This window comes from Chelmon rostratus, chromosome 3, assembly GCF_017976325.1.
Source record: "Chelmon rostratus isolate fCheRos1 chromosome 3, fCheRos1.pri, whole genome shotgun sequence".
In the NCBI taxonomy this organism is placed as follows: domain Eukaryota; kingdom Metazoa; phylum Chordata; class Actinopteri; order Chaetodontiformes; family Chaetodontidae; genus Chelmon; species Chelmon rostratus.
Window position 1 is genome coordinate 17222776 of NC_055660.1, and position 108677 is coordinate 17331452.

Genomic DNA, 108677 nt, shown 5'->3' on the forward strand with positions numbered 1-108677 from the left:
ACCAATACAACTTTTACCATTTTGTTTTTATTTCCAACTAAAAGCATTAGATTGCTGTTGTACAGTTTCTCACAGTTGAAAGTCACATCATGTGTTAATCACAAAGGATGAATGCTCCCTCTGAGTTGGTTGAATGGTGACCTAATACTTAAGCACATTAACTAGGCCTACATTTTATTTTCTCAGTGAAATGTTAGTGTTAGACTTTTCCTCTGAAGCGTTGTCAGGCGAAGAGGATTTCGGTGACAATTAATATTAGCTGCACTGACTTTGCAAAACCCTATTTAATTACAATTATTGAAAAAGACTTTGAACACACCACAGTGTTCCTTCTACAAAATGGAGATTCTCCAAAAAAAAGGGCACATAGTTTTTATCATGATCAGCATCTATGGAAAAGTTTGTTTAACAGTCTTCTGCTGGTATCGCTGGTATAACTGCAGTCTCTGGTGGTGACTCTGATGCTGCTTGGCGGCTCTGTGTTTGAGATGCCATGACCCAAGCCTGCAACACTGCGTCTGACTGGGGAAATGAAAATGCCTCTAGTGATGAAGATGCGGACAGGTGGTGCTTTCTGAACAGGATCAGATGAGGGTTCCTCAGCAAGGTATAAAACAACATCCAACGCCTCCTGGCCCGGCTATTCACAGGGGATTCTGGAAAAAAGTTGAAAGTCAATAAGCTGGAAATGAAGAAAAAATAATTAATGAAGAAACAAGCATGAAAACAATAAAAATCACTTAAATCTATACAAGTTCCAAATTGGCAGGATCAAACAAAACTGTATAAATGAAATAATGTGCATTCTTTTGATCAAAGGCTTGGTGCATCTTAGAAACGGGACAGGAGGAAGCTGTGGTCATGTAGTGGATAGCTGCTCATGTAGAGCTACAAACTCAAACACAGTGGGCCTACTGACCAGATGGCCTGCTGCTCAATGTGGAGTATGGAGACGCAGCTCGTCTCTCCAGTGTGGTGGAGACCAGCAGCTGGCAGAAACACACCATGACTGGATTGTTGTGATAGTGGTCAGCAAAGATCATCCCAACCCAAGTGCTGTAGCCTAGAGCATGCAAGAAATGCTGTTAGAGCCAAACACCATGTACTGGAAATAACACTACATTTACAGTATTTTTAACAATATGTGTCTCAGGAGGGTCCACAACTGGTTGATGTATGCATATGAATTAAATGCGACATCGCAAAGCTCTGTTACTGTAGTTGAACAATTAAATTTTTCTCTGCTGTTTTTCTATTTGTTGCCCAGGAGTTTGTTGCCCAGGAGATGGAGAGGCGATGGCAAAGCAGCTCCTGGCTGTCACAAATCTTGCTAGCCTTCTCTTTGTCTTTCTTTTCAGTTGATCTTTCTCTCTTCATGAAATATTTTCTGAAAATGAATCCATTACCTGCAGTAATCATGACTGAAACACTTTTTTTAAATTTGATAATCCAGTTTAAACAAATAGATAAATAAGTCTACACCTACAGCATATAGCATTTTCTTCAGTTATCACACTAACTTTTTGAAAGTAAAAAAAAAGTAACTCCCCTGATGAGCTGTGAAATGCCGCCATCTGCTGGAGTATTTGGATGCAAGCATGCTAACAGTCACATGAATGAAAGTCTCCTTAATTCCTCCAAAAAAAACCCCCCCTTTATTTCACCTTTTGTCTCAGTTGACGTTAATCTTACCGGCATCCATGCCTTCATATCCTCTCTGCATAATGGTCCGGTCTATGCGTGACACCAGCCACGTTCCCGCCACGATGCTGCACAGCAGCCTCAGTATGCAGTTGCTGATCCCCATCACCACATTGTAGAAAAAGAAGAAGTAGTTGAAGCAGTGGAACGCCTTCCTGGAGAGGAGGAAGAGAAACTGTGATTTCAAGTTACTCTACTGTGCAGATTTACTTTGAAATATATTCACTTGTTCTGTTAACATCTGATATATTAAGGGGATTTTCCACACAGTAAAACGCCAACATAGATGCAATCTTGTTTGAGCAAGTAATTGAAGCTAATTTACACTGTTGAGTAAGTGAGAAAGTGCAAGTTTTATGGCTTTGATATCATATTTGACCTTTAGCACCAGCACTTCTCTTTTCAACAGTCTGCGTTTGCTGGCAAAAGAGGACCTTGGTTAGTTGATGGTTTTATGGTCCACTCTTGTGTAATATTTATATTGAAATATACCCACCTGTTATTGAGGGCCAGAGGTTTCTGTTTATCAGTGGGAGACATTTTGTCCTGAAGGAAGAAGATCTGAACCAGAGTTACCTGGACAACCACCAGGGCGATCACCAGGCAGATGGTCAGACTGAGCGACAGGAGAAATGAAAAACAAATCAGTGAATCAGTGTGGGTGTCTGTCAGTCAGTGAGTGGAAACATCCATCCATACATCCACAACCTCTTGGAAAGCAGCCTTACACTATGATTCCCAGGTTGATGAGCATGTTCAGTGTCCTGCCGTGCTTTATAGGAAGAACCAGCACATAGACAAACAGCAGAGCAAACAGGAAGTGGACAAAATGGACAATCAGGTAGCCTAAAGAGAAAATGCAGAAGAGACGTCCAATTATCTCACTTAACCTCTTTCCATTCATGTTGCTTATATTTACTATTTACTCCTAAAGGATTTTAACATGGCCACTATCAACATATGTCATGGTTGAGTAAAACGTTTCTATGATTTCTGAGGGTTTGATACTCACTTGTGGGTCTTGGATTTTTGTGAGGAATAGTATATGAAGAACCACTAAGGGGACACCATGGGACACGAAAGTTCCCTACTGTGATTCTTTCAGGGAGGTTTGGCAGTGAGGCAGGTTTTACTACACCTTTTTCTGACTGACACCAGTGACCTACATTGCCTCCATTACATGGGCTTAATCATTGACAAGTTAGTTACTGCCAAAAGCTCCCTGTTAATGGAGTCTTGCTCTCGTTCTCTTCCCACAGACCTGTGAAAACCTCCCACTGATGGCATCATTTGGGAAACAGCAGCAACGTACTGGGTTCAGACCAGTAACACAGGATGTCCTGACGCACATCAGCTCAGCTGGGTTTTTTTTGGACGCACGAAAAGTTTTTCAGAAGATGAGTATCTTACCCCACAGTGTAAATGCTATTTGCCAGCCGGAGTATCTTGTGATTGAAGCCTGTGAAAATTCAACGAGAAAACATGTTTGTGCATTCATAAAGTCTGCTGATCAAACGTGTGTGCCACACATCTCACACATTTCAGACGCTTGCAAGTGTGTGCGTTTGGAGCCTCGTTCCGACGGCTGACAGTCAGAATCGAATCGTGATAATTATGAGGTGTTTTTGCGTAGCTGTTGGGGTGCAGTGGCCTCATGGTTCACAGTATGAGGAGCACATTTAAAAAGAAATATGTAGCTCAAACACTGTGACACACACATCATGACCTGGAAACACTGGAGCCAATCTCATACGTATGAATGTGTGTGTGTGTGTGTGTGTGTGTGTGTGTGTGTGTTACTCACTACGCTGACAGCAGAGCTAGGGTTGTGAAACTTCTCAGGGATAAACCCCTTCTGCCCTCTCCACAGCCTCTTCAAGTGTTTTCTATGGCGACAGAACATTAAGTCACTCATCTATGGGAGCTTTTTTTGATGACTGGTTAGGAAGTTTCTCATCCCATAGAGTACAGTAAATCGGTTTGTGTAATGTTTTGACATTTATTATTCTCCCAGGCATTTGAAATCTACGTTTTTGAGTTAAACTTCCAATGCATTTTGTAAATTTGAGGTATTTTTAGGTCTCTTACCTGTAACATACTAAGACATGGAAGGTGTAGGCGACAGAGTTGAGACTAGCAAAGATGGTGGTAGCAAGCCAAGACTCTGGAATGAAAGAAATAATGACACGACTTTATTCAACTTCACCCAGCCTTGACCATCATGAGTAAACAAATGATTGTGTTTTTGCTGTCCATGTGTTAAGGTCGAGGTAGAGATTATCTTTCTATTCCAAAACATGTGATAAATGCAGCACACTGGAAGGGGTGAAGACCGACTCACTCCGAGCCACGTCGATGAATTCCTCCAGCTGTGGGATCATGGTTCCTAGGGCTTCGGTCTGGTTGCAAGAAGTAACCAGCTGTTTTAGCGTGTTCTTCCAACTCTCAGCTCGGTCAAAAGCCACATCACTGAGGCTGTAGTCCGCCAAGGTCATCTAGAGAAATGACAAAATGCCAAATTAATACCTGCAGCAGATGCACCAGTGTTTGTGCCACACTTTTTTAAAAACGTAGTGCATGAATGAATGAAAGAGGAGCGTTGCTATACCGTGTACAGGCCTATCAGAGATATAATGGCAGTGCCGATGATCCTGTTGGGGAACTTGAAGTAGGGGTCCCACTCGTACACTCTGCTCTGGAACCAGTTGAGGGGCTTACTGCAACACAGGTAGGAGGGTCAAGCCCTCTTTGTGTGTGTGTCTGAGCGTGCATGCGTGCATGCATGTGCTGCCATGAAAGGTTTTGCTGTGACATCAAAAATGTCAAATTCTGACACATTATGATTTAAGCTTGGACTTAAAGCCAGCGTGCATTGAACTGCATGGCCACTCAACACTAACATATACATTCAAAAGATGTGATTGGACAGATTTTGATGGATTATCAGTCTCCAGTCAAATTTTCATGTCATTCAAAAAATCTCAGCGTTTAACTTTAAATGTTAATCTGAATACTTTGGTGAAATGAATGATGAATAGTGGTAAACTGAAAGTTAGTCAAAGACATCACATTATGCCTCTGACATATGGTTTATTTTAAAGTGCTGAAAATGTGTTGCAAACTGGTTAAAACGTGCAGAAATAGTGGTTCCCTTAACAAGCAGTGGAGCTTAAAATTCCCAGTTGCACAAGGAACACATGAAAGCAGCATCAGCGCACACTTGCAAGAGCGTGTGTTTCTACCTTTTAGCAGGTGTTTTCCTCAGCAGCCTCCTAACATGCTGCACCTGGTGCTGCCCAATCAGTTCTTCAGGGTCCTGGCAGCAGATTCAGGAAAACAAAGTTATATAATCATTGTGGACGGCACTGTACAGTGATTTTTTTTTAAAAAAACAAAAACACATTTTTTCGTTGGGATGCACACTCACATATTTTGTGTGCAAATGTTTACAACAAAAGACAATGAAACAATAGAATGAGAACAAATAAAAGCAAAAAGGGAGAATATTTGATGACATGTCTGTTTCCCTGTTTCTCTCTTCACCTGTGTCCTGTTTTCCCATCTGCCTCTGTGTGTGTGTGTGTGTGTGTGGTGTGGGGTGTGGGGTGTGGGGTGTGGTGTGGGCGTGGCTTCACTCCTCCTGAACACCTGCCATCAGTCACCTCTCTCAGCCTACACACCTGACAAGTCGTCAGCCTTTCAGCATATGAGCCCCAGCACCTCCACCCATCTGGTGACAGACTGTTTCATGGTGTTTGTGGTGGAGCTGTGCTCCAGGCCTCTCTGGTCAAAGCCGTCCTCTGTGCTTTAATCCTGGATTGTGCTGCTTGCCTGTAAACCTGCTTGTCTGCTAGCCCATGTGCAACTTCCTCTACCACGCCCAGCTGCTCCTGCCATTCCTCATTGCACTCCTGCCCTCCTCCGTCACTAGCCATCCCACCTCACCCGAGCACTTCTAAATAAACCAGTAAAACCTAATCTGACTCCTGGTGGTGTTCTGTGCATGGGTCCAACTAAACCATGACATTTGTAAATGAAATCCTACACAGCCTGTAGGTCGTTGGTTTTCCCCACATGGCAAATTCACATGATTTTATGCATTAGGCACGCTCACCTCCTGTGCCAGTTGCAGGTGTACTCGAACAGCTTTAACCAGAATGTAGACAAATCGCCCCAGGAGGAAGATGAGGGAGAGGATGCAGGGCCACTGGACAATGATCTTCTGGTATTTACCCAGAATCTGGAAAATCATACACACAGTCTTTTTTTTTTTTTATGATATTTCAAATGAATACCGGCAGCTCTTCATAAATCAAGGTTTAGTAGAGCCTAATTTATTCAGGTGTGGGCTGAAACCCTGAGAGGGGTGGAGGAGGCTGGTTGATGGGTCTATTTCAATAGCTTTCATCATGGGTTTATTATTCACCTACCTTACCACTGGGACAGGTGAACGTATCCCAGGCTGTAACAGCGATCCTACAAACAAGCACAGAGACATGAAATGTGGATACTAATCCACACTGTGAGACATACCTGTTCTGTGTCTGAATATTCACTGTGAATGAATGTTTACCAGGACAGAGAGTAGAGTATTCCCAGCACCGCCCCAGCTGTTCTGAAAGGTGTGGACAGACAGGCAAAGAAAGGGAAATAGACCAGGCCCACCTCCAGAGCTCCGACCAGAAACACGATAGCTGAGGATCACAATCAGGAAGCGGCACGTGAGCTGACAGGTTTGTGTCTCGTATCTGCAGAGTGAACAGGTTTGAATACAGAAATGGAACAGGAAGCAGTGGGAGTACCTCTGGCCCAGGCTGGGACAGTGAAGGGGATGTAACCTTCAGAGAAGAGCAGCAGGACGCTGGAGGACACGGCACCAAACGCAAACCCATAGGACCAACGGTTACTGAGGCTGCCAATAGTATCCAAAGGCCTGCGAAAAAGTAATAACACAAGAAACACAAACAAAGCTGTATCGCTGAAAAGGGACAGGACTCTTTGGTTGTCATATTAATATTGCTGTTGCTTTTTTCTTGACATTCACAGTTACTGTTTCTGCTGTTGACTTACACCACAACGGCAAAACGTCCGTCCAGGAAGGGCAGCCTGTAGTCGATGCCCAGTCTCTTGGCTCTTCTCTGGAGGAATGACAGCACCCCGATGATCAACACCTGGAAGATAAGAAATCAAAACGTGATATATAAACAAACTTCCAAAAACGCTTCGCTTTCATCACTGCAGCCGTGTGGGAAAAGTGGGAAAGAAGGCAGGGTGATTCACTGGACGGAGGGGTCAGTTTAGAAAATGCAGGTCTCATATTTGGTGCTCGTGTTTTGTGCGTCAGCAGCTGTGCAAGTGTCCCATCAAAGCAGGTTCTGTCATTCTTCTGCACCTGCCCGCTCCTTCACTGTGGGTGGAGTCGTACACAGGCACGCACTCCACTGCCAGCTGTGCTGTGCTGCAGCTGTAGCACTTACAAAGAGTAGGGCCAACTTAAAGCTACCTCAAATGAATTCTGCTATTTCCAAATCACTTGTGTTAATCTGACTTGTTGACTTGATTTTCCTGTTTTCCTTGATGTCCTGAGAAAATCACTTAACTCCAACTTTTGTAATTTAGGATTTTGTCTGGTTGTCTGGTTGAGAAAGTTATCCTTTTTCTAGTAAATCATTTAAAAACCCACTGGCTTATTACTCATGAAGAGAGAATATATTCATAGTCCACGTAAATAGTAAATAGATGGGCAACTCACTGCTGGTATGATTGAGAGGTGCAGGAAGAGGTCCATAGAGATTCCATTCTGACAGTCCGGAGCTGTGGAGTCCCTGGAGAAACAGTGACAGTACAAACAGCGTGTGGTTGAATTGATCTGAAGAGTAGGGACACAAAGCAGGACGGACTGGAGGGGAACAAAATGAAACTAAAAAGAAATGAATGAAAAGGACTGAACAAAAAGTGATCTAAGCAGTTTAAAAATCGTTATTACTGAATAATACAAGTTCATGATGCATCGATAAGCTCGGGTCAAGTTTGCCGTCGCTCTGTCTCGATTCAAAGTGGCTACAATCAGGCTGCTAATCTTAAATTCTGCGTAACATTTACAATAAGCGACTGACAGCTGACAGTAAAGTGAAGAGCAGCATTGCATGCTGGTAGCAGTATTAACAGTTTGTACTTACACGAGTTCCACTTGGTTCCTTATCATCACTGCAAGTCTTTAAAGCTTTGTTTCGGCTCTGCAGTATAGATTAAGGAAACGACTGGACAGATACCACTTCTCTGTTTCCTGGTTTCAACCACGTGACTCATACGGTTGACCTTTGACCCCAGGATCCAACACTTCATTTCTCTCTGCTGTTTGTGTCCTCTCTCTCCCGGAGTGTCGCTTTGCATCTCTGTCACTGTCTTGCCTTTCTTCTTTTGCCGATGCATTCGCTCACTGTCTCTGTTTTTCTTGATCACACACAGACACACACACACACACACACACACACCTGAACATTATTGACCACTGTGTTACTCAGTGTAAGGAGTGTAAATATTTGGCTCTCAACAGAGATAACCAACTGATCATTCACCTCTTACCTTCACATCGCACCTTTCAGATTATGTTACCTTAATCCATTTCCTTTTTTTTCTTTTCCTTCTCCACTGCAAAAAAAATGCATTTACTTACTTCCTTTCCTTGATTTTTTTTCTAGCATCTGTCTAACTCCTTTGATACGATTCAGACTTCTTATCAATGTCAGACTTAGTGAGCGTTGGATTTTGTTGAATCAAAGAAGAAAACATCAGAGGATTGTTTACTGCTGATTGACATTTATTACTCGTTGCAATGACACAAGTGTTTAGGACAGCAGGGATCCAGCTGTCACTTTAAAGATCAATGTGGGACCCTGATTGGTCAGCTTTGTGGTGACATCATCCCCTGTGCAGGTCAGCAGCTCTCCTCTTTGGCAATCAAAATGTCCATCCTGGTTGTTCTGCAGAGAGGATCATAACATGACATGGCTGTGATTCATTCTGTTTTTGTCACAGGAAATTGTGTCTTATAGGGTTAAAGAGACGAGAATATCAGAGGACAGACAAGCAGTAACAGATGCAACATACTACTTATTAAAGAAGCCAATAAAAGCTGCCATCTTTGCGTTAAGCGTCTGTGTGATTTGCAGAGGTTTGGAGAAATGTTCATGACAAGGCACTCCTAAAACCAGCCATGCATATTTTACTGTAAAACCTGTAAACCTGTTTTGCCAATGTGTTCCCCACAGAGGAGTAAAAGCAGAAGAATCTCTTGAAATTTAGTGCTTTTGCATGATTTGGTCACCAGAGATGTGACCATCATTTTCTAGTAATGACCACTAGCTCACTCCCTGTAAAGACCGAGCAATGAATAATAGACTAGACTGGAAAGCATCCAGTCATTTGAATCGGCTGCTGCTGTCAGCCCAGGGGGCACCAGGGGGCGGCTCTGGCACTTCATCCTCCATAAAGTCAACTTGGGGTGATGTTGAGCTGATGTGTGAATGCTGTAAGAGTGACGCAGCTGTGTGTACTCACTGTCTCTGGAAGCACAGGGTACACTCGTTGGCATAGGTGTTTCCATCGGTGCCGCACACCGGAGCGAGGTTCAGAGGGCAGGCGACAATCTCCTCCATGTCAGGACAGGATGGCTGCCAGAGCGGAAAGCAGCAAAACACACAGGATCTGGTGTGATCTTACCTTCTGTCATCACACATGTTTCAAATTCCTTCAATCACACACTTTATATCTATTCTTTAATCATTCTCTCTCTCCCAACACACACACACACACACACACACACACACACACATATACAAACAGTACGAGGTCAAGATGCAGCACCTTTCTCAGGAGTCCAGAGTTCTTCTCAACATCTGTAAAGAAAGCAGATGACTTCTAAAACCGTAAATGCATTAATAACTAACTCCATAGTGCATAAATCCCTGTTTATGTCTTAGTGCAGGACCAGCATGCTAAACTGACAATACACCCCGAGACTCCAACAGCATGCTTCTGATCTATATTTTGCTCAAATGCTATAAATACAGGTAGAAATGTGCTATCCCTAAATTTGTGGACATAATATACATTGCCCAGGATGCAAACAAATACTCTTCATTTATAGAGATCTGTTTTAAATTTCACTGTTGATCAATGTCCAAAAAGTCACATTAACACAACGCTGTAAGACAATAAAACATGAAATCTTACAATGAGAGTGCATACCTTTTATAGGCACCGTATATTTCGTTCTGTGATGAGTCTGTGATCTATAACATCTCTCAAACTAGAATGAAAAAATGCCTCAAAAGGTGTTTTTCTTAGTTACCTGCGGCCACGCAGATGAGCAGCAGCCCCAGAAAAACAACTCTTCCAGTCATGATGTTGGTGGATGAATAACTCAGAGCGGGTGAAACCACTGAGTGTGTTTTTATTAGTGGTAGAACTGTGTGTGCGTGGGAACGCAGCAGGTGAAAACAGACACACAAACACATGCACGCTCTAGAAACTTATAGCACACATTAACCACACAGACCACACATACAGCAGCAACATATCTTTTGTTCTGTCATTAGCTACAAACTTCCATTTGACGAGTCCACATTAGCTTCAGGACACAACTGCTCCAACAACACAAGTGCAAAAATAATTCAATCACGAGTCTCTTTTTTCAAAATGTATGAATTTTTTTATTTATTAATGCAAAGAGTAACTGTACACGATGAGTAACATACCCAAACAGCTGTTTAATACTTAAAAATGTAAACAAAAAATAATATTGAACATGAGAAGAGAAAAATCACCATCTCCCTGTCCTGCATTTCTCTTTATCTCACTACTGTCTCTGCTTTTCACTGCTTCACTCATTTCTCTCTGCCACATGCAAGCCTTCTTTCTCTATTTCAAGTGTCAGACAAATGTCTTAATGCAGTGGTGCAACTTCATTTTGTCTGAATTATATCTGTGTTCCAGTGCAGACAGCTGTTTTTAAAATGTATCCAGATCCCTTACTTCTACGTCTTTGACACGACAGGCTATGTAGTTTATAAAGTGCTCACACTTAGCTGAGGGTGATTCTGAAGCCCCTCAGCAGTGGTTCGATCTGAGATAACGGAAACATGTTCCTTGATTTTATATGACACAGAGCACCTGTAATGACAATCTGTCATTAATTTAAACCCTGGATTTTTTTTTTTTTTGGATTATAAAGCATTATAAGCATAACTCTAATTAACGTGGTCCCTGTTTGTGTAGTCCGGCCTTTCTACTAGCTCTGAAAAACCTGTGTCAAGGTTTGTGTCAAGCACCTCAGACTCACATAAAAAATTTGAGTTGCTGACGGTAGTTAACTTCAGTGTTGCATCTTACTAATGTGGACAAACACAAAGATTAGAATTTGGCAACATCACCAGAATGTAACAAAAACTATGAGGGAGAACAAACTTAACGTAAAATGTGCTTTTTCTCCGAGCTGTTGACAAAGATAGAGAAGGATTTCTGTAAGTGAGCTGATGGAAAAAGAACTGAATCAAAGCACATCTTAAACTTTACAAAACAGTTGCCTCCTCGACATTTTGCTGGTTGATCAAACATATATATTAAGCTCTTTTTGGCACAGATAATGTTCACTCTACTGGTACCGTACTTGACATCACAAGATACTGCTGCTACTGTACATAATGTCCACATCGGTGATGGCTCAGGTCTAAAATGCACCCATCATGCCTTCACACAGGCGTGTATGAAAGCACGTTACAGGTAAAATTGCCATCTTTAGACCCCATACAAGCAGAGTAGCTGTGACACTCTTCTCCATGTATGGGAGCGACAGTTTTCCATCTGATTCAACTTATCACCATCCATTAGTTTTTTCTCTTTTCTTACAACAGAATATGGATTTGAAATCCACTAACACATATGTGCCAGTTACCCACAACAACGAAGCACAATTCTGTCGTCTCCAGTCCTGTACAAGCTGATCTGAGGGCATGCTCTGGCACACGCACACAGAAGTGCTGATAGTCCTGGTGTGTGACCCAGTGGAAAGCATGCAGTATATATTTCCAACATTCAAAACAATTGTCCAATTTCTTCAACATCTTCAGCCTTCTGATGAAGTCACAACTGCCAGTTTGCGATGGTTATCCTGCGGCCATTCTGATTGGCCCTCAGTTCCATTTAAAGAGGGCAGGACAAGTAAGAACAAGCCAGCATTGTAGGCTGCATCGTACAGACACCAAGCAACCACAGGATTTTTTTTGTGTTTTTGACAATGAAGGACAGCAAAACAAGAACAGTCAAGTTTCATTCATCATCTTCACAAAAAGCTCATTTTTGTGCTTTGATGCCTGTTGGTACATTCTTTAGCAGCCTACATGCGTTGTTGTTGTTGTTGTTTTTTTTAAATGGAGTGCTCAGATTTCTCTCTCCACCACGATACAGTATAGGCACTGTGCTGGACAATGTCAAGGACACCAAGAACAACAAATAAAAAAGACAACTTGGTTATCAATCTTAATTGTTATCCAAACAAAGAGGGAAATAAACTCCACAGAGGTTAAGTTTTCAACTAGAATTAAATTATCTTATAAAATCTAATTAGTAAAAATGAATATGTTGCATGTTTGTGACTGAAATCAACTGGATTGTAAATGCTTCTTTACCATGATTTGCATTATAAAACAACTGCGCACGGTAACGAAGAGCGATTTGAGAGGTTTGACCCTGATGAAAAAGTAGTCAGTCCATCTTTTAGCAGTTGGCAGTGAATGATCAGAACTTGTTGTCTTTGTTTTGTTATACGCTGTCGTGATTTCACATCACAGAGTAGCACAGACACACTTCCCACTGACTACTGCTAACTACTTTTAGGAACGGGGATTTAAGAACTAGAGATATTTCCTTCCATCATCCCTGTTGCCGTGTCCGTTGAGTGAGTAGCAGGGCTACAAGCTTTCCAGTCTGACACAGCATTATAATTCTGCTGTCTCTTCAAGTGTTCTGGGTCTTTTCTTTCTCTCTGTCCATCTAGTGAAGGAGAAGCACCGGTCTCCATCCCTCACTGGAATATCTTCTCATCTTAAATAGATCTATATATATATTTCTTGCATTGATTTGCATTGAGTTTTCATTGTTTCAGTGTCTCTCACAATACCTGCAGTCTCTGCCTTGTCAAGAAGCTGTGCGCTGAAGTGCAGGTCCACTGAGAAATGATAACAATTAAAAAAGACTAAAAAATTGAAATAAAAAAAGTTGACCATAGTCTGTCTCCCCCGCTGGCTAGTGGTCCATATTTTCTGGGTTGGGGGACGGTGGGTGAAGCCTAGCGACTCCCACTGATGGTATGTTGTGGAATCACACACAGCTCTCCCTGGTCTTGCTGTCTGTGAGGAAAGAGTTTAGCTGGGAAATGTCCACAACCACAGCGTCCCGCTTGTTCAGATGGACATCTTTCAAATGGTCCTCATCACTTTGGTCCTTGGCAAAATTTACAAACACCTGCAGGAAGGAAAAGAAGAGGAGGGAGGAATTAGTCTAAACTGAAGTCACAATCTAGTTATAGTTAGAGCCTTGGGTGCACTTGCTTACTTGGTCTAGAGTTGTCTGGGAGACGGAGTAGTCTTCTATGCTGAGCGCCTCCTTGTTCTTAGAGAGCAGGGAGAAGATGCGAGCGAGGGAGGTGAGGGAGGTGGGCAGCTGGTACTGCAGCATGTTGCGGTGTTTCTCCTTCAGCGTGCTGCCAGGAAGCTCCCGCTCGATGAACTCCATCACTGGCCGGAGGTCTGGGTCTGGGCCGGCCACCCGCAGGATGATGGTGTATCCATCACCAAACCTGATAAGAACATGACGAAGCACATTAAATCCACCTGAAATGTTTAAGTGATTTCTTGTGTATGTGTGTGTGTGTGTGAGTGTGTGTGTGTTTGTGTGTGTGTGTATGTGACTTTTTTGAGAAATGCTATTCTGCAGTGTATTCCCACCTGTTTTTAAGATGTTGCACACTGCCCAAACAGCGGAACCTGCCGTTGACCATGATGGCCATTCTGGTGCAAAGTGCTTCACACTCCTCCATGCTGCAAACAAACACACAACACACCAGGATGAGCTCAGACATGTGAGGAAAGTACACAAATGATTAATAGTTGATGGTATCTTGATGTATAATTGTACAGCTCAGTTAACTGAACAGATGTTATACAGATGCCCAGTCTCACCTGTGAGAGGTCAGGACTACAGATCGTCCCTCTTTGATGATGCTCAGGATTGCGTTCCACAGAGCACGGCGTGCCTTAGGGTCCATCCCTGTTGTTGGTTCATCCTGTGAGCGGGAAATAACAGACACTCAGCTGCTGCTATAATCTTCAGGAATGTTTAGATCACCCCTTTCGGCCTGCTTTAAAACTAATACAGAAGTATTTGTATGTGTGTGAACATGTGTCCACTGACCAGAAAGACTACAGGTGGTCCTCCTATGAGAGCGATGGCGGTAGACAGTTTCCTCATGTTTCCTCCACTGTAGCTGCCCGCTGCCTTGTCCACATATTTGACCAAGCCCAGCTTCCGGATGCCCCACTCTGCCACCTAGTGGACAGGACAAAGTTTTCACAAGTGCCAACCATCTTCTTTTGGAAAATGTACACCATTAACCCATATAACGCCTCTGGTGACAACAAAAATAGAAAAATCTCCAAAAGCAGAATTGTAAGTCTAATTTTCTTAAATTTCTAAAAGACCAATACAATAGTCATTATGAATACAGTAGGTCCACGTATGTTTGAGAGTGTAATTTGTGTGTTTATTACTGACCTCACAGACTTCCTTCTCAGGCACTCCCCTCAGGATGGCGTAAAACTCGAGGTGTTCTCTGCCGGTCAGCAGGTCGTTGATGGCATCAAACTGAGGACAGTAGCCCATGTTCTGATGCACCTCATCTATCTCTGTATTTACACTGGCGAGAGTATAAGAGCATAATTAAGTTTTATAGATGTCAAAACATTTTAAAAACAACATTTGCCTGCGCTAAACGCTTTCTCACAAATGAAAGAAAGCTAATTGAATTTCCAGAGCAAATCAGCTTGTTTGAACAATGTGTGGGCCTGTTTTATTCTGCCTTGAGTCAATATGTATTTTAAGTACCTTAATTACATAATTGATGCTAAGAAAACATCACAGCGACTACGTGATGCCAGTCAGGCAGGCTGAATATACAATAATACATGAATTTAAAAAAAAAAACAACTGCATGCATTTTATATCTTGAGTTATCTTACCTCTTGCCGGCCAGGTAGGCCTCTCCACTGGTGACCACAGAGTCTCCTGTCAGCATTTTAAAGGTGCTGGTTTTCCCTGCCCCATTCACTCCCAGCAAACCAAAGCACTGCAGGAGAGGAGAGACAACATCAACATCAGGAAAGCACATGCTTATTTTCACAGGAATACAGAGATTATTTACATAATATTCATTCTATTAGTTGAATCTTCTCATCCTCTTATACACATAATTTTAACATTACGCAAACTGTCTATCTGTACTACAGAAAGCCTAGCATATGTTGCCTGTATTGTACCTCTCCAGGGGGGATGCCGACACACAGCCGGTCCACGGCTGGCTTCTGTTTCCGCTTGTAAATCTTGGTGAGCTGCCTGAGCTCCAAGATGTCTGACTGTCCTGCTCCGCTGAGAATCCTCTGTCGCTCTCTGGCCACGTCCTCGTCTTCTTCTCCAATAGGCTTCAGGTGACTGGTGGATGACCTGCAAGGACGCAGGTGGCAGAGGGAGGAGGGGTCACATTCCAGACAGGCTTTTAAGACAGGCTTTAGTTGAATCCAGAGGGAATTTAAATCCAAATGTATTTCTAATATTACGTCTTAGTAATGGATATTGCATTATAAGATAAGATTTAAGTCTTGTTCTGACAGACCACACACGGATTGAAGGTTTCACCCACCTGGCCTTGATGCAGAAGCGGTACTGAATAAGGACGGTGATGCAGAAGAAGATCACACCCTCTATGGCCATCGCAAAGAGGTTCTTTCCCACCATGTCCCAGGCCAGAGGGGAGCGGAACCTGTTTTCACCTACAGAGACACAACCAGAACAGACATTTTAAACACATTTAGCAAATGTAGTGTCAAAACATATTAGGATAGATTTGTGATAGTTGGTTAAAAAAAGCGTGCTATAATTACCAAATCTCTCCAAGGCGTCGGCCATTGCCTGATTCTTCACCATGTCAATCAATCCTCTGCCCAGACAAAAGTGAGGGAAGATGAGGAACACGTTCTTCAGGATGTCGTTGATTCCACCGATTTCCTTGGGAATGGGAATAAAGTCAAAATTAAATTTTCAGACATACAGCATCCAATTACAATCATTTCTTAGTTTGTATTCAAAAACGTCTCTTTCTACATATTTATGAATGGACAATCAATCAATCTACTGCTGACCTAACTATCGTCATGAAAGTGCCTTGGAGAAAATATTTACATTGCTTCCAAACAGCTCCAGTACAAATGTGGAGACGCTGCCGTTGATTCCTATCAGTATGTTAACGCTGGTCAGAACCACGTAGGCCGTGCTGGGGATCTTGAAGAAGAACGAGGCAGGGTACATCAGAGGGGTGATGGACCATCTGGGAAGAGATATGGAGATAATTTTAGATGAGATGGGGTCAGAGAAATAGAGAAAATTAAAAAAATGAAGAGCCAAACAAATTGAGTGTGTCAAAACGTACCCGTAGAGCAGCAGCAGCAGGGCCAGCACAGGCAGATTGGTGGAGGAGACGTAGGCGTCTTGTTGGAAACACACAAAGATGATGATGACCAGTGTGGCCGGGACGATGTAGTTACACTGCAAGAGAGAAGGAGGGTGAAACAGAGGCTTCTGTAAGTCTTAAGATAATAAAACTAGATAATGCATTATGTCCAGATATATGTGGACTTTTCTCTCATAATTTTTCAGGCGACTGAAATGTCTTACCATATCCCAGATGAAGTTGGCCAACCAATAGAGGAAAGGCTGCACTCCGCTGATGAACTGCATGTGTTTGGCCTTGTTAACTCTCTCCTGGATGAGGAAAACTACAAAGCTAGCAGGGACGAAGGACATGGCAAAGATCACGCAGATGGAAACCAGCACATCCACCGATGTTGTCATCCTGTGATCGGAACAGATCGAAGGAAGCAATGAGAAGTGATGTCTCTGAGAAAAGGTCACAGAAATGTCAGAATACTGAAATGTACCCCTGCGTGAACAGTAATACTCACAGTGCGACCTGTGACAGCTGCTCCTTGGTGAGGTTGAGCGGGTGATTGTAGGCAGTGATGCCAAACTTTGTGGGGTCTTTGTCGGCTGGCAGACTCGCCCGCAGGATGCCATTGTTCATGACATTGAGGAAAGAGCCGATGCTGTGCCAGCCCTTGTTGTTGAACCAGATCTGAAGAGAGAGGCAGGCATTTTAGTTTCTGTAACCCCAGAGGACATACAAAGCAAGCTGGCAGTAAATTAGTAGCTTGGTGATCAGCTGAGTGCCAAAGTCTGCAAGCGAGTACAGATTACAGTATGTCACAAGAGAATATATGGTCTCCACTCTGCTTTCGCCCACTAAAGTCATTGGTTTTTATTTCTTTCCTTTCCTTTCTTTCTTTTTTTCCAGGTTTTTCTCTATTTAGTCAGTTTTGATTGCTTTTTGGTTTTGTGGTGGAATTGAAGCTTGTTCAGTTAGTTGCTCTGGACAAAAAGTGTTGCCTACATGCCTAAGATGTGACAACAATGTGCAAAATTAAGTTTTTCATCAATGTTGTCTGCAACACAGACAAGTTTACGAATTTAGGCAAACACGCAGCATGTATGTGTGTGCAATTCATGAATGAGAAAGAAAGAGCAAGAAATGCAATTATTGTGCAATCAAATTATTGATGAAATTATTGATGAAGCACATGGGTGTGAAGAATTTGGTGAGGAAAGCTGGACGGTAAACTATGGAGCCAGGTGCTGTATAACCAGTGTGTGTGTGTGTGTGTGTGTGTGTGTGTGTGTGTGTGTGTGCGTGTGTGTGCGTGTGCATGTGCGTGTGCGTGTGTGTGCTAACCTTGACATTATTCTTGGTGTCCAATCCTTGGATAAAACTGGAGAGACTGTGAAAAAAACGATCTGCTGCAGTTCCCTGGAGGGTGGGAGAGGGGGAAGGTTTTTTTTAGCACATGGGTAAACTGACACTGTTCAGACCTGATAAAGATATTCAACTCCAGTTCCGATACAGCCGTAATTAGAAAAACATCTTACCCTGAATATCTACCACATTTATAAGCTTTTCTTGAGCATTAGTTTGGTGCAGTATGTAAAATAATAATGTAATGAAATCTCTTACTCTTTCCAGATGGAAGCGTCTCCTCAGCTGACTAATTGCATCATCGATTTCATCTGTGTGGGACAGAAGCTGAGAACTCTTGGCGCCCAATGAGAAACCACCATATCTGTATAGAGAACAACAGTTTTAACATCAGCGGAGGACACAGCAGAAAGACACTCGGGTCAATATTATTGACAAATAAGCTCAAGATGGAGCATGTCTGATGATGTACCTGAACTCGTTAACCCAGATCTTGTTCTTCAGGCTGTAAGAGAAGAAAATAATACATTTTCAATGTATGTATGTATAAACGCATCCTTAAATGAGAAATAATACAATGAACTAGCACCAATATCAGTGTGTCACACAAATGTGTGAGATGAGTGTTACCTTTTGCCAATGATCTGAGCGTAGGTCTTAACCAGATAGTCTGAGATGTTTCTTCCAGTCAGATTCTGAAGGGTGTCTTTGTCACTGATCTTCATCTGAATACACAAACAGATAAAACAGCTCATCAAAGTTCATTTTTTCACAGCATACAACACTTACTTGTATTTGCATGAGAAAATGAGTAGAAAGGAAGATGAGAGTGGCCTTGTTTAAGGTTATTTGATCTTTTCATCTGTAATTTTGCATTTGCACTTTCAAGCTGTGGGGGGGTCACCAACCTGTGGTGGTGGAAGTCCGCCAGCACCAGCAGGACATTCTGGAAGCATCCTCTTGCGTCCTCCACAGCTGCACTCACACAAGGGAGAGGGGTTCTCCATAGACCAGTTGCCTTTGTCGAACATGTCCTTCACACTTTCGGAGACTTGCGGGACCGACCATTCATCCTCAACTGCTGTACAGGGGGTGTCTCTGAAGCACAGAGATAGACAAGTTTATATTCAACTCCAAATCTCTATTTTAAGCATATGTGTTGACTACATATATGTAATATGCATATTTTTATTTTCCTAAGTGTATGTCAAAACTCACGGTACGGGTTCTCCTTCCATGCAGCGTGTTCCAAACCCTGGTTTTTCTGTCAGAGCTCCCAGTAGTTTGCTGATGTGAGGGTCCTCAGGTAAGTCATTACTACAAAAACACAAAACCATTTGACTTTAATAAAGCATGTATTGTTATATATAATACCTTTACTAGTGCATAACATTGATCAACTGTCTTGAAGTAAATGAACACAGACACAAACTAATGAACAAACTGCAATCCATTAACAGTAGACTGACATTTTATCATCCATTTCTGACACCATCGCTCTTTCTAACTTGTGCTTTGAGCTTCACAGTTACTTAACAACTGTGCTCAGCTTTTAAGCCACTGAGTACACATCAGTTAGGTAACATGCAAACATCAGTACAGTTAGGTAACCTTTTACATGTTTAATGGGTTGTGCACTTTGTAGATAGAAATAACATGTTTGCTTGTTTTTTTCTGGCAGAAAAATAATGATTTGATGAGGGGAACTGAAGATTGAAAAGTGCTTTGACTGATAATTAGCTGCTGGAAAGTCATGTAATGTGTAATGTTGTCTAAATTGATGAAAAGGAGGAAAATGCAATATCTCACCTGATGAAGGTAAACTGTTCTCCATACATGCTAGAATCCAGAGCCAGACTTGGGTACTTTCCAAAAGGAGGAACAATCAGACTGAACACCAGAGCAATACACACAAACACCGCCGGGAGAACAATCTGCAAAATAACATTATGAAATTTATTACAACTAACATGCATGAAAACTGACACACAAGGCAGAAACATATATACTAACATCCTGCCTATTTTACAGTACATGTATATGAAAATAGCATCTGTGTACCTGAGCAAAGAAGCCTTTCCTGGAGCGCCGAGCATAGAGGAATCGTTTCCAGAGTAGTGCAACAAACTGCTGTCTCTTTAGACTCCAGCCTTTGACCTGGTATGAACCTTTGCCATCTGTTCCACTGAGCCAGTCGGTCTCACGGGATTCTGGACAGAGTCAGGGTGATACACGTGAGCAAACTTGCAATGTGAAGCCTGTGTCCTGATTTTTTAATAGCATACAGCAAGTACTGACTGCCTGCAATTGCAATTTTACTGGCACAAAGCAACTAATTTCTGGATTTTCTTCGAATGACTGCACTCTTTCTACATAAAGATTCTGAGATGTGACATATGCTTCCTAATTTTCTATGTATATTTTTGGTGAAATACATCTTTAGATACAAACAAAGCATAAAAGCAATGATAGTGACAAGACTATCATTGCACTGCATGCTGGGTAGTGCAGTTCTACCTGGGTCACCTTCAGAGTCATTGAAATCAAAGTCGTCCTCTGTGAAAGGCTTCAGGCAGCTCTGATGGTCTCCGAATGCATGATGGCGACGAGTCCTGGTGGGCACCACTCCATCTGCAACCACAGGAGGATCAACATGTTCATTGAAGCTATCCAAGTTTCAAGTCTTCTGTTTTGTTTAAAGATAACTGCTGCAATAATCCAGACTGATTCTGCTACCATAAATCTAAAATTAGGGTGTAAATCTCACCTGAAAGCTCAACAGAATCCACTCCACTGTCCTCAGCCACTTTCAGGAAAATCTGGAGAGTTGGAAGACATGCGATTAAAACATTGGCAGAAGCATATAATGAATAAATCAAGTAGAAAACTAAAAAAACTAAACCAGACAAAAGGTGTAAAAGTTCTTTACTGCTCCTCACCTCTTCCAGGGTGGTATCAGATATTCCATAGCTGGATATTGCAAGGTCGGTGAGCCGGTCATCCAGCTCATGGAAGAGCTCTACAAAGGCTCCGTCTTTAGCTGACTGGTAGGGCAGGACATAGGTGAGTTCGTGGCCAAGGTCCTCAACCAGACGAGCCTCAGGAACATGCTTGAATATCACGTTGGAGATGAGGGACACATCTTTAGGGAAGAAATCGTCAGAAAGAGGGTGAGGTTGGTGTGAAGGAATAATACAGCATCCACATCTTGCAAAGTGAATTCTACACGAATTAACTTGTCCACATTTAAAGCAGCCAATCAGGCGTCAGTTCTTACCAATAGTAGTGGTTTCACTCTCTGGTTCGCTGCCCAGGCCAGCATCTGAACTGCTCTCTGATACACTGTCCTCCTGAAGCAAAGACAAAGAGGTTAAACAGTTAAGTAAAGCAAGACTAAATAAAACATCTCTTTCCTTCCGGATGATCAACTCTTGTTAGCTGAGATTAAGTAACTTTCTATCGTGTTTATGGAGTGTTGCTCAATTTAATGTATGTCTCTGTAGAAATATTTGTGCGCCTGCACATCCCTGCTTCTGATATATATCTTAACCTCTTTAACAACACTGGAAGTGAGTCTCCTTCTTTTGTAACTTTTAAAAACACATGTTCACAACGTCTCTCTCACCTTCTCTGCCTTCTTGCTGTAGGAGACGGTGCTGGCAGAATTCCTGCAGGACTGAAGGGTCAAGTCGTAGTCTCTCTTGACCAGGGTCAGGTAGTAGCCTGTACCCAGATGCGTCTTCAAGAAGAGCGAGGAGCCTACGCAGCACAACTTGCCATGGGAAATGATGGCGATGCGGTCACCCAGGATGTCAGCCTCATCCATGTGATGCGTGGACAGGATGATGGTGCGGCCTGATGGAGGGACAAACACATTCAGCTTACACACTACGGCCACCTCACTGGCTTGTTAAAATATCAAATATTAAAAAGAATGAATAGCGATGGTAGGACTGAGAACCAACCATCAGCTGTTTTTACCTTGTCTGTATTTAAGAAGCAGGTCCCAGATGCCCCGGCGAGCGTACGGATCAACCCCAGCAGTAGGTTCATCCAGGATCACAACCTTTGAGCCCCCAACAAAAGCCAGGGCCACTGACAGCTTCCTCTGCATACCACCTACACAGACAACAGGAAGACAGAGTCAGAACGACTGTTTTCACATAAAACATATGTGTATGTCCAATATTACTTATGAAACAACTAAAATGTATAAAACGCTTCATAATCACACTGACCGGACAGCGTGCTGGTGCGAGACTGGCGTTTGTGAGGCAGTCCGACATCATTCACAATTTGTTCCATCTCAGCCTTGACCTTCTCCTCTGGCAGGCCCTTCAGACGGGCGTAGAACCAGATGTGTTCCTCCACTGTCAGCCTGGATTACAACAAATCGCACAATTACCAAAAACAAGAGGCTACAGGCATGCAAAGAAATCAGTTCTTGATATAGAGCTTTTACGATGCTGGGATCTTGACTATACATACATGCTGAAAAGGACGTTGTGCTGGGGACAGACGCCGAGATTCTGTCGGATGGTGCTCAGTTCGGTGCGGATGTCCTTGCCGAGGATGTAGGCTGTGCCAGAAGTGGGTGGAAACAACCCCGTCAGGATTGACCTATTAGAAAAGCAGACAGGGACACAACAGTCACCCTCAATCACCATTTCAACTGAGAATGTTACTGAATGAGGAGTATTGCCGGTATACTGCAGATAATGTGTTTATTAACTTACATGGTAGTGGTCTTGCCAGCTCCATTGTGGCCAAGGAAGGAGGTAATCTGTCCATTGTAGAACCTCAGGGACAGTCCGTCAACAGCCAGCTTGTTTCCATGACTGTAGACCTTCACCAGATTCTCGATGTAAACACCTGGCTCGATGTGGCCTGGCTCCTCCTCAATGCACACAGCTGTGGATAAAATGAAGACAAGGACAACAGCATTTTAGCAGTGACATAAGATAAGGTCTGAAAAGTCACATAAAGCGTGGAATCATCTATCTGCTCTATCTGCCATGACTTCATATCTGAATAATTCTTCCCTAAACAGTAAGACAAATGAATAACCATAATAATGATTATGATTTGTACCTTGAGCATTGCCCTTCTTTGACAGAGGGGTGGAGATGCTTTTGTTCTCTTTCTCTCCACACCAGTACGTCCTAGTGAAAGGGAAATACCAAGACCTGGGGATCCCGTACTGTCCTGGAATAGAATGAATTGTTTCGTTTCAGTCCCGTCCACCAACCAACCTTTAAGAACTCATAACACTCAATCGTCGATTCATCGAGCGGATTAAGGGGAAAATTACACAATCGTGAAATTTATCCATGACTCACCAGGGAACACAGCTTCGATGTACCAGGTCATTATTCCGTAGAGCACAGCGTCGAACAGCATGAGGCAGATAGAGGTGGTCAGGTTGTAGCTGTCCTCCTCCAGAGGGCTGGCCAACAGGTTCGACCACTGGATGCCCACCCCTTGCTCTTCAAACAGGGCAAAGTACTCACAGCCAAAACCGAAAGCCACAGGAGACAGCAGACTCTGAGAGAAGAACAGAGAAGCCAGAGATTAGCAGAGAGAAAGAAAAAAACTCTTACAGGACATAGATGTGAGGGTGAAACCTCAGCAACTCAGCACAAAATACTGAGCATTCATGTATGTATTCATATGTGTATCATTAAATTTCTTCCACACACCACTACAACTTTTGCTCCAAATCCCACGTAGTCTTGCCAGGCGACACACAGCACATAGGGCAGGTAAAGCGTGAAGTATATAATGCCACCACAGGCAGCTGCCAAGTTGGCACGAGAGAACAGGGTGCTGATGAGGAAACACTGCATGATGGTTACTACGCCAAAGGAGCCCAGGAAAAGAAACACCACTCCTGGGTCACTGTAAGGCAGCAGGTTGCCCATCTGAGAAGGGAGGAGAGAAAAAAGAGGAGGAAAATGAAATAGTTTCCTGGTTACAGCAGTATGATATCACTTGTTGTGTTGTTTCTAGACAATGACGTATTGTGATCATGGAAAAACACAGTGGCTATCAAGTTAAATGTTGAGTGTAAACATCAGCAATGATCAGCTTGAGTGTTAGCAGTCACTTGTTTTTTGGCATTCCTGCATGATGACAAAGTGTATGCACGTGTATCTGCGTGTGTCTGTGGCAACACCAACCTTCAGCAACATCACCAACAAGCCAGCGCTGATCAGGAGGGGGATTAAACTGCTGATGAACCAGCTGAGCCATAGGATGCCGTTGTTCAGTCCCATGATCCTCATGGTCTCCTTGAGCCGGGCCTCCTTCTCGTATACCACGCCCTTGATGATGATGGCTACTGAGTACATCCACGCCAAGGTCATGAATAGAGGCATTGATCGACTCATTACCCGGAGGAAACTATGAAAAAAAAAAATAGAAAACTTGGTTACATACATTTTAAAGTAAATGAAAGGCAGCTTCTTACTACCCAAAGGGGTCACTTACATGTCATCAACATAGCAGGGGTAGGGCATCTGCTGAATGTATATGCCTGTCTTCTCCTTGGCGCCAGTGATGGCTCTGATGATTCCATGCTCGATGACATCCTGCAGGTAGGAAAATCCTCCCCAGATGTACCGAAGGTCCTCGAAGGGGTCTGCCCTGGGACCAGGGTCCCAATAGCTGCGAAGCAAAATGAAAATTAGTAAGAACATACAAATCTGCAAAGGATCTTTGATTTAATATTAGCTGGACACAGCCTCTTACCCATCCTTAATCTTGTTTGTCCTCTCCACATTATCAATGTCCATGCGGATCTTATAGTTGACATTGGGTGGCAAGTCGGAGCTGTTGCTATGGGTGATGTCAGGAAACACGATTCCAGCCCAGAACTTCTGGTTGTCCAGAAGACCCATGGACTTGTTGACCAGTCTTTCCTCATTAGCTACAGGCTCCAGCTTGTCAAGGTTCACACACTGAGAGGAAAAAAGAATGGGTTTACGGTATATTTTACTCTGAGAGGCTGATTAGGAGTGAAGCTGCATTTCTATGAGTTGTTCTGGGGTCTAAATGGTGTATGAAGATCTGTGTCACACAGTTAAAGGATGGGAAAAAAGAAAACATACATGTGGTTCCATCTGTCCTACAAGAAACTGCTGTGAATTAGTGTCTCTTTATTACTTAAACAGTTAACATACAACGCTCTTCATGGTCAGCTTCTAGTATAATTATTCAGAAGCAGACAGACTCTTCACAGCTGCAAACTAACTAATAAACTCTTCAACACAAATCATAAAAAAGACATGCTCACACAGTCACATGCTTTGCTCACAAATACTGTTGAGATGCTGATAACAACAGTGAGCTCTATACCCTATTACACAAGTGCATGTGCCTTGGGTTGGCACTGAGGAACCACACCCCAGTTGTTTAGCTGATTTGTTGAGACCTCCTGATGATTAGTCTTTTGCATACATAGCTGACATAAGCTGACTTATACCTCATCCCCTCTACATTGTGCAAAAAGTCAATGAGTTCAAAAAGCATAATGAGTGCGAGCATGCATAATGCTACAGCCATGACAGACTTATATGGTCGCACAAGGCCTTGACATAGTTTCTGTTGTCAGGAATGTCAGTTTACACACATAATATGATCCCCTTAATGGGTGAGACACAGTCAGTGGGTCAATAGGTTGTTTGCAGTGTTGCTAGACATTAGTCATTAGTCAATTTCATAGTGTTCATCTGACCTCAAGTCACAGCTTTAAATACCCTCTTTTATGATGATTAGTATTGTGTTTTTTCCATTTCATTGCATTATCTGCAGTGGCAAGAGGGATGAGGAGACTAAGAGGAGTCTGAGTTCATGAGGTGGATTTAAACCCACATTAAAATCATCAGTTATAGTTATCAGTCTATGGAATGGAAAACATCATTACTAATTTAGTTAATGTGGTCATTAAATAAGGATAACTGTGTATCAGAGATATACCACAGGGCTATTAGCTCATATTTACCACTGAACCTTGATGTTCACTTTATAAGCATCTCAATCAAGATTTTCCATTCCCAGGGCATGAACATTGATTAACTTTTGGCAGGGGGTTTACGGGTGGTTGTTTATCGCTGAGGCTTGGCTCTGGCATACTGACCCACTACGCAGAGACAAGACGCAGTGACACACTCAGCATGGCAATAATTTAATTTGATGAGGGAAGGAAGGGGAAAAAGGAATTGATTTGGAGACTTTAATAGCCATGCCAGGAGCCAAATGCAGTTCAAAGTGCATTAGAAAATCATAAAAGATACAAGAAGATTTTGTAATGCGATAACCTATCTGGACAAGTAGCATTTAACCTATTTCCCCACTAGCTTTTCTTTGCATCTTGACCTTAATAGAAACTGGATCACAGCTATTTTACGGACACAACTTAAGACCCATACAAAGACAAGTTTCTCGCTGCAGTCCCTGAAAACAAGGATGACTAGACAGTAACATCATTTCACACATCTGCATTTGCAGACCAAACAAGTCGCATAAAAACATCATAACACTGCTCGACAGTCTTTTCCACTGAAATCAATGTCAAACTCATACATTTCCTGGAAAAATAGACATACACATTGTACAGATTTCATTGCTCACATTTTGAGACCATAATTTTCTTTTTCAGTTTTGTGTGTTGTTGTCTGTCGATGTATCCTGCAAAAACACACTAACCTCCATGAAACGTGAGATGGTCTGTATGGCCTGATCGGTTTCGTTGAAGACGTCTCTCCAGGTATAGGCAGAACCTGCAGGTCTTTGGTCCTCTGAGATCTTGGACAGGAATTGTGACACATCTGACACACGCCACTCAGTCTCACTGAGCTGGTCTTTCAAGAATGTAGCACTGGCATTATTCCGGAGCAGGGTCTGCAAAAAGAGAGGTTTATATTGTTTATTATACAGAGTCAATGTTCCATGGCCTGTTAGAATGTCTAGTCCTCATTAACCTTCTCCTCCTTGCTGTAAAATGTATGTCAGACAACAGCGAAAAAATAAACTGTTGAAAAATCATTCTGCCTTAAGGCTTGTTGGGTTTTGTGACCTTTATTCTTGCTGTGCCCTGTGTGTATGGTTGTGTATCTCTTTGTGTGGCTTGTGGCCTATTTTATGGTCAGTAGATTTTCTGAGATCCCCCTTCAAGGTTTTTCTCTATTATGACATTCCCAGACAGAGAAAACTATTTCATCACAAACACTGGTAAAAATAGCAGACAGCCATCTAGTCAAATACTGTGCCAAACAGATTACTGTTATTCGATTGAAAAAAATAAAAAAATACAAACTGAAAAAGCTTTAAATTTAATATTTAAAACAAATTAAATTAAATGGTCCATCAAAATACTTTTAATTGTTTCCAAGGTTCAGGACCCTTTATATATGGTGAATGGTCTCGGTAAATGTCTTCAATGTGAGGTTATTTTACACTAACAACCTTCACCACTAGGTGGAAGTGGCGCTTATGCAATTTACATAGGAAATGTGGAACTGTGATAAAGAAGGAAGAGCCATGTTATGAGCTACACGCCATCTGATGGTGATGAGACTTTTTTCTTTATAACATAATGGTAAATGGCTCATTCTGGTAGAACGACTGTTAATATGCATTAATCTAGACAGAACAAGTAGTCCTGCACGCGAGAAAACCAACAGTGTTTTGTGATTAGAGAGAACAAGTGGTTTAAATGACTGTTTAAAAAGTGAAAAAATACTTCTCTTTGCCTCTGCCAGTCACAAGTAACTTTGCCATCCTCTGACAAACCCACAATCAGAATCAGAATCGGGTTTATTGCCAAGTAAGCAAGGAATTTGCCATATTGTACAAGAAAATATAAAATGACATGAAAGTAAGTACAGTCCAAGAGGATAAACCAATTTTGTGCAATTGTTAGTCAGTCTGATATTTTATTCATATAGTCACAACATGGACACATCTGAAGTCGCCTGGGTGGCCACATAAAACACATGATTATACTTCAGTCAGATGCACAGATTACTGTCTTTGAACCCCTCATGTAAACAGGAAGGACACAGAGAACACAGCTTTGACGTGTGTACACAAGTGTCATCAGTGCATCCACACTCACCCTGACCAAGTCCATTTCCTCACTGTTCTCCATGAAGTTCCAAATTTTGGGCCTCATCTCCTCCCACATTCCTCCAAGGTCCCTCAGCACACCAAGCTCCTGGAACGTCTTATTAACCTGCAACACACACAGTCTCATTTAAAGGGGCTTCATTCATGATCATGAAAGGGGTTTTGGAGATGAGAAGGGCCTGCTGTACCTCGTGGATGATTCTCTGTGTTGCTGGAGTGTCTGGCGTGTACAAGATCTTCCCCATGAGCAGAGGTTTCAGAGCTCTCCAGATCATCCTGGAAATAGGGCTGGACTCCAGACTCCGCATCATGTTGTTACAATAGGGAGCTGGAAAATAAACAAAGACATTCTGAGTCTTGAAGCTTGAAGTCTGTCTTTTTGGGTAAATGCTTGGCAAAAATAAAAGAAAAGGTTGTTTCAAAGAGCTTTGGTCACTTACTGGAAGAGTTGTCGTAAGTGGAAAGTGGTTCACTATCGCTGTCGTTGCCATGGTTTCCAAACAGGGCTTTGTAGTTGTTGTCTTCATACCAGTTGAGAGACTTGATTTTGAGGCCGCCTCCCTCGGGGTGTCCACAGACGATACGTGACACGGCCTGGTACATCTGGTTTGGAGAGCCTGTGGCATTTGCAGTCAGATACAGGATCTCCTTACGCATATCCTTCCAACTCTTCATACTGGAAAGCTGGAGAGAGGAACACACATAGACTTGTTGGTGTGATGATGGGTTCTGTAATTATAACATTACAAGTCCAAATCTTGATAAGGTAGAGGATATAGATACACACAGACACATCTCCCAGACCCATAAAAACACACTGAAAGCTGGTACTCTTTTCACGAAAAGAAAATGAAAATTATTTTTAAAAAATGGTAATAAGAAACACACCAATAGCTCAATAGGAAACCAATTGAAACTAATTTTTTAAATGTTCTTGGTGCGTTTAAACCAGGCATGTCCAAACTATTCCATAAAGGGCCGTGTGGCTGCAGGTTTTCGTTCCAACCAAGGAGGAGCACACCAGCTTAATTAGCTGAGCTCAGTCTTCAGCTGATAACTCAGTGATCCCTTGATGTTGATTGGCTGGCCTGGTGTGCTCCTCCTTGGTTGGAACGAAAACCTGCAGCCACACGGCCCTTTATGGAATAGTTTGGACATGCCTGGTTTAAACCATTCGTTGGCCACTCTAAATGTCAAACAGTCATCATCATCATCATTTGGCTACAAACATAGAGATATGAGAGTCTCCTTACAAAGCACATTTCAGATACTGCTTTTAAACGACGGACGGGAACTGTGCAGAAAATTATTTTAGTCTGGGACTTGTTTAGATTAATGTCCGAAATGAAATCAGCTTCCTGCTTGGTTAGAAGTTATTAAAGGTTATCATCTGCACTATGAGTGGTATTCTAGACACGACACAAGTCAAGTGTTGCACTGCAGGGTGGAGACACTTAGCACTTAGCCGTCTGCCTGACTATGATAAATGTAAATGCTGTTCCCTGTCCTATCTCCCTCTGAGTGTGTGTGTGTGTGTGTGTGTGTGTGTGTGTGTGTGTCTGTTTTTGCATTTCTCTCCAGAGAAGCCAGATAACATGTAACATGTACTCTGGAGTGGTACTTAGATGTTATCGTACTGCAATGATGTGTGTTAATGAAGTATTTAAGTATTAACTGGTTTACCTATTTACTGTGTTATTTTTAATGCTGAAAGCTTGGGGGCATTGCAGTACTGTTGAGTTGTTATTATAGCACAAAGTACTATTAATAGTTCTATTATAAGTCAGTATTGTTGGCAAAGTTAGAAATAGCCAAATTGTGACTAAGCATTCGTTTTTCATGAAATCTTATGTCTCCAGTGTTTTTTTGGTGATGTACGATAATTAAACTGCACGGGTTTCAATAGTATTCTTCCTCAGTAATGCTGAAGTTCCTTAAGTGGAAAATAATTGTGTCAGTTATTACAAAAACACACACATTTTTCTATTTTTTTAAATTCCATATTAACGGGTTCCTAGTCAAGAGTAAGCAGACATAATATTTGTTTCATTCTCTTGTGACATTAAATTTCTTGCAGATGACAATTGCTTGTCATTACCACAAACTTACAATAAACAACAAAAAATAAAAACAATAGGGCTCTTTGTCATATTCTGCTAGTCTCCAGAGAATCTGTCCTTGATATTCTTCAACATCAACTATCAAGTCTATCTAACACTATCAAGTGTTACGTCAGGCTGAAGGAAGCAGGGAGTTCATTGTGGTTCACGCAGAGGTTACTGCAGTTCATGAGACAAGCCGTCACAAGTTCCCAATTAATGACTCCAAACTGGTCGGCGGCACATGCAATTATGTCACCAACTCATGATATGGAGGGAATGACAGGAGGGGTTTTGTGTTTTTTGTGCAAGTAAAACAAGGCAGGGGTGGAAGACGAAGGCAGCTTTTGTTTCCTGACTGTGATCCACAGGAGGTTATACTGGGCTTAGGCTGAGCTCCAGCTCTGTATGTGTGCAATGGAGGCTGAGGAAATTGCACCTTTTTCCTGAGGTGACTATGTGAGGAGGTCAGAGGTAGATGACAAAAACTGACAGACAAAGAAAGAAAGAAAGAATGAAAGAGCAAAGAAAGAAAGAAAGAAAAATCATATGAGCTTGCAACGGAGAAGGCAGAAGTGGATGTTGCTAGAACAAAGAGAGGTTACTATCGGTCGTTCTCCCAGTAGGCAAACCTCCGCAGGCTCCACAAGCTGAGCACTATTACACTGACAATTGTTGTAAACACTCACTGACATAGACGCACGTACACATAAACAGGCGGCATGAGGCACAAACACACAGAAGATCCTGACATGCATGGCTGTTTCAAAACAAATAAGGCTGTTTTCTCTGTCGAATTTCAGAGTGAGATGTGAGTGAGCATGCGATTCTTATTCTGCCCGTGAACAAGATATTCAACAGTGTTTTCCCACAAAGTGAAAGTGAGACCGAGAGAGCTGTCGCGTCTCAGATCACAGACACACACGTTCTGTACACTGTGGCTTTGCAGCTGAGCCTGCTGCCACATCAGACAGTCACATGCTTTCCTGCTCACACAAAGAACTAGGTGCAATAATGTGTGTGTGTTGTGTTGGACTGGGTGCATATCTAGGTCTTGGGCTTGGTGGTATACTTGTGTGGGTGTCTAAGTTTGTTTACGCATAAAAAATGTCTCAGTGTGTGTGTGTTTGTGTTTTACATAATAACTTTTAAATATGTGTCTTCATCTCTTCATACCTATATAGTGTCTGCAAAAACAGAGCAATGACTGACAGAAACCTGCTGTTCTGGTGTCAAATGCTCACACACACACACAGACACACACACACACACACACACACACAAACACACACACACACACCATATCTCATCTCATATAAAGTAGGCTGCTTTTTTTAAGTAGCGTGTGCTGGTCTGTGCAAGTTAGTATTAATTTGCCTTTGCTGAAAATGCTTTTGTGTGACTGAGTGTATGTGTCATTTCCCTAAAGGGATGATCCTCATGTTGACTTGGGTGACTAGGTAGAAAAGAAGCACATACACGCAGAGACACACAGACATACACACACACAGGAAGCAGAAGAGGATCGTCCTGGCGTAACCTCGTAGCACAGCCTGTATGAGGTTACTAAAGTTCAAATTTCCGCTCCAATACACAGCTATTTAGACCAGAGCAGCTAAAGGGCCAATCGTTAATTGTTAACATAAAATTGCACATTTTAACTACATCTAAACTAGGTTGTAAGCTGAATATTGTAAGACTCCTGGTCTCTCTAACAATGTAAACCTACTCAAAACAAGACATAACAACACACTGTAATGTCTAAGCAAAGAGACATAAGAATACTGATGATTAGCATCTGTGTAAATTCTCACATAAAAAAATAATTAGTTTGAACTGTTTTGGTCCTGATCAGGTTAAAATGACACATCTTTGTATTCTGATCATATTAACTGTATAGAACTGTAAAATCGATCTTCCATCCGGATATCAGGCTGTAGATTTCTCTATGATGATCAGGTTTTGGAACAGAGAGGTTATTAGAGTTCATTCACACACTCCCTACCACTTTGCTAAGCAATCACTTAAACTACTTACAGCAAACAATACAAAGAAATGTAACTGGTGTTTTCTGGGAAGCATGTTGATTAAAATTACAAGAAATTATTCAACAAGCATTTGGTGGGCTTGTAAGGGGAGGAAATGGATTACCTTTTTTTCCTTAACTGCCAACAAATTATAAGTAAGGCTTTAGTATACATCGTTGTAATAGCCTTGGAATCAAATGTGAGTCCCACATTATTGTAATTTAAATAAACATATTTCAAATATATTTCAAATTATTAGAGTTCAAGTTGTTCTGCCAGACTCCTAAACTTAACAAAATAATCTACTTACAGAGAAAAACCTTAAGAAGAATAATGCAGCTAAGATTTAACAATGATAAATCCAGAGCATTGATGGCTGCTGAACACTATTGATTGAAGTAAAGGATATCAAAATATACTGGAAAACTTCTAAAACAGGTCTGCCAAAGTGCATAGAAAGTCATATTTTTACATATTTGCTCCACTGGTAGAATTTTCATGTGGCTTGTCACATGGCTAACAATATGAAAATGAGCTTTTTCTTCACTTCTGAAAAGACAATCAAAGAGGACATTATCGCTGTGGGTCTTTTTGCCTTCCAACAGTGTTAAATCCCAGATTGAAACACAGGCTGCAGATAATTACCGTTTAGGGAGGAGAGGTTACGTGAGTGCATTTCTCCACTCTGCCAGCCTCATACAGTACCTCATCTACCAACCAGCTGAGCAAACCCATTTAATCTGCTTCTAACAAACTCATACACCCTGGAAAGGAATGATTTCTATTAGTGACAAAATAATCAGAGATTAAATAGATGCTCTTTCAGTGAATATGCCACTGTGTGTTCACATGGCATACCTCAAGTGCCTGTAGCTGAAAATAAGCACAAGGTCTCCACAGGAGCACAAAAGATCAACAAGAGCTGGCTCAACCACAAACAAAAACACAGTGAAATGAAGTTGTGAAAGAATTTTGGTTCATATTCTCCCACTTTTTCACCCTTCATACGTTCATGTTTGTTGCCCTCTCACACAGTGCACACACACACACACACACTTGTAAACATGCAGATGGGTCTTTATGTTTTGCCAACTCAGCAGAGCAGGAGCCTGAGAGAAAGGGGGTATGTGGTCTGTCTGTTTTTGCACCACCGACTGCTCCTTTCTTACTTGATTCCACTTGCTCAGACTGAGCTACATTATCTTGGGCCAGGTGTGCAAGTGTCTGTGTGTTTGTGTGTGTGCATGCATGTGATCCTATCGTGGGTAGGTATGCAAGACACTGAGGACAGCGCACCCGGTTGTTGAGCAAGGCTCATGTGCCACCACTGTTTGTTCTCATTAAAGCTTGAGAAAGGTCCATTTTTGCACACCTTTAACGATTTAGACTGTAATTTTATTATCTGTCATGTTTATGAAAACAACAGAAAAGAGGAATTTAACTAAAAAATCAAAGCCTGCTGTGGTAGAACAAGTTTTTAGAAACCCAATATCCAAACATGACAGCAGGCTGACCTTGAGGACCTTTTTCTCTTGTACAGTGAAGCACATTTTAACAGAAAGTGCTTTGAGTGATTTGAAATCAGTAAGTGTATGCATGGGGCTATTTTGTCAATGTGGCCCTGACCCAACTACCCAAACCTTGCACTACTACTACTACATGTAACCTGTATGATATATTTTAAATGACTTCACAGTGAGCTGATTCCTGGTAAAAATTGATTTTATCCACAAACATTAATACTGAAGACTGAACTTTGGAAACAAATACTTCAGCAGTTCTGTTTGTACTTGTTGTAACATGTGTGGGCTGTGTTCTATGTCTGTGTGTGTGGTGTATCTACCTCCACGGCCAGTGCTCCTAGGTTCTCCAGAAGATAGTCGGTTGCAGCTGAGACCTCCTGAACGACTTTGGGGTCCGAGCTCACGTCCTTCTGTTAGTGAGAAAGAGCATCTTTATTATCTTGCAGGGATTATACACATTTTTTATTTGTTTGTTTGTTTTGAGCAAAATTACACAATTAAAACATCCTGGAAAAAGTCAGTGAAACAAGACAGCTTATAAAAACATCCCCACAATACAAAACATGAAATTAAAATTGCATACTGTAGAAAAACAAGAATTTCAATTGTGATTTCAATTACTTAAATTCATGTGTTTTATATAAACATTGTATAATTTGTGAGAGTTACTTGTAAGCTAATCTATACATCTATACTAGATTCTATTTTGCACCTATTTATTCATGTTAAGTATTAATTATTCTTCTGTACAGCTACCATTACAATTTTCCTTTGTGAGTTTTCGCTCATCTGGGATAATACAATATAAATGACGGGAAAAGGCTCATCACAGAGGCAGAGAAAGGTGAGAAGGGAAGACAGAGGTGGGGGCAAAAGGTGACGGGGGTTCAAAGGTGAGGCAAGAGGGGAGCCGAGAAAGAACAACAGGTTATGACCCCCTATGGTCTCATCAGTCAAACTGCTGAGTGTGTGTGTGCGTGTGTGTGCGTGTGTGCGTGTGTGTGTGTGTGTGTGTGTGTGTGTGTGTGTGTGAGCCTGTGTGTTCTCGTCTATCACACTAAGATGTCAGCTGCTGGAACGTCTGACACTCAATAGAGCACAGGTGTCGCTGAAGACAGAGCAGCCATCTAGGAAGAGAGAAAGATACTGTAGCTTTCTAGTATGTTCGCTCTCTTCCATTTGATTGCTCTTCTGTTTCGTTTCCCTTCACCTTAATGATTTCTATCCCTCGCTCTCTTATGCGCACACACATACACCCACTCGCAGAGTCACTGATAGGAGAAAGCTGAGTTGTGCAAAAGCTCTTGTTCTCAGTTTTTTCACAATTTTGTGTCTTTTGGAGAGGAATTTCCATTGTTGCAACAAAGTTTATCAAAGTATGGACTTTGCGTAAAGAACAACATCATCAGCAGTACAGCAAATACAGCAAGGCTTAGGGTTATTGAGCCCTGCTGACTTGATTTATTTCTTAAAACAGTTATGTTCTTTTTAAAGACACACTCTGTCTCTCTTCCTTTGTCTGTTTCTTTGTCGAAAGAACAGCACATGATGTTTCACCTCTTGCCATCCTTCACCATCGTGACTCACATTTAGGTCACAGGTTTTATGGGAAGGGGGCAGGCTGTTCGTGAAGATAGAGGCGGGGGTGGCGCTGGACAGGGAAGGGAGGTGAGAGGAGGAGGGAAGATGAGTTAAGAAAACAAGGGAAAGGGCAAAGTTTCATAGTAAGCAGAAAAGATGAGGAATCGTGGATCTTCTTTGAATGGGTGGATACAGGGGTCTGGCTTTGATTCGAGATTTCATGCCAGACCTGTAAAAACGATGACTTCTCTTGTCACATAACATTAGTGTCACAGTCAATGGCTCCCGTGTAGCACTCACAGTAAAGTGACCTCACAAAGTAATAACAACAAGCCTCTGAATTGCAGAGGCAACTATCCATCATGTGGATGTGTGTTTGTATTTTTTCTTGAATATATGTGTGAGAGTGTGTGCACTTGTTTATGATGTCCGAGACCATATTATGTACATATTCAACTGGTTAAATGGAAAAGCAAATAAATAGCAGTAGCTTCCAAATATTTCTGCTTATAAAACATAGGAGACAATCTGGTACTCGCAAACAAAAAATGACTCCCAGTTGACATTTTTGGGAAATATCTATGTTAATACTACCAAATCTTGCTTATGTGGGAGGACACCCAAATATCTACTGGTGAAGCAACACAGGTCAGTGATCACATAATGTATTTGCCAGTTAAAATGTGAAGGGAGTGTCTTCCTGGCCCAGTGGACAAGATACCACGTTGTGGTGAAATATGTCAACATAAATGTGAAACAGCATTAGGTCGACCTGACTGACTGGTAGGCTGATGAAATCACAGCTCCCAGTCAGTCTAATTCTTTCATAACATGGTCGTCTCTGGTTTGAGGTGAGCAAAGTTTCGCAATAACCAATACGATGCAGGACCCAAACTATGAAAGTAAGATCCATGCTGTTAAGAATACAAATAAGAATATGTTTTAATTGTTGGTTGTGATGGTAAAATTCAAATCCACCGTAAAACTAAAACTGCTAGATGTGATTGACTCAATGGATAAACTCACCCGAATCGGTTTGAGGAAGTCCAAGTTGGACAGGAAGTGGCTTTGGGCCTTGTTTAGCCAATCACCAGAGGACTTGCAGATAATTTCTTGAGTCAGACGGGACACGTTGCGGTCAGCAATGTGAACAAACTCCTCCAGAGGTGTGGTGTTGCAGAGGTCTCTGAGGTGGAAGCCGAATCCTTTGGTCAGCACCTATGCAGAGAAGAAAGAACAGTGGATCAGAAAAAGTGGAACACATATTAAAACACATGTGTGCTACATGCTACGAGAGAGAGAATTATCCAGTTTGTCTGATTTAGTTTGGGTCTAATGTTATTGTCAAATGTTGATGTGACAACATAGTGGCACAAGGGATTGAAATCCCTCAAGTTGGGTTCGTTATATGCCTTCAGTCAACATAATAAAATGAATAATTAATAAATACTACACAATCAATGTTTTAATTTGAAATAAATATACAGCCAACAACAACAGAGCAGAATGTCCTGCCATATTTTCCTCCCATAAAAATCTTACTCACTTTGCCTTCGCAAGTAAAACTGCATTAATATGTGGTGAGTTCACAGAGTTCCCTTGCTGGTTCTTGATTCTTAAAAGATCGTCATGTTTCAGTCTAAAAACGCTACATTCCTGAACCCTGACCATGAGAACAAAACAATGATGCTCACAGAAAGATATCTGGCTCACCAAGGACATCTCCAGTAAAGCTTTTTGACAAGACATGTAATCCAAATAAAGCTTTACCCTTAGAGACTAAAAAAATGATTTTTTTTCATTTTTGTCATTTGAAAAAAGCTTCTGTCCTCTCATTTTTCTAAAATAAATAGGACAGAGGAAGCACAGCTGTAACAGCATGTCCTTTTCTATATCTTTTCTCTGGACAGAGGGTTTGTCTTGTCTCTGTTACGCCATCATGTGTATCAAACTACAAACTAAAACACACACACTCGCTCACACACACACACACACACACAACTGGTAATCTTTTAATTGGAAAAACATCAGGGCTTACAGCAGTGAGTTTGGAGGATTGGGAATCATACTAATCGCCCGACAGGGAACTGAAAACATATTTTTGACTTGAGAGATTTTTATGTTCATCTCATGTTTGCTCTTGTGCATCTCATCGATGTAAAAAAAACTGTCAAACAACTGACAAAATCATATTCCATATACTAAGGACTAATATACTAAGGGGCACAGCAATAATAAGCTTCCCTAAATTTTCTTCCTTCTCCTCAGGTAATGTTACTAATGACCTTCCTGGACTAATGGATAGCCATCCTCCCTGATCAATAGATGTCAGGGAGAGAGGGATGGGTAGAACAGAATGGCGTAACGTGAATTTGTCTTTGAGCCTCTGCTGTCCCCGCACGTGAGGAGACATGGGGGGTTGGGGGAAGCAAGTCACATGACACCAACCCTCCAGTTGCAAAGCAGGGATGATGTGGTGGGCTGGGTTGGGAGCTGTTGTTGAGGGGGACCTGGGTAACTGAATCAGTCAATGTATGCGTATTATATTGGGTGGTACAAATAAAGATACGCATGAAGAGAGGAATGAAATTAAGAGCAAAGGAGATAATAAAAATCTGAATTTGATTGTCTTTTTGTGGGATAAAAATATAAGGAAGAGACAGATGGGAGGGGGGCTTTTGGTGCCCAGCAGACTCTTCACCCACCTATCCCCCACCCACAACTGATTTTTCTGCCTGGTATTAAGGGATTAGCTGTGCCACAGCAGAGTCCAGTGGCCCAACAGACAGTGTCAAGCCAAGGTCATTGGATTTATGCACAAGCACTGTGGCCAGGGGAGTGTGATTATCTCACATGTGAAAAGGACTTAACAAAAAGACTATACACACAAAATTATACTGCACTGTTGTCTGCTTTGGTGCTGAGGCAATATGAATAGCTGATAACGACTGAGGTCTGCGACATGCAACAAAAATTATATTATCCTACCTTTTCCAGATTGACGTCAGCCTCCACTATCTGCTTCAGCGCGTGACGAGGAAGGGAGGCGTTGTGGTGCAGGAAGTGGGAAAGGGTCTCATTGTCTCGCAAGAAGTCTTTCAACTTGAAACCTAGAAACAAAAACATTTTAGCACTGAGTCAACAATGTGTGAGACACAAAACTCCCTTTGATAAAAACAAAACAACAAAATGTTGTCTGGTGGTTGATAGTAATACTGAGAATCACAGCTGTGCTCCCAGCTTGATATACAGCAAAAGTCAATTACTTTTCCACGAATAGTGAGCTGCAAACCGCCTTCTCAAGCAATGACCAATGTGTAAAACAAGTTATAAAATATATCCTTGTAAAGTGACTAAAAAAATCCTCAATATTCTGACTTATCCGGAAAATATATCAAATTCACAGACTTGTCAAGAGTATACCTCTTCAAATTCCCTAATATTACAGAACTCGTATGACCGGTGGAAACCCCAGTGCAAGAACACCATGATTTCTTTGTTCAATGACAAACACAATAATACACATAATTGGTGGACACAAACTGAGAACATAAAAATACATTGCTGAATTAAATGACTGTTTCCAAATCACATGGTCCATTTGAATACTGATAAGTTCACAAACAGACACACACTGTCTTCTCTGCACTATAAGAGCTTTCTGTACTTGTGCTGCATTCCAAAGAAGTCAAGCAATTTCTGAAACTGGCCTGAGTCAGCTGTGCGGTTGCATGCAGACTCACTGGTGTGCACATACACACACACACACACACACACACACACACATACACACACACACACATTGCTCTCTTGTCCTCAGTTCTGAGTTTGGTTCTCAGCTGGGGTTACTATAAGGCATTCCACTTTGGTCCAAATAATGCCAACCAAGTCTTCCTCTCTCTCTCCCTCTCTCTCTCTCTCTCTTTCTCTTCCCCCCTAAATTTCTCCCTCTCGACCTTTCACCAATATTTCTGTACCCTGAATAACCTCTTGCCCATTTTCTTTCCATCCACTCATGAGTTGTATGGAACTTGTCCTAGAGTTTGGTTGAAACTAGTTTAGGGAAATAATGCAGAGAGAACAGGATAGCTCCTGCAGCAGACTGTTATTTTGGTTATTAAAAGCACTGTCTCCATCTGTTCTGTAACTGCATACTTTTACATTAGCATGGCTTGAAGCATCAAACTTAACTGATTATCTCTTCTACTGCCCTGGATTGTTACGATGAATACCTTTGACAAAGACTGGATGATTACTGCTCTCCTCTCCTCTAATCTGTTCACTAACTTAATAATGCAAAGTCTGATTTTTACAAATCTCTCCCTGCTCCCCCTTCCATTTCATCTCCAGTAAATCTTTTTGTACTTGCTGTCATCACTACTGCCCGCAACACACGCATACACGCCGCACACACACAAACAGGAAACATTTTGCTTCTAGTGAACTGAACACCCCTTGGGAGGAAGTGAAAGAGAACAGTGTGTTTCTGTGTGTTGAGGGGGCACATGTGTGGATTGCTCTCCCTGACTGTCATGACTGTGTGCAGAGTGTGTGCTCTACAAGGTTGAAGTGTGATTGTGTTATATACATCCTCACCATTCCTGCTCTCCATGGTCTTCTGTGCATTTGTAATTCTGCACCTTTGCCTACATGTGTGACCTCAAATATCAGGGGGGAACAACCAGAGAGTGCTAATAAGGTCTAATTAGTGTCCCAGTTGGAAGTCACAGCTCCCATGGTGCATTGCATTCAAAGGCCCTTGAAGACAGACCAGACTGGATGGCACAACCTTATTAAATTTGAAAGTCTAGCAGTCTTATGCAGTCAGCAAAGGTGCTTGCGTGTTTGTATGTGTGAATTTTATTTCCTTCTCTTATGTGTGCATTTGTCTTTATTTGCACTGCTAAAGTGCAACGTATTCCCAGACTTATCAGGAACAGAAAGGTTTTTTTGAAGTCAGACAATATAAGAAGTAACAAACCTTGTTTGTGTTTGTTTCTGTGTGCTTCTCCTTTGTTGGAGCCAGGTAGATGTCAGGGTGATGTCATTAACACTCACAAGTCTTTACATGCCCCTATTTATGCCTATCCTGTTTTAAATTAGACAATACTAACATCACACACTCACCAACTAGCGTTCTCACTGATCAAACTAGTCCATCAACAGGCTCTGATCTCTGATTAAACCACATATTCCCAAATCTACCCTTCTATTTTAACTATACTTGTTCAAATGTCTGTAGATTCCCTTCCTTTTGTCTAAAACACCATTCTGTACTATCTCAAATGAAATGCATTAGACCTGATTAAATAACTGTATGTCCTGTGTGATTTATGCAGTCATCCTACAGGGAAAAAAGCTCATCGCTCCCTCTGGCCCCTCACAGTCCCCCTTCTCTGTCAGTATAAATCTCATGCGCTGACCCCGCCAGTTGCTGAATTATTAACAGACACGTGAGGGGCTCCACTCTCAGCTCTTTGATCCATGCTGTTATTCCTATAGCATCACTCTGCATCAGCAGTACTGTTTGCCTTTTACTGCATCAACATTGACTGTCTGTGCTACATCATTCCCTCACATGGATTAAAGACAGAGTGGAATATGGCACTGAGCACTATCAGACTGCTGTGCATTTACAAATCAATTGGGATAAAGTGCACAGATGCGCTGAAGTTTAAAATAATAAATGAGCCTGAATAAAAAAAGAAAAAAAAATCAATGCAGACCCCTTGCTCTGTTCATTCCAGTTGAAGTGTAATGGCCCACAGATAGTCGATCAAATGAAGATCTATTACAGGGCTGTAATGTATACTACTAACAAGATGGATAGGAAAGACACAAAAGCAGTCGAGGACATCCCATACCACGCAATCAAACTTAGGATTTTTTTACAATTAAAAATGAATAGAAAATCCTTCCCTTTCATTTGCTTTGGCATGCAATCTCTCACACCGTGCTATGCTTTGTAGGGCCATTGCATATCACACTGGAACTCTGGGCTAACAGTAGCCAAAACAACAAGAAGCTTGATTGTTCTGCTTTGTTGCATAATTTCTAATGGTGTACTCTGCTCAAGTTACCCTTACATTAAGATCTAATGTGAAACCAAGCTAATACCCATTTTTATAGAAACCAAATATCAGAGAAAAGCTGTAGGAAGAGAAGAAGAGAGAAGGCTAATGGAACAAACAAAAGGACACCCAGTCTAATTAGACTCCCTCATTTAACTATAACAACTCACTGCTGTCCTGTAATGCTCTTCCTTATGTTATTATTCCTCATTTTATAGAGTAATAATGCTTTGTTTTTCATCATGTCTTCACGTTTTCTAATTGGGGTAGTGGAAAACTCCCAGCATGTCTCCCACGTCAGAGTAAGGGTTACTGAATAGAAAACTTAGTTAAGTTAATATGCTTGTGTGACTTCTATGTGGGTCAAGTGAAGTAAGTGTAGAGTTCAACACTGCCCTCTTTCCTATTTTCAGGTTGCTTTTTTAGAAAGATGACCTTTCTCTGCTCCACGACAGCCAGGGTCATGATGATGAATATCTCCCTCTAGCACTAAAATGTAAGATAATGATTACAGGAATTGGTAAAACTAACAGCAGAACAGCTTGACTTTATCATATCTGTGACCTGGTCGTCATAGACAGGAAGCACAGCAGTCAGAACAACTTGCCATTTTCCTCCAGATCTGAGCAGTGATTATACAGTGATTGCCAGGGTGGTGCACAATTTTCTGTTCTTCCTGAGATGTGCAACAACCACAGGCCTTTGGGTGATGGGCCCACCACAGCTAGCAGGCAGTGATAAGGAAGGGGCAAGTTACACTCTCAATACTGCTCTGAAGACTTGAAGCCAACCTCAGCTGCATCGGCCACTACACTGCAAAACTGACCCTGAAAAGTCACTTATCTAATTTAAACATGCTGCTTATCCGTTTTTTGGTACATTTATTGATCTGCAATGATTCAGGCCTCATTAACTTTGTACTTTGGAATATTTCAACAAATAAGACATTGCGTAGAAAGGAGAGCGGACCTTCACTTTGTGAGGCCAGGTGAATGGTTGACACTGTAGACTGAACAAACTACAATCTACTTTGTTTTAAGTAAAGGATTAAAAGGTCACCGCCAAGATTACATATCTTGACAGCCCTTCTTGCTTCTTTTTGAAACAATGTGTCATCATAAACCTCAGTATTTCACGAGCTGAAGCTCAGAAGCAGTAACAGCTATGTGTGAATAAACTGTAGGTGTCCGTCAGTGACACACTTAGATCATATCTGCATAAGGAGTTGTGAGTTGTGTTCTTTTCTGTTTAAACGAGATTACTGCAAGACAAATGGATGACTGGGTGATCAAGGTGAATGGTAGGTCATTCGAGAAGTTGAACAAAACATCAAAGGCATGTCCTTACGGGCAGTGTTCTTCTGCAGCTTCCTGAGGGCCCTCAACAGGCCCTTGTAGCCTTCGTAGCTTTTATCGTTCTGGGTGTACAGCAGGATCTTCTTGAAATCAACGAAGAGACGGGAGATTCTGTTGATGTTCGCAAAGAGACAAGAAGAAAACTAAATTAGCCACACTGTTCTACATCCCTTGAGATTCAAGGCCTGAAACAATCTTTCCTCAATTTTGTTACGTTGGTAAAAAGATTGGACAATATTAATCCAAATAACACAAAAGTCACTCGTCGTTGCATTAAATGAATGCTTTGAATCAGTCAAAGCCGTGCATTGATTAAACTATGAATCAGCAAGAGGGCCATGTTACTCACATAGAATCATTGAAGTTTCCCACCACCCCGGGACTCTCGCCAGGGGTAGGATTACGGAAGCAGGGGTTGTTGGCATTACAGATGATGCCCTGTACCCATGGCAGGGTGCCCGCTGAGGGCATGGCCTTGTTAGGGAAATGGCCTGGAGAGGAAACACAGCATGCTTTAAATTTGGACTGAAATATTAGTAAAGCAAAAAATAATTAAAAATTTAGACACACCATGAGGCCTCAATGGAGAATATTGATAACCAGTAAGATATTTGTCAGTCCATTTTGAGATTGTTGTCTCAGTATCTAGTTGTTCCATTTTATACATCACCAAACCAACCTAAACCCTGAAAAAGTCTTACACTCTGCACTTACTGTGTAAATAATCACCCAACTTTTAACAACAGTCGAGAGGCCCTTTGGCTAAAGTGTTGTTAAATGTGTCGCAGAACTGGGAACAAGCCCCAGTTGCTACATTACAAAATCAGGATACAAACTATAACATACAGACCACCACCACTGCCTTTGGAATCAGTTTTCAAAAGCGCTGACATTATCTTTACAATTGTTTGTACTCTTATCAGCTAATGTTACTGCTACTGCTGCAATTTACTGAGGTTAATGAGCTATTATACTGAAAAGATAAGAATAGAGGGTGAGAGGGGGTCAGGAGGTTGACAAACCTGGAGATCTGGTTTGGTGGTAAAAGAAACAATCATGCGAAACCTCATGATGATTACACTTGGCACTTGGTTTGTTTAAAAGCAGGCATGTTGATTACATGCACCTGTTTTTTAAAATCTATTCCATGGAATTGACTCAACCTGCAACTTGTACAGGAAACCACACGTACAGATTAGGGTGTCAAACTCATATGAATAAATGAACTACACATGACGATACCCGTAGGATCTCAATGCATACTCTGTTGCAGGTCACTGCTCTCCTTCCTAAAAGTGCTTCAAACCAGTGATAATCTTATTGAGTTGAAACGTGGTCAAAGTTGTGAAACCTGTTCTGCTGACAAATTACATTACAATTCCCCTTTCCAGGAGCTAAAGGTCTGATCACATGTTCACACAGTGCAAACAAATATTGACAAATCCAACAGATCCTTGCGTGACAGTAACATGGAAACCTTGGATAAGTAACATGTTGATATTACCAAGAACTAAGAGGCTAACACTGTATAAAAGCAGACAATGTCTCTGAATAGAACAGAGTAGACTAACATTGCATACTTGTCAGGTTTTAGAATGAAAAATCACAAGTAACTTTTCTTGTTACACTGAGGAATTCACCTTAATGCAACATCTGTTGAAATAATTTCTTTAAAACTTCAGATGATTGAAATATGAAAGTCTCAAAAATACTTTGGTCAAGTGCCACCCTGCCTGCCCCTCTCTCTCCCCATCTGCTTACATTCATGTTGCTCATAGGGTGGATAATGTATTCGGACTGAGATCAGGATGAAGAAGATGAAAAGGGGCCATATGATCTCGATCAGCAGCTGGATCTAAGAAAGGAAGACAAAGAGGGATGAAGACAAGTTAATCACGCTAACAAAAGAAGGTTTTCCACTCTTGGGAAGTAAAAACTCGTGAAACAAATTAGTTTAACACCCCAAGACAGTGCCAAGTTTTCCTTTGTGTTTTGCCGTTTTTTGTTTTCAGTTCAACCTCAGAAAACCTCAAATGCTTTAGAACACACAGTTGTGTGTGTGTGAGTGTGAGTGTGAGTGTGAGTGTGTGTGTGTGTGTGCGTGCGTGTGTGTGTAGAGGGGACTGTCAGCTGTTGTTCTGTTAACAGTAATCCCACCATCAGACCGGGTAAAGTATATGGGTTAATATGGTGAGACAGAGCGAGACAGGGTTTAGAGGACTACGAGTGAGTCCATCTGTTCCATATGGCCCATCTACTTTAACTGCTTGTGTCTTGGCCTTAACCAGCATGGCAGACATGCAGTGAGAGGATAAAGAATAAAGACACTGTCTTAGGATATACACTGTAACCCTTTGTTAGAAATAATTGGACTGATTGTCAAGCAGCCCTCGCTGTCACTTTGAAGAGAGGTTTCTGCTTCATGGTCAAATGGCTTAATTGTGTGCAGATGAGCCTCCTCACACATAAAGAAGCACTATGCTACAGCTCGGAACTGAATTTGATTTGCATAACTTTGAGTGTGTGGGCATCAACCAGCACAAGATGGTAACTGCACAATGGACCTGACATGTGAATATGTCATCATCACATCTTTGACTGACTCACTGTAATCTGTAAACTGTAATGCTTTTCAGTCGAAGTGGTTTGGAGGATAATTGCATCATTTCCATTGTTAAGGGCTGCGTATGCATTGGAACTAAAAATTTCTACAAAGTCTTTGTAATGCCCTTATGACCAGGCATGTGGTACAGGCAAAATCAACTCAAAAATCAACAACGTGACTAATTGTATGGGAAATTATACAAAAGAACAGACCTCGTGCCATTTTGCTTTTTAGTCTTCAGTCTTATTTTGTGAACTGATGCTTGATTGCATTATTAGCACGGCTAACATCAAACATGAGGGCAATGCAGTGTTAGATAATGATTCTGCCTAGTAGCATACATAACAGAACACTGTATGTAATAATCTGATGTTTGATAGAAGAAGTTTAATATGAAAGTATAAGCTCTAAGAAACAATCACTAGGAATGGAATAGATATTTTTTGATGAATAAAAAAACAGTAAATAGATAAAACAAACTGAGTACTCATCGAGTCCATTATTCTGATGAGTCAGTAAATTGAAGCACTCCTACTTACAGTCTGTCTCCGTCGGTAGGTGAAGTTCTTCCAAAGCAGTAAACCCAGCTGAGTGGAGACTGCCATGCTGACGTCTTCCCAACCTCACTGAGCACGCTCCAGCTCCTCACTGTGAACCCAAAAAGAGAGACGGTCAACCGCCGCCAACTCGTACACGTACATCAGACAAAAGCAGTGCTCACGCTGTCAACAAATAACACCTTTCCCAGTGTGAAAAGGCCACAGATTTAACACAGTCAGCTAACTAACCCTCAGCAGTCCAGCTTTGTTCCTGTGGGAAAACACAGCTTACAAAAAGAAAAATGTAAATCCTGCATACAGTGACGCACAAAACTGATGTGAAAACAGAACAGAAAGGAATCACATCAGCAAACCATTACCAAATGCATGCGACTGTACTAAATATGGCTGTAGTGCTCAGTTAATCATGCCACGCTAGGGCACGAAAAAGAAAGAGACAATTTATTTAAAAAAACAACAACAACAAAAAGAGTGAAAAAAGCAAAAAGAAGCACAAGAAGCATTACCTGGCTGCTTGTTATTACACTTCCCAAACAGTTAAAACTAAAATACAGCAAAATGCTCTGAAAAAAACATAGACTAATTACTGACAGAAAATAATCATAACAACAGATTCACCTATTGAACAAAACTGTTTCACTCTGAAATACAGAGCAGCCAAGAGTACAGCAACACTCAGCGAATGAAGTCGACTAATGACTGAGAAAGGCTGCTAACCACTGCATATTCAGGTCCACTTGATGCACACTCGTCTGTCCAAAGGGCAAACTACTGTTAAACTGGGAGGATGAGTGGGTGGTGGGCAGTTTTCATGTGGTGAAAGTTAAATCCTTTTGTCATCACAATTTTCACCTCGTTAACACCTCAGTATCACACACAATCACACAATACTACATTTAATGTAAATGAAAACATCACTCCAGCCTCACGTCATCCCCATTGCTCAATCTAAATCAAACGACCCACTGATTAAACAGCATCAGTGGGTTTACTCAAAGTAATAAGCGGTAAATAAACAGATGAACTTCAAACACATACTTTGCTAGACACTGGGTTATGTCACATTTACTGAGTGACATGTGATACAGCCCGTATGAAAGTTTGTGTGGGGAAGCGCTTTTTCATGTCTATTTGTTTATCCTATTTGCAGATTGAAAAGTCCTTGAACTTGTCTTCTGTAACATGCTTGGATCAGACCACCAAGACCATTTAGATGATACACACCAGGAAGACGACCAAAATGCACAAAATATTTATTACAGTTTTGGGATTTTGTGTTTTTTTTTTAACAAATTACTTTGATATCTGGATAGTAAATAAAACTTGGAAGGCCCCTAAATCAGAAGCGGAGCAATCTATCAGGAGTTACACAGCTATATTCGTAATTCTGTTTTCTGAGACAGAACCCTAATTATCAAGAGTTAGAAACAGGTCGGCCACCAAAGACTGGGGCCCTTTACTCTTTCATTAAGGTCATCATGGTTACAGCACCTGAAGAAAATGTACTGTAGGTTGGGTCTTAGATGTGCAGCATTTATGTAATCTAAAAAAAAGAGATGTTGTATAATGACAAACATTTCACAATTCTCATATTCACAAAGAGCAAATAAAGATGAAAACTCAATGGGCACAATGGGTGCATCCCAGAGAGTAGAACAGCAGCACAACATGGACACAGTGATGATTAAACATGATCATTTGCTTATGGGCCGAAAACATCCTGCCCTAATCAAATCATTGATCCAGCTTTCTATGGTTTTACGCCTGCATTTTCTCTGATGCAATCATGATGACTCTTTAATCGCATCAAACCACTTCCCAAACAGTCTCCAATTACTTACAGAGTGAATCTAATTTCTAACATCACTGCCAGATTTTACACCCTCCAGCATTAAATAACTATCAGCGGTGATGGACACAAAGACAACACAGTGAGAATAAACACAAAATCAAATAGAATACAGATGTTAATGTTTCACTCTTTATACCAATAACTCAGCGGCATTGCACAAATGTGATTGGCCGTATTGAATAAATCCACTGGAATGTCTGAAATGTCGCAATAAAAATCAACAGGAACTTTGGGATCAACAAACAACACAGTGACCCAGGTACAATATCTGCTTTACTGGTACATCTATTTTCTCTGTGTGACTCTTTTGATTTAGTGGCAGCACTCACAGCACATATTTAACTATTTCATTGACAAACAATGTAAAATACCCCTTGCAGACTTACTGAAAGATATTCACTGACAACAAAATGGACTGTTTGAGGCAAGAATGATGTGCACAACTGCGCAATTCTTATGAAATGAATGAAAAACACCACCTACATTTCCATATTGTGGCCTGCGATGTGTGTGGACAACAATTTACACCTTTGTCAGATTTGGCATTCACTGAATGGATTTTTTCCCCTTCTTTCCTCCGAACTATATCCCAATTTTTGGCAATCAATTTGGATCACTCAAAGTAAATTTAGATGTCCGAACCTCCCACCTTCATTTGAGGACTAATATCTAACCAAAACGACATGTTTACGTGCTTATTACCCATTAAAACCTGATTTTCATCGGACTTGCTCAGTTTATTTCTAATGTTTTGTTTTGTTTCTGTCCTCATAATATCTGAGTGGCTTGAATGTCTTTTGGCGAGTTAACCTTCAATGAATTGTCTGATTATGGTAAACACGGTGGTCAAAACACATCGCACGCAGATATAAGAGAGGTTCTCTGCTGAGAATCGAGCAGCCCAAATGGTGCAGAGCCAGGGCGCCTCTAGTGGCACACAAAAACCATCATTTTAATACTTGTTTACCATCAACCCTCGCTCACGTGTTACATCACACTCATAGAGGATTTTTTTCTCAACTCCATTGTCTTCGCTGTATTCTTAACACACTTGATAGCTCATTCAAAATGGAAAATAATCAAAAGGGCATTTACTTTTTGCTAAGATGAAGAAGACGATGTAAGAGCGTCAATGCTTTGGCAGACACATTTTGGCAAAATAAAGCAAATGCATTTCGTCGACGCTGCACCATCACTGCAGACGTGCACATGAGTAAAAACAGTGGAAACAACACATGACTGCGCAGACCCAGCACACATTGGGGGAAAACAAAACATTGAAAATGAAAGGCATTAAAAAAACAAGATACTGCTAATTGCCATGAAAGGTGGCATGTTTTCCACTGCGATTCACTGTCAACATTACGACAGATTGTTAAAAAGGAATCGTCTGTCTGACTGACTGACTCCAGCACTTGTATCTCATTGTTCTCTTGAAGTCAGGTTACTGTCGGTCATTCAGCTTCGCGATGCTGACCAACTGCAGCTTCAAGCCAGCCAAAATGAGACCACAAGCAGGATGAACGTGATTTCAGCATTAAACGGCAACAAACGTGACTTTTAAATACTTGCCATTAGGCACGTTTCATATACCCTTCTGCAAGCTTACAAAATAATTGTGCCGGTTTAAACCTTTCGAGACAAACTCACATTTGCTGTCTACTTCTCAAGTTCTTCTTCAAGGTTTATATTTTAGTATCAAATAAAAACCTTGCCAAAAACTAGGCTTTTATTTTTAAAAACCTTACCGGAAGCCCCGCGTTTCCTCTTGACAACTTCACTTGTCGCTGATGGTCGGAGAAGATACTAACTTGCATGATAATAAGAGTAAAATCCAGCGAGGACAATACCTGACATTTTACCTACACAACGTTATTACCATTAACATGTAGCGCCCATTCAGCACACTACAATTCTCATTTAACTTTGCGACGTTAAGATGGAAAACAAAACTCGGCTACTAATTACCGGCAGCAATTAGCATTTAAGACCAAAATTACTTTAGTTCTTGACGTTCAACGTTAATAACTCTTAGCCAAAAAAGAAACACTAAGCTGACAATAAATGGCGAATAGTAATACGATTTTTTAAACTGTTACACGGGGGCATATTGTTACATCCCTTTGTTGTTCCAACAAAGAAACTCACAAATTCACTCATAACTAAAAAAAAACACAGTCTCACCGACCTCGATCCTGAACGGTGTCAATGTCCACTCCTTCTCTTTTCATATAGTGGACTCCTTGTCCAGGACAAGTTATAACGGCTAAATACACCGTACTCCTTTACTGTTGCACTCCTCCGCTTCTCTGACTCTCAGCGTCTAACAAAACAGTTTTTTTTTTCCTCCAGCAGGGTTTTATAGCGCTGCTCGATGCGGAGCAGAGGAGAGCAGCGCGGCAGCAGAGGTAACTAACGGTCACGGCTGGAAGCTCCTCCCATATAAGGCAAGCACGTGCGGAGTCAAAACATGTCTTAAAGGGCCAGCGACACCTCAACGCCTCATCAATGCTCTGTGCTGCTTTTCAATTACTGCCAAGCAGGGTCCACTGGGGAGGGACTGTTACTGTTACTTAGACTATATATGATAGTAATCATCATTATCTTGACACACACACACAAATCACAACAGGAGATGGTGTGTAGTTTTGAGGATTAGTAAAAAGATATTGTTGTTGCTGTTGATTTTGTTCTTATTACTATTGTTATTATGTTGTTGTTTTTGTTGTCATTTAGATATATAGATAGCTAGAACTAGAGTTATTACTATGTATGTAAGCATATAGAATAATAATAATAATAATAATAATAATATATATATATATATATATTTGTATAGCACCTTTCTTACAAGCAATGCAGCAAAACATGCTTTGCAACAAAGAAATCTCATGCACCAAGTGGGTCACATAAAGAAAGGCATAGAATGAACATAAAAACAGGGATAGAGAATTAATTGAGAAAATGATGGAGAATAAAACTTATATTAATATTGATAATAATAGTAGAATTAAAATAAAAAATAAGGATGGAATAGAATAAAGGATCACAGCACAAGAGCTTACTTTACTCCAAAGTTAAAATATACTAAGATACAGTATGTTAAGGTGTTTGTGCTGCTCCTCATTCCAGCATGAGGAGCTTTGCATCTAAAAGCCACAAATTTGCAGCTTCAGATTTCTTTTCTGGTTAACTGGTGTAATTTATGTCTCAGAGCCAAATGTGAAATAGACGTATGTGAATCACAGAGCATAGTTTCTTTTTATAATTGAAAATACTATGAATAAAATTGAGAAATTGCAGGGTAATCTGCTGAAATCCTTCTGGGTTTTCATACTAGAAACAGTAACACTTTATCAGTGTTGCCTCACCAAGTCTCCGCACTAACTTCTCTGGAATCGAGTGAGAGGGTGAATGTGTCTGTGTACTGTATGTGTGTAAGCCCCGTGACAGATTGGCAAACTGGGTGTAATGGACCTCTTGCCCCAATGTGTGCTGGATTGGCTCCAGTCCTCCATGACACTGAACAGGATAAGGAGCTTACAAAATGGATGGATGGATGATAACTTGCCATTGCTTCATTTGCACTTGCTGCTTTTATCCATCAAACCACAACAGGCCGCTTTCAGTGATGCATAATACATACCTGCAGTGTTGCACTACAAAGCTGCAAGATGCACTGATTTGCATAAGAAACAGTGTTTAATTTATTTTGCAGTTGTTGCGATATAGCCCAGGTCATTATTCAGAATTGCTGCTGTATGCACCCAAAGATTAAATTTTCCATTTCACATCTCTCTGCAAGTTTCTCAGCAATTTGAAAATTTGTTTCCAAAATTTCTTATGAGGCCAGATACATTTTTTTTTTTACAAGGCTTGGTTATTTCACTCTGTTGATGGACTGATTGATAAAAAAAATTAAGTCCCAATTGGGGATATTGAATAGATTTTCTAACAGAGATTATATCTTTTGAAATCAATTAAAGTAAATTTAAAGTAACAATCATTTTCTCAGAAACCAGTAGGTAAGGGGGTAAGTCAGTCAGTAGGTAAGTAAATTGCTGAGAGTAGCTCCTGGTCATCACTCCTGAGCCTTCACGTGCTTCAATTTGACAGTTGCTCTCACTTTGATAAATGAATGTACCTGAGCTTACAGAGGACCATGTTTCAGATGATGACTTTAAATTAAGACATGCAAACATGCACCCACACACAGAGTTGGTTTACTTATAAATGAAAAAGTGAATAACACAAGGCTTTACATGACACATTCACAGCAACATTTCCAAGAATCAAGAGGAATTAGTAGAAGCAGCATTGCAGTGCGAGTGTGTTTCCCTGCATTGAGTTAAGTGCGTTCTTGTTTCCTGCTCAGTGATTGTGTGAACATTTCCAGCTGGCTGAATGCAGCTAAACACCAACAGACTGTCTTGAGCAGGGCCACTGGTTAACTTCAGCGCTCTACTGTCCAACAAGCAAGTGTAAACATTTCATATGCCATCAGACGTTAATGTCTGACTGCATGGCTGCCTGCCGCCCATCCCAGCTTAAACAGAAGGAGAAGTTGGTCTGAGGGAGGACCTCGTTTCATGAGAGGCATTTTCCTTTCATCGTGGTAAAATGGGGGTTAGGGTTAGGAGAGATCAAATGCTCAACTAACACTCCTTTTGTTACACGTTAACATTGCCTGCTGATTGGCACACATGCTCGCATGGACGCATCAAGAAGCAACACCTTTACAAAAAATTTAAATCACACACCATCATAAACTTCTCAGCTGCACTCCTGACAAATCCTCAGAATAAGGAGCAGCATTTAATCCTTTTTGTGTGCTGGTTATCTTTCGTTGTTGTTTGAGGAAAGCTGCAAGAGCCTGATGTACAGTCCAGGCTTAGTAATGTACGAAGTCCTGGTAAACATGGCCCATTTAGAAACCCTTCTCTCCTCCACTTTGGATGGGGTGCAGTGAGGCCTCCCAGTATGGGGTCTCATTAAAAGCAGACCCCCAGTCAGAGTGATTGGTCATTTAATCCATCAAAGTGGCTCCAGAACTGTTTGCATGGATGAAGATGGATGATAATCATCCAAGATGATTGAATTATACAATAGCCAATTTTTTAAATCAGGGAATTCAGGGTAACTGAGGAAAACTGAAGCTGCTGTTATTTTCAAAGTGCTGAATTCTACTCATGAAAAAATGCTGATGTAGAAATGTCACAGTGCTTTATGAAGTATGAACATTTTGCATTATTCATTAAGGACCAGACTACTGTCAAGGAAGCCTTGAGCTCTTGGCGTGATTATAGACCTCCTCAGTGGTGTAATCTAATCAGCTAATTGAGTGGATTGGTTTTATTATCAAAGCCATTTCGAAAGAGACTGACTTCATTTTCTCTTACATGATACAATTAAAAAGAGTATAGAGTGTGAAAAAATCACCATAAAATGTGCCATACTATATATACTGTATAAATACAGGAATGACTTTCAAATGAATTGAAAACAAGAATATAATCAAAACAATGTAATAATTGATTCCCAGAGAAGGAAAACAGCTTTTTCTTCTGTTTCCACCTCCTCTGCCTTCACAGGGTTAGAGGCCAATGTCATTTACAGAGCAGCTATCTGGCAATCATTGTCTTTTTCCAGGACACTTGAGGACACTAAACTGCCAGAATGAAACTGACCAAAGATCACATGGCACAAATATCATGCACACGTACAGGATGTTTTCCTGCCCAGTCCAGGACAGAAGCTGGAGATTGAGAATAAGAGCAACAATCGTCCATTTACACTGGAGGGATGGCAAAACGTGTGGCTGTAAAGTCAGTTGAGTTGAAAATTGGCAAAAAAAATCTCTCCTTCTGTAAAGAGTTCAGCAGCTCACATCTCGTTCATTGTGATTTTGTGTAGTAGCTGTCAGGTGCAGTTATTCCCACTGTCTGGAGAACAATGGTTTATTATGGCTGGCACAGTGTGAGGTATCGTACATGCTCGGGACTGATGGGACTGCTAGACTATAACCCACTTAGGCTGTTAAAACACTCTTCGGATGTCTCGGAACTATGTCTGCAAGTGTATGGACTAGAAGACTGGAGTGTTCAAAATGTGCACAACAAAGGTAGAGCATGTTCAGCCACGTGGGTAGCATGTCTCTGAGGGAAAGGAAACAGCTTTTGTGCACATAAAGAAACTAAGAAAAATGCAGAAGACCAGCACTGTGACTGCCTATAGGACTATTTGTTCAGTACATAGTTGTTGTTGACTGTTGAAGAGGCAGTAGGTGGTGAGCCATAAGCCAACAGTGTGGGCCGTCTTTCACCAACAAAATAGTTGTACATTCATTTCATTTGTCAGTTTAAATTCAGATAAGACTCAGATAAAACAACATAACTACGATCACATTTAAATGTGACAACGGAAATATGAACGTTAGATTGCTGCAGAAGGATGTGTGCTAACTACCAAGACATCATCAACAGCTTCATGGTCTTAAGATAACAAATTACAGTTTTGTTATACAAATATTAACTTTATCCCAAGACAATTTAATAATATTGTCATTTTGACAGATCAGATATTGTGTTCTTGTGATCTTCACTGGACTGTCCCCTTAACATTGCTTTAGTTCCTCAAAGTCAGCTTAACCTGAAAGAACCGACATCACATTTTACCTTTAGAAGCAGCCAGAATGCAATGTTTTATAGTTCTCTTAAAAAACATGGATTTATCTCCACATCATTAAAGAAAGTGTGATCATAGGAAGAAAAGATTGAAAAACAGTTACGAATGGTTGTGCTCAGCCTCTGCAGAATTTCAGAATCTTACAATTGTACAAAAACTGTGCAGATTTGCAAGAAGCTACAAATCAGGCATTATTTTGTGACCAAAATACTCATTACAATGTTTCAGTCTGCTGCCTTCATTTTAGTATTAACTGAGCCAACAAAACATTAACCTAGCAGCTAATGCAGAAACTCTGTCTTGACTTTTTTTTTTATTTTGAAAACACTTATAGGGGAATAAAAAAAAGGTGAAAAGAGTTTATTACTGACTTTGCTGAATGACCCATTGGAACCAGTGCAAAGGACCCTTGAGAATCGATTTTTTAGTTATGAGGTTCGTCTTTGTGTAATCGGGGAAAAACGGTGCCCAACAAAGCGTGTATATTAGGGTTTGAGCAGAGAGAATGAAGCACAAAACCTGTAATCTCCAGAAACAGGGCTTATTGTCAACACAGTTTGAATTTGGGGTTTTAGAATTTGGGCTCAAAGTAAACACAGACAGGTTTGCACTCAAACGCAACAGCCTGTTGGCTCACTTGTCATATTCAGTTGAAAATATGTCTACTGATCACCCCATCCTTTGTTTTGTGGGTGCATTTACTGTCACTTGATTTCGGTCCTTGAATGCTTTTCGAGTTTCGGAAAGAAAGGTGGATCACTTTCCTCGTTTCCACTTTGCTCGATAGTAACCCCTGATAGAGCTGCAGAGGAGGACATACAACGGCGTTCATTGTAGGAATAAATTAAGCTGCAATTTCAAGCTCAGCTCAATTTCCGATGTGTGATTTTTGTTGTCCACGAAAACTGCTTGTTGCATCATACGTATCATCCCTGTTTTGATTAAAAAAACAAACACACAAACGCCACATTATACAGGCACGTCGACACGATGAGGGTACAGGCGAGCAGAATGAGAGGATGAAGAGGAAGAGGATGGAAGGTTTGTCCGATAGTAACCCCAGCTCAGAGAACGGAGGAGGAGGGGAAGTTTGTCCGATAGTAACCCCAGCACGGAGTTTGATGAAGGAAAGCAGCACAGGACGGGGGGTGGTGCGCACTTTGTCTATATTTATCTCTGCAAAAATGTGTCACATCTGCATGTTATACTGAAAAATGACTGATTTCAGTCAACGTGCATCTGACTCATTTTTTTTAAACCAGCGATCACATCAGTGTTTCACACGTCACCGCACGCGTAAAGAATCAAACGAAACCTGTAATTAATGTTGCAGCAAAAACATCGAATAAACTGCACAGGCAGTGGGAGACGTTTTTCGAGGGTGTCGTGATACTGATACGTGAAAAACGCACACACACACGCGCGCGCACACATACAGTCTTTGGCAGCAGGCGTTCTGTGTTAAATAAACATTGGTGAGCGTCTCTCATCCTGCATGCTACGTCTGCACCTATGTGGCCTTCGAGTGCTGTCGAAAATATTGCAAATGATCGGCCGTTGATCAAGGAAACAGTAAATGAATCAGCCAGGCATTGAAAAAAGTGATCGGTTTGCATCTATTTTTCCATCCAGTTATTGTAAACTGCCATTTTCAGCTGATTCACAATTTAAAAGATAAATGCTGAGTCTCTTACGAAATCTTGCTTATAGATTTGGAGGTATGGCATCAGAAACAGAGTCGGCTTTATTGGCCAAGTATGTGTGCACATACAAGGAAACTGAGAACCCCCCCCCCCTAACTGAACAATAAGTTAAACAAAACAGAAATAAACATTTGTATTAAATAAGCGATATATACAAGACAGTTTTTTCACCAGTTGTTGTTGTGACAGGTCAGTTTTTTTATTTTATTATTTTTTAAAATATTTATCATGTCAAGAAGCAATATGTCCAGGCATCGCAGGTGCCCCTGAACGCATCGCGGTTTGACCGCTCGTTACCTCGCGCTGCAGCCTTCAGAGAACTGGGTGAAAGGGGAATGATGTCACTGACTGGCTGAGGACGCCTGAGGAGAACAATAAAGGATCCAGAGCTACTGGAAGTGGTTACTGGGCAGAAATATAGGCTGGCCGCGAAGGAGCTGATAAGTTTATGTTTATAACCAAAGGAATGTGTTATGTCCATGAACAGCGCAAGAATTACCCAGTGTTTACCTCTCAAGTTCCTTCACCGTAAACGGCGCATTGTAGCAGTAAACGACGTTTTAAAGTGACAGTCTTTTTTTTAATCCCCTATAATAAAACACTGATGTAATCTATAGTTTTCTTAATTCAGTCAATTTATGTTTAAAATAGTAGGGATCGACAGCATAGTTAGAGATCATGCCAGACTGAACCGTAGTGCTTCCTGCAGCTCCCTTTTATTTTAATCTGTTATGATCTGAATAATTGGCAGCAAGATTTCCAATAAGATTTAGCAATGACTATCTGGAGAAATTATTGTGTTACTCATTGTGTGCAGGCTTGGGGGATTTTTCTTTTCAATGAATGACAAGGTCAACCTGGCTTCATAGGATAAGAAATAAATCAGCTTCTTTTTTGGCATGGTGAGAAATCCTCAGAGGTCTATGGCATTGCTAGCTCCACAAAGGAGCATTGCGTTGCATGCATGACCTCATTAGAGAGTGCTATCCAAGAAAATGTATGTCAGCTATGCATCATGTGTTTAATTTGTTATCTGTTCCCAGTTTCAGGGAAGAAGTCATCAAATGAGAACGTCCAGCAATTAGCTGTGAAATACAGCCTAATGAGGTCAACATGGCAGGAATTGATTATATTCACAATTGTTGTGTGCAGCATTCTTGCTGCATGATATAAGATATGTGTGCGTGTGTGTGTTGTTCATTTGTGTGTGTGCCTTAATTTATGTCTGTTGAGTATTGGCTATCATATGAACAACAATTTGTTATTCATGTTCCCATCTCCTCAATTAGTGACAGAATTATTCTAAATTACATGGCGTTTGTCCGTACATACTGTACACATGAACATTGCCCCTTATATTATGTGCTTGTGCATACACTGTATAACCAATCATACTGAATAATGATTTCCTATGTATCCTCTAGAAGTGCCCTACTTATGCACAGTTGGTGAATGAGGCCATTGTTGCAGCTCTGGCTTTTGGCTCTATTTTTCTGTGTATTGCTTGGAAAGACTTTCTACGTCCTGACCCTAACTAATTTCTGAACTGTTATTAGTTCACTGTGTTCTGTTTCAGGTCATGTTTCTAAACGGGTCGTTTGTCCCATTAAATTCTTCAGTGTTTATGAGAGGCAACACAGTCAAGCCTGTGCAATGTTACAGAGAGCTCACACATGCTGCAGTTTCATTTGTGTGAACAAATGCTCTTTGTTGTGCAAGTTCTGGTTTTCAGTACTTAAACTTCCTCAGAGAGGTGCTGAATCAACTCAGAGGTCATTTTGAGGCCATAGTTAGTGGTCATGTTGAAGAGGAAAGTTGATTCCTGACCTGGTAAAAAGTAGTTTGACAATAAACAACCTTAACTCAGTTTCATGGTCCTCCTCAGCTGATAGAGTTGTTTTTTGGGCAAAGTCATGGTTTGGTATTGATTGTTGTTGAGCTGTGTTTCTAATATTTTGTGCCTGTTAAGTTAAAAAATGGGAGCAGCTTTGACTATAACTTATCTTAGAGGGGATGACGACTACATGTTTAATAATGTAAAAAAATGTGGAGGTATGGAGTTAGAAAGAAGTGAGCTTGTAGCCCACTCCTCAGCTCGGGGAAAACACCCACAATCTTTTATTGAGACACAGAATTTTACAGTTAGTTGAATTAAATAAAAGTGTCAGTTCTGTTCCTGACTCTTAGCATTTCACGGCGTGCTTTTAGTTTAGCGTCACCAACAGCACGGTGGATGCAACAGAACACGGAGGACCACGGTTGTAGTTGTGAAAATGTAACTGCTGTGTTCTGCTCCTCGTGAACCATCAGCCCTCAAAGAACTCAGGACGACACCTCAAGTGTCGAGCAGCAGCTCAGTGAGACCTGTGAACACACTTCAAAGAGATTTTGATGTGTTGTGGCCGGCAGTTTGTTTCAGATTTTTGTGGACACAGTGCAACACACTAACACTTTCCTTGCTCAGACACTCACATGTTGCCGTCTTTTGACTGCATCTGGCAGCAGGTATGACTCATGAGTGTGTGTGGGCAAACAACTTGACTGCAAGCTGTGTTGAAACCTGCCAACATCCTCTTTCAGTTCAGTTATACATGTCAAAGGACAAAGTCTCTGAGAGAATCATGTGGCGTGAGTTAATGCTAAATTATGAGCCCAAGAGGGCGTTCATCGTTTCCTTGAAAGAATAGAAATGTTTGTTTCATTATCTACGGCTGTGCCTCTATAGAAAACAGTGTCAGCTCAGAGGATGATCCTCCGAAATAGTTATAAATATCAAAAATGTATAAATGTAGTGGATTAGTTAAAACATCAATAGATCATTTTAACAGCAGATATTTAGAAAGGCTCAGGTGGAACTAATATCACTCTTCCATTTGTGCCCCGATGACGCCCCACCTGGGAGTCAGCATGCTCAATAGCACAGCCCTGACACTGGTTAAGACCAAATGGGATGCAGCCCTCGTTAATGTTATTAATTACATGTGCTTTTTCTGCTATGAGACGTCAAGATTATCTGCAGTGGAAAGGTTGTTAATCCCTGCAGGGATTACTGCACGATACCGCAAAGAAATGTGGAGTTTAATAAGAGCAGAGGGTTTTACCATAATGCAGCTGACAAATTCTGCATATTAAGGTCAAATAGGAACAGGCTGTTCATGAAATAAGATATAATAAGACATAATAAAACCATTGTTATGTACAAATACATTACAATAAGAATTCGAGCAGCATGAAAATGAGTCACTGGGAAATGAATTTTGTGAGAAAATGTGAGAAAATATCAGTATGAAGAGAAGATGCTGTATAAAAAATGTGAACAATTAATCACCAGCTTTTTCTTAAATGTTATATAAATACCTGGAAATGTTCTACCAGGCTGTTGTCTAAAACCCAATAATCCACTCTAGACTTCAGAAGCAGTCAGTTTATCTGATTTTGCCACCACTTTGCTTTTTTCTTTAAGCTTCTTCAAATGGACTGTTTTTTACGGTATGTCCTTACGTCAGACGGGTAAGGGTGCTTCAAATTTTTAGACTACTGGGAAACTTGTTAAAACGCAAAAGCTGTAAATGTTGTAAAAGTTGAGCTGTAAATACTAATGATAGAAAGATGAGTCATGCCATGTCAAAATTACCAGCCAGTAGAACCAACAACCCACAGCTGCTCGGAGGCCAGCAGTAAAGGCTGCCGTTAACACGTCAGATGGATTTATAAAGAAACATTTTGTGCACACCAGAGCTTAGACTTTGATTGTGTTGTGTAGAAAAAAATATGCATATATGATTTATGTATCAAATTAATGGATAGCGTAACCCCATGTACCCTGTGTTTGAGCATAATGAAGCAAACTTATCACATGTGTGCTACATATGTGAAAACAAATCATCACTTAACAGACTAATTAATACATATATATATATAAAGACTCAGAGGAAGTGTGTAAATGCTGTATATAAAACAGAGGTTAGTGTAGGTGAAAGCTGTTTGTTGAATGCAATGTGTTGCATAATGTGTTAAATCTAAGCTGTCAGTGGGCGACCATGGTGAACTTACAGTATAACTGACCTGAGGACTGTGTGTGTGTGTGTGTGTGTGTGTGTGTGTGTGTGGGTGTGTGTGTGTGGGTGTGGCATCTGTTGGTGTTTGGTTTTGAGTGCATTTAAGTTTGAGCGGGTTTCCATCAACTCACATCTTTGTGTGCATGTGTGTGAGTTGATGTTTAAGAGGGCTTTGAGTGGGATTAAGTAAACTTCTTTTAACCACCTTTAAGACAAGCACTTATTCTCTCACACTGTTTAGACTCACAGGAAACCACTCTACACGCTCTGCCTTCATTTGTTCGCCACCTTTGATGCTCATCTCGTCTGTCATTGGTTAGAAATCACATATTAGATCAAATGGTGCCTACTTGGATTTTCTGTTAGTGAAATTCACTGTTATTAAATGTCATTCATGCTGAACACTCAATTCTTCTTCTAATGACTCCAAAAAGGAGTACTAAGACACGCCAGACCTCGAGTGATGCAAACGCAAAAACATGTAAAATGTGAAAATATAATTTTTATACAGGGCAAATTACTGCTCTTAGCAGTAATGATAAATCAAGCAGGAATTTATTACCATTAAAATGACCTTGATCTGTATTTTACATATCCTTAATTACAAATGATGACATCATCAATCGGACACCAGATTGTTTTTCGGTCATGTGAGTGTCCTCTCTAGCCTTTCTAAAATGTACTCTGCGCGCGTGTGTGTGTGTGTGTGCATCAGCGTGCTGACTAGCCATCTGCCGCCCTCTGTTCTACATAATGGGCTATTCATCTGAAACAGCTGGTGGCCACACTGACCTCTGTCTATTCTCTCTCTGTCTGTCTGTCTGCTGCTGCTGTGTCCTCAGTCTGATTATTCAGGTCTCCCACTCCTTGTGGAATCCCTAGAATATCATAACATCTAATGATTTTCTGTACAGTCTTCTTTTGCTGCTTGTTTCTCTGTTGCAAATATGTGCAGTAACAGCATGTGTTTGTAGTCAGCTAAAGGACAAGAGACGCTTCATTAAACCAAAGTGAAACAGTGCAGGGACGACTGTTTACAACATCAGTGGCGTCCTTGAAGCAGGAATGAGTGGAGGATGTTCTGGGAATGTTTAGTGCGACGGAAAACGAAATGGAACCAAACACAAACACCAATCAAACCCCAAATGTTAGAGGGAGAGACCGAGAGACTGGCTGATGGCCCTCAACTACAAATGTAGCTTTAAACCTGAGCTGCACTCAGTGCTCCAAGCTAAATCTGATCCAGAACATTCTCTGTACAGAGTTTAAAAACATCAACTTAATCAACTTCACAGTGCTTTTGCATGCTCACGCTGTCCCTGTTGATGATATCATTGGGTTAGATGAAAGAAGGTTTTTTGCATGTTAAAATGTGAAATTAGTTAAAATTTGACCTGAACATAATGTTTTAGTCAGTTCATTTCAATTCAAAGGGCTTTATTGGCATGAAAGTTTCAAGAACAATGTGACCTAAAATAAAAAAAACTGCCTGTTGACTTTTAGCCAGTTTAGTAGTCTGTCTGTGCTTGCAGAGAGGTAATGCTGCTTTGTTGGGTCTCTCTCTCTCTGTCTCTCTCTCTGTCTCTGTCTCTCTGTCTCTCTGTTTTCTGCCTCTCTCGCACCACCATCTGGAATAGTTGTCCCATATTTTTCTTTCTCTCTTTCTGCTGCCGTTGTTGTTTTCTCCTGTCAGGGCCTCTGTCTGAATCTGCTGATTAAGCAACATTTTATGTCCTATGCAAGTTATTCATGTACACACGCGCACACACACACACACAAACAAGAGGACATGCCATGCTAAGAGATCACTGTGGGCATTCAGGAAATCTAAATGCGATGAAATGAACAGTTTCCTAACAGGTGAGCAGTTCTGTAGTCGGTGAAACTGTGCTGGCAGCTGTTTTCTCTCACCTCAAAGAATTAATGTCCCAAATGTGTGAATATGTCTGAGACTGCTGAGAGCGGGCCTTCAGCAGAGGAGGAAGCAAGCAGGTGAAACATAGATGAGGAAGGAATAACAAACACACATATACATGCTAATGAACACAGCTTTGTCCTTGTAAACAAGGATTGATGTACACACACACACACACACACACACACACACACACACACACACACACACACACACACACTGATTATGACAGCAAAGCTCTGCTGTAGTTCCCAGGAGAACCCATGGCTATTTTTGGCACGGTGAGGACTTAATACTCGGCGAGAGAGGGAGTTTATAGGAGGGGGATTGAATAACATAGGCGATCCTCTCTGCACCGAAGGAGAACCAGGATTACTGCTGGCATGTTCACTTGCATGATGACATGGCAAATCAAATCTGAATTTTAAAGGAACAGATCTGCATTTTGAGATCCACTTAATGGCTGGAAGGGTGCGGAAACATTTAGCTCAGCTCTGTGCAAACACCCCACATACTAGCACTTTTAAAGCTCGCTAATTAACACAGTAAATCTTGTTTGTTTAATCTGTACAAAACCCAAAGTCTGAACAAAGAATATAAGACACAGAGTGATGAAGGAGCTCTAAATGCTTAATAAACAAGTGTATTTTCCAGAATCATCTAATAAGATTATCCATAATAGTGCTCTGCTCATGAACATTTGTCCTCTTAGAGATGATTATGGACACAGTGTCCAACTGTCGGCACTAGAATTCAGTTTTATTGTAGCTTGCGCTTTAGCGAAATCATATGTTTGAGAAACGTCTGCCATTTTAATTCAAAAAGAGCTTCAATTTTGACCAGAGGCGCGCAGCACAGCTGGATCTATTATTGGACAGTGGTTGCACTGAGAAACAATTTATCATAGAGATGAAAGGAAGCTCTGGCAATGAGAGCTCTGCAAGGGCATTCACAGGCACGCACAAAGCCAAAAGTCTGACCTTGAAGGCACCTCAAAAAAAGCAGGAAGATGAAAAGAAGATAAGATGAAGAGGAAAAGTGAGGAACGGTGTGACAAAATGCGGAGAGAAAAGAGCAGAAGTGTTAGGAACAGGTGAGGGAGGGAAGGAAGAGGGAGCGGCAAAGCGGCACAGCTGCCCCAGTAAAGAACAGATGAGCCTCTTTTTCGTTTCCCCTCATGCTGCTCTCGCCGCATCCACGTGAGAGAGGAGGGGAAGGAGGGGGGAGGCAGGGAGGAGGAATGTGAAGAGGATCAGGACTGATGAACACCGCTGCATGGCTCCATCCTTTAGCCAAAAATCCAGCTTTGCCAGAATCCTTGAAAATTTAGATGTACAATTTAATTTTCTTAAAAGCGAGGGAAAGAAAGAGGCCACAGGGGATGAAAACATAGAATTTATTATTATTTGGTGTAGTAGTGGTATAAAGAGATCTAGAAAGACAACAAACCAGCATCATCATGAAATGTTGAGAAATATTCTTACGTGTGAAATGCAGACAAAGAGAAAACAGACACTTTGCTTAAAACAGAAGTGAGAATATTTCTTGAATCAGGTTCGTGTGATGAATCGCCACAGCGAAGCCAGTGGCAGACGTGTACATGAACGCACAAACACACGTGCCTGGACTCAGGGTTTTATTGAGAACCAGGGCAAGCTGGTTCGGTGATCTTCTTGTCTAACGAGTTGGAGATAGAAATAAATCTGTTATGTGAGCGTTTTGGCCGGAGGAACGGGGAAATCGACTACAGTGTTCCATCATCATTTAGCCAGCCATGTTTCAGTCTCAAAGGTGTCCTGGAGGGATCATTCGTCCATGTGCAGAGTCCATCCACATCATGCAGTTTGTACCACAAAATGATGAACTTCAGCATGCTCTGTTTCTAGACCAAAAGAAAACACTTGCTAATGTGCTGTCATGTGCCATTGTCAAAATAACTCATCTCATTTAGGAGCACAACCCAGGCTGAATCCTCATGTTCCTCTAATTGGAGACAAAACTTGTACGGTGAGCAGCGTAATTACTGTGACTCATACCCTCAGCAGCCATGCGAGCAGTCATTTTGTGGGAGTAAACCTTTGGTTGATGTCTCATTTGGAAATGTTTAAAGACCAGCCTCAAAGAGGAGCTGGAAGAAATCCTTCATTTCAGTTAGTGAGCCGAGCCGAGATGGAAATCAGCAAGTGTCGGGCAACCGCGGATCCTGCGGAGGGAGAAGCACATGTTATTGTATGTCAGCTGCTTGCCTCTGCGTATGTGTGTGTGAGAGTGAAAGAGACCTGCGTGGGATTTTTCACCATCTGCACATCTAGAGTCCCTGCCATCATTAGCAGTGGCCACTGGTGTCTGCTTAATGAAACCTGGCTGAACAAACGTCCACCTTGTATTTGGTTCTGTCTCTGCAGAGCTGGCAGACACAAAATAAGCTTTTATCTCATATTCCACACGTAGAGCTAAAACAAGAAACAGATCAACAGCCTCATTTCTCAAATTTCTCTGAATTTTGGTTATCATAACTGCTCTGACTTATGCTTTTAATGTTCATTCACTATATTCTTCGAATTCTATATTTTTAGACTGACATTTTAATTGCATCTAATAGGCCTTTTTCACAGCAGACATGTCTGAGCACGGGTGTCACTAATAACTAACATTGCTGATGGCTGTGTGCCATTCAGGTGTCCCAGAAAGTCATAACAGTGTTGACAGTGATCCCGCAGCTGCCGCCAGGACCACGAAAATGTCTTCAGCGAGACATGCCCATTTTATTTTATGTCAAACTCCACAGAGCAGAAATGAAGGCTGTTTTTCACTCCACCTGCTGATCACCATGATGATGGAGCTGATTCACAGTCACGTCATTCTTGCACAGTTCAAACATCCGTCGCAGCTAATCAAGTCTTACCACTGGTTTTCTGAATCAGCCAGCGTTTAACCATTTCCAATGCAAATCAACGTGTTTCAGGAAATGTTCTTGTTCTAATCTGACTGTTCTGCACTGATTTAAGAGACTGACAACATTCTTGACCCAGCTGTCACTTCATTGCAAACAAGTGATGACTGGCCAGCCCAGTTTGGATGATTTGTTTCAGAACACGTCTCCTCTACTCCTCTTCTCTCTCTCTGTCTTCACTGCCCATTTTATTGCGTCTTGTTCCCGGTAATGTATCCCTGCAGCGTTTCCCATCATTGCTGTTTATGCACGAAGGCCACAGTGTGTTCCTCTAGTCTGGTCCGAGCCATTTCAGTCTCGGAGGGGGCGTTACGTCCTCTGTCTGTGAAGGACAGCGTTCCAGCATAAAAATGTGCATGTGATTAAGTGTGTGTATATGAGTCAGACACACAGAGACAGCATTCTGTGTGTCTTTCCTTTTCTTTGGGTGTGTGTACCCAATTATGTGTGCGTGTGTGTGAACAGCTGTTACATAATGATGTTTTATCAAAGTCACCATGAGGGTCTGCGTTTGTGGAGTGACTCATCCTCTTCTCCTTGGACAGAAGCAGCAGAAAAGCTGGACTCCAGCGCCATCTACTGTACTGCCTGTGGAAAAGCAGCACCTCCGCAAGACAAAACACATCTGCATTTTTTTTCTTTTTGCCATTTTACTCATTTGTTTTTTTCTTATTTGACATTTTGACATATTTTGTGCTTCTTCTGCTGCATACATGTCTTCCCATATATTAACATTTGCCATATGCTTCCACATATGTGGGCGCAGTTGTTATTGGAAGGCCACTGAATTGAAAGATGGGGAAATCACAGTGGGAGAAGTTGATGTGTGGTGCTTCGCCCATTCAACATCGAATTCAGATGTCTCTATGATCTGCTGAGCTGACAGTATGCAGGCTCAAGTGATGGATAGCGGTGCTGAAGAAAAGCAAATAACCAGCCAGAATCACAGAAATGTTTGGCCTTAAATATACCCTTAAGTCTCCGTAAATGCAATGTCACATAGACTGATATATTGTTGTGACACTTCATTAAAGCCGTGGTGCTTCCACTGAGTGAAATATATAAACCCATCATCGTAATTTCCTGTGGCTGCACCACTACACTGGCTGTATATATATCATGTTGTTGTGTTTATTCAGGCTGACACTTTGGGTACTTTTGTAAACTTTGAAATAATAACTTAGTTTGAACAATGCTCGGTCACTCTGCTGGAGTTTGTCAGGATGGAGCCTCCATCAGGCCAGCAGAATTTAAAGAAAACAAGCATCGGTTATAAACACAGTCTACAGATTATTAGCTGCACATGCAACAGCTCTGCCAAGCTCCTTCTTTGTGAGGCCGTTAAAGTTGAAAACTTTTTTTAAATTATAGGCTTCTAAAAGATAGGATTAGACGAATATTAGACAATTACATCACTTATAGTCACTCCACAGCTCTTGATCTAAAGAATAAGATAATGCATTTTTGCTTTTAAATCATGTCTGAGGTTGAAGACAGGTTGGAGATAGGATGGTAGTTACTTATATCAGTTATTGCTCTACTTCTATGAAGGAGAACCTGAGCAGTCTATGATGTTTGGGGTTTACCATGGAAAATAGTCGTAAGAAAAATAGATCTAATGCATCTTCACTTGGTGATTTTCTTGCATGAGTAGAGAAAAGGACATCAGTGGCTACTTGCAAAGTGAAAAAAAAAGCTGTGTTGACTATAACAAGAGTTAGAGAGGAGGGAGCTCTGGTAAAGGCTGGTTCAGAGTCTGCAGTACGTTGATTTTGCTTAGAGCGAAGAAAATGTACCCAGATTTTCCACAATACGTTCATTTTCATTCATTTCATTTTGCTTCCTTATGGCTCGGGATTGCAGCAGTGAAACCGACAGCCTAATAACAGAGGAGTTCTCTTTAACTCTGGACTGCAGTAATAATCCCACCTGCAGCTTGTGTATGTCTGTGTGTGTGTGTATGTGCGCGCGTGCATGTGTATTTGATGAAAAGGGGATTTACATTCTATTTAATTTCATTCAGAGTAAAAAATGCAGGTTCATATACATCTTTCATAGTTTTCAGCAATATGATTCAGTCAAACCATGTTTCCACTGAAACGGATGTAGTCAGATTTTTATGCATCTGTGTTGTTTTCAGCTTTTGTAAGCAAAGTAATTATCATACTCCAGCTATTGTGTGGGATGTTTGTTTCTCTGTTATGTTTTACAACTAATGCATTTATGACCAATGGGAACTATGAAAAGAGTTTTAGAGTTTTCTGTCATCCAAATCTCCAATCTTGCTGTCTGTGAAAGTCTAAAATTTTTGTGAACCCGATTTGAAATTTAAAATAAGAGAGGCTGGTCTGAGGAGCAACATGTCCCCTTCTTAAAGATTTTGCAGTTTGCGACTGATACACCAGCAGCTCAGTTTCTTTCTTCTTTGATGAGTGGTCATTTCCTGCCTTGAAAACTTCCCTTTAAAAGCAGCAATTGCATGTCAAAATTGCAGATGCTGTAACTTTCCTCGCCTGTAGATGGTGCGTGTCTCCATCTAGAGGTCTGAACTGGCGATTACATCCTCAATGTGAGCACAGTTTAGCACATTGACCACACACAGTCCAGCCATGAACGGAGGTTCTGACATCTTGATCTCGATGCCACTGATTGGACTGTAAGAGGTTTGAAACTGCTGGCACTGCAGCTCTGCACCGGCATGATATTGCCTTTTTTCAGGTGTTTCATATGAGTTAATCTCAGCCAGACTGCAATGAATACATTTTATAAGCATTAAAAAAATCACTTTTTATGTCAGGTCATAAAAATCATTGCGGTAATGAGGAGTGAAAGAGGTCAGAGGAACAACATGACCCAGTAATGAGAGGATGAGTCAAACAGCTCACAGGACTGTGATGAACAAAGTGTCTCCAGGCAGCACTTTGGCCACCTCGGGGCGCATGGAATTGCATTCGGTTACAAATGATGTTAAAAGACATTCCAGATGTGTGGCCTTGCTGAAAAGATGAGGGACAGAAGAAGTTGTTTCTGCTGTTAGAGAGGGCAAATTTGAGTTTGAGCGCTCTGGTTTTATGGATCCTCATAAATATGACATCCACTTTAGGAACACAGATGTTACTGTCTTGCTGTGGGCTGTTTGTGGCCGGCTGGGTGCTGTGCAGGCCTGGTTGGGGAGCACAGGAGAGGGGCACTAGAAAGGAAGCCTTGAAAAAGTCAGCATGGGGAAATTATTAAGTGTGACCATAATTTATCACAGCACATATACAATTCAGCACAGTTTTCAACAGATACTGTTGTGTGATACTTCTTTCCATGTGGGAAGATTTCTTGTCGTTTGCAAAAATTCCAAGTTTATAATGTGTCGCTAAAAGCCTGAAGCCCTGTAAGTAGAGCATAATGTCACAAAGAAATCTTTAGACCCCACAGATTGACATGTGTTGCCTTTCCATGCTGTGAAAAATGTCAAGCCAATTGTAATCGGCTCAGCAGTGGTAAATGCATTATGTGAAATCTTAAAATGTCAAGATACATGTGAATAGTTTTCACTGTGCTATTCATCACCGTTCATTTTGTCCTACTTTTAGGTGCCATACACAACATTTGTATATCCCACACAACATATTCTAGCCCGTAAATGAATATGCTATTAACACATGCTAATATTCTCATCTATATTTGTATTTTGCACAATTGACGATCACTTTATGAGAAGAAGAAGACAAGAAATAAATAATCAGATTCACCTTCAGGTGGGCAACTGAGTGAGTTTTAAATGTGCAGTAAATAGTCGGAAGTACTGGACTCAAGTTTATCTAGTGATCTATTTATGTGAAGTTCATTGTTCATGACGTGGTCGATCAATGTGTTGCACAAGGTGAAATCATTTTGTGATCTTTTGTGGAGATTTCTGAAAAGTCTGCGCATGTCTGTCACGTTTATTGTTTCTGAAACAAAGCTGCACCGGCGAACTCACTTTCATATACTGTTATAACAACGTTTAGTAGCAATTAAAAATGAGAAGATAATGTTGAAGTTCTACTTTTTTAGTTTCGGTAACCTCTTCACATACAAACCTGGGGGCATGATTTCATATTGCTGTCTATTAATAATCAATTGACCAAAGATTAAAAAAAAAAAAAAAAAAACTTTTAATGAAGTTCAGTCAAATATCAGCTCAGATTTTAGGTAATGTCCCTCATATGAAGGATGGATGGCAGTAATGTTTGAGTGCTTCGTGAAACTGCAGTGTGGGAGTCACAAATTCAAACTCTTGAGCCGATATATTGACTGTTATAGTGATGAATATGAAAAAGGGACAGCATGCAGTCAGTGCAGAAACCAAGAACTGCGGTTCAACACCTCATTTCCAGGAGCCAAAGGTCCATGGCCCATGCATGAGTTTAGTATTATCTACAGATAAGGGCACCTGCACATTAACATGAATACGTTTATAATTAAGTTGTACAGTGCTGAAGTTAAGGTCGGTTATAGATGAAAGGTCAAAAGGTTGAAGCCAATATGAGATTAGCAAAAAAAGCTTTTAACAAGGTAATTTGCATCGTCATCAGGTTTGCTGGCCACATCTGATTTTGCCCTGCAGAGACACAATAATACAATATCGTTAAGTTCGTCATACAACAACATACAATGTTGTTTCAGAGAAAAAAGCTGCACAGTGTACTGCATTAGCTATTTGCAAGCTAGACTTAAAATAATAAATCCATTGTAATTCCTCTTCATATTCATTGTGCTACTGTGCATTCCAGTCTCCATTTTAGTTTCATTTTTACGATTTCATTTAAGAACATAAAATACAAAACATAGACTGCCATGCAAAAAACAAAAGGAGAAGAAAAAGAAGCGACGTGCTTTGAAAATTTGGATCCACACATGGTAATCAAAGCATCACATTAGATTCATGCGATGTGTCAGTTGCTGGGCTCTCACATCAAGTATCTTCCTGCCATGGCCTGCATGACATGAGTTACCTTTTTATAGCCTTGTTTAAATTATTGTCGCCTGCCTGGATGATACTCTGAGCCCAAACCTTGTGATCTCCATGGTAACCAGATCATCTTGGATATAAAAACCTGCCCTGGTATCAGGTTTTGTGTTCCAGGCATGGAGGAGAAATGCAAAGAAAAGGCAGGATGCAGCATCCCAGCTGCCGTGTCTTACTGCAGTATCCTTTCCTCTCAGCAGAGGCCCCCATCTCCTGGTTCAACACAGTGTTTTATCATACCGAAAGGATTTCACTCTCACTTAAACATTTTCAAAATGGAAAAGAAATAAAGTCTATTTCATGAATTCATTGCTCAGCACAGTGAGTAGACAGGCTGTTAGCATTCATCCTCTCCTCTCCAACACACAAGACTACACAGACTGTAAAGAACAATCCTCTGATGCAAAAGATCATTTTTTTTATAGTTTTGAAGAAAGGCAACCAGTCTTTCTCTGCCTCTAATCAGGGCCTTAATTATTCTCAAACTACACTCAGACTAACCACAAGGAAACAATGTTTTCACTTTCACATTTTGTTCGATTGTGAAATAATAAGTGGCAAAAGAAGAAAAACCTCCACAATAGCATATGCATAGTGTCTTGAGCCTTCAGTCCTTAACTGATGCATTCAGGGAAAAACGAATGCAAGAACACTTTGGTGAATATACATGACAGTGATTTGTCCCATTGCAAAGCATCTGCATACTCCTGGCAAGATCACACTCAAGGGTACTTTAGCTCCAATGACATGTGTGGACCTAGATTGACCATAAAAATAATAGAATTTTATCTTCATCATTACATGATTTCCCTTTTTTTCTGTAGTTAACGACATGCAGCTGTCAGACAGTTAATTAGAAAAACATTAATGCTGATGATCACTTCAGTTTTACGACACAGCAGAGGCAGATATGGTCATTTTACAAAGTACTTTGAATAATGCAGTACTTCCAAATAATGTTTCTCCTCTGTGAGTGAAGTGCAGTGTGACATCAAGATTTTCATTTTACTTTTGCTGAAACAACAGAGAGGACTTTTTCTATTTATTGCATCTCTGGGTTCAGTGTGTACAGCAGGTGTGAAGCAGGTCGATAACAGTGACCACTAGTGGAAAATTTGCGTAATAACATGGTCATGGATGATCAAGGATGGACTTTTGAGTCACAAGAACTTTAATGTAAATTGGGAAAAAGCTGTGGAGCTCATTTCTTTGAGTTAGTAAATGAGGAACTCAGAGTAATGAGAAGCTTTGAGACAGAATATGTGATGGGTTGCTGGGTTGTTGTTGTTTAAACATTTGAAAATGGCCACTGGTTTAGCAGTTTAAGCTTAAGCAACAACAACATAAACAGAGATCTGGAATTTTGCAACCATGTCCCAATTACTGTCCATTAAAAGGCTGATGTCCCAAGCTGGGCTGTTTGAGTGACACTGTCAGCACCATTACGGCTCCCTCAAAGCTGCTCATTAGTCAGCTGTAAAAGAATATGGTGTTCCAGGCTTGTGGAGCTGTAAATGTGAAACACCATATTCCTGCAAAAATAAACAACGCCTCTCCTCTGAACTACATGCTGCTGGATAATCAAGGGGTTCAAAAACTAATCAGTAGTGGGCAGAAGCTGTTTTATAGCCACAATTATTCAGTGTTTATACTGCAGGTCGTTTCACTGAATTCACTCTTATTTGATGTAAAAGAAATTTGTGACAAACAACATTGATCTCTGCTAATGAGTCCACATTGCAGTTCTGCGGCTGAGGATACGAGAAGATGTTCATTCATTCTGTTTTATTCTTATTTCGCTGTATGCGTCAGTGTTTCATCTGATGGATGTGTACAAGTAGAAACATGCATTTACCGAGTTATACATCATCATCATCATCAGCATCAGTCACCATGAAACTGTGCACTCACACACACACACACACACACACACACAGTATGTAGTTTAGTTTAGTCTGTGTCCAGATCGGCACTGAGGAGGATGAAAAAAAAAGCTGAAATTGCTTCTGTTTTAACTGTGATATTGGATAAGTGAAAGATCTGAAGTTTGTTACTATTATTAAACTAAAAAAGCCATTTCAGCTCTATTTTTATAGATGAAACACTTTATTTTCCTACAAGTCATGTCTTGTTTGTCCGTCACTCTCTGCTTTGCTCTCCATGCTGCTGAGAGGACAACAGCGCTGTCCACTGCCCCTCTGTTTCTCTCTTCAGGATAGCATCAGTGTTATCAAGGTTATTCCTTTTTAGAGGGTCCCTCTCCCCCTGTATCTTACAAGTTAATTAAATATATTTAAAAAATCTGCACCATGTAAACATAAACACATGCAAACATAAACCACAATTGCTGGTCGTTGTGACTGCAAACTGTGTAAAAATTGCATTGCTCATGTCAGTGTTAATAAAAGGTCATTTATCATATATTTGTATGTATTAAAATTGTATGAAAATAGATTTTTATGCATTGACATAAGATTTTGACTTTTTTGTTATTTTGCCCTTCTACAAAACTTCAAGATTGGGTTCACATGCAGGATCCAGTTTAAGGCCCTAAAAGTACCATTTAACTTTATATTAATTAATAACATTACCACAAACTAATTGCCACACAGTAAACCTCAGACCTTTGTGTCCCCTGAGTGTCTTGGTATTCCAGGCTTGAAGTGACCAAAACAGTATTAATGATGCCTGACAACACAAACACATGTGCCTGTTTAATAGCTGGAGCATTGCAGTGATATGATCATCGATGCACACCCGTATTTGTTGTGTTAGCCTGATGTTTTGAGGGCAAGGTGGTGGTTTGGATGAAGAATGGCCCGTTATATACAATTGAACCTCCTTACAGCCATCTTTTTACAGCTCCACAAAACGCATTCAATTTCCATCAAATTTCTCCAAGCAGCTTGTGCAGCATCAGCTGTGTTTTATGGACAAACAACTGCTCAGAGGGTCCAGCGGGCCAATATTTACCTCAGTATCCCCTGAGCTCTGCCGGCCAGCAAGCCGACAGCAGCACACATTCACCAGAGTGCTGCAGAAAGTTCTGAGCAATAGATAAGATATTTAAAGCATAATTTGAGACACATATTCTCCAGGGTTTCCTATTATGGCATTATTTGTTACTGAAATAGAAAATATTGCAGCTCGTGGCTGCATGTGAGGTGCATGTGTTTCCTGATATGATAGCAGCATTTTCCACCGGGTGCTGCGGGGAGTGAAGGAGAAGATAAGACAGAGGGAGGGTGGATGATCAAGTTGGATGAATGTCGAACCCCGCTAGGCAACAGAAAATGAAAATGAATCTCCTGCTAGCTAACCAACTTTGCATATGAATAGCAGGAATATGAGAAATCAAAACCACGGCTTTAATAATAACTACATCTGGAAGGTGAATTATTCATGAGGTGTGCGTCCCATACAGCGAGGCCTGTGTGAGGGAGCGTAAACATTACAGCCGGGATGTGTCATGTACTTGCCTCCGCCTCCGTTTTCTCATGAAGCAGATGAGAGAGGAACATTTAAATTCTTTAAAAAGTGTTAGTTCTGGGAAACTATCTCTCGTTTCCTCTTGCTATTTGTTCTCCATGAAATGTGGGCATGGGGGGAGGGGGGAGAACCAAACACGCCGTTTTTGGTTGGAGGTGCAGCTCTGGCGATGACAGAACGTGGGCCAGTGTTTACTCATCTTGGGAATGAAAGACTTCTCTGACTTGGTGGAGGATTTTGAAGTTAGACAAGCATGTCCAAGCTCACATGTGTTCACACAGACAAACAAAGCCCTCTGCCTCAATTCCTCTTCCTCCCCGTCTCTCCTGCCACTTTCTCCTTAATTAGCTCGCTTCCCTTGTTCTTCCCATCTCTCTCCGCTAGCTTTTCTCCATTCTCTTGCTGCCTCTCCTGCTATCAAAGCATTTTTTTTCTTTGCAAAAAAATGAGATTTCACATAGTTTCAGTGGGGGGAAATTTGAGGGCGCAAATGAGCAAGACGAAGGGCAAGTGCCGTTTTTCATTGGGCGCCGGAAGCAGCAGCCTGGCAGCTCTGCATCTGTGTGGGACAGTGTGTTCAGAGCCTCCTGTGTCCACACTGAGGCTCCCAGCGTTCATTTATTGTTGTGTTTTTATCTTTAAGTCCATTCAGGCTTTGCTTCCCAACTATTTAGACTTGTTCTAGATCTGAATCATGGTGGAATTTACTGCGATGGTTTCAGGAAATGACTTTGTTTTGTCATCTGGATCTTTTTAGTTTTAGATTTAAATAGATCCTGTGAACCCGGTGGCTTTTAGCTGGTGGACTTTGAACTCAAGCGATCTTTCATTGATCTGATTCTCTTTAACTCACTTTTAAATGTATGATTTTAACATTATTTGCTCTGTTTGTCTTCTGTTTTTTTTTATTCTAGGGTCCTTTGTTTACTTGAAACTGATTTTCTTGTTCAGGTGTGTAAAAGGGACCCAAGTTGCCCACTATTTATATCTGGTCTCACTGCACAAGGAAATTTAATTGGACTGTAATATTGATCCAGTATTGAATTTGCATTGGCTCGTATTCCACCAATAAACTCAGTCATGATAAAATGCCTCTGGCAAAACCTGTTGTTCAGAGTAAACTCACTCAGAGACAAACACCATTCAAGTTGAAGAGGCTGGTGTCAGATAGTTGGCTGATGTGTGTAGCTTCTGGGAGATAATGTCACTTTGTGTGCTCATATACTGGACTTCAGCTCCCTATTCAATGTTAACACTGTTGCTTCATTACAAAAACACAGCAGTAAAACATTAATTGCAAATACTATGCTAAACACTTGATGAGGGTCCATATTTTTCAAAAGGATGTCCACTGTGGTTCACCTGATTTGCCTGATTGGATGTATTTGTTAAGGGCTGAAACATGTTACAAGGTTTTTATCCTGTGGCTGGTGATTGGTGGATTGGCTGCAGCTGTGGTGGATAATTGGTACGAGGAGCAGGTGTAGGTGAGCCATGACTGAACACACAGGACACCTCATTTAGATATCTCCTCAGTCCTTGTGGAAATATTAAAGAAATGACAATTGCATTGCTAACATTTCTGCTTCTCATATGGGTGCTACCTCACCTGAGGCCCACCGAGTCAACTGCAAATGAGATTTGTGTATTTGTATAAGATTGTGACTTAAAGCAAGCTGAGCCTCATGCTTTTCACATGACTTGACTTGTGTTACAGTGAATATAATGCTCATTTCATTTAGGGATCAGAATGGTTTCAACAGGCCTTCACTTGCATTTCATGTTTCTATACATCCAAAACGGATGTTTCTTGTTAACAATGAGACCCACTCAGAAATGCTTATTTGCAGATGGTAAGAATGAGCTGCACATTATGAGCCACTTTGAGTGAATGATATTAATAAAGAAAAACATAAACAGGATTTTTTTTTTTTTTTTTTACAGCCAAATAACTGGAAACTAAAAGCAAAAATAATTGATTGGTGACTTTATCTGACAAAACTTGGCTAAAACAGTACAGCACAAACTGCTTTTTAGCTACTTTTCAGTCCAAATTTAGCCTGATAATCACACTGAATTTCCATTTTATTTTCACTTCATTGTTGAGTAATATTCATTGATGATTCAAAATTCAGTTTGCTGAAAATATAAAAGACGTGTGTCGTGATTTAGAGATCTGGAACCAAGATTTTTTTCTTGAATGAATCATTAATTTTTTTCGTCATCTGTCTTATTCAGTCAAAACTTTTGGGAAAGTTCAGAAGAAACAAGAGCAGATGGAATAAATAAATAGGAGATTATATCACACAAATATCGTCATCATAATTATCGCCAGCGTCGTCATTATCATGTCCGTCTTCATTGACTTTCAGGCCTGATATGGTAGGATCTAAAATATTCATAACATCACAACAGGTAATCAGACCTGTAATCAGGTTATAGGCCACACACACACACACACACACACACACACACACACACACACACACACACACACACAGAGTGTGTCTCCACACGGTGCGTGCAGGTTAACAGCTGCTGAACACGGGGCTGTTAAATATTTCAGGGGGGTACACACATTCTCTCACCAGCCCGCCTCCCCTGCCCGCGCACTGGGAGGTGTGATGCCCAGAAAGCACATCCATGACTTATTAATGCCACAGAGAAGGATGTCGAATGATGAACGATGGAAGGAAATCATAAGAATTTGAGCTCATTATGAAGGGGAGGGTTGTAAATGGTGAATTGTGTGGGTGTTTGCTCCACTGTGCTCATTAAGACAGAGCGTGTTTAAAAGTTTTTGACGAGCTCACTCAGGTCCTCGAGTTACCGTCAGTAAACAGCAACAAACTTCACTCGGGATTTCAGCTCTTCCTCACACACAGAGCTCACCTTTTGTGTCGATTCTTCTTTCGTGCATGACTTCCACAGCTTTTTTAGTTTTGTTTCCCATTTGTGTTTTAATCTGTCCCATTTGTTTGGGACGGTAGGTGCCCCCACCCTAAAGCATACCCTCCTTTATAGTCTATTTCATGCTAGATGGGACCTTTAATGTACAAGATGAACATCATGATGTACTGAAGAAGACTTGAAACTAGCGACTGAGACCAAAAGCTTGTTAGGAAACTGTTTACTGAGGTAATAAATCAAATTAGAAGTAAGGTCATTTTCTCATGAGGTTACATACGATCTGACTTATTTTTGCAGCCAGTGGAGTCGCCCCCTACTGACCTTTTAGAGAGAATGCAGATTTAAGGCACTTCGGCGTTGGCTTCACTTTTCAGACCTGAAGCTGAACCTCTGCTCACTATTTTTGCAGTCTATGGCCCAGACCTGCTTTTTTTTGTCCTTGGAGCTTTCCAACAGGGGTATCATGGGTAGGGCCCAGGTGTTAGCTGTTTGGAGACATCTGGATCAGAATGAGGCCATATTGAAAATGGAAATTAATGATTTAATAACAAAAGGTTGATGCTTTCAAGGAAGCTTAGCGGTGAATGTTTTTGCAATTTCCCTACATTAGAGACACAGACAAGAAACGTGTAAGAAAAAGAAGCGAATGACGAGCAGCTAAGGCCTCGTGCTGGAATCCATCTTGCATTTGTATTTGGCCACCGTGACGCCCTGAAGAACGCCGCTTTTGTAAAAATAACTCATGCAGGGTCCGAAGCCCACGCGCTAATGCACTGTGGGTGTGAAGTTTACAACCAGAAGTGTGACAGAATACGGTTTGTGTCTTGTCAGCTGTATTCTTGTCACTGAGGGTCAGAGCAGCTGTTAAGACAATTAAGCTAGCAGTAAAGCATATTGAACGTGGAGTTGGACAGAGGGGGGGCTGCAGAGGATGGGTAGTTATTACAGGGCCAGAGCCGGAGGAGTTGGAGCCTGAAGGAAAGATTGTGGGAGTTTCTTCTTGCTTTATATGATTTTTTCGATTATTTTATTTCATTTTTAAATAGAGTGTCGAATCCATGTGTGAAATAGAGGCTCTGTGCTTTCATGTTCCTGCAACTGAAAATTCTTTCCAGATGTCTTCTGGTGGAAGTTGAACAGGGTCCCTCTTCAAGTTGAAGTGTAAAATATCCAGAATACACTTTGATACAAAAGAGGGAAACTGAAAGGGCAAATGACACATTGTACACGTCACATCTCTCCAGATAGGACAGAACCCTAACATCTGGTGTGAGTGTGCGTGTGAGTGTGGAGGACCAGGAGCTGGTTTCATGAGGACAAACTGTCCATTTTCTTCCTCTTGCTTGTCTCTCTTCTTCTTCTTCTTCTCCTCCTGCTCCTTTTCTCTCAGCACCCTTCTCCTAAATGTCCCCCATTCTCCTTCCTTTTTCTCCCATTCCTTCTTCTTTTTAGTCCAGTTTTCCTGAATTTTTCTCCCCTAACCACATTCTGTCCCTCCTACTCTATTTCCCTTCTTCCCTCCTTCTTTACCTCTGGGTTCACCTCCTCTTAGCTGTAAATCAACCCTCCGCCATCTCTCTCTCTTTTACCTCTCTTCTGGGTAATGATGATAACCGTATTTATGCCACTGTTTGACTTGATAGCTAGCACAAATTTCACTTGGACTTTTACCCATAATCCTCTCTAATGCAATATAAATCCTGAGTGTCTCCTAACAGAAAAACAGAAGCTCCATCTCAGTTAACCTGCTGGCTTTTCCTCTATTTCCTAGAAATCAAGATGAAGTAACCTGGATGCCTCTTTTGGATTTGTTTGAAAAATGGTGCTTTAAAGATACGTGTGCACTCTTCTTTGGAAGTGTGTGTGTCTGTGTGTGGTGGCACACAATTAAATAAGCTGCATTAGTAGTACCAGCACATACTGCAAAAGGAACTCTGCTTAACCCATTCATTTAAATGGAGCTAATTAAGAGGAGCTGTCTCTGGAGAAGGCCCTCGCTGGGCCATATGTATATATGCTTGAGTGTGTTTGTGTGTGTGTGTGTGTAGCAGGTTTTTCATAAGATAAATGAATGCTGCTTAACAGTGCAGTAAATACAGAGGTCTCACAAGGGTATTTCAAATCTCACTCTCTTTTTTTTCAGTGTAACTCTCCCTCTCAGAAACACGCCCACACACATGCACACACACACACACACACACACACACGCACACACACACACACACACACACACACACACACACACACACACACACATTTACATTTGGTCTACCTCACTCTCTCACTTATTAATCCTTTAACTCTCGCCGACTCTCTTATTCCAGCGTATCAGATATAAATTCAAGGATTTAAGTCCTTTTTAATACAAAACTAATTACAGCAATTTCTCATTGAATTAGCAAACGAAAATTCTGAAAACTAAAAAATCAGCAAAGACATGACAATAAAAACTTAATTATTAGAAGTCCAATAGTTTATCGATGCAGATAAGGCTCATATTGCCCCTGTTTTCTACTCATCCAAGAGCATGACATGAAAAAATAAGACCCCTGATAGCTGGACTGAAACGAGGTAATCATTTATTTATGATTTATCTCAGTATCTTTGCTCTCTTTTCAGTTGAGGTTCTGCACATACTTTGCATTTTTCGTCATTCTCCTCTTTTCTCTCCTCATGACCATTCTTTTTTTCTCCCCTTTGTCTAATATTACCTTTGCTTTTTTCTCTCTCTCTATCTGTGTCTCCTGTTTGGTCTGTTCAGACAGGACGCCATCATTTATCTTATCACAATATATCATCATCATCCATCACTGTAGGTGGTGCTGCAGTGAACTGTGGGTTTGGCATATCCGCATGCTTCAGAAAGATTCAGCAAAGTGGAGGGATGACACAATATCAACCATTACTGATGATGAGCGTGCGGATATTTATAAAGTATGCAAAACTTTACCGACAGCACAAACACAGAAATGAAGAGATTAATCAGTCAGGCTTAGTAAGTGCATGCATTCATTTCAGTCTGCCACTTCAAAAGCTGCCATGGTTGACAAAGGATTGTGTGAAAATAAACAGCAGCGTCAAGATAAGATGGATCCCCAGAGACAGGTGGAGTGAACACGAAAAAAAGGGAAGGAAAACGTGAGGAGGAAAAGGTGATTTTATTCCTCAATCAAAGTGGCAGGCGGCTCATTTTTTTAAATGCCAGGGAACAATTTAAACTCAATTTAGTTTCACATTAAAATGTAATTGCGCCGCCAGACGAGAGAGTGATTCAAACAAAACTTTAAAATCTAAACTAAAACGATATGAAAGAAATTATAGCCTTTGAAATGGAGTATGAAGAGTGGCAGTTTTATACTCACGGCTAGATGTCGTTTTCATGCCAATCCAGGCACCATAACTCAGCCTCACCGAGCTTCTTTCTCATCTTTTTCTTTAGCCAGTCACTACAATCATTTATTTTTTTCATCATTATGTATCAACAGGCACATGACAGACATCTTTCAGCTATATTGTGTGCTGTATAAGAGCAAGATTGGCTGAACAGAAAGAACAGCGTTGCTCACCTTTGCTAAAGAGGGTTGGTAGAGCACAGCTTAGAGCTTCCACTTGTTTTCCCGAGCTTGTTAAAAGTTACAAAGCCTGCTTCATTTCAGCACGTTCACACCTGGGAACTGCAATCACTACCGGTGTCAGCCTGGCACAATCAGCTACTACAGAAGTCGTGTGCTGTGTGCAGCATTTGAGAGGCAGGGGAAGCTGCAAACCTTGAAAATACCCTATCACATTGGAAATGCCTCCTTCTTTTTACAGTCTAAACACGCATAAATGTATTTCCTTCTTCAGAATCCCAACTGATTCATTTAATTTATTTATAGTTATGTTATTTTCCATTGTTTTATTTCTTAATTCTAAAAAATGCATTTATTTTTTACTTGTGTCACACAACAGGACACTTGTCACTTTTAGCCACCCTCTTTGTCACTTTTAGCCAATGACAGGGTTAGGAAATGGTGTTGCCACTTGAAAATATTCTGCATCAAATCTTTTATTTTTTCATCTTGATGGAGGAAAAGGCATTTGAGGACTCTGAAAGCAGCTTACCTTCGAAACTGGAGTAAAAGGATGCTTTGTTTTGCATCTCGAATGTAATGATAATACATGCATGAGATGAAAGGCAGCTAAATTTAGTCACATAAGCTAGCTAGATAGTTTTTAATGCCTTTATTGAACATGGCTGTCCAAAGAGATGACAGGAAATGGAGAGGGAGCTGGAGGACGACCTGCAACGACTTTGTTGTAGTTCTCAACAGCCACCACTAGATGCTACTAAAGAGGCATATTTCACTGGCAGCACTTTCAATACCTTCCAGCCTATAGTGTAATTCGAACTTCCATCCATTTTCTATACACCGCTGAATCCTTTGCAGGGTCATGGGGGGGCTGGAGCCTATCCCAGCTGTCTCTCGGGCGAAGGCAGGGGACACCCTGGGCAGGTCGCCAGCCTACCACAGGGCTACATATACAGACAAACAACCACGCACACCACTCATTCACACCTATGGACAATTTAGAGTCATCAATTAACCTCAGCATGTTTTTGGACTGTGGGAGGAAGCCAGAGAACCCGGTGAAAACCCATGCTGCACAGGGAGAACATGCAAACTCCACACAGAAAGACCCCAGGTGGAGTAATTCGAACTTGTGACCTTCCAATCACAAGCCCTCTTTTCCGGTCTCTAGACTACAAATAACCCACTCTTGCCCTCGCTGTCAGCCACAGGACTTGCAGATAAACATAGATATTATAAGCCACGGTGCAGTGTATGTGCAAGTGTGAAGTGATTATAACAACATGAGACAGCTGCTGGTGGTCTCAGTGCTCAGAAGGTGAAGCAGAAAGCTGGACAGACACACTTATGTTTGATTTATTTCAGTTCAGTTTTGCTACTTTACAGAGAGCAGAAATTGAGGTTCTGTGACCAGCAATTGTACTAATGCTGAAGTAGACTGTTATGTAAAAATACACTCATTTAATCAGCCTGAATCACAAAGTGGGGCTGCACACAGAAATAAAGCGTCCCGCTCCTGTTACTTGAGATACTGCAGAGTCACCCCATTTCCCCAAATGAAATGCTGATATCGAGCATGGTCGTTAACAGAGAATTTTCTTTGCACACAAAAAGTGATGCAATTAAAGTGTTTCCTAAGTAGCAGCGAAAGCATCATCAGTGGCACGCTGTGAGGAAGGAGTTTAATGTACTGACATCACCTTTCAGCATCTCTTGGCTGTGATGATGACCTTTCAGAAGTTCCAAACAATTATCGCTCTCTGCCACTTGGAGCGAAGCGCAAGCCTCCCCGGTTTGATAATATCAAGGGAGGTGTGTAAGAGGCAGGCAGACAGGCGGTTAAAAGCTCGTACCAGTGAGCGACAGGCGGACGAGTTTATGGGAAAGTAATGTCTTTCAGATTTTATTATACGTAAGCTGAGGAGAAGAGAGGGGAGGGAAATGAAGGAAAGGAAAGATGCAAAGGTTGCAGTCCAGAAGTTGTTAAATGTCTGCATCTGCCCATCACTCATCCCCTGTGGTGTATGTGTATGCCTGTGTCTCAGCCATTAGTCACTGAGAGCTTCCTTAACGAGGTGCTCTTAATTGCTTAACTCTGCTGGGAGTTACTTTCCCTCTCTGTCTCTCCCCCACTTCCTCCTTTCCTTCTCTTCTCTTACTGTAACATTTCACCTGTTCGGAAACTCTCCTCTTTTATTGCACTCTCTCTTTCCTGTAATTCATCTTTGTCTCAGATTTTTGCACTCACACATTACTTAGTGAGCCATTACAGTGATAGGGTAACTTTTTCAGTATTGTGCAGTGTAAGGGAATTGAATTTAAAATTCAGGAATTACATTACAGTCACTAAGTAATGCTCTGTTACTTCAAGTTTTGGGCTCGCTTTGTTTTGTTTGCTGGTTATTGGGAGCTGGGACGAGAGCTGACAACAGTTTGGTCTCACTGGAGGACCGAAGGTGTGGGGAGACCCAGTCCTCACCAGGAAAATGACCGTATAGGTCAACTAAGTCAATTATTATGACCCATATTTATGTTTATTAAGTGGCGACCTCTTGTGGCCATAGTAGTTACTATGGGAGCAAAAGAGGAAGTCATGTGACGTAGTATAAAGAGCAAGAAAGTCTGCATTTGGGGTATTCGGATGGGTGGGTCAAACAAACACCCCCAGACACCTCTGTTCAAGTCCCCTGTGAAACCAAAAATGGACACTGAACTATTTTCAGTTACATAATGTACTAAGGCTACATCACATATGTATATAACACACTTATTTTAACCCGTGATCTTTTCCTACACCTAACCAAGTGGATTTGCTGTTTAAACCTCAGTAAACCTCAATACATGTTCTATTATTATAAGCATTACTTACTTTTAATGAGTAATGAGCAATTGATTGCATTTCTCAAGTGCCGTTCCCAATACTGATTAACATGCAGCTCCTTGTTTGCATTTGTCTCTGCATTTCTGTATCCTGCCTTCTTGCTGCAGGCAGATAAACCAGGAGTGTGTGTGCCGTATATGTGCGTGACACACCTGCTCAACTAGCAAAAGCCAAAGGTCATTGACTTCCTGTCAGCAATGATAGCACTTCTGTATGTGCATAAGTGTGTGTGTACTTTTGTGTGTGTGTGTGTTAGTATCTGGGTGGAGGGAAAGCATATATAAGTCCACTTGGCAACAATAAAAAGGGATGCCTTGGTGAGTCAGATGTCTACATTGTGTTATTGGTCTGCCTGGCTGACATTCAGATCGTCTGGAGATATCCTGAAGCTGCTGCAGAGAAATGTAACCTGAGTCACTGTACAGGACCTGGATATAAAGTCGATTACGAGAGGGGAGGGGGGGAGATAGGTTGCCTCTGGGTTGAGCTGTCAAAGGGACCTTTAGAGAGAAAGGTTTTGAATATTTTTTCTCGCCTTATCTCACCACTCCTGTCTTCTCGCCTCCCCTGCAGAAATATGCAGGGCTCGTCCATCCGGCATCTAGCCTACCCTCCCACTGAAATACAAACTTGATGGTGAATGATTGGTGCAATGTGGTGTGCCAGCATTGTAGGACATCATTAGTAGGTAGGTATCTAGATAATAGATGGTATCTATGGAAGATTTTAAATGCCTAAATTAAAGCAGATCAAGCAAAGGATTGACTGGACAGTTGGTTGTTCCTGATTTTGGAAAGGAAATTGTGTTGTGCTGTGCCGTCCTCTACTGGACAACACAGAAATGCAATACACCTCTTCGCTTTGTTTTCTGTGTTGTCTTCTGATGTTGATGGCACATGGTGTCGAGGACAGTCTCTTAAATCTCTGGTCCTCTGGGTCCTTTTAATGAAGCAATAGGAGAAGATGTTGAGTCCCAAAAAAGTTGGGTCAGTTCACGAAGTCTGACACACTAGCTCTCCCTGACCCAGTATTTTATAGACAGAACATGAGGAAATGCTAAAACAGTCGTCGGCTCCTCCTCAATGCTGTCGGGCGCTCTCTCTCCTCGGCTTGCTCATCTTTGAGAATCCAACGTCACCGCAGCAACCTGTTTGCAAGGACAAATCTAGAGACACCCTTATCCCTGACGCCAACCTGTTCTATCTTAAGTCGAGGGCCCCAAGATGTCTCCCATGCCAGGCCTCTATCTCAAAACCTCCTGTTCTAGGTCACACTGGCCTTAGATATATTTTGCACAAAAAGAATCACTCCTCGTCAAAATCACTTCTATGAATAATAATGGAAAAACTTAACCAGGAGAAGTAGAATTTCTGATGATTATTCAGTCACTCAATCCATCAGCAGAAAAGATCAACCTATCAGGATCCAACTATCATTAATGTAAGCATATGCAGGTAATCTAACTATTAGCAGGATATATGTGTGTATTCAAACCTATCAAAGGAATATGACCCAAATATCCATCAATGGAAAATTCATGACAAACGGCAAAAAACTTTCATCAGATTTTTCTTAAAGAACATTGTTGGTTCACATAAATTTTTCCATTTGTTCCCTATTTTCTCAGGGCATCGAGTGCCTGTCGCAGTCTTGGACTTAGATTAGACTGTGAAAACACCAGTGACAACTAAATTTAAAGGACAGCCATTTGTGTTGGTCACATAAGAAGGAAAATCCTGCATGTTCTAATCGGCTGCCTTATATAAGCCACATACTGCAATGCCATCTGCCATTCAAACACTGGAGAATGCCAACGACTCGTGTGATAACCATATTTCATTTTCATCGAGATTTCCGCTGGGAAAGGCTCTCTGCCATGTGTTGATAGCTGAGACCACACAGAAATAATCTGGTGCGATTGTCAGAACCAACAGCAAATGAGATCACATGCTTTCATACCTGAATCTCCTGGACAATGCTGAAATATCGCAGGTTCCCCATTCACGCTTCTCCTCCTCTGATAAGACCATATCTAGTTTGCTTATTCTAAAAATAATTTTTGAAAATTGCTGTTTGCCTGCCATTTTCTTCCCTGTGGCAGCTTCATAGAAGCTGCTTACTTCAGATTACTTGCCATTTCAAGATTAGTGATAAGTGTTCAGGCTGGAACTTGACTGGCAACACACTCCACACCTCAAGGCTAAACACTGTACATTGTAGTTTTGAACATTAGTATGCATGTATGTGCGACTCTTCTGATGCAGAGGGCTGATTTTTTTTGCACAGCATTGTGTTTGTCAGGCTCTGGAAACACAGTCATCTCGCCTCAGGCACTGATCTGTTGGATAAAGTGCCTTGCTGAAAGGCTCTTTGCCCTGACTGACACTTTTGTTATAAGCATTTTCTTCACCTCTGGTGAACCCTAACTTGACTTTTTACTCCTATCCAGTGCGGGACTCTTATTTTTCCACATCTCTCTCTGTCTGTCTCTTTCTCCTTGATGGATAGGCATCACTGTCCATCTTTAATCATAACGAATGACTTAGCACTCCAGATACTGAAAGCCGTACTCTCACTGGGGGGCTTGAGACTTCAGATGGAGCCAAAATTCAAATCAGTCTTGTTCCTGCAGCAAGAAAATGTTCCTCTCTCGCTTGTCCGCAAGTGCATTTGTTTTGGAAAAATATTTTTAATTTTCTTCTCATTTGTCAGAGACAGAAATGTAATGGGAATTAAAATGTGGGTGATTCATAATGTGCAGCTGGGAATCGTCAAAAGGCGAAAATCCTCCAACAGAAGCCAATGTTAATAATTTTTTCAGTTAAATGCGTTTTTTTTGGCTCCTTCCCACTATGAATTTGTTTTCATTAGGATTTCTGGTGGTCCAGAGAGGTCCTGTAAATCAAAATCTGGATGATCTCCATGACTGGCCTGGTCAGACAAGCATAAAATAGCACGGTCAAATGTTTAGTTACTTTACAGCATCTTAAAGCGCAGGTCACAGTGTGTCAGAGGAAAAATAATGTAGTACTACATTTAGCACAGTCATCTTCATATTCACACCCTCAGCAGCATAAACAAAAGACCTGAAAACAGCATCATTATCAGAGGACTTCATCTCCATGTTATTGTCTTCCAACGTCTTTCCTCTCTTTAAAGTTGCGTCTCTTCGTGTCCTTTTTCTGTAACTCTGATCCCTTCAGAGTTTATTCCGGAACAGAATAGAGGCAGTCACAAAGTACTGTTAAGACAACAGAAGTTCTGCTTTAGAGAGAATAACAACCATATAAGATTAATAAAAAAACTATTTATAATATCGCACTAAAATATCAGCTATTTTTTAAATTGAACCGTGTGCACATCGCTGACAGAGACACCTAGACAAGATGTAAACAGCACAGGGGTCAACGACAGTTCATTTAGCTTTGTTGCTAAAGTGGATGATGTGAAGAACAAAGGGACTCGTGGAGGTTTTCATTAGCCAGCGGCGTTTTAAAATGCACGCCAGAGGGGAATGTCTCAAATGAAAACTGGAGAAGAAGGAGATTAAACATGTGACGAGAGCCTTCCTGGCATATAGCTGCTTTATAATTTAACACAACAAACATAATATACGTAATTTGATATTACTAACCTGTGCCACCAGAACTGAAAAATGCTTTAATCTCAGTGAAGTGCTACACATAGGGGGCACAGCATTTGTCAAAGTGCAATTTTTGTGATTGCTTCACAAAAAATGAAGCAATCATGGAGAAAATAACTAACATCTCAATTCTGTCTCTGGTTTGTACGATAATAAAGATATCGTGATATCAGAAAATAATGGGCATGGTCACACAATTTCCTTGACTTCTTTTGGCCACAATTGTGATCCAGCCTTCAGTTAGTTTTGCAGTCACTGTAACATACCCTAAGCGTAAATACTGTTGCCATGGTTAATTGCGGTCAAATGTTATTCATGAGCGTCAGTTTCGAACAGTGGTAAATCTGTTGCTCGTAAATGTGCTCGTGAGGTCCTGATATACAGTTAATGACTACAGAAACAGGTATTTTCTTTGGCCGTCTCAGCAGGGTGAACACCATTTTACAGGTATACTGTGTTTTCGATGGTCCAGAGGTTCAGGGTTTTAAATTGCCCAGAAGTAATTTCTAGGGCATTTATGCCAGTGTTGCAATTTTCCAGAAATTTCACAACAAGTTGCATTGTCCAGTTTTTATGGTGCATGTGTGAAATCTGAAACATCTTTCCTCCACCCTTCTTCTGAACCCTGATTCATCTTGTAGAATTTGCCGCTCAGGAGGGAATTCCTCATTACTCAAACCTTGTGAGGCCATTTGAGGCTTATAAAGACACCGTGGGACAATACACACACACACACACACACACACACACACACACACTTGCTCCTAATCTATCTCAGTCTCTTAATTGTTTCTTCCTCCCCCCCTGTACTCTCTACTTCCAATCACTCTCTCCAACACTACATCCACTTTAGACAATTAGTGCTGACGGCAGCGCTGTAAAGAGCGGTCCAGGAAAACTCAGTTAGCGTGCACACACACAGGCGGACACACACATACACATATGCAGGAGGTGTTGGTGGGGTGCAGTGGGGAGCACAACAGCATCAGCCATCCGCCAACCCCCCTGAGAGGCACAGCAAACTCCACCTCCCCTCCCATACGCTACATGTAGGTAATTGCCACAGAGTGTAGGCATGTACAGTCTACTGTAATTAACTACCAATCCCACCCACACTTTCCTCTGTTCCCCTTTCCTCCTCTTCCATCCACATCTTCCCTTTTACCCTCTGTGGTCCATCTCTCATCTGTCTCTTTGTCCCTTTTCCTGAACACTATCACACCTCTGCCCCCTCATCTCACTTCTCTTCAGACTTCCTCTCTTCTCCCGTCTCCCTCAGCTCCCCATTTGACTTCCTCCCTTCTCTTCTTCGTCAGTTGTCCCCTCATAACCCCTCTTTATCAAACTTATCTGCCTCTTTTTTTCTCATCACACTGACACCCTCCTCTCACTCCTTCCTTTCTTTGCCTCGTCTCAGCTCTACACTGCTGTTGTTCCCACCACTAACAGCATGTAATTTCAGGCCATTATTGAGCTAACCCACAGGGCTAAAAGTGTCTGATTACACTGATTGGTTGTCATTGTATTTTATATACTGGTCACTCTTTCTGTGCCTGTGTATGTCTAATTTAGGCAACCCAGCAATTTACAATGAATGAACAGTTCATGGAGTTTACTCCCCAATAAATCCCATTTGGGACTTCTTTCTTTCTTTCTTTAGCACTCCATCATCCATCCACCCTTCCAAACCCTTGATAAATTTCACCTTTTACCACTCATATATTCATATTATGTTGCTAGTGATTATGGGTGATCAGGCTTTTGCAGCGCCTGTTTGTTTGCATGCGTTTGTGTGGTTTTATTCCCTGTGAGGCAGCAGCAGTTAAAGCTATGGTACTGGTTAAAATTACAAACGTAATTAGAAAGACATGGCTGGTGGTGACCAACCTGCAAAGAGGATCCAGTGTATCCTATGCCAATGATAAGTTTGTCTGTGAAGACCACACCCTTGGCCATTATTTGAGACCTGGCTTTATTATTTCTTTACAAGCTTTGATTTCAGTAAATACAGGATACATAAAGATTATTATTGTTATTATCATTATCAGTTCATCTCTATTGCCTCACAGTTTACCTAACTGCTACAATCTCTTGATTTCATTTACAACTCACTATCTGTGCTATAGACATTACTGCCAGCCTCCACTGGCCCCAAAAGCCTGTGCTGTGCTAAACAGCTGATTATGTATCATGTTCTTCAAGATGGCTTCATCAAGGTGACATTTGCAGAGTTGAGTTGAATGTGGCCCAGGGCCAATGTTCGAATTGTTCCTGTGTCCTGGATTTGATAATGTGTTTAAATAGTTAGCACAGGATCATTTATCTCAATAAAGACACCCCTCCAAAGACATGCTCTTGCCCTGAGACACAGGGGTGGGGGTATTTCGGGCATATTCTTTGTGGAATGAAATGACAATGGCTAATTGATTAGGTTGGTAATTATCTTTTTGAATTACCAACGAGTTTCATAAGGTGTTTAAGTAGAACTTGAAGTGAAGTGGTTGTACACTGTCCAATCAGGAAAGGGAATTTGATAATGCTGGTGGAGCCGATGTGTGTGTGTGTGTTTGTGTGTGTGTGTGTGTGTGTGTGTGTGTGTGTGTGTGTGTGTGTGTGTGTGGGTGGGTGGGTGGGCGGGGAGGGTTGTGCATGTGTGTGTGCACCTGTGTACTATTATGAATGCTTGAAATGCCACGACATCCTTTGGGAAGCCAGATGCCAACAAATGTAACTGTCCTACATTCAACCATGGACACACACATAGACGCACACGTTTGTACTTGTCCTTGTGAGGACGCTCATTCACATAAAGCATTCTGTAGTCCCTTACCCTGACCGTAACATCACAACTAAGTCCCTCACCTAACCCCTACCCACACACCAACCTAAAGCTAATTCTAACCTAACCCTTAAAAGCTAGTTCTTAGCCTTAAACAGCCGTTTGAAGTTCTGTGTGAAAGTGAGGACCGGCCAAAATGTCTTTTCCAAAAATGTTCTCACTCTCAAGGTCTAAAACTCAAACTGACTCTCACAGAGATAACTGTACAAGTACACACACACGCTCCAGTATATCAGCACTTTGAGCTGAATCAGATCATCAGAGCCGTTTTCCAAAATATCCAACTGTCTGCTTGATGTGTTTCTATATACAGAAATTGAACTTTTCCACCAACGCTCGCGCACAAGCAGAGGCACGCACAAACACAGTGTGACAAACAGCCTGATGGCGAATCTAATTATTCATAGCAGGCAACAAACAGATTCACATGGAGAACACACAAACAGAGGGACATCATTCTGTGCTGAGAAACTAAACCATCGAGGAGAAGAGATGGGGGGAAAGTGTGTGGCTGTTGAAATGCGTGTGGATGCACGTGGTTGGTTATAAACAGTGAAAGAGGAACAGCTACTGTGAAAAAAAAATGAGTGCAAGTCCTGGAGTTTTCTTTTTTTTCTTTAATATTTCATTTTCAAACACTGCAATCACCGAATCGTTTCAAGATCTCAAAGGCAGAGGATTTGAGGGCTCAGCAAATATTCATCACACACACAGCTAACATTGATCACACTGAAGCGGCAGCCGCATAAAGACCTTGTCAATTGTCAACCTGTGTATGTGGGGGCAAAAGCTAGTCTGTCAATCATTGCAGACAGGCCCTTTGATTATTTCTGAACATCACTCAACAGACTGTATATATTAACTCTACTCCCCTTGGCGAAAAAAAGCAAAGAGTTTAACCTTGATTGCAGTTTGCAATATGAAAAGCAGGTTTTCTCCTTGATCTTGTCCCTTATGAATGCTGTCTGTCACGGCCCAGCTTACAGCCGAGCTGTCGTTGTTCTGACAGGGGCCTCTTAGTGCTGACAGCTTGGGTCAACTCGCAGACCACCTGACACGGCAAACATTTTACATGTTAAATGCTCCAGAATACTCTTCTGTCATGTTTTTGCTTTACTTTTTGTGTGGCTGTTAAATAGACTTGTCTGTGCAGAGATAAGAGAAAATCATCAAAACACACAGAACACAAAGGTGAATCTAATGCCAAAAGGGTTCGTTTAAGGTTTGATCATCTCTCTGGCGCCTTCCACACTGTCGCAGCAAAGATTGAATCGGTGGGAGGCAGAAGGACAAATACATCAGTATTAAGAGTCAAAGTCGCACTGAGTGCACTGCATGCACAAGGACGACGACTTGGTGAGTCTGGCGCTCCTTCACGGTAACAAATCGCAGGTTTATGCAATAATTAAGGACTCAAAGGACATGGAGCACCTGAGAGTCTAACCCCACTTTGATGGTTCATCCATCCAGTTTCCTTTGTGTGTATGCCTGTGTGTGTGTGTTTGTGCTATTTTACGAACCGCAGGGGCATTAGCTGTCCCACCTTTGAGCTAAAAGGCTGTGACTGTCCATTTATTAGGAGTGTCTCCATAAACCTTATCTTTAAAAAAGCAAGGTGGAGTTTTAGTTCAGCAAACATTTGTAGGAGGAAGGAGCTGTTCCTGACACAGAAATGAGCTCATTGGTCGAGTTTAACCTCAATGGAATTTTTCTGGCAAAGTGACATAAAGCTACGGAGAGATAGGAAGCATCAGTGGATGCATTTCTTTTGATGTGCAGCATATGAAGTCGGTTCTTCTCCGTGAGTATTACAAGGCAGACAGAGAACTTTTTTGCACGATTGAGAGCAGGTAAGTGTTGCAATTTTGCAAGTGAAGCAGTGGGATAGAGGCAAAAGTGGAGCTTGAGTTGACGCTATGCAAATTTCAGGTGTCTGTATCGAATGTTCACAAATGATGTGTCTGTTTGATTGACACCTCCTCGTAAAGCACCCCCATCCAACTTTTGTTTCATCAGAAAAAAAAGACGTAATCGAGGAGAAACCAATCCTCTCCAGGTTTGCCATTATCTCTGATGGATCTCTTTTTAGCTCGGAGAAAATCTTAAACATGCAGCAGAAATTGCGGAGGTAGAAAGTGAGGCAGTGCAAGATAAAGCGCACTAAAGTGAGCATTACAGCCCTGCTTGTAATGATGACCAACGTGACATCAATTCAGTCAATAATAAATTAGTCACTGTAGTGTAGTGTTGTCAAATGTAAGGACTTGTGAGAGGAACGTCCGCCTGTGCAAAATCATGTATATACAGAAATAGTTAGCGCCTTTATCTACTGAAAGAGGAAAGTTTCTCTGTGCTCATCTTGAATCTGATTAGTAGATAAGTATAATGTGTATAAACTGGTCACCTGTCCAAGGTTTCTCCAAACAAACAGGGGGCAGAGTATCACCAGAGTAACTGCGAACTGCTGCTTGGTGTATTCTCTGCTGTAGCTATCTTTAGCTGTAGCCACCAGCTGGTGTGTAATTTAGTTATCTCAGTTAGCCGTGAGATCAGCGAGAGGAATGTCGGTCATCTACAGTGTGGAAAAGCGACACACTTCAGTAGATATCTCTGCACATAAATCATAAATTTAAAAAAAAGGAAATAAAATTTTTAGCTCTACAAGTTGAGGATAAATGGAATCCAAGAAGAAGAGTCTATTCCAGGTGTTGCATCGATCCAAGTATCACCCCAAGGGTCTGTCATGTTTTAGAGTTGACATATTTCTTTAGGGATGATTTTCATTGAAAATGTCACTGCCATAGCAAACTGGCAGTTGGCTCTGCTACACATACACAAAGCTTGAATTTCTGTTTGTACAACCCAATGAAGACGATACCTTGCCAACAGTCACATTTGCTCAACTTTCGGTGTCACCAAAGTGAAATGGTTGTATTCTTTGTTATTTCTATTTGCGGAGGTAGATTTTCAGCGCTTGTTTCAGCTCAGAGCGAGCACAAAACACTAATTATAAGTAACAATCGATTGAGTACAGTTTGGCCAGTTCACCATTGTCCAACTACAACAACAGCACCGCTGCTCTGTCTGTCTGTCTCCTAACGTGATATGAGTGATGAGCGCTCTTGTTACTGTGAGTTCTGAGCTCATGATTTTCTGCCCTCATTTCCACTCACAAATAGCCCAAATGCCTGTGACGCATTGTCTTTTCTGGGTGTCTTACCACTCATGGCCATCAGGTGGCAACACAAACCCAGATATCAAGCTTCACCATCTCACCAGAGCTGCTCTGTGCCCCCCCACATCCCTCTCCCTCCTCTGTATCGCCGTCCCTCACAGACTTATGGTTCATTTTTATCCAATCAGCTGTACTGCCATGTATGGAACAGCACAAGTCTTTTCAGGACAGAACATCACATCAATACGAGAGTGCTCATTTTTAAAATCAACATAAAATCAGACAAATTGAACAAAAGAAACACAAACATGACAGCGAAGACAAGAGTTCTTCTGATATAAAGGATTAAAATCAATAAGACAGATGCATATCATTGAATGTAAAGTATTTTGTATGATAAGACGAAACATGCACTTGACTTTCGTGGCATCAGAGACAACAGAGAATAAGCCAGAATCCAAAAGAAGCCGTAATACATACTCATATACAGATTCACATTAATGATAATAAAATTCTGCTTCTTGCTTTTACAGATAACACTGCTGATGCGTTAAGTTTCATGCGAGCGCTGACACCAAATTTGCCAGGGCAATCCTTTCTTTCGGAGCCGCTTGCTAAGATGTTTTGCCAGCTCAGTTGAGCAGCAGGGGAAGCGATGGCACTGAAACTTTCTGTGAGCTGCAGTGTCAGCTCTCCACTATAGTCTATTAGGCATCTGTCGAACACCACTGACAACTAGAGTACACGCTATCAAATCTGCACTGAAGACGTGTAATTCCCACAAACTGCCCGATACAGTTCGTTTCCTAAGAATTAGCGTGTTGTGTGCTTGTTTTTCCCCGCCTGCAGCTGTAATCTCAGTATGTAAATTTGAGGAGTATTTTGACAGCTCTTAAGTGAATTACGCCTGCACAGTCCCACACATGTTTTGCAAACAAGCACACCTGACAAACCATATATGTATTATTCAGAATCACATGGAGGCCGAATAAACAATATGTTCTACCTTAGACGGCTTTTAACTATGAGGCAGAATTAATGTCTTGCATGGCAGAAAACTGACCTGGATACAAAACACAGACCTGCTTTGCTAAAAAGACATTTTTCTATTCTCACGGCACTGATAGAATCAATTAGACTCTCAGAATTGTAGAATTCAATATCAAAATGCAAAAGATTAAAATAAAATCCAAGTGGTAGAGTATGCTGCATGCTTTACCTGTTCCGTAATGGCCTCAGTATATAGAGATTCATATTTTTTGGAGGTAACAGGAGAATCAGTAAACCAGAGAGCAAAATTACACTCTGTGTGTTAGAATATATAAAATAAAATGGCTATTTTTACAAGTTAGCTATAAGAGGAAGTGCTGGGAGAAAATAATTGTATAAAGGGAGTGAAAGTAGGTTTAGAAAACAACATCTCTCAAGACCGTGGAACACATTAATACAGTATATACATGCAGTTATACTATATTATTATAAAGATCCATTCCCCTAAAAAAGATAAAATGATTGATACCCTCTTAGACCTCTAAACTGTGAATGGAGCTACATGGTATAGGTGGCATGTAGACATGGTAAAGACTGACTCAGGTTTAGAGTAGATAAGTAGTTGTTTGGAGACGCTTATTCTCTCATTATGACACAACACCTAGCTAGTTAGCTCACCTGCTAGGGAACATTTGTATTGGACATTTTGATAAATATCCCACTTTGAGCGTCCTCTGCTGCAGTCTTGCTTTGCACTGAAGCCAATTCATTTAACTTATGCAGAGGTCTAATCAGCCAGAATAACTGAAAACACCAGCATGAGTGTGCAGGGTCTTCAAAACACACACTCGCCAGCTGCAGACGTGTACAAATGCCGCAGCGATCAACAGCAATACAGCGCAGCAAACCTTTGTCATGCCAGATACAGCAGGAACAGCACAGATGTAACTGATGGCTCTGTTCCATTTAAGTAAGTGTGCCATTAAGCCACACCAGTGAGCCAGGACGCACAGCAACAACAACACAGCTCCGGAACTGGAACACCTGAATGGATTGCAGCCATTATTAATGTTATCAATTACACCTGTGTATGACGTGTCAAAACATCTGCTGTGATAGAGGCGTGTGGAGTCAAGCTGTTTATACAAGGAAGGGACGGTAAATAAATGGAACTTATCCACACACACACACACAACAAAACAATATGTTTGTGAAGTAAAATATAAGGGTTCTGAACAGACTGCAGTCATAATTAATGCTCCTGCTACGTTATGTCAACAATGTCTGCCATTAAGAAAGAGCTATAACAGTGAAAGTTTTCCTGCCTTAGCAGGTGAAGCAAAACCAGCATGAGCTGTAACAGTCAGTTAATCAATCACAGGCTGTGTGCACCCACTCTGCAGCGAGGTTTAATCAGGCAAAATAAGTGAAAACACCTGTATGGGTTTATGGTGGCTATATTGGGACTACTGGTGTGTAAGTAAAGCATATTGTTGGTTAGCGTTGACATCAGCGATTACTGTAGCGCAGAATAACTTCCAGTTTTTTGAAGAATGAAAAGTCAGGATCCTTGAGCAGCGAGGAAACGCTGCCTCGCCTACTATCTGTCATCCAAGACTGAACGCTCAGCTGTGTCATAATCCGTCTTTAAAAGAGATTGCCATGGTTCAAAATGTTACATTCACCATTCACACAAAAGGCTGCAAACACACCGGACACGCGGGGGAGGAGCGGTGGAGGCTCAGGAATGTTCCTTCCTGAGTGCCTTGTGAAAAGTGCGGTCAAAATGTCTGTCATACATTTCTGCATGTCATCACTGGAGCGTACGGTCATGCAAAAGAAGAATATTTATGCATTGTAAGCATGCTTGCTTACGGCTGGAATATAACTATAACCCATATGCACTGATGGCCATAAAACACTGTAAATGAAAGTTGTGCTCTCCCTGCCTTTATATGGCAGCACAGACAGCACATGTACACGCATGCACACACACACACACACTCATTATTAAAAAAACGGAATTGCACAGCTCTATTATTACAATAAATATTATCAATTACACGTACCAGCACAACTGGCTTCTCGTGAAGCACAGTGATTCATTAACATGTGTTGAGGGGCACATAATGAGCTCTGTGCTTTGTGCAGTCGATCGATAATGCTGTGGTTTTTTTCACACTGTCAATAATATGGTCAATGCACTGAACCCCAATTATGACGTGTTGCTTCTCCAACTGTTTAATGATGAATGAATGAATCATTTCGAGCTATAACAGCAGTCAGAAGCAGAACTTAAGCATAAAGAGTATGATATGCACTCTCACCTGATGCAAACAGGACTTCTGCACATATAACATATTTTGACTTTAATAATATTAACAATGGCTCTGCTTTTTTCTGTTTCCCAGTAAGTCATGCCAGTGTCAGAGCCAGCAGGGACAATACCAGCACCCTGAAACTGAAGCAGCTAAATGGGATTCAGCCATCGTTCACTTTGTTATTTACATCTTTGCTTTTGTTCGTTTTTTAACGACATGTCAAAAGCTCTTCTGTGAAAGAGAAACCTTCTGCTGTCATGGGAAATGAAATCTTATGCTTGTTTCAGTTTACGATACGTCTGTGAGACGCCATTTAATAATCAAAGTGTTGTGGAGAGATGGTGTCCGATGGTGTGCATCTGGTCATCAATTACAGGACTCCAATGCAAAGTCTCCTACAGGAAATGTAGTCTCACATGAAAAGCTGCAAAATGTGTCAGCAGGGACAGTGAGTTTGGCATTTCTTTAATTTAGCTGGAAATAGTTTTTTATTTCACCAACTTCCATTTTTTTCTTCGTCTTGCCCCCCCCTCTCCCACAGAGACACTATGCTCGCATCCCTTCGTTACAAATCTCAGCAGGAGTGAAACACATTTCTGATCATTCTTGCTGTATAGCATGCATTTGGTGTGTGTGTGTCTGTGTGTGTGTTAACAGTATTCATACACGGGTTGCGTGTGTTTACGTGCACTACTTGCTGTGCGAAACATTGTTCTGCTGCTGCATCTCTGCGGGGTGGTTTTCATATAAACAGGCTCTTATTACCTCACCAAAAACTGAGGCTGATGAATTGAGCGAAAATCATGTTAGTGTATGTTCTCTCTCTCTCTCTCTGTGTGTGTGTGTGTGTGTGTGTGTGTGATGCAGTCTCATTATCGCAATTTTGAAAATGATTAAAAAAAAAAACTTTGAGCTAATTTAGCTTGGTGGTTATTAAACTGAAAACACTCCCCTGCCCTCTCTGAGAACTCCTTTTGTGTGTTTCTCTGCATGTGTATTGCAACAATACAAGCTTTTATATGTATTGTGTAAATTTATATTGTGTGCGTGTGTGTGTGTGTGTGCGTGTGTAGATGAATGAGTTTGCATTACTAATAAAAAAATGTCTATTAATATGTGTGTGCTTGAACACTGTAGGTGTTAGGACAACAATACAGACAGGTTTATTTGTTTGTGCAGTCTGTCAGTGAATGCAGCACCAATTATTTCCACGCTGCCAGTGTCTTTTTAAATGAATAATTGAAGTGTGCTGTGTTTATTTCCAGTGAATACATGCTTGTGTGCTGTCGCGTGTGTGCGTATGAACAAAGTGAAGGGGATAAGAGGGATGAATAGAAATGGGAGTGTGAGATGCAGAGGGCTAAAAATGACAACTACCAAATGTCTTCATTAAATTCTCATTTTTGAATTGTTTCATTCTGTCTGCCTCTCTTAACTTTTAATAGCATTCATGTCTGTATCTGTGTCAACCTCTCTCATTTCCTCCATCTGTGTCTCCAATGTATTTTCCTGACTTTTTCTGAATTCATTCTGTTCCTGTGTGTTTCTTTCTGGTCACACTGACATGCAGCTAGTGATCTTTCTCCATACGACACTGTCACTTTATCGCTGCAACAAAAAACGTTAGGGTTTGGATTGTGAACATTTTTTTTCCCAAGATACCAATCATGTAGATGCAGTGATACCAAAAGTAAACCGAAAGCTGTTCTTAAACACTTGGAATACACGTATGGTTATATTTATATTCAGGCAATCTGTATTTAGGCCATCTATACTTATATTTAGGCTTTCTATCCATCTATTTTTTATATGAAGGATTCATCTAATACAGGAAATCTAGACTGTCCTAACAGGATGATTTCTTCAGACGTCTGAAACGATCTCTGTTTACTTTTACCTCACGAGTAGCTCTAGAGGCCATGTGACTTCTGACTCTCACCTGTCAGAGATGAAGGTGTAAGTAGCGTGACATCTGGTTGGGTGAAGGTCAGGGAAAGATGGACGGCTCAGCGAAGCCTGTGGCTCGACCATGTGAAGCTGCTGTTGGTTTCTGCACGTCCTACCAGCAGGAAGACTTAAAAGTTATGTTTGGGGACATTCAGCTTTCAGAAAAATCCGAGTAATCATGACTTGGATGTTGATGTGAGAGGGAAACTCTGATATGACATGAACACAGCATTCATTTTGAAGGTTTGTAGGAAAATCCTAAATAAAGGGAATAGTAAGCCTCACACTTTTAGGTCCAAAGTATGTTTTTCTAGCTTATTCTGCTTTCTTGCAGATAACATTCATGCTGTCACCTGACTGGTGTTCATGCTAGCTAGGACACAGTGTTACAAATCACAGCAATCAACTTGAGGAGAGGCTGACAGCAGAAATATGTCCACATTTTCAAGAAGTCAACAAGCAAAAACTGGAAAACAGCTGGACAAAAGTCAAAACATTATTGTTTTAAGGCGGATTTGCCAATTAAATTTGATATTCTGCTGACGGACAAACCCAGTAAACAGCGATGGGACCTCCTTGACAACATTCATAAACCACTCTTATTTCTCCAAGAGAACCAGCTAACTCCAGTTCTTAAGTCAGGCATTTGAATCACTGATCCAAATCCTCTTTAATTGAGAAATCAAGGTAAGAACTGAAGCCGGAGCAAACAGTCGGAAGCTGTCAGTCATTTTCACCCTGCACCAGCTATCCACATAGCTGACTAGAGAAAGGCAGGCCTTGAGGGAAAAGCAGGCTAATGTGATATATACTCACCTCCCACCAATAGATCCGATTCAAGCGTGTATTTTAAGGCGGAACAAAAATACAACATATTCAAGCAGTAAGCCACTCAACACAGAGTCGCACCGTGATTTAAGAAGAGCTAAGACACATTACTGTAGAGCACACACAATGAAGCTAAAAGCTTGGCCTTGAATGGCTTATTGCTCTTAAAAAGGCAGTAAAACACCACGGTTTGAAAACAGAGAGAACATAAATACTGAATGCATATTTTATTTTTAATGAGTGGTATCAAGAATGGTCGCTAAGCAACACGGTCTGACTTTCACAATGTGAAATTTACGTCTCAGTTATTCCTTTGTCCTTTTCTTCATCTGTTTTTCTTCTTTTAAAATGTGATACATAAAACATCACACTCTTAAGTGCACGAGCGATGATACCTTTCCTCAATTATTTTCACCTTAATATGAGCTCATGATCTATGTACGTCAAAGCCAAATCGCCAGACAACAAACTCTGGGTTATGTTCAGTGGAAATGTTTTTAACATCCATTGCCAAAGTTTTTGCAATTCTGTGTTCTTTAGTTGCTTTTCACTGCTGAGACCTTGCTTGACAAATAACATGGAGTTGTGTAAAGCTTTGCAGTGCTTTCACGTTCAATATTCATCTTCCCTGTGCTTGACTACACACGAGTATCGCTTTAAATAGGGTCTTTTCACCCATCAGAGTCAGAAAGTATGAACCAAGGTTTGAGTTTTTTTTACACTGAGTGAATGCGCACTAAAGAGCTGCACATTTTTGTGAGTTTTTTCCAGCTGACTCTTTATAAAGTCGTCAGACCAAACGCCGTTCGAGCATCTGGTCTCCTCCTCTCCCCATGAGCTGCCACGGCTCATTTTGTTTAGTTGCATTGTTTTTTTTCCTTTTTGTGGTTCATAAGACAGCCTGTCAAAACGTCCTGTGGTCGGTCCGAGAGTCCGAAGCAGATAAAAAACACCGTGTGTTTGACCAAGCGAGGTGGGTGTGAAAGGATCCTTAAAGTGCTGTAATCTGATGCTGTTGTGTTGTATGACTTTCCTCCTTCATCATTTCTGTCTTAATGGGTGCGATGGTAATTTCATGTCACTGATCTGTTCGGGGGTTTGTCTCAAACCTCTGGTAAATTTCAAAATTTTGAGACTTGAGGGGTTTGATCTCCACCTCCTCCTGTCCACTGAACCCAGAATTGCTCCTAATACTTTGCGTTGTAGCCCACTGCCACTGGTGGAGAGTGTGTGTGTGTGTGTGTGTGTGTGAGCAGGTGAATAAGAGACAAACTTTTGGATAAAAGTACTATAAAACTTAAATATATTTTATATGTGTATTGAGTGTTGAGCTCTGTTTGCATTTTATATTCTTATATTCACACACACACACATACACACACACACACAGACACACACACACACACACACACACACGCACACAAATTAATGCTGAACTCACTGAAGTGTTTCTAAGGACTACTTGTCCCAGAATTCAAACATGCATCACCAATTCTATTTTTATTTATTCTGTTTATTCTATTTTATGCAAGTCAAATGCAAGTTGTTTATTAGATGTCACTCTTACTGCATAGACAAACACACAAAAAACAAACACCTACACACACACACACACACACAAACAGTGCGGCTGATTGACAGAACGTAGTGACAGACACACTCGCCTCATTGTCAACGATCAATACACTAAATTAAACAGCAATCTGGGGATTAGATGTTGCATGCATGAAGAGAGGAGAGATGAGAAGGGCACACACACACACACACACACATACATACACATACATACACACACACACAGCCACTTTTTTTTAATTCTTATTCTCTCTTGCTCACACACACACACATCTGCATACGTGTGGGTAATTAGCACAGTCAGTATTTGGTCGATGAAAGACAGGAGGTAATGTAACAACCAAGAGAGGCTACGACCTATTTCAACCACACAGCTACCTCTGCTTCAGCTGCAGGCTGCACACACACACACAAGCATACACACACACACACACACACACATGCAGGCACACACACACGCACACACGCACACGCACACTCTCTAATGTCCTAGTTTCAAACTGCTGAATTAAGGACTTCAGTGACTTACAGTCTCTTTTTTGTATTTCAGAGAGACAGCTGTGGGAGAGCAGACAATCATCATTCTTCACACTGCCCAACACACACACTCACAGACACACACACACACACACACACACGCACACACACACAAACCACAAAAATATCCCTTCTCTTCCCTCTCAGTCAGTTCCAATCTGTTTGTTAGATAAAGAGAGAAATAAGATCAGGCTTATTTTTAACCTCCCTGATGTCAAACAGGGCTGCCCTAATTCGGCTTTACACCATCCAAATGATTTCAGAAAGTGAGTAGACCGCCTTTGTTTGCTGCGTTTCAGCGTAATTACACCGTAAGTGTGTCTGTGCAGGGATTTTGAGAGTATCTACGACAGGATCTAACAAGCATCTTTCAGGCCCACTTGATCCATGTGTCAAAAACGTCTTAGTGGATGAGGAAGACTGCATTTGTATCCACTCAGTGTTAAATGAGTGCAAAAGACAGGTGGAGGTGGCGCAGCACTTGTCAGTGGTGGAAGCAGATATAGAAAATAATGGAATCATTATGCATCATGTTAAGGATGACTTTAAAATATGCTTCCTCTGAATGCTTTTTCTCATGTTCTCATGTCGGGAAATATATTTTCTATCCTTTTTTTAATGATACGTGGTAAAGCGGGGAATCCACTCCACTGTTTACTCCAAAGAACTTAAACACTGAAATAAAGTAAACAGCAAGTAAAGCAGCTTAGTGCTGTTCTCCCGGGATGTTCAGTATCTACAGGGCATATCTAGTGGATGCAGTGCAACCCATTCATTTTATACCTACTCGTAAAGCTGTGAAAGTAAACACAAAGCATCAGGTTTTTTATACTTGACAATTCGTTTAGTTTAGAAATTATTTTCCATTGTCATTGTCATAATGATTTATTTGTGCTTTCCCCAACAGGGATCAGACTGAAGGAGAGCTGGATTGAAATAGTGGACGTTAGAGCGAGAATATGGCGCCTACCTGAATCCCAGACCTGCTGTTAAACCTCTGCTGCTGTGTTTTCCCCACTCATCACAAGACTTTTTGCGTGTTTGCATGAGCCTTTGTATTCCTACGCAGGGCCAACTTGAGGCAGTGGATTTCATCAGGGAGCGCTCAGATGATGCCATTATGGTTGGTTTCTATGATCTGTTACAGGTTGGGTCTGTTGTGTTCCTGAGAGTAGTAGTTCCAAGGGTGCCTTCTCATGAAGCACACTCAAATGCTCAGTTCAAACTCTGCTGGGTTTACTCTGCCGGTCTGGTTTGTTTGGACAGAAGAGATCAACGCTGCAGGTAAAATGAGGCACCGCATCAACTTACGAAGTGCTTGATGATGTAAGTTTCTTGTGATTTGAAGTAAGAATTCCACCCACACCGTCAGGAAATAGACCAAAAAGATTGTATGGCATGTTTTAACTGCCTGTGCTAAACATTGCTCTGCATTGATTGCTTGCGTTCCACATGTTTGCATGTGTCCCACCTCATTCGCCTTTTGGCTAGCACTTGGCACGTTCACAGTGGTGACAGTCAATTGATGTGTCTGGACCAAAGTTTAACATATTGAGTTATTTCTTCTTTTGCTCTTGACTGCCACAAACACCTGAGAGGAGCTCAGTGTCCGTCACGCTCAGCTAAACGTATATGTTATACTTATATTCAACTTGGCAGCACAATGTCCAGAAGCCGTTTGTGACACTTTCAAACCTTTAGTTTGTTTGAAATAGGGCCATTTGAAACTGAACAAACCAAATCCACCAATTCAACAAAGATGTGATTTCATCCTATCCGTTCACAAACTGCCAGCCATCCCTCCCCTTTACCCTGTTTCATGCATGTTCTTTGATAGAGGGCAGCCAGCAGCAAACGACCCACTCAGCCTTTCAAATGACACTCTACAGTGTAACCCCGGAGGTGGCGGAGCCATCAAAGACTGTGACTGATGACGGGAAGGAGTTCTCTGTGATGGATCTGGATTACGATATGATGTGACACATTGTGCAGGCCGGCTGACACGAGACTCCCATTGCTTGACGCACACACACATATACAACATACGCACGCTTGTATACATGGACAGAGTCGTCTCATCTCTCTCTGGCTTCGCTTTTTCAAGTGTGTCTGCGAGGGAAAGAAAATGGAGAATGTGTGTGTGTGTGTGTTTCTCTACACACATGTGTGCACCTGCAAACTTGCATGTGTCTCTTGTGTCCAATCTCACGCCGTCAGGCTGTAACATCATCTCCCACTTTAGGGAACACAACTGTCAACTTCACGGTAAAAGCCCCCTTCTGCCTTTTTGATTTGTTTGGATACCACCTGAGCCTGTTATATAAAGCTCTCCTGGCATTCTTTCTTTCCAGCCTCTGTCTTTTCAGTCCCGCCTGCTGGTATTTCTGAAGGAGCTTCCTCAAACAAAGAACGGTGCTGAATGTAGAGGGAATAACCACATCAGAGAGCTTCTTTAAGCAAAAGAAAACATAAAAACGGAAGTGAAAGTTTAAAAAAAAAAACTTTGGGGGAGGTTTGCTTGATCTGCCTTGTCATCTACATTGGGGAGGAGTGGAACAACCCCGGGGGTAAAGCCCATCTCTCAGGTAAGAGGAATTAAGCACACCTCCGTTCTTCACTCAGAATCAACAAAACGTGTTTCAAGCTGAGCTTTCTGTGTATGACACTGATTTTTCCCCCGTATGAATGTTATGAATGTCAATTTTAAAGAATAAGGCTGCTGATTTTCTGTATTTTTTCTCACTGCTAATGAATCCCAAGCAAAGACCAAAAACCAATAGCAAATTAATAATACCAGTATTAAAGTATTAAGTATTAAGTGGTGATACAGCATATTTCTCTGTTGCAATAGACATTCATATTGATGTCCACAAATGAATTAATTTATTAAGGCTAATTAAAAACACATCAATGAGCCGCACTGTTGCGCTGGTTGACATGTTCTTTCATTACCACCAACACACATACTGCAGTTAGTTCTGAATAATTCCCACATGGACTGTTCTGCTGCTGCAAATACTCTGCTAGAGCAACAAATGTGTATTAATCCACCCATTAAAATGATCTAAAATGCATTATTTACACCTGTTCGAGTGAAAGCAAAGTGTACACCTGTTGTGGCAAATTACTAAGCTTTTTGGGAAAAAAGTAGAAACCGGTGCATTTGGAGCCGCAGGCAGGCTAATAAAGGGACAGAATATTGAGAGATGAATGGCCAATGGATTTGTTGACAATAACATGAAACTAGAATAATGCCAGCCTTATTCAGCCAGCTGAACCTCAACAGCCTGGTTCCAGCTTTCCAAATAATTTTTTGGCCTACTGTCATGTCCATGTGAACACACACAGAAAAATATGGGGAAAGAACAACTGTGTGTGTTTTGTGTCAAATTAACTCACTGCTTTCTTGCTCATTCTTCATGTTCAAAGGCCATCGTGAAGAAAATGAGTGACTACGTGGCTGCAACCAGTAGGTGCATTGCAGGGGGATGCGAGGATGACCTGACCTGCCACCCCCCCTCTGTGCAGGGACAGAGGGATTGTTTGGTCGAATGATTTTGATCCTTTATCTGACTGAGGTTTGTGCAAGTTACAATCTATGGCTCCGACCGTGACTCTGAAACACCGGCAGCCTAACTGTGCTGCGGACTGATAAACCCATGGCGACGTCTGTGGTACTGATGTACCCGATGGATTTGTGCCCCATTGGGCTACCCCACCGCTAAAAATGAACAAATTAGTGACTGGCTGCAACTCCCAAAATATTCTGAACAAATATACATATTAGCTGACTGTGCACGTCAGGTTGTCAGCTCCCTGCAAAGCAGGCATTTTAAATGAAACAGTGTGAGCTTCGTAATTAGATGAAACATTAATGATCCCCTTGGGCAAAGAACAAGATGCGGGCAAGAACTGAGCAGATGGAGGACTGAAGTTAATGCAGTAGTTATTACAACAGCAGAGTGTATCGGTAATCAATAAAGATTCACTGTCTTTGCGAACAGATTCAAAAGTCGACAGGGATTGTCAGATACTCTACATAAACGCAGGGTCTTGAAAAGATGCTTTGGTGCTATGCATATGGGGGAGCATATGGACAGAAATGTGTCCATCTGCAAGTGTTTTCCTCATTATCAGACCATACGCTCCCTCTTTAGTGGCCCCAAACAGGGTAAAGTGTGTTAGCTGAAAATGTGTTTTAGTCTGGAAACATCCCCGTGGCTCTCAGAAGAAAAGATTTAATGCTGCGCAATACACCACGTTATACCGGTATAAAAATGTTTTCTCCCCTCCTCATTGCATAGTCAAAATGCCAACACTGGGTCCCAAAAGGTGCAAACTTTCTGTGAAATCTCTCGAATACTCGCTTCTTCGATGGTTATTTTTTCTCGGTGTGCACAGATCAAACTGTAACAAAGAGCAGTACTGGCATAGAAACAGCTGTGAGAGCACGTCGATAAAAATTCCATCCTCAAACAGATTTGCAAAGGGCTTCTCAGAGAATAAACTTAACCTTGGTCTAGCAAATCAAAAATCAATCCCAGACGAAATAATGCAATATAGGTATGCAACACACACATTAAGAAAGCAACAAAGGCCGAGCAGGTTGCAAGTCGTTTTTCCCGCTTCAGCTTTAGTCACACTTGAATGCTGCATGTGGATGATTCTGAAAAGACCTGACTGGTGCTGCTACGCACACAGTGTGTAATATGGGGGATGAAATTTAACTTAAAAACAAAATTTAACTGCTTATTTTAAACTATAATTCCTTATGTCTTGGTGTTATGACTTTCCAGCTGGACTGGACTGTCACTCAGAGTGCACCCATAGTAGTGAGATGTTTGTTTCTTGTGCATTATCTTTTACGTGCAGTTAATGTTGACACTGACTTGTGTAACAGCTGAGGCAAAGTTAAACTTTTCTGTGGTAATGTTTCAGCACTCAGCAGCTGGATAATATTCTAGAAAGATTATGATCTTCGCAGAAAGGACTCTGGATGAACACATGTATGATACAACACGTGATGTAATACAATTGTGCTGCATGTGTGATTTGCACTGGTGTACTTCGGTACACTTAAAGTTTGTAAAAAGTATTATTTACACTTCAAGCACACTAAAGTATTCCTCAAGGACTACTTTGGTACACTTAAGTATACTTGAAGGCCACAAAAATTCACACAAATGGTACTTATTACATCCTTCAGAAAGTATAACTTAAGTATAATATTTTTTCAGCGGGGACGTCCTGGTCTTCAACCAAGAATGTGATTTTGTTGGAGTGTCCTGTCATCAGTCACAGGCAGAAACAGTATATGATTGTTTCCTGTTTCCTCTAGCAGTTTAAATTAGCGTGGCCTTACCTCTGGTTTAGAGAGGGCCGACACGGAAATAGAGAACCCCTCCACCTCTAATGATCCCTCAGAGACGACAGTGTGTAAGACTGTGGGTCACTCTGTGTCGGGCTGCTGACAGTCTGAACTGCACTGCTCTATGACAACGCTGAATGTGCAGCAGGCCGGTGGGTGGAAAGCACATTCATATCAGAGATATATCTAACTAAAGCTAGTGAGAATGTGCCATGGTGAGTCAAGCTGCGCGGTTACAAACCTAATGTTCACTTTCAAGGATTACCAAAGGACACATAACAATGAAGGTTTCTGTATCAAGCGTTGCAATTAGTGTCAAGAAATTTGAGAAAAAGAGATTAGTGTCCTCAGCCAGAGCACATATTAATTTCTGCTCATTCTGTTATAAAAACTCTTTCAAATAAACCACAGGCAAAAGATGAAATTCTTCTAATCATATTACTGTGACAGAACTATTTGGCTTCCAGAATAAAAATGATGCCCATGGATTCCTTCTTTGTGTCTTCAATCAGTTGCAATGTACCGTACATGAAGGATGTTTTGAGCTTTAAATGCTTGTCATGATCCCCTGACAAGAGCTCTGCAGGACTTTCTCTCAGTATTTATCACACAAATTTAATACACACTCGCTGTGTTTGTGTATTCAAATGCCAAAATGTTTTTTTCTGTCCTTGTGTATGTGTGTGCTCGCGTGTCTAGCTTTGCAAATAGAGGCAAAATTTGTGTTTTTTTGTGCCTCTGTTTACACCAGTGCAAACAGGGAGTGTGTGTTTGTTTTCTGATCTACACTGTGTGTGTGTGTGTGTGTGTGTGCGTGTGTGTATTACTCATGTTGTGGGGACTTAAATCTGTTTACACAGTCACATTGGTGGGTCTTGTCTTCCTTACTGGGACGAAAAGCAGGTTTTATGCATAATGTAAATTTTAGGGTGACGACTTGGATTAAGGTTAAGGTTAGGCGAGTAGTGGTTATGGTTATGGTTCGGGTAAGTCTCCAGGAAATGAATGTAAGTCCATGTAATGCCTCAAAAGGGATGGAAACACAACTCTGTATGTGTATGTGTGTGTGTCCGTGCATGTGTGAGCAAGGTTGTAATTAAACTCATATCCCATATCCACTACATTACAGTGGGGAGGTTTTCAGGGGGATTCATCTCCACAAAGGTGCCGCTTCCACCTCCTCCTTCAGTCCTTTTTAATTGGACGGATATGTTTATCCATTTTTGTGATAAACTGCACACAGTACATCCCTGGAGTGGCACACATGAAAACTGTAATTAAAACTGATGCAGTGGGCCTTCATGAGGCCATCGTTGTGCATTTTGTTCCTCATACGTATTTGAGTCATCGTTGACAGAATGTACAGGTGTCCATAACCCAGACAGATTATTATTGGTAGCTTTGGTTGCAATGGTGATGTAGAAGCAAATTAAATGTTCAGTAAGCCATGAATTCAGAATAATAATCAACAAACTCAGACCACACCGGTGAGCATCCAGGGTTCGGACATAGAGATCGTGAGCGAGTACAAACACCTGAGAATTCACCTCACCCACAAGCTGGACTGGACCAACAACACAGGTGTTCTCCTGAGAAGCTCCGTCAGCAACAGACTGCTGCACCCACTGTGTAAGAGGGAACGCTGCCGCGGGTCCTTCATTCCAACAGCCGTCAGATCGCATCATCGAACATAACACTGTGTTGATGTTTCACTTCACAATGTCACAAACCTACTGTTTGCACTACTGTTTTATTTATGTTTAACATTTGCAAATATACATTACATCTGTGCAAATATCTAGTGCAATATATATATATATATATGTATATATAATATATATATATTTACTTTGCTTATGTATTCTTTTTCTGCTGTGTTACATATTTCAACTGTGCACAAGTTCAAAGCACTGTTTTTTTTATTATCCACATCCTCCATGTCCAATTCAAATATTCAGGGTAATATTATTTTTTATACTTTTCTTGTATATAAAGTACAATTATAGTTAATTATAGGACATGCATGCCTAACCCGGCGGGAGAAGAGGTTAAAGTCTGAACAAAACACCTCTCCTCTGCTCTGCTTTCCCCGCCCCATCTTCTCGCTCTGCCAATAGGAAGAGAACCAGGAAGAGGAAGTTTAGATAAGGTGGGGGTGTGGCCAGCTAGAGTCTCTCTTTGGGACCATGCGGCCTGTTCAGGTGAGTTTGCGTTGTAAGATACAGAGTTGGCTTGTTTTTTGATCTTTTTGGTTGTTTTCCTGTACTGTACTGGCCACTACCTGGAGCATCTCTGGGTCAGTTGAACGTGGCAGTGCTGTTTGGATTGTGTCGGAGCAGTGTGAACTGGCACTAGGGGGGGTGACTCTGGGACGCCGGAGTTCACTGCCTAACCTCCTGGAGGTGTAGTGGGACTAAGTAGGCGAAACACTGTTGAAGGGAGGTTTCCACCTGATGACCCCCAGAGACGTATTAGGAATCACTGCTCTTTGGCATGTATAGAGGCAGATTAGAGCTCCAAGGTTCTTCACTGAGAATGAATCCTCTTTTTGAGCACAAGTATCTTGTGTTTAAATTAACTTTTCCTTTGTCACCTTTTTATTCTTGCTTTTATTCTTGCTATCATTGCTGTCTGTAACATCTTAATTTCC

At 41.2% G+C, this 108677-nt stretch overlaps 3 protein-coding genes across 4 annotated transcripts; all 3 read right to left on the minus strand.

Annotated features, from left to right (window-relative positions):
• Positions 1-232: 232 nt before the first annotated feature.
• On the minus strand, positions 233-7906 carry stra6l (STRA6-like). The gene is made up of 18 exons (XM_041934068.1): positions 7881-7906; positions 7454-7526; positions 6772-6872; positions 6504-6634; positions 6275-6395; positions 6132-6177; positions 5816-5941; positions 4944-5017; positions 4310-4418; positions 4043-4196; positions 3790-3865; positions 3506-3587; positions 3112-3160; positions 2430-2547; positions 2198-2317; positions 1693-1856; positions 920-1063; positions 233-656 (listed from the first exon to the last, which is right to left on the minus strand). Exons 1-18 carry the CDS (start codon positions 7904-7906, stop codon positions 406-408), a joined length of 1965 nt encoding a protein of 654 aa, XP_041790002.1. The 3' UTR covers positions 233-405.
• A 683-nt stretch (positions 7907-8589) lies between these two features.
• On the minus strand, positions 8590-10106 carry spink4 (serine peptidase inhibitor, Kazal type 4). The gene is made up of 4 exons (XM_041934256.1): positions 10055-10106; positions 9568-9599; positions 9262-9374; positions 8590-8684 (listed from the first exon to the last, which is right to left on the minus strand). Exons 1-4 carry the CDS (start codon positions 10104-10106, stop codon positions 8639-8641), a joined length of 243 nt encoding a protein of 80 aa, XP_041790190.1. The 3' UTR covers positions 8590-8638.
• A 346-nt stretch (positions 10107-10452) lies between these two features.
• Positions 10453-49959, minus strand: LOC121604809 (phospholipid-transporting ATPase ABCA1-like). 2 transcript variants are annotated; one of them, XM_041934423.1, is made up of 49 exons: positions 49826-49959; positions 45765-45873; positions 44382-44475; positions 42970-43111; positions 42613-42731; positions 38183-38304; positions 36221-36412; positions 33934-34023; positions 28405-28648; positions 28153-28292; positions 27954-28070; positions 26543-26737; positions 24587-24795; positions 24326-24502; positions 24016-24238; positions 23536-23757; positions 23176-23380; positions 22928-23041; positions 22573-22747; positions 22325-22456; positions 22075-22214; positions 21818-21955; positions 21462-21691; positions 21114-21186; positions 20776-20978; positions 20604-20655; positions 20363-20467; positions 19898-20046; positions 19646-19770; positions 19055-19153; positions 18745-18934; positions 18467-18561; positions 18309-18341; positions 18095-18200; positions 17816-17890; positions 16992-17161; positions 16705-16882; positions 16460-16575; positions 16213-16357; positions 15915-16038; positions 15674-15803; positions 15294-15477; positions 14997-15103; positions 14533-14674; positions 14173-14307; positions 13941-14044; positions 13707-13799; positions 13315-13558; positions 10453-13224 (listed from the first exon to the last, which is right to left on the minus strand). In XM_041934423.1, exons 2-49 carry the CDS (start codon positions 45828-45830, stop codon positions 13081-13083), a joined length of 6807 nt encoding a protein of 2268 aa, XP_041790357.1. In that variant the 5' UTR covers positions 45831-45873; positions 49826-49959; the 3' UTR covers positions 10453-13080. The 2 variants fall into 2 exon arrangements, with proteins under 2 accessions (XP_041790357.1, XP_041790356.1); XM_041934422.1 differs by having other exon boundaries at positions 20354-20467.
• Between the last annotated feature and the right edge of the window lie 58718 nt (positions 49960-108677).

Coding starts and splice junctions, on each gene's coding strand:
- stra6l (XM_041934068.1), bottom strand. CDS start 7,906: ATGATAAGGAACCAAGTGGAACTCGT. Junction 7,527..7,880: donor AGGAACCAAGTGGAACTCGT/GTAAGTACAAAC, acceptor CTGTTTCTCCAG/GGACTCCACAGCTCCGGACT. Junction 3,866..4,042: donor ATTCATCGACGTGGCTCGGA/GTGAGTCGGTCT, acceptor CTTTCATTCCAG/AGTCTTGGCTTGCTACCACC.
- spink4 (XM_041934256.1), bottom strand. CDS start 10,106: ATGACTGGAAGAGTTGTTTTTCTGGGGCTGCTGCTCATCTGCGTGGCC. Junction 9,375..9,567: donor ACTCTGGACTCCTGAGAAAG/GTGCTGCATCTT, acceptor CCGCTCTGGCAG/CCATCCTGTCCTGACATGGA. Junction 8,685..9,261: donor ACCCTGTGCTTCCAGAGACA/GTGAGTACACAC, acceptor TCCTCTCTGCAG/AACAACCAGGATGGACATTT.
- LOC121604809 (XM_041934422.1), bottom strand. CDS start 45,830: ATGGCAGTCTCCACTCAGCTGGGTTTACTGCTTTGGAAGAACTTCACC. Junction 43,112..44,381: donor ACCCTATGAGCAACATGAAT/GTAAGCAGATGG, acceptor TTTCCTCTCCAG/GCCATTTCCCTAACAAGGCC. Junction 14,308..14,532: donor CTGAGAAGGAAGTCTGTGAG/GTCAGTAATAAA, acceptor CCTGTCCACTAG/GTGGCAGAGTGGGGCATCCG.